Raw genomic sequence first — 122131 nt, forward strand, 5'->3', positions numbered from 1 at the left:
CTGAGTGTGTGTGTTTGTATGAGTTGTGTCCCCTATGTCACCTGCAGAGGTGAAAGTTTTGAAGAGATAAAGTGAGCCCATGAAGACTGTTTGTATATGAAAGTGGGGTGCGAGACTGTGAAAGTGTGCCTGGTGTTCACGGGCGGCGCATGAGAGTGTTAGTGCGTGAGAGTTGTGAGTGTGGAAGTATTCTTGCAGGCCAGAGCTGGCATGAGTGGGTGTGAGCGTGCTCAGGTGCAACTGTGAAAGGTGCGTGTGTGCGCGCGGGGAGTTCTTTCTGGAGGGGCCCCGAGACTTGCCCGTGTGAGGAGGCACGTAAGTGGAGTGTGAACGGGTGTGACACCGGACTCAAGGGTCTGGGAGGGGGTGGGGCGCGCGGGAGCGGCGTGCGCGCGGAGGGCGGGCGGGGTCTCGCGCGCGGGACCCGGCCCGGTCCCATCGCACGCTCCAGGCCGGGTTTGGCGGGGAGCCGGGCTAGGCTGCGGCCGCGCGGAGGGAGCTGGGGGCCCAGACAAAGGCCCAGTCGCTGCGCGGCCGGCTCGTGCGAGCCGAGCCCGGGGCCGGGGGCGGGGCCTGGCGCCAGGGGCGGGGCTGGAGGGGCGGGGCCTGGCGCCCGGGGGCGGGGCGGGCGGAGGGAGGGGTAGGGGTGGGGGTGGTGGCAGCGGGCCGCGCCGTCCCGAGGACTCGGCCGGCTAGAGCGGGCGGCGGCGGCGGGCGCCGAGGGAGCGAGTGAGCAGAGCGGGCCGGGCCATGGGGCGGCGGGCGGCGGGCGCGCTGCTGCTGGCGCTGCTGCTGCACGGGCGGCTGCTCGCGGTGAGTGTGAGGGGCAGAGGGCCGGGGGGCGCCCCGGGCCCCGCTCGCCGCGCCCGCCAACTTGGCGGGGGTGCCGAGGCTGCGCGGCTGGGACTCTGGCCCGGGACGGCGGCGCCCGCCAGGGACCCCGGGCTGCCACAGGCCGGCGCCACCCTCCGCCGTGGGGCTGTCCCAAGGGGCGCCCGGGGACCCTGCGTGTGGCCAGGGGCGGGGCTGGCCCGCGTAGGAGCCCTTGGGTCACCCAGCCACGTTGCCGAGTCTCCAAGTCGCACTAGGCATGGCCCGGCCTGCCATTCCTGGGGACCAGGCAGAGAAACTTCCAGCAGAGTGGGAACTTGGCAGGGCGAGGGCACCCCTTTCTGTGCCAACTTGGAGAAGGGGCATTCAGTGGTGATGGGGGCCCCATCAAGCCTCACTGGAACTTTACCATGCTGTCTGTCCCCTTGGGGAATTTGTAGCCAAGCAGGCACAAGCAAAGAACCGTTCTGGACACACTGAGGCTTGTGTGGAACACCCACAGGCCCTGGAGTCCTACAGCCCAGGACTTGAATCAATCCCTGCTCTTCACTGAGTAGCTGTGTGACCTCGGATAAGCTAGTTTACGGCTCTGAGGCCAGCCCACATGCCTAGAGGGAACTGGAAATGCATGGCTTCAGAGTGCATAGCTGAAAGGTGATTGGCAGGACTGGATGGAATGTGCATGCAAGTGCCTGGTGCGGGGCCTGTTATGTGGTGGACACTCAGTGGATCTGTTTCCCTAGTTTCTTCTTCCCCAGGTGTATCAAAGTGTGAGGGAGGCCTGCCCCTATGCCCTGCCCTCTGCTCTGAGCTTGGATGGGCTCAGGCAGAGGAAAAGAGAATACCTAGCCAGGAGAGCCTCTGGAGACCTGAGTGAACTGAGAAGAGAAGGGCGGGGCCGGGTCAGTAGGCAGGGAGCTGCTGGCAGATGTGGGTGCGGGCACACCTGGGGAGCTGGGCCTGCCGTGGTGAACCACAGAGCCGCCCCCACCCTCTTTGAGGTGATCCTAGGCAGTCCCTGTCTCTGTCCCCTAAGTTCTCAGAACCAAAAGAGGGACTTTTCTGAGCTGGCCAGTGTTTACCCAGTGACTGACTCCCTGTCCTCGCCTTGCCGGCTGTCTTTCACCTCTGCCCTCCTGAGTCACTCGTTAACCCCCACCCCAACCTGACCCTTCACCTCTCACCCCACCCACTCACACCTCTTCTACCCTGCTGCCTAGCCTCCTTAATCCTCTGTCTCAGCCCCTTGCCCCAGCATGTCCAGCAGGGCCAATCTGTTGCTCCCCAGTCTTGATCTGAACTTGCAGGTCCAGACACTGATCTTTACTTTTCCAGAAAGTAGGCACCAACCTAGCATGTGGCATATCTTCCTTTCCTGACCCTCCCACCGCTCCACCTCCTGATGAGGGGCTCCTGGATGCTTGGGCTCTACAGTGGCAGGAGTGGGGAGGCGGGCGGAGCTGTTTGCTGTGTGCGGTAGGAATCTCCACAGAAATTGCCGGATTGCGGCCAGTCGTCTCATTCAGTTGTTCATTCATCACACCTTCATTGAGCAGCGTTCCAGGACAGTCCCTGGGAGCTCAGGGGTTTGTGCATTGGGCAGATATTTGCCAAGCACCTACTGTGCACGGTGCACCTGACACAGTGCAAGGGGCTGGGGTTTATGGCTGAGCAAGAACAGGCCCTGTCTGCTTTCCCAGAACTCAGATGGGTAAACGGGCGTCTCCAATCCTGTGGGTTTGTAGAGCCTCCTCGGCCACCACACCGAGGTCTTCACTGTCCTACCCCAGGCAGTTGGTGGAGGGCTGGAAAGAGTTCGGCCTCTGGAGTCTCACAGACCCGGGTTTGAATCCCAGCTCTGCCCTTTTCTAGCTGTGTGATCTGGGGCAAGTTCCTCTCTCTGAGCCTCAGTTTCCGCATCTGTAAAATGGGGGTAAGAAGTTTGTTGTGAGTTTTAAATGACATCAGCTTCTTCGCCCAGTGTCCCAGCAAGCCTTGGGCCCCTCCTTGCCTGCTGCCCTTTATCTCTTCTGCCCTTCAGTTTATGTGCACAAGCCAATAATGAGTGGGTGAGGGTAGGACACAAGAGGAGGGTCAGATGGTCCTTAGGGAGCTCAAGACCTCACTGGGGGCAGGAGACAGAGGAAACGGTGGTCTGTGATTAAGTGTGGGAGTAATTTCAGCTCAGAGGAGGTGGGGAGGCTTGTGAGGGGTGGGGGCCCGGCCTGGGTGACTCAGGGTCTGCCTTGGCCTGCTGACTCCTTTTCTTCCTGCTGGGGCCTTAGCCCTTCCTTTCTTGGGGCCAGCCCTGCCAGGAGACAGGAGTCTTGAGGGGGCCTGGTAATTAGGATGTTTGCCAGGGCTGAGGAGGGAAGTCACTGAGATACCTGTTTCCTGCCTTGGCTGGGTTTCCTCGCTGGGGAGGCTGCGGGTGGGTGGGGAGATGGAGGAGCCTCCCCTTCCCTCAGGGGCAGCGTTACCTCAGCTCTCCCCTTGACATAACTGGCAGCAGTGCCCCCGCCCCCACTGCCCGCCCTGCTTCAGACCTGCTGCTGGGGGTGGGTTGTGAGCGTGCCCTGGGGATTTCCGGAGAGAGGGCTGCAGGCCCATCCACAGAGGGAGGTGGAGGCTGGAAGGGGCAGAGATGGACCCCCCCCCACCATGAGCTCCCTGTGTCTGGGGAGTTGTGGCCCCCACCTGGCTTGGCCCAGGCCTGTTCTTGGGCTGAGCACAGGCAAGTTGGGATCTGTGGGTCTGAGGCCCGGCCTGGGAGACGGGTGGAAGGAAGGTGGCAGAAGGAGCCTAGGTTCAGGGCTTGGAGTGGTGGAGAGAGAGGTCTTGGGGTGCTAGGCCGGATGATGAGAACGTAATAGGGGTAGCTCACATTTATCGAGTGCCCACTGCCTGCCAGGCACGGAGTTTCTCTGTGAATCCCCACATGCTGTCCCCCTGCTCAGAACCTCCTGCCCTCCCCATGAGCTCACAGTCAGACCCTAGCCCCTGACTTCACAGAGCCCACAAGGCCCTCCGAGACCTGGCCTCCTGCTCCCTCTCGCCTCTCTCCTCCCACCAGCCCTCCCCTCACTCACTCCCTCCAGCGACACCTGTCTGTTTCTGGAACATGCCAAACACCCTCCCACCTTAGGGCCTTTGCATCTACTGTTCCTTCTGCCTGGAACACCTGTCTCCCAAATATCCACGTGACCCTCTGCCTCACCTCCTTCAGGTCCCTGACGACTCTGCCCAACATTTGCTTTATTTTATTTTTTTCTTGTCAGTCTCTGCCATGTATTTGTTTCCTTGTTTATCTCTCCCTCCCCCCCAGTTTAAGGTCCGTGAGAGCAGGACCCTATGTGTTTTGTTCACTGCTGTTGTACCTTTGCACCCACAGGTAGTAAGTGCTCACTAAGTACATCTGTTGTGTGCATTAAGCTATAGCTGCTAGTATGGTCCCCATTCTCTAAGCAGAGGAAGTTGAGGCACAAAGAGGTTACTGACTTGCCCTGTGACTCGCACGCACACCTGCTCGGTGGTACCAGGAGCCAGGCTGTGAAGCTGGATGAAGCTCTCCTTACCGCTCTCCCTAATATGTCCCACTTGCTTTGATGTTCATGAAACTGTTGTCACTGGTGTTGATAAAAGTTAGAACTCAGGTCCTCGGCGGTGCAGGGGCCACCTCAGGCAAGAAATAGTGGGATCTGGCTCCAGGGACAGAGGCACTCAGGATGGGTGTGCCTCAGTATCCACTGGGCCTCCTGGGGACGCCTGCCCTGGCGGGAGCCTAGAAAGACTAAACTCTAGGGTGGTCGTTTGTGGGATTACCGGTGCATTTGTAGGTTTTTCAATTAATTAATTTCCTCGTTAAATATTCCCTGAGACCCTATAGACAGTTGAATTAATCCAGGTGTTTTAGGCCCTGAGTGGGCCAGGCTGGCCCTGCCCTGTGTGGGAAGCAAGGGGGAAGAACGACGGCCCAGCTGCCCTACGTGGAGCCCTTGCTTGGTTCCCCTGACTGTTCCCTGGGGGCTCAAGGTTTAGAGTGAGTCTGCAGAGGCTGCAGGGCTGCCTGGCCTTGGGACGAGAGTCTCTGGAGAGAGGGCAGGAGGGGCCGCCCAGGATGTGGAAAGATCGGGAGTGATGATTCAGAGGCCACTTGGAGGCCAGACACGTGGGTTCTGGACCCTCAGACCACTTGGGGCGTGTGGGAAGGACTCCCAGCCCTGGCCTGTTGCCCCCATCCCCAGCTCAGTCCCAGCTGTGAGGGGTCAGGCTGGAGGAGGAGCGGGTGAGCGTGACCCTGTCCCCCAGCGCTTCCTGAGGATCTGCTGAGTCCTCTGCACCCTCCTCCCAGGGTCCACCCGGGCCTTTACCCCATCTCCCTCCTACCAGGGAGGGGAGGTTGGACTGAGGGTCCTGGCCCTGTTGGAATGTTGCCCCAACCCGGCCCTTGGCCTCTTTGGCCCTTCTGCCCCCTCCTGCTCCCAGGGCCTGGCTGGGGCCTGCTGGCCGCCCCAGCGCCCAGAGCTGGCTGACTGAAACCCAGAAGAATGTGTGGAACTCGCTTCGTGGGGAGCCACCAGCCTCACTGCCCAGCCTGGTGGCGTCGGGTCCGTGTCAATAGAGGCCTTGAGAGGGGAGTGGCTCGTGGCTGCTGGGGGTGGCTGGGCCAGGGACACCGTCATGAAGGCCCTGGGAACAGGCGGCTCTTTGACGCCTGGGAATGTGGGGCCTTCAGGTCTCAGCCACCCCCAGAACCCACCCTGCCCTCCTTTCCCTGATGCCCCTCTGTGCCAGGACTTCAGGGACCTGAGAGCATCCCCGGGGCATCCCTGAGATGTCCTTGGGACAGCTCCCAGCTACCTCCCAGAGCCCTTCCCCTTAGGCGCAGGGAGGGCACCCTGTTTCTCTGTTGCTCTGGATTGTCGGGGGGCATCTGGAGCGCAAAGGCTTGCAGTGTGTGCTGAATGAATGAATGGACAAATGATATATGTGATTAAATAGCCTGTCAACTAAAGTCCCCTACAGGTGTGTGTTGGACTCAAAATTCATTTAACAAGTATTTATTGAGCATCTTGCATTATAACTAGTGCGGGAAGACAGACAATAAATATATGTCAGGTGAGAATAAGTGCTCGGAAGAAAAAATAAGGCAGGGAAGGGGGTGGTGATGAGATGGGGTGGGGTGGTCAGGAAAGGCCTCTGGTAGATAACATTTGAACAGAAGGCATGTGAAGGAAGTGAGGGTGTAAGCCCTGCAGATTTCTAGGGCCCTCCAGGCAGGCAGAACAGCTAGTGCAAAGGCCCGGAGGTGTGCTCAGCATGTTTGTGGAAAGCAAGGAGGTCTGAGTGAGGGGGAGCATGGTAGATGCGGCCAGAGGTGCCAAGGGGAGATGGGCAGAGCCTTGGCCATGGGAAGGACTTTGGATTTGCTTCTGAGTGAGATGAGAGATCACTCTGGTAGCTGTGTGCAGAAGAGGACGTGGAGGGCCAAGGACGAAAGCAAGGAGGCCATGACCTAGGCCAGAAACGATGGGAGCTTGTACCAGGCCGGTGGAGATGGGAAGACGTGGTTGAATCCTGAGTGTATTTTGAAGGTCGGGCTGACGGGATTTGCTGATGGATCTGGGGTGGGGTGGGGCAGAAAGAGAGGAGTCAGGCATGTCTCCACAGTCTTTGGCGTGAGCATCCGGAAGGACGGAGCTCCCACTAGCTGAGATGGGAAAACTCCAGGAGGGTCAGGCTTGGGAGGAAGATGGAGAATGGCAGGTGATGGACGGGACGATGGATGGAGGATGAAGAGGCCCTGGGGTTGGGGCAGTGTTGGCCTGACTCACAGCCAGGGCAGTCAGCCTCCTCTCTGCCCCCACCTTCATCGAGGGGGTCTTGCTGAGTGTACGTTTATGGAGCTGCAGATGCTGATCCCTTAGGAGCCCACAGCCTGAGCTCATGGCTTATGTGTTTCTGTGTGTACTTGGAATTTACTGTCTTCCCCTTCTAGAATGGAAGCTCCATGAGGGTGGGGACTCAGTTTTCTTCATTGTAGTTTGCCTGGTGCTCAGGCTCCTTGCTGAGGACTGAGAAGGAGCTGCTTCTGCCCCTGGACTCAGGAGAGTTGTCCTTCCCAGTCACTGTTCACTGCTGAGACTGAAGCATGTGGGACGAGCTGGGGTGCCCATGTGCCATCTTCCACTTGTCCTCATTGGACTTGGAGCCACTTTCTCTGGGAACTATGGTCAAGGCTCAGCTTGGCCCCCGTTGGCTGTGTGACCTCGGGCAAGTTCTTTCATCTCTCTGAGCCTCAGGTCAGAAATAGGAATCATGACGCCTATTTCTCAGGTGGATGTGAGACCAGGTGGATGCACCTTGCTTGGTGTCTGGACTGTGATAGGTGTTTGACAGTGGGTGGCTGCTCTGTTAGTCTTGTTCCTGCTGAGGGCAAGGCCAGTGTGGTACTTGACACGCCTTTTCCTGATCACAGCTACTGCCATCTATTGACCCAGACCCTGCTCTGGGCTTATTGAATGAATGGCCGAGTAAGGGGATCATCTCTGCTCCCTCTGCTTCTCTTTCACAGTCTGAGAGCCCCGGATGTAATGGCATCTGATCTGTCACTACCCCCCTTCCCCCACTGATGCCGCAGCTGCAGGACAGAGTCCACCCTTCCACCCTGATTGCTCCTTCCTGGAGGGGGGGAAGGAGGGGGCACACCCCAGGGTGTGGCCTGGGAAAGGCTGGAGCCTGTGGACGCACTGTCCCCTTCCCAGATGTGTGCACTTGGTGGGCTCTGAGCAACAAGAGGACTGGCCAAGTGGTTCCCATGGGTGCAGAAAGGATGTTCATGCATCTTAAGGGGAGCGGCGGAGGGGGCTTCCTGGGACCCCATCCCAGCCCCATCCTTCTTCAGGCCCACACTACAGGAGGCAGGACCTTGCCCAGGGAGCCCTGGGAAGATTTGTAGCAGGTCCTCATTTGCCACCCAGCTCTAAATCTGACCCCAGTGGGCTCTCAGAGAAACAGCCAGACTAAAGAGAAAGAGAGACGCCAGTGCATGGTAATCTCTCTCCCTACCCTGTACCTTGGGCTTGGGCTGCTGGGTGGAGACATGCCCCTTCCCCGCTAGGGTGGGTCACATCCAGGTGTTTCATTTTTAACATCCAGGTGTTTCATTTTTTAACATTTGGCGTCTTTCCCCAGCTTTTCCCCAATCCCAGTCCATGGAGAGAGGGAGGACTTCAGAGGCAGCCTCGGGTGACCCCGCAGATGCTTCTCCTGGGGTGAGGCTGGGAATTCCCAGCTGCCTCTGGCCCCTTCCCAGCCCACCTCCAGGTCCCTGCCCCCACCTCCCCGTGCTCGCCCCCCAGGAGCCAGCTCTGGCCCCCACCTCCTGGCCCTGGCCTCCCCTCTTACCCCAGCTGACTCATCCCTCTCCTTGTTTGGTGTTTCCAGTTTTCAAATAGTTGGGAACTGGGATCATGCCTCTTCTTGGATCCCTCGCTGGGCTGGATAAACTGAAATTCTGGCCTCATAAATCCTAGCGCCATGGCCTCTTTCACTTAACAATTCTACTCCCTCTCCTGCCGTTTGCCTTCTTGTCACCCTTGGGCCAGAGGAGGAGAGACCCAGGAGTTTCCTGAGGGCAGACCAGTCTCTTCTCTGCCCTGAGACCTCAAGGATCTTCTCCCCGGGACCTTGGTCACCCAGGTCATCAGCCAGTGCTCAGTGATTAAAATCGCCACCCTCTCTTGAGCCAAGCCCCACACAGAGTTCTCGCTAGGCATTATCCTATATAATCCTTGAAGCAGTCTTTTGAGATTGGCATTATTATCTCCATTTTACAAGGGAAACTGAGGCACAGAGAGGGGACATGGCTGGCCCAAGTCATCCATCTGGTACATGGCACAGCTGGGAGTAGAGCCCAGGTTGTCTGAGTCCAAAGCTGTCATCCCTTCCCCAGTAGCTCCAGTCTGTTGGGCGGAGGGAGAGCATGATCTGGGAGGACTGCATGGTCTGGGCAGGCTGCCTGGAGGAGGTGGACTGTGCTGGCTTTGGCAGAGGGTACAGCAAACTGCTGCAGATTTGCCATGTGGGCTTATCCAGTTCCTCCTTCTCAGATTTGGGTACCTTTTGCCCCTTGGCCTCCATCTCAACTTAGTGATAATATTCACTAGGGAGATGGAGTTGGCCTTCCCTGGGATTGAGACCCTTAGGAACCTGGATCCTTCTCAGTCAGGTCTCAAGCTCCCTGTGGGACCTGTACGTATTGCCCTGTTTGGAGTTAAGTGGATTTTTGCTGAGTGGGGCCTGCTCTGAGCCAGCCCTGTGCCCACCTCAATCCTGCGGGCCTGGGTGAAATACGAGGCCCAGAAGCACGTGGCCCACCTGAGAGAGGGAATCTACATGCAAGTCCCAGACTATGTCATTTGAACATCCCTGTGCAGTGGAGGAGTCAAGAATTCATCCGGGGGCTGGCTCTGTGGCATAGTGGTTAAGTGTGTGTGCTCCGCTACCAGCGGCCCGGGTTCAGATCCTGGGCACGCACTGATGCACCGCTTGTCAGGCCATGCTGTGGCGGCGTCCCATATAAAGTAGAGGAAGATGGGCACAGATGTTAGCCCAGGGCCAGTCTTCTTCAGCAAAAAGAGGAAGATTGGCATGGATGTTAGCTCAGAGCTGATCTTCCTCACACACACACACACACAAAAAGAATTCATCCGTCCATCCGTCCATTCATTGATTCACTCATTCATTGCTGAGGACCTGCTGTGTGCCAGACAGTGTGCTAAGTGTTTTATATGCGTTATCAACTCTCCTATGTGGTTGGGATTATACCTCCATTTCCCAGATGAGAAACAGCTCAGAGGAGAGCAGTGACTTGCCCAAGATCACACAGCCAGGTGCAGAGGAAGGTGGGAGCTGAGTCCAGCTCTGTCAGTCCTCCTGGGAGAGATTAGAGGCCTGGTCCCTCCTCTGCAGAAGCTCTGGGTCTTGTTGAAGACGCAGGACTCGCGAACCATAAGTGCCCAGCACAACTCAAGGTCCAGACAACAGAAGATTGTCGGGGAAGGAAAAGATGCATTTGGCATGAGTTGTCTGGAAAGACTTTCTGGAGGAAGTGGGGCTTAAAGAGCAAGGAGGATTTGGCTGGCAGAAGAGGAAGGCATCCGGGACGGGGGTCCAGAAGTCGTCGCATTGTCCCTAGATTCTCATTGTTGTCAAGCGTGTGAGCAGGAAGGCTCTGGCCTGCTGCTGGAGTCGTTAACACTGGGGAAAGAATGAGAGGAAGTCACCAAGATAGCCAAGGTGACATCCATCTCAGTCCCCTGCCCTGTACCTGGCCAGACCAGGAGGCAAGAGGTCAAGGCCTGGGCCTGCACTTGGTTGCCAGCCAACTACTGACCCTCTTCCCTGGGCCTCACTGTTCCTACCCACAGAATGGGCTCCTTTCTTGCTCTTTGGCCACCTGCCAACTCAGAGGAAAAGGATGTTGAGTTCTTGGAGACAACTGCTAGCTTCCCTTCAGGAGTTGGTGGTATTCCATTCTCTGGGGCCTGGGGTGGTAGCCACCTTTCGAAGCCCACCATCTTACCAATCCCACGTTTTCCTCTTTTTTTTTTCCCCCCAAAACCCCAGTAGATAGTTGTATGTCATAGTTGCACATGCTTCTAGTTGCTGTATGTGGGACGCGGCCTCAGCATGGCCGGACAAGCGGTGCATCAGTGCGTGCCCGGGATCCGAACCCAGGCTGCCAGCAGCGGAGCGCGTGCACTTGACCACTAAGCCACGGGGCGGCCCCCCACGTTTTCCTTCACTGACGCTACCAGCCTACAAGTGCCAGGCCTTGGGCTAGGGAAACAGATGAAGGAGATGGCTCCCTGCTGCCTTAGACATTAAAGCCCAGCCTGTCCTCCCGTGTGGACCCGGGATCACCCCTGCAGTGGTCTGCCCACGCCGGTTCACCTCTGTGCCCCTTGGGCACCTGCCACTGAACTAACATCCAGGCGCCCTGTAAATATCTGTTTAGCCAGTGAGCACTGGACTAGGAGTCACAAGATCCCTGTACTCCTCTTGGCCCTGCTGTGTGATCCAGGGCAAGTCATTTAACTTCTCTGAGCTTAGTTTTCCCCAGATGCAAAATGGGACCATTCATTCATTCATTCAGCAAACATTTATGGAGTGCCGGCTCTATGCCCAGCCCTGTGGTAGATATAAACGCCAAACATGGGTCAAAGGAGCTTCTCATCTGATAGGGGAGACAAGCTGGGTGGTGGACTAGTCAATAAATGGGGAGGGGAGAAAGCAGGCTGCATTCAAAGAAACGTCTTCTTAGAGCTTTAGAGCTAGTTTTTAGTGCCACACGACCTCTGGGAGATATCTGGGATCTTTGTGACTTTGTCTCAGCCCCTATTTGTTATTCTAGTTACTGCCACAGTCTGTTGCCCTGGCGATTAGCTTGTGGGAAGAGGGGACCTGGGGAGACAGCTCCCTCCAGGCTAGGGCAGGGGAGAAGACCCCTGGGGGTAGAGAGGAGAGCAGGCCGATTTTATCGCAAGTTTCAGATGAGCTCATGGATGTGGAAAACAGATGTGGAAAATAGCGAGGGCTATATATACTGAGTCTGGTTATTTTAACTTAGGAGATGTGGAAGCTGCCTGCAGATCTCAGGTTTGGGGTTCTCTGGCACTGAGTGAGTTAAAAGAGAGGAGTCGGCTGAAGCTCCTGCTCTCTGCTTTCCTCCCTTACCCCCACCCCACCCCGCCCTGTTCTGGGGCAGCTGGAGGGAGGCAGTGATCAGCTCAGGCTGGATCTGACCTGAGGAAATGGAAGGAAAGGGCTAAATTGGCCTGGTTTCCCCTCCCCGGTGGGAGGTGGTGGGTGGGAGGAGGTGAGGAGAGGGGACAGGGACGCTGGGGCAGGAATGTGTGATAAGATCAAAGCTTTCAGCCTCCCTGGGCCTCACCTCTGTTTCACCTGAGCAATTGAAGGGAATTCTCTAAGTGGGAGGAGGGAGAACGAGACCCCTGGGGAAGGGGGTTGCAGGTCCCCACCCTCCTCCCTCGACACTCCGAGAGGCCCCACCTCCTGCAGGCCTCAGGCACGCCCTCCCACCCACTCCCCATCTCCCAGAAGGCCCAGCTCTTGCCCTGACAGGTGCTGCAAGCCCCAGGGCCACCTTTACTTGGCACATCCAGATTGGGGGACGCCCTCCCTACCACCCGCACTCCCATCAGCTCTCTCACCTCTAGGGTTTCTGGCCAGCAGAGCCTCCTTTATGTGGCCTGTTAGCCCCCCATCAGTTAGTTCTGCAGGTTGTACTTAGGGATAGTGCATGGGCAGGAGGCACAGCCCCGAGTCTTGTCCTAGCTCCGTCACTTATTGCTGTGTAACTCGGGGCTGGTGGTTTAACATCTCTGAGCCGCATTTGTCAGCTGGGAACGGTAATAGCTCCTTTGCAGGGTTTTGGTGAAGATTAGAGTTCATGTAAATCTACAGCCAGAAGAGGCAGTTGATAAATAACAGGAACTATTATTTTGTGATTTTCTTTTTCCACTTTCAAGGCTGCCCCTGGTACTTGGTCCTAGGTAAACCAGGGGGCTTGATTTTGTTCTGCCTCCTTTCCCCGACCCAGAAGGCCCCAAGCCCCAGGGTCCCTCCTCTTGTCCAACACTCATGCGTCTTCATAATGTTGGCAGGGGAGCAGGGCAGGAAGGGTGAGTGAAGAGGGCCCAGACGCTCTGTAAGTGCCCTCAGGCACCTGCTGGGCCACCTGCCCTAGTGATACCAGGTTAGGCCTTCCCGCCAGCCTGAATCGGCCAGGTGGTCCAAGCCACCACTCTCCCGTACCAGGGGCCTCAGCAGCCCAGCTGTGTGGTTGGGAAGGTGGCCCCAGAACGCCCCAGGGGGGATGGGGCCCGGAGCTGGCCCTGGAGTGCCACAGCCTCGGCTCCTGCCTAGGCTGTCTGCCCCGGCTCTGCCCCGTTAATGATTACTCTGGGCGGCGGGAGAGCAGGGGAGGGGGAGGGCCACCTTCCCATCTCCTTAACCACTGGTTGCGCCTGAGGTATGTCAGCACCTGGGTGTTCCCTGCTTTAATGTGGCAGCCCTGCTCTGGAGCACAGCGGGTGGGGGAGCAGGGCTCGGAGTCACAGATTGACAGGCAGCCAGTGCCCCTGGGGTCCCGCGGACAGACTTAGGGCCCACAGGATCTGGTGAAATGTGAGCTGGGGTATAATAGGCCCCGGAGGTTTGGCGCCAGCCATGTGACCAGACCCTGCAATAACACACCAGGTGAGCAAGCCCCTTCTAGCACAAAAAAAACCTTCGCTCCTCCTCTCCTGCGCTCAGACCTTGCAGAGGGGTCCCAGCTAGAAGGTAGTGTGGTGGCTAGGGCTTTGGGGCAGCTGGGCTTGGATTCCAACCTTCCAACCCCAACTCTGCCATTTTTGGGCTGTGTGACCCTGGGCAAGTCACTTGACCTTTCTGAACACCCGTTTTTTGAAACAAGAGAATACTAATCCCTACTTTGCAGGTGTCAGTGAGCCAAGGTGTGGGAAGTATTTAGCTCATAATTAATGCCTGGGGAATGGTAGCAATCATTACTGTTACAGTTTTTGTTATTAGGAGAAAGTGAAAGTTGAATCCTAGTCTTGGGTAACCAGGGCAGAAGGGGCCCGTGGGATGAGCTGGAGGATTCAGGGGGAAAAGGGGGCCTGGGGAGATCCCAGGAACATGTATGAAGAGGACATATATGAGAGGGCTTGAAGGATGGAGAGAACAGGGCTTTGGCGGGCTCTCTCGGTCTACCCCAGGCCCACCTTGGTCCTCCCAGCCCTGGTTCCTCCCTGGGCTGGGTCCTGTGGTTGGTGCAGGGCCAGAGTGGGGGAGGAGGGAGAACTGTTTATTTTGATAACATTAGGGCATTTTCCCCCACTGGCAGCTGCTATTTTGGGAGCCTGGAGAGCAGGGGCTATGGTTAAATTAGGTAATGTTGCTCCAGAAGGAATGTGTGAAGCAGTGGGGCCGAGGCTGCAGGGAGAGGACGGTCGGTTCACTCCATATAAAATTAAACTGCAGCTGGAACAGAGCAGCTCAGGCCGCTTTATAAGGCGGCGGAGGGCGAGGCCGCTGGAAGCCGCTGCGGGGGGAGTGGAGGTGATGGCTCAAGGCCTCTTTTGGGGGAGCCTGGGCCCGCGCCCGGAAGCCTGGCTGGCCCAGCAGGGGCTGGCGATGGGGCTGAGGGGCAGGGCTGGTGTGTCCTCGGCTCTGTGCCTCTGGCTGCTACAGAGGCGGGTGGGGCTTGGGGTGGTGTGATGCGCAGGAAGGTTGGATCTGCGGACTCGGCCTCGAATCCTGCTTCTGCCTCTTTCTGGCCTTCTGTGCTTGGGCGAATCACTCTAGCTCGCTGCACCTCAGTATTATCAGTGGTGAAATAACGGTTTCAGCCCCCTCGGGATGTCTCTGAAGGATTGATTAAATCTCTGGAAGAAAAAGCATAGCTAACTTTTATTGAGCACTACTGTGTGCAAGGCGCTGTCCTAACTCCAAGAGTGGTCCCTGCACCCGCAGCTTGGGCCTCACCTGGGAGCTGAGAAATGCCAAGTCTCAGGCCCCACCCAGACCTACCGAATCAGAATCTGCCCGCTGACAAGATCCCCAGGAGATCCCTGTGCCTGTTAAAGCTGGAGAAGCTCTCCTTTACGTACATTGTCTCATTTTGTCTTGAAAACCACCCCGTGATAGGAATTGTCATTTGACAGTTGTGAAAACTGAGGCATGGAGAGATGGCCAACGTAGAAACTCCGTCAGTGTTCATTCTCTCCCCAAATTCGGCCCCTCCTTCCCCTCTTTTGGTCTAAATTGGGGTTGGAGAGAGGAATGGGGTGTTGAAGCCCCTGGCAGGACTGGAGAAAGTCAAGAGTGTCTCCTGCCTCTGAGACTTAATCAGACTCTCTTCTCTCCATTCCCCCACGGCGTGAGCACAGCTGGGCAGAGGTCGTCTCCCCAAAGTCATTCCACACTTCCTGTCCCTGGAGAAAGATGGGGCAGGAAAGGGATTCGCTACTGATGTGGCCTGTGGTACAGACAGGGGCCACTGCCCGGCAGGTTTGTGGGGAGGGGGAGTCAGAGCAGGGGCTGCCCTGGGCTTAGGGTCACCCCGCCCATCACTGGTACGTTTGGGACTGAGTCAATCTGGCAGCAAATATTCTAAGGAACACCTGCTACATGCCCAGCCCTGGGGAAGTATCCTAAATTTCCCCCAGTTCTGAAGACTCTTCATTAAACAGAAAAAAAAATGTTAAGTACAGTTTATCTAGCACTTACCATGTGTTATACACTGTGCTAAGCACTTGACTTGCCTTCTCTCTTTTATCTATTTAGTTTCACTGGCAGTTTCCTCCTGTATAAAATGGGGATAGTAGTAAGAATACCTATCTCATGGAGTTGTTATGAAGATATTTTCCGTGCTGGCACATAGTGTTTGTTAAATAAATACAGTGAGTACAAATAATCTCCCAGCAAGGCGGGTCCCATCATTGCCTCCATTTTACAAATGTGCAAACTGAGGTCCAGAGCAGGGAAGGCACTCACCTGTCAGGATCACAGGAGATTGAGCCAGAGCCAGAGCCGTAAGAAATCTAGTCCCCAAACTTCAAAGCCAATATTATAATTCAATTCAATTTAGTAAATATTTGTATATTATCCACTAGCTTCTGCTCGGCATTGGGAAGTATCTAAAGGTTAAAATATAAATATATGTGTATATAAAAGATGAAAAAAACCCAAGGAGTGTTGGGTTTGTTTGTCCCCAAGGAGCTTTGGTTGCAGCAGGAGAGTAGAGACATTTACTCAAGTGGCTATAATTAAGACCAAATGTCTAGTCCTCTAAGAGGTGGAAATTAAGTCCTACGGATGTGTGGGGGAGAAAGATGTCTTTGTGGGGGGTCCAGGAAGACTTCAGAGTGGAGGTGGTAATTGAGCCAGGCCTTGAAGGATGGATGAGTAGATTAAAATGGGAGGCACAGGAACAGCATTCTAGGAGGAGGGAACAGCATACATAAAGGCCTAGAGGCAAGAAAATGTGTCCTGTGTTCCTGAGAAAGTGTGATCCAGTTCTCAGGAGCCTCGGGGGGGCTTCATGGGCTCTGGGGTGATGAAGCAGCGAAGGCCAACCCCAGCTTTCTTGTCATTGAAGATTCTCAGTGTTCTCAAAGACTTGGCTCCTCAACCAGCTGGAATTATTCCATCATCATTCTGCCCTTTCTTTGTGTCAGAACACCAGAGACTTTTATAAATGGCCCGTCCGAGCTTCTGGTCAGCATGTGATAACCGGTGTAGCCGACAGAATTCGAGCCAAAAGCAAGAGACTCGATGTCTTGATTAACTGGGCAGCCTTATCGCCAATACATGTTCGATTTCCGTTTGTCCTTTCCTGCGTTGACATAACTCTGGGTGGGGAGCACAGTGGAGGGGCCAGGCCTGGGTTCTGATTTCGTCTCTGTGGCTGACCAGCTGTGTGGCCTTGGGAGAGCCTCAATTTCCTCCTCTGTAAAATGGACGTAGCTCTACTTCCAGGCTTGGTTTAAGGATTGGTGCTGTTATAATCTGCACTGTCCAGTATGGTAGCCATTGGCCATGTGGGACTATTTAAATTTGTTAAATTTAAAAATTTAAAATAAAGATTCAGTTTCTCATTTGCACTAGCCACGTTTCAAGTGCTCAGTAGCCACAGGAGTAGCTACCTTACTGGACAGCGTGGATGTAGAACATTTCCATCACTGCAGAAAGTTCTATCGCATGGCACTGGTGCATATAAAGTGCCATGCGCACTCAGTGAGGAGTGGCTTTGTTATTATTACTGGTTCCCTGTCCCAATTTGGAACCCCCAGTCTGTGGAGGCCTGAGAGACCCCTGGGCCTCAATGGAGGCAGACAGGATTGCCCCTCCCGCCGTTCTGTGCCTGCTTTCTCCCTGACGGCTGGAGAGGTCTCTCTCCCCTCGCCTGACTCCACCTGTAATGTTAAAAAGTCGCTGACTCGGCTCCATGCAGGCCACCCTTCCTCCCTTAATTTCCCCCCCACTCCCCTCAGCCTGTCTCTGCTTAGCTCACCATTCAGCTGCTGGCATCTAGGATCTGCATGTCCAGCCTCCGAGATTCCCACTGCCCATTCCCAAGGGCTGGAGTCGGGGAGGAGGCCTCCCCTGGTAGTCCCAGCTCCCTGCGGAGGTGCCGGCTGCCTGGGCCCCTCTCAGCAGGGTGGAGATGATGGTTTGTTGTGACGGGGGCAGTGGGCAGCCTGCCTGCTCGAACGTGCCCGTATCTAGGCGCCAAGCATGCTGTTTGCACTTGGCTGGGCCTCAGGGTCTGGCCCGGTGCCTGCGAGGGCTGGCCTGCGTTGGCGCCCTGGTTACAAAGGCTGATCGTGGGCCTCTGCCTGGTCAGAAACACCCGGCGCTGTTCCTGGGCTGGGGCCTGGGGCCTGGGGGTGAGGGGCATGTCTCACACCTGGAGCAGGAGTGCAGGACAGGTTCTCGGCTGTGGCTGGGCCCTGGGTGCTGAGTAGGCACTAGACGCAGGCAGGCGTAGGCAGGGTGCAAACTCCTGGGAGCCGGGCAGGAGGTCTCCTGGGGTGGTTCAGGTTGGTAGGATCTGCATGCAGCTTTCACACCTGTCCAGGGAGGAGCTTTGGGTCTGAGATGCCAGAGAAGCTCAAAGTCACCTCCCAGCATCCTACTCTCCTCTGCCCCATGTTTTGGCCTCCTTCCTCATCAACTAGGAAGTAGACGAACAGGCATCCTTGGTCCATGAGTGCTGAGGACATGGAGGCCCAGCAAGGTCATGTAACTTGTCTGAGATCACACAGCGAGTCTGGAGGAATCAGATGTCTGACTTTGAACACCTTACATGCTTTTTTCCCATTCTGTCCCTCACCGTGGGAGCTCTGAAGACAGTAGCCCCTGGACACTTTGCTGAGAAAGGAGAGTTGGAATTCTGGCCCTGCCACTTACTCCTTCCATGACCAAGCCTCTCAGCCTCATGTTTCTCATCTGAGGAATGGGCATAATTATACCTCACTTTCAGGGCAGTTAGGAGAGTTAGATAACTGGGGCCTTCTGGCTGTTTCTAGAACATTCCAAAGATACTCCTGCCTCAGGGCCTTTACGGCTGCTGTTCCATGTGCCCAGAGTCCTCCTCCTCTACACATGCACCAACTTCTGTCACACTTCTCTGTCACCTTCCCTGATGGCCTGTGTAAAATAGCCAAAGACGGACTGGAGTGCCAGGTCAAGGCTCTGCCTCATCCAGCTGTTTTTTCCCAGGCCTCATTTCTTCCTGGAAAAGCAAAACCATGGCCTCACCCCACGCCCACACTTTTTGAATCCAGCCAGGTGGAGGAAGCACCCCCACCTAGCCACTCCCTATCCCCCTCTCCCCTTTTTTTTTTTTTTTTTTTAATAGCACTCTCACCATTTAACAAATACAAGTTTATGGTCCAGCTGGCTCCATGTAGAATGTCAGCTCCGTGAGGGCAGAGAACATGCGTGGTTCATAGTACCTGCCCTCATAACAATTATTAGTTATTTTCCCTTCTCCTTCCCAATACCTCCTGATACCTGATAGCGGTTTATTGGACCCTTACTGTGTGCCAGCCCTGTGCTAAGTGACTCACAGCTCAGCTCCATGAATTTCACAGTCCCCATCACAGCCTTGTCGCTTCTATATTACAGATGAGGGGTGGGAGGTGCCACAGTGACTTGCCCAAAGCCACCCAGCTGGGAAGTGGCAGAGCCACTTCCAGCCTGGTTAGTCCTGCCCCACAGCTCACGCTGTGCCGCCTCCTACATTGGGGTCACGAGATCAAACTTGGGGCTCAGAATCCATGTTTGGCAGGATTGGATGGATCAGATTTAAGGGTGGCTCTCAATCTTTTTGGAGTCCCCCTTCCAGCCCTCTCTTCTCCTGTGATTGGTCAGTTAAGATGGCTCCCACTGCCCCACAATGACAGGGCCCTGTGGCTAGGGAGCCCCAGAGACCAACCTGAGACCCCAGGGCGGGGCAGGGAGCAGAGGGTGGGCCCCAGTGCCGGGCTGTCTCTAGGCTGTCAGAGGGCGGGTGGACAGGATGTTCCTCAGGCTGCAGACATTCCTGGTCAGGCTGCAGACGTTCCTGGTCCCAGGTGGCAGGCAGCAGGAGATTTACCGTTTCCGGTAACCCGAGGCCCTGGGAGGTGAGTTCTCCCTGCCAAGGACACGCACCCGTTGCTTGCCAGCCTTTCCTGCCGTTTCCTCTGCTGGGCCTGTCTGCCTGGGCTTAGGGCGGGTGGAGGGACCAGCTCTAAGTCCCAGAGGTTGAAACTGGGGTCTCAGACCCTGATCAGCCCCCCCACAAAGACCCAGCCTAACGTCAGCCTCCCAGAGTCCTCATCTATAGGGCCCCGGACCTCAGCCTTGGGGAAGGAAGGGAAGGAGGTGACACTGTGGAAGATGAAGGACCCAGTGTTAGGAGCCAGGAGACGTGGTCCTCGGTCCCCCCCTCAACTTGCTGGAGACTTCTTCCTTTCTTCTTCGAGCTGCCACATCCTCTCCAAGTACCTGGCACTGCTCTATGTACCCTGCATACATAATCCAACTTATCCTTCTAACAACACAGCGTGGTGGGGGTGGGGAGGGTGGGCACTGAAATGAAGCTCAAAGAGGTGAAGTCGCTCAGTGGAGTGGGCAGTCCCTGTCACAGATGGGATTTGAACTCAGGCTGTCCAACACTGGTGGGTCCTCCTTGATGTCCTTACATCCCCTCTCTGGGCCTCGGTTTCCCCCTCTGATAAGGGAGGGCATTGGGCTTGGTGATCCCCACTGGCTGGACAGCCCAGAGCCCAGGGAATCTGTAGGAGCCTTTTGCAGGTAGGTTTCTCTTGAGCCTTACCTGGCCCGTGAGGGGGCAGAGCAGGAAGTATTCTCCCCGGGGGGGTTTCTGGAGAGCTCACTCTCTTGGTGTGTGAGCTCTTAGATGGGTGGGCTGGGAAGGGAGGAAAGGGAAGAAGTGACATTCAAACCTAGTAAGTGCCAGGCATTGGGTTAGGCTCTCAGGTTGTCCTGTTGAATCTTCACAGCAGCCTTATGAGGTGGCCATTGTTATTCCCATTTTACAGATGAGGAAACAAAGACTCAGAGAGGTCAAGTGATTTCCCAGGGCTGCACAGCTAGGAAGTTGCCAGGCTAGAGTGTCCAGTCAGCTCCAAGTGGTGTGAGGTGGCATGTGGCAAACACACATTTCCTAGGATGGCTTTGATTTATTAATAAAATGAAAATAGTACTCTTCCCAGAAAGCTGTGAACCTGTCCCAGAATTTGAATACCTGTGTGTCCAAACTACATCTCCCAGACTGCCTCTGACACCCGGAAGTGGCCCGGGAATCCTTTGTTAAACTATTTCGCCATGTTTGCTTTGGAAAACATGGTCACTGGTAATTATGGGTGTGCAGGAGTTCAGAGGAGTGAGCACTGTGTGGGCTGGAGCAGACTGGAAGGATTGGCACTGAGCTGGGAGTGGAGCTGAGGGGGCTGAGAGGGCTCTGGTGTGGGGCCGGGCAAGGCTGAGTTCACAGGCTCCAGGAAGGCTCCCTGAAGGGCCTGCCACCCGGCCATTTGCCAGGAAGCCACAAGGCCTCTCCTAGGACCCCCTTCCCAGCCAGCCCTGCCCATCTCCCTCCCCGTGGGGTCTCTGGGGCCACCCAGGCTCCAGGCAAGGCCTGTTGGGCCCACAGACCTTTGCTCCAGCCCCTCCACCCTCACTCAGACGTCCCCGGGAACTGGGTAAAGGGCTGTGGGTGGGGCAGCGAGGCCTGGGTCCTGGCCAGTGGGCCCAGCGGGGCCAGGCCCCTGGGATTTGAGAGTTGACAGCATGAGGACTGAGTTGACCCCAGCCGGCCTGCTCCCACCCGCTCCTGCTGTGGGGCCCTTGGCCTTCAGGCCCCAGCAGCTGTCAGCAGGGAGGGGGAACAGAGCAGGGCCAGAGGCAGCTTCTCAGCCCACCCCTTCTCCGCCTGCTTGGGCCAGGCCCAGAACTCTTACCAGCTGTTGTCAGCAGCTGCTGAGTTTGGTTCCAGAGCCAACACTGGGCACCCCCTCCTCCCCCAGGACGTCTGCCCACCGTCCTTCACAGCCGCTGCCTCTGAGGAGGGGTTGGGGCTAATGCGGGGGACGCGGTCACATCTCTTAGTTCCTCTGATCCTGCTAACGATACGAAGAAATAGGAATTAATGCCCCTGTTTTTATGGAAGAGAAAACGGATCCAGAGAGGCCAAGTGACTTGCTTAACATCACACAGCTACTGAGTGGCTGAATTCAGGCTCCTGGCTCCCCGCTGTGTTCATTCTGCTGCCTTTCCTCGGGGTGTGTCTGTGCAGCATGATAGAGACTTCAGGGTTCCCCGGGTTTGACTCCCACCTTGGCCACTTCATAGTTTTAGGACCCCAGGCCAGCTCCTTAACCACTTAGAGTAGAATTTCCATTTTCTTGCTTGTAAAATAAGATAATAATTGTACCCACCTCTTGGGATTATTGAGCAAATTAAATGAGACAATCAATGTGAAGTCCTTAGCATAAGGCCTGGCATGTTCTAAGTGCCCGAAATGAGATCTGGCACTATTATCATCAGAGTGTTAGCCACCTGTGCGCCCAGCACTGTGTGTGGTTTTGTGGGGGTACAGACACATTCCATGAATATTTATATCAGTCAATAAATATTTATTTGGCACCTACTGTGTGCCAGGTGCTAGAAAAAGAGCAGTGACAAAATAGACAAAACTCCCGTCCCTGCTTACATTCTACCCCACACTGTGGCTGGGGAGACACAACTTGATTCTAACCACAGAAGCCTCTAAGCACTTTTACATACACTGGTATATTTTATCCACATTTTGCAGTTGAGAAAACGGGGGCTGAGAAGATTGGCGGCAGAGCAGGGACCAGGGCCCAGCTCTTCTGAGGGTCTTTGGCAGCGGCCCTGGGGCCTTCCTGGAGGAGGAGGCAGTTTTGCTGCATCATCCATCAGGGCCTCAGGGCCTAGCCGGAGAGGTGGGGATGCAGAGAGTATTGGACGAAGCCACCACAGTCTGGGCAGCAACAATTTCAGGAAGGTCTTGCCGAGGTCAAGGCCTCTTGTTCCCTGGGGTTGAGGCCCGGCCAGAGCTTTAAATACCCCATGAAGCCCAGAATAGCCCCTATTGTCTTGGCCTGCAGCTGGGGGGCCCAGGAGGATCCTGAGTGAGGCTGATCTTGGAGGTTGGGGGCAGGGGGAGGTCTTCGTGCTCTTCCCTCTGTGGCAGGGGCGGTATTTCTGCGAAGACTTTTCCATTTGGCTCCTGCAGGAAGGCCCGTCTTGTGGGAAGGGTGGAGCAGCTCCCTGGATTCTGCGTGAGCAACGTGCCGCTGAGGGGGGAGCCTGGTGGGTGGGGGACTCCCAGGGAGGGCCACGTGCCCAAGTGAAGGTGCCCCTTTGTGCGCCAGGGATGTGTGTGCATTGGCCCACTGGACCCTCCACAGTGGGCGGCCTACCCAGGTCCCCTGCCCAGGGCCTCCTGGCAGCCTCTCCTGCTCTGGCTATTTTGGGCTCTGGCTGTGTTCAGGCTTGGGGAGGGATGGGTAATCCTGTCCAGACTGAGGATGCTGGGGGCGCTCCTGGACCGCCATTCCAGCCTCCTGGGTCTTTGATCGCTGTGGCCTCTGCCCCTGGCTTCAGCCTCAGAAGGTCATGGTCAGTGGACTCTGAGGGGTTGCCAGCCCCACTGGCAAGTCAAAGAAGGGTGCCAGACAAACCTTTTCCCTCGGGATGTTCCCTGCTCTCAGTATCAGGAATAGTTGTGCTTCTTCTAAGCAACGGGTTTGTTTTTACCTCATGGGATGTGGAATCTAGGGACTGGTCAGGTTTCCTTCATCTCATTGGCCACTGGAGAGCTCAGAGCCAAATGAGTTGTCGCTTTCCCAGACCTCCAGAATTCAGCCTGTGCTTTCTGTCTGCTTGCCTCACTCCAGGCTCTGTGTGTCTACCGTCTACCGTACCCGAGTTTTTCTTATGTAGATTTAGTTCATTTTCTCTTGCTGTTATGTGTGCATCTTTGTAAGCTGCTTTGAGTCTTTCTGGAGCAGGGTGGTGAGGGGAGGTATAAATACATAAATGATGATGATGATAATGATAACCCTTTGCTGGTCAGTTCCCGGCAGTCTGATCCTTCTGGCTTGATTCCGGCTTGTAATGCCCTCTTGAGCCCCACCCTCTTCGCTGGTGGGAATCACAGCCTAGAATTTTAGAATCCGAACATTTCAGGATTTCAATGTCCTGAAATGTTAATGCCAGAAGGAACCTTTGGGATCATCTAAGTTGAGAGCTTTCAAACTTATTATTAAGGAGTGAAACCCTTATTTCAATCAAAATAATAGTATTTTGATTAAATACTATAATATTTTGAAAAATAACAGCAAACACTTATAGAACATTCACCACGTGCTAGTGCTATTTGTAGCATTTTAGATTTTTATTTAATCCTCACAACAACCCTACAGGGTAGATACTATTAATATGAATCACCATGCCCATTTCACCATGTCCATTTTACAGATGGGGAAACAGAGGCATAGAGAGGTGAAGTGACTTGCTCACAGCCTCACAGCTAACCAGGGACTGAACCACATATTATACAGAAGGTCAAAATATAAAATGGAAAAAGGTGGATTTGTTTTCTTTTTTGTTGTTTTTTTTGGTGAGGAAGATTGTCCCTGAGCTAACATCTGTGCCAATCTCCTCTATTTTATATGTGGGATGCTGCCACAGCGTGGCTTGTTGAGCAGTGTATAGGTCCACACCTAGGATTTGAACCCTGGGCCACTGTAGCGGAGCACACGAACCCAACCACTGTGCCACCTGGCTTGCCCCCTGAGGTGGATTTGTTTTTCTTGAAGCAAGTATTTGGGGGAAGGGGCCCAAACCCTACCTTCCCCCTCCCTACCCCCCTCACCCCCTCTCTAAAGTGAATCCCAAGGCTGCTGAGGACAGACTGGAAACCAGTGATCTGGGCCTGCTTCATCATTTGGCAGAGGGAGCCTGAGGCCCAGGGAGGGGAGGGGACTTGCTGATCTCAGTCCCTCAAGGCCCCTGCTGCCTGGGAGAGGACCAGCCCCTCCTCCGTCCCCTCGCCCCAGGCCCCAGCCGTCTCCAGTCCCAGTCTCTGCACCCAGCAGTGAACTCTCCCTGAGAATGCTCAGCTCCTTCCCTCTCCGGGACCAGGTACCTTTGGACCTTGTGCAGGTCCTAGGGGACCAGGAGGGACCGGGCGCTGGGCCACCCTCACTCTCTGATGGGACTCATCCCCTGAGAGGGCTGCCTGGCAGCCAAGGAGAGAAGGGGCAGCTCCTGTCCGGGTTTGCTCAGACTGACAGGGTTTCACCCTGAGGAGAGAACACACCCCTCGTGCCACCAACTAGCCTGTCACCCGGCCTGCTTTTCCTCCATCAGCACTTCATTCCATGGGGCCTTGGGGCTTTTCTGTCTTCAAGAACCCCCTTTTAAAACCCCTGTGGTGGTGGTGGGTCATATCTTAAGTGTAAAGCGTTACTGAGGGAGAGCTAGTCGGCAGCTAGCTGAGGGAACAGTGTACGTTCAGAGTGGGTGTTCCCAAACTGTGTTCTGTGGAACCCTAGCCCCATGAGCTCTGCATTGAAGAAAGGGTTCCAAGTTAAGCAAGTTTGGGAAACGCTAAATAGTTGCCCCCTTCCCTTATCTTGGTATTCAAGACATTTAGGACTGAGGAAACCAGCTCAGCTTTGTGTAACCAGCCTTTCCCAGAAGTATTTGTCTGCACTCCTGTCCAGAGTTACTGTGCCCTGAAGTGGACATTAGTCATGAGGAAAGGGGGCAGGGGGCACTTCCTCTTATTCCCAGCTCTGTTGTCCACAGGCCTATCTTCAACCACGGGCTCGGCCCTGCCTGTCCCTTCCTCCCCCTCCAGGAAGCAGATGAGGAAAGCGCTGGGACACGGGGGGAGCGGGCCTCCTTGGCTGCAGCTGTTCAGCCTGTTTTTTCCTGTTGCTGATGCCCACGGGAGCAAGCAGGAGAGGAGTGACCGAGGCCTGGCCGTCTGGCTGCCTGGCTGCCTTGCGTAAGGCCCGGGAGCTGGAGCCGTGGCCTTGCGTGCCTCCAAGACCCCCGCCCACTCCCTGGGATGCTGGTCTGGGCAGCGGGCATGTCCCTCCTCAGTGACCACAGGCAGCTTCTTATACCCCCAGAGATGGGCCTCCTGGCTGGAAAGCCCCAGGTGTCAGAGATGGCAGGGGGAGGGCTCAGGTAATCCTGGTTTGGAACCAGGGGTCTGCTTCAAGTCTTGGCTGTTCCAACTCTGTGACTATGGGCCAGTCACCTTTCTGAGCCTCAGTCTCTTCATGTGTAAACCCCATTCATTAATTAATTTAACAAACAATTGAGCATCTACTGTGTGCCAGGTAGTTTTAGGTGCTGGGGATACAGCCGTGGGCAAAATGGACAAAGTCCCTGCCTTTGTGGAGCTGATGTAGTGGAGGAGAGAGATGATAAACAGATGAACATGTAAATATAGGGTAGAGTATAGGTGGTGTGGGGCGATGAAACAGGGTAAGGGAGGTGACAGATTCTGGACCTGGGATGTGGTCAGGGTGGGTCTCTATAAAAGTGACATTTGAGCAGAAACTAGAGGAAGAGAAGGAGTGAGCATATCTGGGGGCAGTGTCCCCAGCAGGGGACACAGCAAGTACAAAGGTCCTGAGGTGGGAGGGGGTTGGTGTGTTTGAGGTCTAATGAGATGAATGTGTCAGGGAGCGGGGATAGCACAGTAGGAGCTGAGGTTGGAGAGCTGTGTGTGGGTAGGTCGCACCAGACCTGGTTGGCCGTAAGAAAGGCTTTTCTTCTAATCCTTTGATGAGTCGAGCAATGGAAAGGCCTAACCTGGTAGGTTGAGGAAGTGGTCATTGTTGTAAGTGGTGTCTCACGTCAACAAAAATGTATGGAGCACTCCCCCCGTCCTCCCACAGGCCTGGCACTGTGTGAGGGGATTCATTCGTGAAATCTGTGGTCAGTGACCTTGGAGGGCATGGGCAGACCCGACCAGGTTGGTGTGGCCTTGATGGCCCACAGACACCCCAGTGCTCCACAGCAGCAGGGCCACCTGGGAGCCAGAGAATCTGAGAACCAAGCCGGGCAGGAGGCAGGCACGTGAACACCGCAGGCACTGTTGGCACCAGCAGTGCCTGGCGGATAATATTCAGCCCCCGGGGACCTTCCTCCTGGGCGGCCCAGCCCGGAAGCTGTTCCCGCTTGGCCACCCCCACTGCCTTGGCGGCACCTGGCACATGGGTGGGGCAGGGGCATTTCCCGGTGGCTTCCTGCTTCCTCCCTGTAAGCTGGCAGGCGGTACACACAGCGCCAAAGGAGGCCCATTCTTGGGGTGTCTGGGGCAGGAGGAGAGTGCAGGGACTCTGGGGGGACTGGGAGAATTGGGCTCTGTGACCAGCACGTGACCACAGCACAGCCAAGGGGCACTGCTCTTTAAATGGAAAAGCCCATCTGGGGCTGGTCCCCTTTGGTCCTTTGCCACCTGCACACTGTGTCCCACCGCACCAAACTTCTTCTAGTCCCTCGACTGTGCCATGCACTCTCCCACCTCTGGGCCTCGGCGCATGCCCTTTCTTCGCCTGGTGCACTCTCTCTCCCTTCTCCACCCTACCTAGGGAAATCATCTTTCACACGCAGTTGAATTGTCCTTTCCCCTGGGAAACCTTCCTCCCACCCCCACGCTGCCTCGCTAGGTGAGGGGTCCCTCCTCTGGGCTCTCCCAGACCCCCATCCTTCCTCTGGAGAGCTCTCCACGCACTGTGTTGTCATCACGCGGTGTGATGGTCTGTCTCCCCCAGGAGCACAGAGCTCTGTGACTGTCTCCTGCCCAGTTTTATCCCCAGGGCCCAGCACGTGGTACGTCCTTGAGAAGTAAGGGTCAAAGTGACTTGAATTGAACCTTGTGGGGCAGGTCTGGTTGATGACCTTTTTTTTACAGATGAGGACGCTGAGGCCGCCCAGCTAGAAAGTGGCCGAGACGGCCTGGAAGCGGGGGTGTCTGAGCAGAGTCCGCCCTCTGCCCCACCGGGCGCATCTCTCTGAGACTGGGGGATACAGTGCTCTGCTTAGCCGTGGTGGTAGCAGACCCTTTCCAGTGCCCGCCCCAGCCACATCATAGGGCCTCCAAGGCAGAGAGCATGTCGGGTCCACCTGGGAAAGGCCTGGACAGATTCAGAGTTCTCCAGCCATGCTTCTCAAAGCAGGTCACCCCTCATTCCACGTGCCTCTCCAAACAGCCTCAGGAAGGGAGCAAACAGAGCAGGACTTTCTGTACCATTTTCTCACTGAGGGAACTAAGACCTGGAGAGATTGTTATCTAAAGGCGGAGTGTGCTAGGATGGATTTCAGGAACTGTGTGATTCACTCCCCTCCTTCCTTTGGAATGAGGTGTTATTGCTCGATATTATCGATGGGGAAGGTACTTTCCAGCTGTGTGATCTTGGGCAAGTCCTTACTTTCTCATTCTGAATTTCACTTTCTTCTTCTTTCAGATGGGCTAATTCCTATCTCGAGGTTGTTGGGCAAGTTCATTCATTCATTCATTCAGTCTGTCAGTGTGTCAGCAGATATTAGTTGAGCACCTAGTATGTGTTTTCTGTTCTGAAGATGCAGCAGCGATCAAAACAGATGAAATCACTGCCCTCTTGGTGCCATCCTTCGCATTGATGGTGATGGCTGGTGTGGAAGTCTAGCACAGAGAGTAGGGACTGCCTGTAGTTTGCTAAAAGGGAAGGGTGTCAAGGAGATTGTCCAAGGCCACATGGTGAGTTTGGGGCAGAGCTGGGATGAGAAACCCCAGACCCCAGCTTCCCGCTCCCTTGGTCTCTGTTGAAGGCCCTGCCTGACAGGCCCTCAGTGCTTCCGCAGGGCTCTGGCTGGAATGCAGCCTTTCCAGGTCCCAGGCCTTGGAATGCGCTTGCAGAGGGCAGGGGTCAGAAGCAGGAGCCTGCTAGCTGCTGTGCGTCCAAGCTAGCAGAGTACAGGAGAGGGGGCCCTGCTTTCAGACCGGATTCCTCTTGTCTTAGCTGTGTGACCTTGGGCAGGTGACTTCACTTCTCTGAGCCTCTTTCCTTATCTGTAAAATGGGGCAGCCACCAGTATCTGTCTCATGGGGGTGTGGGTTTGTATGAGACGAGCCTTGTAAAGACCGTATCTCTGCACCTGCAGCTTGATGAGTCTCGGCCATTCTCCTTCTTTTGAGGATCATTGTTCTTCCTGGCCGACTGGCTGGCCAAGGTCCTGCCACCTTGGGAGCCTGAGTGTGGGAAGCTGGCAGGCCTCCCGAGTGGCACGGGCAGTGCAGGCATGCCAGTTGAGGCGGCGGCCACCTCCTTTCCGGCCCGGCGCCCCTCTCGGCCTGCCAGGGGATTAAAGGCCTTTGTGTCGGGATCTCCCACCCCTGGCAGTTTGCACAGCAAAGTGCTGCCCTGACAGATTCCTTCCCCTTTGCCGTCTGCTGCCCATGGACAGGGCACCGGGCGGCCTGGGGGTGGGGCAGGGCACCTTGACCCTGCATCTGGGGCCTGGGTTGGAGCAGAGTGGGGAGAGCACTTGTGGGATTACCTGGGAGCCTTCATCATAGCAGCATGGGAAGGGGACATTATCTGGGTTTGCGTCCCTCCCTGGAGAGTAGGAGGCTATGGGTGACAGCATCTGCTGGTTCCTCTGCCGTGGACAGAGGAGGGGGCGCTGAGACAGAGTCTGTGCTGGCAGGAGGCAGGTGGGCAGCAGGAGCTCCTTTGTGCCCCGCCCCCGCACCGTCTCTGGATTTTGATGGGGTGAGCTCACTCTAGCCTAGATGCCTGGAGCCTTGCCCTGGGCAGCTGCAGCCTCCCTGGGGACTGCAGTGCTCAGACCTTCCTGCCCAGCTGTGGGGCCAGTGCGGGGCTTAGCCCCAGGCCTGGGCCATGGCGGGAGATGGATGGGGCTGCCCAAGGCATGTGAAGAATGTCTCTGGAGAAGCCTCTGAGGCCCTGGTCAGCCTCAGAGCAGAGCAACTTGAGCCTTGGAACCAAGCTTGGTTGTCACCCCCAGCCAGGACCCCACCGTCCAGCCAGCCCAGGGCCTGGGCGGCAGAGCCAGACCCCCGCCATTCATCCCAGACCAGGAGGTGACCCTAGGCCTGAGCCCACACCCCACTCCCCCGTGCATCACCTCGCCACCTCTCATCCCCTCACCTCTACCCTGTACCCCCTGGATGATACTAATTCTAACGCTTATTGAGCACTTACTGTATATGAGGCACCACGCTGAATGCCTTACCTGCTTTAATGCCATTTACACAGATGACCCTCTCTGAGCCTCAGTTTCCTCATCTGCAAAATGGAAATAACCATACAAGCTCACAGTCCCTTAATTGAAACCTTTGGAGTCAGGCATGTTTTGGACTTCACGAGTTTTCAAACTGAGAAAGGTGACTTGAGCACTTGCCAGCTGTGATGTGACATCCTCAGTACAGTCTGGGGCAACACCCCGTAATCAAACACATAATGTTGCTGCAGCAAAACGTGTGACTGTTCACCCTACGTGGAGTGAATAAGCTATTAATAGCTGCACATCGCTTCAGGTCAGGACTTGGCATCACATCAGCTTGCTGTAAACTCATTTAAAAAAACACTCTTGGGCCGGCTCCGTGGCTTAGCGGTTAAGTGCGCGCGCTCTGATGCTGGCGGCCCGGGTTCGGATCCCAGGCACGCCCCAAGCCACCACTTCTCCGTCCAACCCGAGGCCGAGTCCCACGTACAGCAACTAGAAGGATGTGAACCTATGACATACAACTATCTACTGGGGCTTCGGGGGGAAAAAAATGAATAAATAAATAAAATCTTTAAAAAAACACTCTTGGTGTTCAGAGCCCTTTGGCTTTCCCTTACTACAGATGAGGGAGAGTGGCCCTGTAGTGCCAGCCGTGGGTTGCCGTGGGGATGAATCGGGGAGGTCCACGCCGTGTAGGACAGGGCCTGGCCTGGAGAAAGCCCTCAGTGGAGTCTGACCGTTCTTGCCATCTCTTCACTGTGCCGCCATCTTCCTTTCATTTTCGCAGCACCAGAAATTCTTATCTACACACGTAACCTGTGCAAGACCCACGATGCCCACTTAACAACCCCAAACCCTGCACACCGACGCACTGCTTGGCAAGCCATGCTGTGGCGGCGTCCCGTATAAAGTGGAGGAAGATGGGCACGGATGTTAGCCTTCCTCAGCGAAAAAAGAGGAGGATTGGCAGATGTTAACACAGGGCTGATCTCCTCACACACACACAAAACAAACCCAAACCCTACATCCTATATCTGTACTGTACTTTTCCCTGCACCCCAAACCAGGGCACCCTGTACCCTTCTCTATGGTTGGCCTTTCACCTCCACACTTCTTCCCAGCCATCCTTGGCTCCCTCTGTATCTCACGCAGGCCAGGAGAGGAGGGTCCAGCTTCTGTCTGTTGTCCCCAAGGGCTTCTGTGGAACTTGGACCTGGAGCTCCATGCGTGCCCTCGTCCTCTCCAGGAGGGCCTGGAGACAGCCCAGTCTCAGAGAACGGGTGCCTCCGAGAAGTCTCTGCCCACCCCCCCACCCCCTCCACTGCCTGTGTTGAGGGAGTGGCTGCCCACTGAGGGGCCGCCCTGCCTGTACCCCCCCCAAGCAACTGTTCTCAGTCTTGGAATAGCCCTTTGTCCTTGGCTTGTATGAGTCAGTTGCCCCCTCCCCCCACCAGGAACCTGCGGGGTCTGGAAAATCCCCCTCTCTGCTTGACTCCTTCCTCTCTGTCCCAGGTCTGCCCTCTGGACCCCTCCTTTCTGGCCCTGCCATCCGGCTCCAAATGCCTGCCTGAAGTACTGGGTTCCTCTGGGAGGAAGTCGGGCTCCCTCACAGCCGGAGACGGGCTGGAGGGCAGGAAACCTGGGTTCTATTTCTACCTTTGACCTTGGAGCCGCTGATGGCCCTCCTTGGGACCTTAGGCACCCGCTGCATGGACCCAGCCCGCTGCCAGCTTGGGCATCCTGTGGGCCATCCTGGGAGCTGGTTGGGTTGGGGATGGAGACTGGCCAGCCCTGGGCTTCCCGGCTCTGCCCTCTGCTTAGGCCTCGTGGCCAGCCTGGAGGCCCAGCCCAGCCTTACCTCCTTTCCTGGTCAGCAGGGGGTGTGGGGTAGCGATCCCGGAGGTCCTGTGTCAGTCTGAGTCTGCCAGCCGCTCACCTGTGGTCTTGGGCAAGTTACTCTCTGGGGCCCTGCTCCCTCCTCTGTGAAAGGGAGCCCTTCACACCTGCTTAGCCACCTCAGGGGGTCATTGTTGGGGTCAGTTGACACTGAGGCTGAGGAAAGGCTCTGTGAACCGTGAAATGAAGTGTGGTGGAGAGACTTTGTGGGGGTGACTCTCAGTGACCTCAGTTAGTTCTGGCTCCTACCACGGCCCTGGTTACAGAGGTGGTATGGCACGGTGGTGAAAGCTTAGCCAGCGGAGCCGGACCACCAAGGACAAATCCCAGCTCTGCCATGTGCCAGATCTTCAAGCGGGTGACCTGACTCAGCTCCATTTCCCCATCTTTACAGTGGGCTGTTTAACACCCATAACTGGGTTAACACTTATAAAAGTCCTGGAAACAGTGCCTGGTGCATAGTAAATGCTCAATAAATGTTAGCTTCCTTTATTCCCCAAGTAGATCCTGGACTTTCCAGGTCGGAGTCCAAGTTCCCTTCTCTGGTCAAGTCTCAGGCTCCTTTGGGCTCTTTCTGGGAGCCGCTTTCCCGTCTGGCTCCGTCTCCCCTCCCAGATGTGAAATACAGCTGTTAGAACCTTTTGATCTTCAGCTTTTCACAAATGAAGCCTCTGCTCTTGCTGGCTCGTCCCTTGCTGCAGGCCCTGATCTGACCCCGGAGCCTGGGGTCCTGGGGAGGGGGCTGTAAGCAAGGGCAGGCTGGCACGTGGAAGGGCCCATTCCCTCGGGTCCCGGGGGTAGGGGGCTTCTGTCCAGGCCCCGACATGCTCTGGATTCTCTCTCCCCTCTCCCTGCAGATGTGTGTTCCTGGCATTTTTTCCAAGTTGAATCTCACTTTGCTATTTCCTGTCCGGTCCCAAGCCCCGCCTGGCTTCTCTCTCCCGGAGAAGCTTTGGACCTTGCTCACCACCAGGGTTTTCCTTTCCAGACAGCAGTCTGATGTCTAGGGGGTGCCAGGAATCTCTGCCCCATGCCCGCCCTCCATGGCCTTGCTCACATGGGAAGGGGGAGGGTGTGGCAATGACACAGAGAGAGAGCCTTCCCCGGGTGGGGGGGATCCAAGCCTACCTCTCTAACCTCCTCTGCCCAGTGTCAGTGCCCCTGCACCAGCCCTAGCCTCACGCTCCCCTTAGGTCAATCAGGGCCTGTTCAGAACCCACCCCCCACCGAGTAGGAACATTGCCCTCTACCCTCCCCACGGGGAGGAGGGAGAATCCCTGGTAGGGGACTGGTCTTGTGGTTTTTAACCAGCGAGTGTCAGAATCCCCTGAGCATGCACAACTCTAACCCTCCTGCCGGGGTGGGGAGAGCCTGACTCAGTGGCTCTGAGAAGGGGCCCAAGAGTCTGTATTGCTCACCAGCGGCTGGAGGTTCTAAAGCTCACTCCTGGATGCAAAGTTCATGGGCACGGCCCAGAAGTCCACTGGCCACCCAGGACAGGCCAGGGATGGCCACTTGTCCAGAGGGAGAGGGCGGGGAGAGGAGAAGGAACAGGAGGAGGGATTTGCCTGTGGATTGTGGGGGGAAGGGGTGTTAGGCCATAGCAGGGGATAAGATGTGGGCAGTGCAGACACAAAGATGATGAAATGGCAGCCAGCCCCTGCCCCCAGGGAGCTCCCAGCCTAGGAAGGGAGACCCATAGAGACTGCGTGAGGGTGGGTAGTGCCTCCAAAGCACCTTCAGGAAGCAGCTAGAATTAATAGGTGATGACATTTTTGTCCATTCATTCATTCATTCAAGTATTTATTGAACACAGGGTGCTGAGAAGGTGGAAGTGAATTAATCCCAGGCCCTGCCTTCAGGTGCTGTCATTCCAGTGGAGGTACAGGCGATGTGAGCCCGGAGGGCCCAGACCCCAGCCTGGGGGCAGAGGGGACTATAAAGGGCAAGGAGTCAGGACAGAGTCTCCCAGGGGAGATTTTCTTATTGGTCCTCTTTATTGAGGTATAAATTACAAAGAAGAGAACATACCCATTTTGAGTGTGCAGTTCAATAATGAAAATGAAATAATGAAAATGAAAATGTATGCCCAGGGAACCGTCACTCCAGAAGGTTCCCTTGTGCCCCTTCCCGGTCGGCCCCACCCCACCCCTGGTCCCAGGCCACTACTGATCTTTCTGTCACTATGGATTAGACTTTCTCTCCTAGAATTTCATTTGAATGGAGTCATATAGTACGGGATCTGGTGTCTGACTTCTTCCACTCAGCATAATGTGTGAGATTCATCCATGTTGCCGTAGTTTGTTCCTTTTTATTACTGAGTAATTAGAGGAGGTGATGTTGAGCTGAATTTTGGAGGACAAAATTGGAGTTGGCCAGATAAACAAAAGGAGGAAGGGCATTCCAGCGGAGAGGAGAGACCAGCGTGAGAAAAGGCCAGAGGCTCCAGGGACATGGACTGCGTGAAGTTGGGGGGTGGGGAGGGAGAGGGCCTGGCCGTCTCTTCGTTTTTTCCCTCCTCCTTGGCCTCTTTCCTGTTGCCACCACCTTGTCTAGCCAGTGAGGGCTGGGTTTGGTTTTCACAAGTGAGACCATTTCCTTCTGGCTGGGCTGGGCTCCCCAGATAGGGCTGAGGCCAGCGCAAGGCCTGAGATGCTCGTGCCAGGCCATCTGGACATGCGTTATGGGGTCACAGCAAATCCACGCACACTTGTGCTTGGGGCCTCTGGGGTTCCCTTGGGCTCTGCAGGGTTTGTTTTCCTCCAAGTTATCTGGTAAAACTCCTTTGGAAACATCTCAATCTTGTCTCGGGGGAAGAGGCATTATTGTCCATACTCACACCAGAGAAAGGCAGGTGTTATGGCTGCGGGGGCCCTTCTGCTCTGGCCTGCAGGGCGCAGGGTCTCAGCAGCCCCTCTGTGGAACGGAGCCCAGACGTGGAGCTTGTGCTGGGCTCAGTGTCAGCCTGAGGTCATGTGGAGTTGACACCACGCCTGTCCTGCCCCCATTCAGCCCAGCTGCTGGGCTCCACCCCTTGCCTCTGGGTGTGCAAAGGAGCCTACCAGTGTGGCCACCAGGGCCAGAACTCCTTCTCCAACTGGAATGTGTTCCCTGTGGCCTGGAGATTTGGAGGCCAGAGTGAGACAGAAAGATGTGGCCAAGATGGCCTGGGTTTGGGGGGTGCTGCTGTTGGAGACAACAGCTTCCACTGACTCACCCTCGATATCTTTCTTTTTTTTTTTGATGAGGAGGACAAGCCCTGAGCTAACATCCAATGCCAATCCTCCTCTTTTTTTGCTGAGGAAGACTGGCCCTGGGCTAGCCTCCGTGCCCATCTTCCTCTACTTTATATGGGACACCGCGACAGCATGGCTTAACAAGCGGTGCGTCGGTGTGCGCCCGGGATCCGAACTGGCGAACCCCGGGCCACCGCAGTGGAGCACGCGCACTTAACTGCTTGCGCCACCGGGCCAGCCCCTCACCCTCGATTTCTGCCTCTGTCCCCCATCCCTGCTGACCCTGGCTACCTGCCCATGGCCCCCATCTTTGCTGGCCCCAGTCCCCCATTACCTGCCTTTGTCCCCTGTCCACTACTCATGTCCTGGATATACCTCGCCTTCTCCAAAGGAAGAAGAGCCATCACTTATCAAAGTGATTTTAATTTTATCATCTGTTTATTTGAGGATTCATTCAGACTTGGTGAATTTGCAGGGCTGGGCTCTGAGGCCTCCAGGGGCTAATGGGATTTGGGGAATCTGAGTCAAAAACAGTGGTACAGCCCCAGCCTGACTCTCTTAGCCAAACCACGTCTGACTTAACCACTGGAGGGCTTTGGGGTGGGACTCTGGGTCCCCACTGAAGTGAGGAGAGGGGCCCTGGGCTTGACAGGAGCTGGAGAGTGTGACACATTTGGCTGTGTGGTCTCCCACAGGTGATCCACGGGCTGAGGGCATACGATGGCTTGTCTCTGCCCGAGGACGCAGAGATGGTTACGGCGGGCCGGGCTGGCTGGAACTATTCAGACCTTTCTGACGACGAGGACTTGCTGGCTGACGATGTCTCTGGAGGTGAGCAGAGGGTTCTGGTGGCCAGGAGTGGAGGGGGTGAGGGGTGGAGTTGGTGTTCTTCCCACTAGGACTTAAAGAGGCCCCAGGAAACTTGCCCAACGTGGCATCTCAAGAGATGGGCTAGGAGCTGTATGCGTCCTGAGCCCTGGTCCTCCACTTATAACCCGTGTGACCCTGGGCTGGTGGCTGCTCCTCTGCGGCGGCACTCTCCTCACAGTGCAAGGGGATCAGGACCAGCGAGGAAGGTGGTGGGGAGTGCACAGTAGAGGGCGATGACTGCCTCTCTCGCCTCCTCCTGTCCTCACAGAGGGGCCCATCTGCGTCGCCCCTCCCACCCCAGCTGTCCTTGGTCCACACCCTCTCTGATGGAGGCTTCCAAGGAAACTTCTACAGGCCCTCCCTCCCTCAGCATGGAGAGGAAGTAACAGTTTCATGTATTCATGACCTTCCCCACTATGTGCCAGGTGCCCAGAACAGTGCCTGACACCCAGTAGGTGCTCAACAAATATTTCTTGCTGCTGAATAAGTCTCTCTTTTGCTTGCAGACGGCCTGGGAAGTGGGGACCTGGGCAGCGGGGACTTCCAGATGGGTAAGTTGCTGCGGGCATCCTGCAGTCCCCCATCCTGTCCCCTGGGGAAGTCTCAGAACAGGTCTTCCTAGCCACAGAGGCCCCATCTCCTGGGCTGAGGGCCTTGAGGGCTCCTTGGGCCTGCCATGGGGGTGGTCTCGTACCTGCTGAGTGACGGTTGTGTGCATTGGTTGGCAGGTCCCTGCGAAGTTGGGGACGGCCAGGTTCTATGCCCCCCTGTGGCAGGAAGTGCCCGGTTCTGATGGGGACTGAAAGCCAGCGGCTCAGCATTCAGAGCCAAATTCTCACCTCCCAGGGCGGCTCAGCTGTGGAGTCCTTCCCCAGAGTCCTCCTCGGGGTGACTGCTGCAGAGCTGGGGACCCCAGCCGGGACAGGCAGACAGAGGGGCCTTGTGGCATAGGGCATTGGGGCAGGCCAACAGAGCTGATAGGGGGTGGAGTTAGCCTCACCCTGGACCTGGGAGGGAACCCTGCCTTAGGCTGTGTCACCTGCTGGGAAGCCAAGAGCTCCTGGGTTGGGGAAGGAGGGCTGGGCTTTGTGGAGAGAGAGGAATCAGGCCCCTGTCAGCTGCCCACTCTGCCAGCACTTGAAGCACACAGCCAGAGCAGGTGCTGGCCCAGTGCTGGGTCGGGGGCTCAGAGTCCCTGTTTCTTCCCACCCTGGGATTCTGGGTAGAGAAAGAACTGCCCAGTGACAAGTCCCAGCAGCTGCATAGGGTACCTGCTGCCCTCTCTGTGAGCCAACACCTGGGCCCTCTGTGATCAGGGCCAAGGATGGAGCTCGGCTCAGGGTGTCCACTGGGCGGCCCTACTGCATTCAGTGCTGCCCACCTGGCAGGCCTGGGGCCAGTCTGCCTGGGGTGGGGTCACCTCCCTTTGGCTGGCGTATCCAAGGCATCCAAATGCCAGAGGGTGGAGTCCTGCCTGGGCCAGTGCAGACGGGAGGGTTGGCCACTGGGTGGCGTGGTCCTGACTGTGACTTCCCAGCACCTGGGACTCAGACATCGCCTGAAGCTTTTCCACATGTAGTCTCTGCAGGGCTATAGGATGCCTGCACGCTGGGTGGGGCCTGGGAGTGGGTGTCAGATGGGCCTCATGCACACACCCCACACCCCAGCATGGCCTGTACTGATGGGTCCCTGGGAGCTGCCTCTTGCCAAGCCAGGCCTGCCCGCTGAGGACCTAGTCCAGTCCGCCCTGTCCATTTGGAAACATCTGTGGCCCTTCCCGCGGGGCTGCCCGCTGCGACAGCTCTGCCTGCTCTGAGCTGTCCTTGCTGGCCCACCTCCTCCCATGAGAAGCAGCTGTGAGGGCAGGAGAGGCCAGAGGTGGGGGAAGGGGAGGATGAAAAGCAGCCACTGGGAGGTCCTGAGAGCAGGGCCTTGTGAGTGGGGCTGATCTGTGGGAAGGTGCAGGGCCTTAGACACTCCAGGCCAAGCCCTGGCACTGGCCTGCTGCGCTTGGGGCAGGTCCAGGCAGCTGGACTGAATCTCAGCCCAGGAGGCAGCAGGTGGGTCTCACTGTGCCTGCTTCAGCCTTGCCCAAGGGCAGTGCCCTCCCTGCACTGGTAAGCAAGGGCCATCCTGACCATGATGGGGCCATGCCTGGCCCTGGTCCAGCCCCAGCCCCTGGAATGTAGCCCCTGAGGTGGCCCCTCCTCTCTCCTCTTCCCTCGGGCAGGGTTGTGGCTCCCCTTGGCTCTGTCCCAGCCCTGTCCCACACCCCCTCCCATGTGCCAGTACCCCTCCCTGACACCCTCTGCCTCCCCCTCCCTGGGACCACTGCCCACCTCCCCTCACCCAGTTTCTTTCCATCTTCTGACCTGTCTCTTTGTCTTTCCCACTCCTGTCTCTCCTGCTCCCTTCCTCCCCTGCCTTGGGCTGGCTCTTTCCTATTCTTTGTGACTCTGTCTCGTCTGTGCCTCCTCCCCTGTCTCATTCTGTGATTTCTCCCTCTGTCTCTTTGGCTTGCCATCTCTGCCTCTATGTCTCTCTGTCTTTCCCTCTCTCCTTTCTGCCTTTGTCACGCCTGTTCTCTCTCTCTTTCTCCTCCCAACTTCCTCTCTGTGTCTCTGTCTCCATCTCTCTCTGTGTCTCTCTGTCGTTTGCCCTCTCTGTCTGTCTGTCTCTCTCTGCATGAATCTGTCTCTCCCTTTGGTTCTGTCCAACTCCCTTGCTGTCTCTGTCTCCATCTCTCTGTGTCTCTGTCTCCCTCTCTATGTTTCTGTCTCTATCTCTCTGTATCTCTGTCTCCATCTCTGTGTCTCTGTCTCCATCCATCTCTGTGTCTCTATCTCTGTCTCTCTGTGTCTCTGTCTCCATCTCTGTATCTCTGTCTCCATCTTTGTGTCTCTGTCTCCATCTCTCTCTCTGTCTCTGTCTCCATCTCTGTGTCTCTGTCTCCATCTCTGTGTCTCTGTCTCCATCCGTCTCTGTGTCTCTATCTCTGTCTCTCTGTGTCTCTGTCTCCACCTCTGTATCTCTGTCTCCGTCTCTGTGTCTCTGTCTCCATCCATCTCTGTGTCTCTATCTCTGTCTCACTGTGTCTCTGTCTCCATCTCTGTATCTCTGTCTCCGTCTCTGTGTCTCTGTCTCCATCTCTCTCTGTGTCTCTGTCTCCGTCTCTGTGTCTCTGTCTCCATCTCTGTGTCTCTGTCTCCAACTCTCTCTGTGTCTCTCTGTCATTCCCCCCACCATCTGTCTGTCTCTCTCCATGTCTCTGTCTCTCCTTTTGGTTTTCTCCATCTCCCTTGCTGCTCTGTCCCTCCTTGCCTGCCTCTCTGCTGCTCCACTCTGCAGGCCCTAGGCTGCCCCCAGGCCACCCTCCTGTGGCTGACATGTTGGTCTCAGAGCCTGATAAGGAGTCTCCTCTCAGTAAGTGACCCGGCCAGCCCAATGGGGACTCGTCCCTCTCTCCCTCCCCACCCTGTCTCCCAGCTTTTCCTTCTCGCTCCTTTCTCCTTCCTCTTCTCTTCCTCCCCAGCCTGCACTTTGTCATACTTGTGGCTCAGAGGCACCTCTTTGCAGGGTCTGAGGTCAAGCCAGCCATTGCCCTGCCCCAGCTGGCCCCACCTTCTCCCCTGTTCCTGCCCAGGATGCAGCCAGGCCCCATCTGGGCACACAGTCTGAACCCAGTGGACCAGGCCCCTGGGGTTTGCCCCCACGGTGCTGGCTAGGCAGGGGTGGGTGCAGCACTGTCAGGGGACAAGGCCCTAGAGGCTGAAAGTGACCTGTATCCACCTAGGACTGGCTGATTCTGGGGCCACCCACGGGACCCAGAGGGACCAAGGGCTCGAGATCGGGGGTCTGTGTGTGTGTGGGAGGAGTTCTGTTGAGCAGGGAGTGGGTGTCAGGAGTAGGTGGGGTAGCCTGCTCTGAGTCTGGAGGTGGTCACGTGTGCATTCCCCTCTCCCACCCTGGGTGCAGGGCAGCTCTGGGCCTCCCATCCCTCCAGCCTCTGGATCCAAGTGAGCTCTCCAAACAGGGTCAGAATGAGGGCCAGGAGGGAGAGCACCGGCCAGGGCGGGCGCCCAGAGAGCACTCCCACCCCCAGGCAGCATCACTCCCCTCCAGCACCCTCAGCTCTGGGGGCTGGTTTCTGAAACAGCCTCACCTTCTGCCCCAACCCTCAGGCACCCCCGCAGGGAGCAGCTCAGGGTGGAAGAGGGTGGGTGCTGGCCCTGACCTGCCCCTGGTCTGGGAGCAGGCGGGGGTGGGGTCAGGGTGGAGGGTCCGTGCCCTTCCCAGGCCCTAGCAGAAAGGGGCTTTGTGGAGCCCCGGCCCCCTCCTCTGGGAGCGGGCACATTCCTGGGCAGAGGCCCGGCCTCCTCGCCTGCACTGGGCTGTGGGGTTGAGGCCTGGGGCCGGGGTGGGGGGACTCTCAATGGACCTCTGTGCCTGTTCACAAGAGGCCTCTGTGGCCCAGCTCACGGCCCCCACACTCCAGCCCACAGAGCCCCGCCCACCCAGCACCCAGGAGCCCAGCCCGGCACAGTCCCTGTGGTCAGAGCAGGCAGTGCTGCCCTCACAGGCAGCCTCTCTTGCTGTCGGAGTCCACTCCTACGTCTTGCTCAGATGCCCCATCCTGATCCCCGCCCAGGGCCTCCTCAGCCTGCGCCACAGAGGGAGAGGTCCTGGCTCGGGGGCATGTGCACCTGTGCGCCAGACAGAGTGAAGAGGAAGAAGGACAGGCCTTGCAGTCAGGCCCAGCCAGTGCCCTCCCTGCTCTGCCACCTACTTGCTGGTCATCTGTCACCTCTCTGAGCCCACTTCTTCCTCAGGGACTTTGCAGCTGCTGTTCCCTCTGCAGGAATGCTCTTCTCCTAGATGCCTCCCTGTGGCTCACTGTCTTTCTTCAGGCAGCCTCTTGGAGGAGAGGCCTTCCCTGGCCACCTGGGAAGGCAGCAGCCTACCCCCACCCCTGCGGGCCCACCCACCAGCCCTCCTTTTTTCCCTGTAGTCCATATAGTCCTTGCTCATTTATTTTATTTCCTTTCTCCTCCCGCTAGAGAGTGACCTCCGTGGGGACAGGAATTGTCATTTGTGGAGTTCCCTGCCCCTAGAACACCGCCTAGGGTTTAGTAGGCCCTCCATGTAGATTTGTTAAAGCAATGAATGCCTGTCTCAGATGGGAAGAAATAAAACTGAATCCAGGCCTTGGGTTTGTCCTAAAGACCAGAGAAAATAATCCCACCCAACCCATGCAGCCCCTAGTGTGCGCCAGACACTGCTCTAAGACTTCACATTTGTGAACTTACTGATCCTCACAACAGCCCTCCGAGGTGGGCCCTACTATGATCCCCATTTTATAGATGAGGAAACTGAGGCTCAGAGAGGTTAAGTAACTTGCTTGAGGTCACAGGGCTGGAAGTGGCAGTTTTGCTCCATAGGCTGAGCTTTTAACCGTTAGACTACACTGCCCCTCATATAGTAATAGTTCATACTATATTGCACCTACTATGTGCCAAGCTCTATTCTAAGCACTTTGTACATATTTTAAACTCATTTGTAAGTCCTATCAACTCAGTATTTATCATTTACACCTTAACTCATGAACATTATGAGAATTAATGCATAAAAAGATCTTGTACATAATAGGCACTCAAGAAGCAATTGGGGTGGGTGTGTATGTGTATGTGTGTAAACACAGGTATATGATTCATTTGCAACTCACATTAACTCATGTTTATAGCTTCTATATGAGTTCTTGAACATTGGGATTTGATGTGCATAAAATGTATATAGTAGGTGCTTAAGAAATAATATTCACACCAATCTGCTGTGAATTTGTTCAACCATCACTTACTGGGTGCCTACTATGTGCCAGGCACTAGGCGAGCACTGGGGATTCAGGGGTGAGTAAGATCCAGGGTTCCCCCCATCAAGTTTATAGTCTAGTGGTAGAGAAAGAAAGATGACAACAGCTTCCGATTCTCTAGAGCTTGCTCCATGCCAGCTGCTGCATCTAAGAGCACAGGGAGATGGTACATGTAAGCGTGGTATCATTTATTCCCCATAACAACCCAGTGTGGTAAATCTATGGCTCTATGTGATGGGGGTAGAAGATACTCTGATGGAGGAAACAGAGGGGCTGAGGGCGCCCAGAAGAGGGGTCTCTAACCCAGCTGGGGTTGGGGAAGGAGGGCAGTTCAGGCAGTCTTCTTGGAGGAGGTGATGGCTGAGCCCTGAGGATGAGTAGGAACTGGCCAAGGAAGAGTGGCAAAGCATAGCGTGGTCACTTGCGAGTAATCTCCGTGCCAGGCCAGCCCCCTCTGGAAGCCACTCCTTGTCCAGGCTTCCTCTGAGCTGCTGGGAGTCTCCTCGTCTGCACGGTCACTTGGTTTCTGGCCATTTTCCCTGTTAGTTGAAGCCGTTCACTCAAGGGCGTGGCCTCGGCTTTGACCCCTGGGCAGGCCTGTCAGGACCTCTGCGGCATGTGCTCACACGGGCAGCGCTGGGTGTAGCTCTGGGCACACAGGTGTCAGCCTCAGCAAGGCCTCCAGGGACCTTCTCCCCATTTCCACCCACTGGCTCAGCTGCCTGGGGCCACCACATGCCAGGCTGGGCCCCTGGGTGTCACAGTGACACCCCGCTTTTTTCTGCAGTTTATTTCCGAGCCCTGGTCAATTTCACTCGCTCCATCGACTACAGCCCTCAGCTGGAGGATGCAGGCTCTGAGGAGTTCCGAGAAGTATCTGAGGCCGTGGTAGACACGGTGAGGTGAAGGGGCTTTGGGGAGCTCCCCGGCTGTCGGGGGGCAGGACTGAGGATGGAGTGAAGATATCTGGAGGCTGATGGTTCTGTGTCCCTCTCCAGCTGGAGTCAGAGTACTTGAAGATTCCCGGAGACCAGGTTGTCAGCGTGGTGTTTATCAAGTGAGAAGGGTCCCCTGGGGGCTGGTGAGGGACTGGGGGTAACCTGGAGGGAGCTGACGAAGATAAGGAGAAGCCTGGGTACCAAGAGAGGAGGCAGGAGAGGCCTAAGGGGGTAAATCTCTATTGGTGGACATTCGGGAATTTGTGGGGGGACGGTTTGGACCTTAATGTGTCTGGCTTAGGCTACAGGCTATTCAGGAGCAGAGGAAGAGTCAAGAGATCAGGCCTGAGCATCAGGCAGGGGCCAGGAGAGGAGCTGAAACCACAGGCGTCTTTCTCACCCTGCTCCCCTGCCTGTTGCCCTTCCCTAGGGAGCTGGACGGCTGGGTCTTTGTGGAGCTGGATGTGGGCTCCGAAGGGAACGCGGACAGCGCTCAGATTCAGGACGTGCTGCACACGGTCGTCGCCAGGGGCTCTATTGCCTCCTATGTCACCTCTCCCCAGGGATTCCAGTTCCGGCGCCTGGGCACAGGTGAGCCCATCCCGGAGCCTGGGGTCACCTCCTCCAGTTTCTCAGACTCGTGTGGGTCCCCTTCAGCGTCTCCACCGTGGGATCTCCTAGCTTGGGCTTGCACACCACTGGGGACAAGGAGCTCACTACCTTATGAGTCCACCCCATCAATCTTTGTGCAATCTTGGCTTGGGTTGAGCATAATCTGTTTCCTCTAACATGTACCCCTCAGACCCAATTTCTGCTTTCTCTCTATCCACCTCTATACATTAACAATAGGTAATAATTCCTTTCTTCATACAATGCTTTCAGGTCCAAAACGCTTTTGTGTTTAATAATAACCAATAATTGTTCACTGAGCACTGACTCTATGCTAGGCACTCTGTAAGGCCCGTATATTCAGTCTCCACACTAATTCCTATGAAGTAGATATTATTCCTCCCATTTTAGAGGCCCAGAGAGGAAGAATGGCTTGTCCAAAGTCACATGCACAGAAAGTGGAAAAGCCAGGATTTAACCCAAACCCTGCATCTCTGCCAGCCTTATCAGAACCTGTGTCAAGATGGGATGAGAAACAGGCTCAGTGAGAGTAGGAAAGCGGCCCAAAGTCACACAGCTGTTAGATGCAAAGGCCTGTGTACTCTCAATCAGCGCAGGTTTCTTTTCGCTGCACCGTCTGTCTCTTGGTTGACTCCCTGAGTCTTTTCTTCTCACGGCCAGACAGTCCTAGGTCATTCCTCGCAGGCTGTGGTTCTCAGGGAAGGCTCCAACATGTGACCATCCCTGACTCAGTGGAACCCAGAACTGAACAAACTCCATCCCTGCCATGGTGTAGCCCGATCAGAAACGAGTAGTGAAACCATCACCTCCCTCATTCTGCACATAAAACCTCAATTAATGCACTCAAAGATCAAGTTTGCTCTTTTGGTGTCCCCAGTCCCAGTTCTAAAGATTCCTGGGGGTCCAGCCCTCTTCTCTCCACTTTTCAGCGAGTCTTCCTGGCTAGGGAGGGTGGGATGGGCCTGGCTCTGCTCTGCAGCCCATAGCTCCCAGGTCCCAGGTGGGACGGCTGCTGATCACACCTTCCTTTCCAGCACAGACACCCCCGCCCCCCCTGGCCGCCATGGCGGCTGCAGTGACGCCAGGTGAGAGTGCAGCCAGACCAGGCCCAGCCGGATAACTAGAGAAGTTACTGGATGGAGGGGAGGGAAGGACAAGGGCAAGATGGCTGGGCATAGCCCACAAGCCGCCCCTTCCTCCCTTCCTCTTCGTCCTCACTGGGCCGGGTTGTGGCCTGCACGTGTGTGATGTCGTGGTTGCATGTGTGTGGCATATAAACTGTGTGTGGGGTCTGTGTAAGGGATGGGTGAGGCCCTGCCACATATCCCACATCCCACGCGTGCTGTGGGTGTGTCCACTGTGTGCTCCTTGCCGTCGCTGAGTCTGCCAGAAGCCACGTGGCTTGACACCGGGCACCCAAGTCTGCTCGCAGCCATGCAGTGCCTGTGCGGTCCATGACCCCTTCCACCAAACTCCCATCTGCCTCTCTGACTCCCGCCAACCCCTCAGTGCCCCAGGTCGCCAGGGTCTGCACCGAGGCAGAGTTTGCCTGCCACAGCCACAATGAGTGCGTGGCCCTGGAATATCGCTGTGACCGGAGGCCTGATTGCAGGGACATGTCCGATGAGCTCAATTGCGGTAAGGGGCTGCCTGGGGGCACAGTGGCCTGCAGGTGCTGGGGAGGGCCAGGGTATGTCTCGCCTCTGAGTCGATCCAGGGTTATGAGGGTTTGGTGAAGGCAGAGGGGTCTGAGGGAGGTGGGCAGGGACACAGGAAGGGTGATAACGGGGTCAGGGCTGGGGGCACTGGGTGCGGCAGGGAGGGGCTGGGGAATGTTGGGGGGTAAGGGATGAGGGGCCACCCCTTTGTGCCAACACCAAGTGTGCTCTGTCCACAGAGGAGCCAGTCCCAGAGCTCAGCTCCCCGCCTCCCCCTGTGGCGGAGACACCACCTCCACCGCCAGAGCCCGAGGCAGCCACCACACGGCAGCTACTAGTCACCCCCGCTCCCCAGCCTCTGTTCCCCGCTCCACACAGGCCCGTGCCCTGTGGGTCCCACGAGGCCACGTGCCACAGCGGGCACTGCATCCCCAAAGACTACGTCTGTGATGGGCAGGAGGACTGCAAGGACGGCAGTGATGAGCTGGACTGCGGTGAGGACCAGGCAGGGCTGGAGGTATGGGGTGAAGGGTGGGGGAGCTGGCCAGGGGAGGGCCACCTGCTGAACCCTGCCCGGTCCACGCAGGCCCCACCCCGCCCTGTGAGCCCAACGAGTTCCCCTGTGGAAATGGGCACTGTGCCCTCAAGCTGTGGCGCTGTGATGGCGACTTTGACTGTGAGGACCGCACAGATGAGGCCAACTGCCGTGAGTGTCCCAGGGTCCGCCTGGCGCCCCGCCCTCCCTGCCCTAGTTCCCCCTACCCCGTCCCTTCTCTGGCAGGTTTGTTTGTTTCTCCCTGGCTGAGTGGTGAAGGCTCTGGGGACAAACTTGAAAGTTTATCTCTCTCTGACCCCAGCCATGAGGGCCCTTTGCTCTGAGCTGGCCTTGGTAGCAAGCAGTGTGGCTAGACTGCCCATGGTTAATGTCTATTTCTTTTCTTTATTTTGTTACCATTAATCTTCTCTTTGTTATTTATGCTTGTGTGTGGGTCAGACGAGTGGCTAAGAGGGCTTGATACACCAGATCCCTTGATGATGGGGTCCTTGATGTATCTTTGAGTCAAAGCATTCCCCCTACAGGCCTACAGGTTTTTCATCCACAGCTGATTCCGAGTTATTTGTTCTTCCATTCCCCCAGCTCTTCATCCATCTGTCCATTCAACTATTATTGTCTATCTGTCCATCCATCCATCTGTCCATCATCCTTTCTCCCTCCCATCCATCTATCCACCCACTCATTCATCCAACTATCCATCCATCCGTTGTCTATCTGCACAGCTCTTTGTCTGTCTATCCACCCATCTATCCAACATCCTTCCTTCTGTCCATTTTGGCCATCCATTCTATCATCCATCCATCCGCTTGTCCAGCATCCTTTCTGCCATCTATCCCTCCATCCATCCATCATCCATCCATCCATTGTCCATCTTTCCAGCTCTCCATCCATCCACCCATCCATCTATCCATATAGCCAACATCTTTCCTCTCTCCTCTCCATCTGTCCAACCATCCATCTATCCATTTCCCATCCATCCATCTGACATCCCATCCCTCTAGTCAATGTTATGGACATTATAACAGTTAAATGGGTGAGGTTAGAGTCAGAGACCATATAGGGTAGCATATTGTGTGTCCTGAGTGTGAGGTGAAGCCTGAGGCTCGTTAGTCCAAGATCGAGGATCATCTTCCCCTTTCCCTGTGATCATGGGTCATGTGTCTGAGTGCAGGTTGACGTTCCTGCTGTCCTCTGGTCCAGCTTCTCCTCCTTGCCTCCCCTCCCCTTCCCCACTCTGCAGCAAACACTAGAGAGATGCTGCATTGTGCCACAGACTGGCAGAGCTCTATGACGCCCTTCCGTGGCTCTATGCTTGCCTGACAACATGGCTCCTGGGGAGAGAGAAAGTAATTGAGGGCTTTAGTCAAAAAGCCCTTCTCAGAGGCCTCTGCTGGGGACACAGGAAGGCCAAGTCCTCTTTGTCAGAACACAGAACAGAGAATGTGAAAGCTGAACGGCCGTGGGGGCTCATAGGGTGTTGGGACAGAAGCCCCTGAGGTAGTGTCAGTAGATGGCTGCCTCCTGGCCTCCTCTCGGTTCCTTCTCTGTGGACATGTGGCCTCTGCTCCTGCACCACTCCGCCCTGTCTGTCCCTGTCTGTGTGTCTGTCCCAAGCTCAGTCTCCCTGAGGAAGAACACTGGTTACTGTCTACTAGAGATGCCTAGCTGGGGCCCAGCCCTGGGGGCAGGCCAACTCCAGGCCTCTGGCCAGTCCATAGGTGGCCGCCTCAGGTCAGGTACCCGCCTAGGCCAGTTAGAGGGGTACAGGGCAGCAAGGTCCGGGCTGTGGCAGGCCCTTTGCAAGACCTTTCCAGTAAAGGGAACTGCCCCGGGTGTCACCCAGTGTCCAGAGATACTGGCCACTTTGGCTGTGCCTTTGACAGGGGTCTGTGCTTCTGGGGGTGGCTGAATGTGGCAGGAACTGAGTGACTGTGAAATGCCAGGTATAACTATTTTGGAGAACACAGGTGGAGTGAGGTGGGGGCAGGATAATATGATGAGCTGTTTGGTGGACTGGTGGCCGTGACATTGTGGGCAGTGTTGTGGCAGCAGTGTCTGGGCCTGGCCAGGGCAGCTTGTGGACGAGATGAGAGAGTGACCTGGACAGTGGTGGACAGGGTGGGCTCTTGGGCACAGGTAGAGACTGCAGGTGGTCCTCCCTGAGGGCAGTGCCCACTGCCCACACCACCTGGTCTGTCCCCCAGCCGCCAAGCGCCCCGAGGATGTATGCGGCCCCACGCAGTTCCGCTGTGTCTCCACGAACACGTGCATCCCGGCCAGCTTCCACTGCGACGAGGAAAGTGACTGTCCCGACCGCAGCGATGAGTTTGGCTGCAGTGAGCAGGGCGCTGGGGGGCGAGCTGGGGGCCCTGGGCCGGGTTCCGGGTGCCCCTCTCCACGGTCTCAGCTTCTACTCTCCTGCCGCCTGGCTCCTCGGAGCCGCTCCCCCCACTCCTTCTCCCTTTGCCCCTCATACCCCTCACTCCTGCTCTCGTCTCCCAGTGCCCCCCCAGGTGGTGACCCCTCCCCAGGAGTCGATCCAGGCTTCCCGGGGCCAAACGGTGACCTTCACCTGTGTGGCCATCGGCGTCCCCACCCCCATCATCAACTGGAGGCTCAACTGGGGCCACATCCCCTCTCATCCCAGGTGCGGCTCTGGGCCGGGCAGCGGCTGGGGAGGTGGGGGAGGTTCGGCCTGTGGCCCAGGCCTGACCCCACTCTGTCTCGGGGCCGACAGGGTGACAGTGACCAGCGAAGGAGGCCGTGGCACGCTGACCATTCGCGACGTGAAGGAGGCAGACCAGGGTGCCTACACCTGTGAGGCTATGAATGCCCGGGGCATGGTGTTCGGCATTCCTGACGGGGTCCTGGAGCTCATCCCGCAGCGAGGTACAGCCGGTGGGCAGGTGGGCGCCGGGCTGGGGCGGAGCCAGGGCTGCCCGCCAGGGCCGGCTGCAGCCACTCCCGTGTGCCCAGCAGGGCCCTGCCCCGACGGGCACTTCTACCTGGAGCACAGCGCCTCCTGCCTGCCCTGCTTCTGCTTCGGCATCACCAGCGTGTGCCAGAGCAGCCACCGCTACCGAGACCAGGTCCGCCTGCGCTTCGACCGGCCCAGTGACTTCAAGGGTGCGTTGGTGGGCGGGCAGGTGGCGGGACTGTAGTGGGCAAGCAGCAGGCCCCAGGCTTCTGCGGGCTCAGAGAGAGGGCTGATGTGGGAGTGCAGCGTGCGCTAGACGGTTGGGGCCAGGCTCGGGGAGGGACTCAGGGTTGCTGATGAAATGCTGAGCCCTGTAAGAAGAGCTTGTTTTTATTTTTTATTTTTTGTTTATTTTTTTTGGTGAGGAAGATCAGCCCTGAGCTAACATCCATGCCAATCCTCCTCTTTTTTTTTTTTTTTTGCTGAGGGAGACTGGCCCTGAGCTGACATCTGTGCCCATCTTCCTCCACTTTATATGGGGCGCTGGCACAGCATGGCCGGAGAAGCGGTGCGTCGGTGCGCGCCCGGGATCCGAACCCGGGCCGCCAGCAGCAGAGCGCGCATACTTAACCGCTACGCCACGGGGCCGGCACCGGAAGAGCTTGTTTTTAGGGGAAAACAAACATTTTTAGGAAAAGCCAAATCCACACTTGATATTTGCCCGCTCCAGGTTACAAAGAGGATGGGCACTGGAGCCAGCTTCCTGGTTCAAATCCTGACCTGACGCTTACTGCCTCTGTGCCCTTGGTCAAGTTACTATCCTGTGTCTCTGTTTTCTCATCTATAAAATGGGGATAAATTAATAACTACCTCCCAGGTTGTCATAGGGACTTAATGGGTTAATAGATGTAAGCCACTCCGAATAGTGCTTGGTCCATGGTAGGGCCCAGTAAGTATTCCCTGATGTGGTCCTCATCATCCTCATCCTGAGATGAGAAGTGCCAGTGTCCCCAGAGCCTAAGAGCCCAGGCTTTGGCATCTTCTTAGCCCAGGGCTGACCTCCAGCTGCACCAGTTACTGCTGTGTGCCTTTAGGCAAGTCTCTTGGCTTCTCTGGGCCTGTTTTCCTAAACAGAAAGGCAAGCAGTTGGACTCAGTTCTCTGGTTCTGAGACGCAGAATGGCGTGGGCCCAGACATCAGACGGACCTGGGTTTAAGTCCCAGCTCTGTCATTTACCACCTGACGTCAGGCAGCCCCTCCTCTCATTTCCTTCATCACAGAGGATTAAACGCATGTAGAGGGTTAGCTCCCCACACGGCAAGCACTCAACAGACGTTGCTTATTCTATCCCTTCGTTGGTTGAGGAACCTCAAAGTGACTCTTATAAAGCTTAGTTACCTCCCAGAGTTGTCCCTCAGAAGATTTAGAATAATAATGGCCAAGGCCACCATTTGTTAAGCCCTCAGGCGGCACTGGCTTGACTCGCACAGTCATTGGATGGCCGATAGTCCTTGCGAGGCTGGGCCTGGTTTTACTGCTTTCAGATGAGGACCCAGAGGCTCTGAGAGGTTGTGAGGCCTCCCTGGGGTCACACAGCTGCTTAGAGGCAGGACTGGAACCCCGGCCTGTCTGATTGGAATCAGGATGGTCAGGGTGGACGGGGATTCCAGGACGATCAGGTGGCCTGTGCGTGGATGGTGACCAGGATAGAGGGGGCCTGAAAACATCCCTGGAAGGGAGGGATGAAGGAAGGCCTGGGGGGTGTGGCCTGGTCTTGGGGGGCTGTGCATGGTCATTCTGCAGATGAGGGGCTAGACCCTCCATGGTTGCAAGGGTTACATTTAGGATCAAGACGAAACACTATTGGCAGATGTAGACTCAGCGTAAGGAAGAACTTTCTAAGAATCAAACCTGCCCAGAGTTGGGAGAGTCTGCCTTTGGGGGTAATGAGCTCCCCCTCCCTTAGAGCTGTCCGATGGGGTAGTCACCAGCCACGTGTGGCTGTTTAAATTTAAATAAATTAATTCATTTCCTCAGCCTCTCTAGCCACATTTCAAGTGCTCAGTAGCCACATGTGGCTGATGGCACCATATTGGAGAGTAAAAATAGAACATTTCCATCATCACAGAACTTTCTCTCAGATGGTCGGTGCTGCCCTGGAGATGTGGGAGGATGCTGTAGAGAGAATTCCTGTGTGTGTGTGTGTGTGTGTGTGTGTGTGTGTGTGTGTCAGAGAGGGTTGGACTAGATGACCCATCATAGTAACAGCAACATCAGCTGACCGGTTTTTGAGCACTTCTTTTGTACCACACTCTGTTTTAACTGTTTTGTGTCAGTTCCCTCATGTTATCTTCCCAATAACCCTGTGAGGCAAGCCACTCTTACCCCCATTTTACAGATAGGGAAACTGAGGCCTTTACCCAGCCTCACACATCTGGAGGGTGGTGGAACCGGGACCCGGGCCGGTTCCTCACCGCCATATAGCTCTCTACTGCCCCCTGAGGACTGTTCCAACCCTGACAGTCCCTGCATCTGTTAGCAAGCAAAAGGCTCTAAGCAGTCCTGCTGCAAAGAATCCCCTTCACCTTTCTTTGACCCTGTGCTCCGCGAATGGTTCCCAGCCATCGTTCTACAGCATTGGCTTTCCCCACACCATGCTTTGGGAAATGCAACTCCAAGACTTCAGGAGGAAAAAACTAGCTTTGCATTTTTTTTGACTTTGAGAGCAAGACTAAAGTTGTCTGGAAATCAAATTTCTCCCAGAACTTTCCTGCTTTCTGGGTTACCGCTCCTCAAGGGGGGTGTCTTGGGCAGGCACGCGCTGCAGCCCTCACCCCTCCCTCTCACCCACCGCAGGCGTGAACGTGACGACGCCCGCGCAGCCCGGTGTGCAGCCCCTCTCCTCCACCCAGCTGCAGATCGACCCCGCTCTGCAGGAGTTCCAGCTGGTCGACCTGTCCCGACGCTTCTTGGTGCACGACTCCTTCTGGGCCCTGCCTGAGCAGTTCCTGGGCAACAAGGTGAGGGGCCCGGCCGCTGCCCTGGATGGAGAAAGGGCCCAGCTCCTCCTCACGTGCCCAGAGCCTGCCTGGGCTCCGCTCCCTCTGAAGCTGGTGGGCAGCAGGGCAGACTCAGCAGGGGGAGAGGTGTGGTCACGCCCCAGCGCAGCCTCCTGCTGGCAGCGCTGGTGCGTCCAGGGCAGCGTCTCTGCCCGCCACTCTTGGGTTGGGAGGAATGCTGACTCGACCTTTGGAAAGCACCCCCGGACCACTCCCCTGCAGCTGGGTGGGGTTCCATGCCCTCCTCTGGCCTCCCTGGGCGCCTTTTGCACAGCATTTTCATACTCTGCTCCCCCACATTAGACTGAGCACCCCAGGGCAGTGCCCAGGTCCCCCCCATCTCTGTTCCCCTGTGCCCAGCTCTGTGTTGGGCACGCAGTGAGCACTGCGTATGCAGAGTGAGGGAGGACGGGCATGACTGGACACACAGTGGACATCATGTATGCCCGTGGCCGCCCTGCCCTGATCCACCCTGTCTCGGCCAGGTGGACTCCTACGGTGGCTCCCTGCGCTACAAGGTGCGCTATGAGCTGGCACGGGGCGCGCTGGAGCCGGTGCAGCGGCCGGACGTGGTCCTCGTGGGCGCCGGGTATCGCCTGCTCTCCCGAGGCCACACGCCCACCCAGCCCGGGACTCTGAACCAGCGCCAGGTCCAGTTCTCCGAGGTAGGTGGTACCTGAGCCCTCAGGGCTGGGGGTGAAGGGGGCACAGCGCTGACATGTGACGTCCCCCACCTTTGTCCACACCTAGGAGCACTGGGTCCATGAGTCTGGCCAGCCAGTGCAGCGGGCAGAGCTGCTGCAGGTGCTGCAGAGCCTGGAGGCCGTGCTCATCCAGACAGTGTACAACACCAAGATGGCCAGCGTGGGGCTGAGCGACATTGCCATGGATACCACCGTCACCCACGCCACCAGCCACGGCCGTGCCCACAGCGTAGAGGAGTGCAGGTGCCTGATCCGGCGGAGCTGGGGACCATAGAGACCCTGGTCAGGATAGGGGAGAAACAGGAGGGCCTCACAGTTCCTGCAGCCACTGACTTGGTCCTGTCCCCACAGATGCCCCATTGGCTATTCCGGCTTGTCCTGCGAGAGCTGTGATGCCCACTTTACCCGGGTGCCAGGTGGGCCCTACCTGGGCACCTGCTCTGGCTGCAACTGCAATGGCCACGCTAGCTCTTGTGACCCTGTGTATGGCCACTGCCTGGTGAGTAATGCCAGCTGGCACTTGGACACTGGCTAGGGGCAGGGGGCAAGGGCAGGGTGGGAGGTCCAGGCTGAGGCTTCCTTGTACCCACAAGCTTAGCACAAGCCTCCAGAATGACTATCATGGCTGCCAGACAAGCTATCATCACCTGGATGCATTAACAGAGATACAATGTCCAGATAAGAGAGGTGAAGGTCCTACTCTCTTCCACCCTGGTCAGACCAATCCTGGAGAAACCATGTAAAGCATAGCCCTTAGCAGGGCGGCCCTAAGGGGAAGGAGCCTATAGATCATACATTATTTCTTAGGAGTAGTGGGGGGAGCTGGGATTGTGGAGCAGATAGAAGAGAAGAGAAGGCTCAAGCAGGGGAAACTGTTATCTCTAAATCCCTGAAGAGCTGTCAGGGGTAGAAGGAACGGACTCCAGAAGGCAGAACTGGCCAGTAGGTGCAGATTGGAAGAGGGAGGCGGGTTGAGGTCAGTATAAAGCAGGCATTTGGAACCTTCTATGGCACACACTGCCATGTGAGGTGATGAGCTCCCCACCAGGAAGCAGCTGGATGCTCCCCTGTCTGCAAAGCTGATATGATTATGATAATTCAGCATAAGGGGGAGGCTGAGCCAGACAGCCTCAAAGGCCCACCCTCCAGGAGCCCATCAGGTCCAGCGTGGCCCCACACTGGGGGCGAAGGGCTGCTCTGTGGAACCTGAGCCACTCCCTCCCCTTCCTCCCAGAACTGCCAGCACAACACGGAGGGGCCACAGTGCAACAAATGCAAGGCCGGCTTCTTTGGGGATGCCACAAAGGCCACGGCCACTGCCTGCCGGCCCTGCCCTTGCCCATACATCGACGCCTCCCGCAGGTCAGACCCGGCTCAGGATGGGGCAGATATGGCTGGGGGAGCGGGCCGTGCAGCAGGCTAGGGGCATGCTCTGGGTGGGGAGGTGGGACACCTGGGTTCACACCCTAGCCTGGTCACTAAATTGTTCTATGCCCCTTGACCTCTCCAGGCCTCAGTTTCCTTTTCATATAATGGGCTGTTTGTCTTCCTAGTGTTGCTATGAGGCTGCAGATCAAGAAAGGGTGGGCAGAGAGATGACATCATGCCTCATAGCCTCCTGTGTCCGTGTGGACAGCAGTCATTTCTCAGAGTGGGACTGTAAGACCTGGCCTGCCCATCACTGCAGCCCTGCCCTATGTCCTGTCCACTTGATACCCACAGATTCTCAGATACCTGCTTCCTGGACACGGATGGCCAAGCCACGTGTGATGCATGTGCCCCAGGCTACACAGGCCGCCGCTGTGAGAGGTGAGGGAGAGCCGGCGGGCTTGGGGGAAGCTGGCCGTGCTGGGTGGGGGCACGGAAGTGCCTCTGACAACCCTTTCTCTTCCGCAGCTGTGCCCCCGGATATGAGGGCAACCCCATCCAGCCGGGCGGGAAGTGCAGGCCCACCAGTGAGTATCACAGCCACCATCCCCCAGCACCTCCCTGGGCCGCCCACCAGGCCCAGCACAAACCCCGTGATCCTTGGGGAGCCACCCCACTCTGTCCCCCATCTGCACAGACTATGCCTAGCCCATCCCCACCTACCCTGCCAACACCCGCTTTGTGCCTGCAGACCAGGAGATTGTGCGCTGTGATGAGCGAGGCAGCCTGGGGACCTCTGGGGAGGCCTGCCGCTGTAAGGTACGAGTGCCCTCCCCTCCTCACGCTGGGGGCCCTGGGTCCCGGCACATAGCTGGCAGAGGGAGGAAGGAGACTCCATCTTCTCCATAGCTCCTTGGCCAGTGGGTAGTAGCCTGGCTGCGGGCCTGGCTGGCTAGTCTTCCCCTTGTGAGAGGTGGCCTGGCATCAGGAGGGAACAGTGGTTGGGGAGTCACGTGACCTGGGTTCACGTCCCAGATCCTCTGCTGGTCATTCTTTGTGCGACCGTTGTATCTGTAGTGGCCCTTTGCTTTGACCACACTTTAGTTCTCACATTGCCACAGTGATATAGGTATTAGCATCGCCAATTTACAGATGAGGGAACGGAGGCTCAGAGGAGGGAAATCATTGGCATGAAGAGTGGGAGAGTCAAGTGTCAGTAGAAAAAGGAACTAGACAGATTCTGAAGTCAAGCACTTCTGATCTTAAGTCCCAGGTGGATTAGCAAGCTGAGTGACCCTGTGTAAATCACTTCCCATCCCTGAGCCTCAGTTTCCTCATGTGAAGTGTGGAAATATCACATACCTCTCAAGGTCTTTAGAGGAGTTAAAGAGATGATGGTTGAACAGAAACTAGTGCAGTGCGTGAAACATTCCATAAATAGTAGCAGGAATTATTTTAACCAACTTGCCATGTTTCGAATCTAAGTGTATTTGTGAGCCTCCTAGCAACCAAAGAGAAAAGGGAAAAATGATTAGTTGCATAGGGTCCCATTAATTGGGAATTACTGTTCCCATGTGGTGACCCCCTCATACGTGTGCTCTTCCCGTGGCTCCGCCTGGCCTTGGGGCCCCATCCAGAATGTGGGTGGATTGGGCCGGAAGCTCCAGGCAGCCCCTCCCGTGGGCCATCCTGCAGCTCCCAGCTCTGTGCCTGCAGAACAACGTGGTGGGCCGCCTGTGCAATGAGTGTGTCGCTGGCTCCTTTCACCTGAGTGCCCACAACCCCGACGGCTGCCTCAAGTGCTTCTGCATGGGCGTCAGTCGCCAGTGCACCAGCTCCACCTGGAGCCGCGCCCAGGTACCTGTGGGAGGTGGGTGGGTGGGCAGACAGGCGGGCCGGGCAAGCCCAGGGCTGGGTGGACCCAGCGCCAGGCCCAGGCCACAGCCCCCATCCCGACCTCTTCTCCCTGCCAGGTGCTTGGGGCCTCTGAGGAGCCTGCTCAGTTCAGCCTGACCAACGCCGCAGGCACCCACACCACCAGCGAGGGCATCTCGTCACCCGTGCCCGGGGAACTGGTCTTCTCCTCCTTCCACAGCCTCCTCTCTGGACCCTACTTCTGGAACCTCCCTTCACGCTTCCGGGGGGACAAGGTAAGCAGGGGCTGGGAAGAGCAAGGGAATTCCAGGCAGCAGGAAGAGCGCAGGCAAAGGCTCGGAAGCGTGAGTGTCGTGTGCCTTTGGAGAGGAGGTGGAAGAGGTGGCTGGAGCAGTGGCAGCCCCGACAGTGGGGGCCCCAGCTGAGCGCCTGTCCACCCTGCGTCCCAGGTGACCTCCTATGGAGGAGAGCTGCGCTTCACAGTGACCCAGCGGCCCCAGCCTGGCTCCCCGCCCCTGCACAGGCAGCCATTGGTGGTTCTGCAGGGCAATGGCATCGTCTTGGAGCATCACACCTCCCAGGAGCCTAGCCCCGGCCAGCCCAGCACCTTCACCGTGCCCTTCCGGGAGGTGAGCAGCACTGTGCCAGGAGCATCCTGGGCTGGGGGCGTGGAGCTGGGGGGCAGGCCCCTGCGCCTCTCCTGCAGGTCAGTATCCCAGGATGTCAGGGGCTGCAGCACACGTGTCCTTTCCTCGGCAGCGAGCATGGCAGCGGCCTGACGGACAGCCGGCCACGCGCGAGCACCTGCTGATGGCGCTGGCAGGCATCGACAGCCTCCTGATCCAGGCATCCTACACCCAGCGGCCAGCCGAGAGCAGGTGTCCGGGGCCGGGCAGGAGGGCAGAGCAGGGCTTGGGTAGGCGGCTCTAGTCTGAGTGGTGTGGTACAGAGCAGCCAGACTGCCAGCCCTACTGCTTATGGGCTGTGTGGCCTCTTTGTGCCTCACTTTCTGCTTCTGTAAAGTGGAGATTGTGACAGCATCTCCCTCACAGGGCTCAGGCTGCCTGTAAGCAAACCTGAGGTGGGGATTGGGGTACACATGATTCACAAGAACCTGGGACTGATGGACGCAGCAGGGGGAAGGAGCCAGGCAAGGAAGTGGTTTCGGGTAAAGACTAGCCTGGCCTCATCCCCATGGAGCTCTGCCAAGTCATCCTGCTCTGAGGCCAAGGGACTTTTGTACCCTGGGTCAATCTGTCATTGTTCCCCCAGGGGAGCAGGGTGGTCTGACCCCTCCAGGCAAGGCAGGCTCATTCTCTGGAGAAAGTTGCAGGTCTAAGCCATTCGCCCCAGCCCTCGCAGCAGCTGGGGCCGGACTTGAGAGGGTTGACAAGATAATCACGTACAGGACTCCCAGGATGCCTGGCACAGAGCAAGTGCTCATTCACAGTGGGTCTTGTCACACCCAGGGTCTCTGGTATCAGCATGGATGTGGCTGTGCCTGAGGACACCGGCCAGGACCCTGCGCTGGAAGTAGAGCAGTGTACCTGCCCACCTGGGTACCGTGGCCCATCCTGCCAGGTGAGCCCTGGGCCTCTCCCAAGCTCCCTGGCTCCTCCTCCTTTAGCTGTCCCCACCTCCCCAGGCCCACCCCAGCCCCACCACTCAGTGATCCCTGCCCTGAATGGGCCCTGCTGAGGAAGCCCCTCCCACTGCTATCTTCCTGCCCCCAGGACTGTGACACAGGCTATACACGCATGCCCAGCGGCCTCTACCTGGGCACCTGCGAACGTTGCAGCTGCCATGGCCACACGGAGGTCTGTGAGCCTGAAACGGGTGCCTGCCAGGTAAGTCCCACCCTCCTTCCTTCCTACCCCAGGGATCTGTGGCCTCCGGGGGCCCAGCCTCAACCCACACTCTACCCTGCAGGGCTGCCAGCACCACACGGAGGGCCCTCACTGTGAGCAGTGCCAGCCGGGGTACTATGGGGACGCCCAGCAGGGGACTCCACAGGACTGCCAGCCATGCCCATGCCATGGAGCCCCCGCTGCTGGCCAGTGCGTCCAGCCCCTCCCTGTACCTCCCTTTCCTGAAACGTCCACCACCGTCTCCCAGACTCCCTTCCTCCCGGGCTGTTCTGAGAAGCAATGGTTAAGTGCTGGCCTTGCCGCTTCCTCAGTGTCTCACTTTGTATAAGATATGCTTCTCACTCTGGGCCTCAACTTCCTCATCTGTGAAATGGGGATAATGGTATACCCCACCTCGGCCCCTGGTGTGAGCATTCAATGAGAGGTACACACGGAACTCTCCACACAGTGCCTGGCATGTAGCTGGCACTCAGAACATGCAAGTTCACATGCCCACTCTTCCTCTCCCTTCTACCCTGGGCCTGAAGGAAGAGCTGCAGACCTTCTAACTGGAAATTTGCCCCCCACACTCTCAGGGCTACCCACACTTGCTTTCTGGACACAGATGGCCATGCCACTTGTGACTCGTGCTCCCCAGGCCACAGCGGGCGTCACTGTGAGAGGTGAGGCGGGTGGCGGGCAAGGTGGGGAGCGTGCAGGAGGTACCACCCCTACAGTCAGGCTGGGCCCAGCCCACCTGACCAGGAGGGACTGGAAGCCTCTCACTCTCCCCTTACACAAGCCCCCAGAAGACAATCAACTGCCCTCTCTGAGAGCCTAAATCTTTAGCTGGCATTCAAGGCCCTCAGAGATCTAGGCCTGCAGTTCGCCTCCATCCTTCAGCACCCCCTGTCCCCACCAGGCCAGAGTCTTCCCAGAAAACCCCTCCTTCTTGCTGAGGTCCTAGGTTGGAGGCCTGATCTTTCTAAAAACTCACTGGCCTAGAGCAGTCCCTGCTCTTCTCCTCCTACCTTTTCCCCATCTGTAAAATGGGTGAGTTGGGCTCTTGGGTTCCTTCCAGCACTGTGAGGTCACTGAGTCCAGTACAGGGCCCCAGCACAGCCCTGGGCTCACAGCAGGCTCTCTGGCATTCTGTGGTCTCCCCTCCATCATCCACTGCCTTCTCTCTCCCTAGGTGTGCCCCAGGTTACTATGGCAACCCCAGCCAGGGCCAGCCATGCCAACGTGAGTAGGGTTGGGGAGGCTTTTGGGGCCGGGCTACCCAGTCTCCCCCAGGGGTGGAGCTAGGACAGAGCCTTTGTTCTCTCCAACTGGAGGCAAGTGGCTTTAGCTTTCTGAGCCTCAGCTTCTTTATCTGTAAAATGGGTATAGTAAAGGCCCCCCCACCGCAGAAGGCTGCTGTGAATGGGTGTAATGCTTACTCGTGGTAGGTGTTCAGAAATAAACACTCCCTCCCTCGGTGGTGAGTTAGATGCCCAGAGGGTGGTGGAAATGGGGGTGCTTGGTGGTGGGTTTGGGGTTCCAGCTGTGGCTTCCCTCCACCTCAGGAGACGGCCAAGTGCCAGAGCCGATCGGCTGTGGCTGTGACCCCCAGGGCAGCATCAGCAGCCAGTGTGACGCTGCCGGCCAATGCCAGTGCAAGGTTAGTCCAAACCCCTGCCCTCTGCGAGGCCCTGGACCGCAGCCACAGCAGTTGCCAGGCCTTCCCTCTCACCATACCCTTGGGGCTGTCCCTGCACTCCCACCTCCTTTCCCCGGAGGGCCCATCTCTGCCCCACTGCTCGGGGCCTGGTGGGAAATCAGGCACCATGTGGCAGGAGTGGGGCCTCGGCATGAGGGCAGCAGGGGCTCCCCAGAACTGCCGGAAGGGGCTGGGAAGGCTGGCCTCAAAGCTGCTGGAAGTGCAAGAGACCCACCCGAGCTCCCTGCACCCACCTGTCCATCCATCCTCCTAGGCCCAGGTGGAAGGCCTCACCTGCAGCCACTGCCGGCCCCACCACTTCCACCTGAGCGCCAGCCACGCCGACGGCTGCCTGCCCTGCTTCTGCATGGGCGTCACCCAGCAGTGCGCCAGCTCTACCCACACCCGCCACCTGGTAAGAGCACTCACGCTGCCGCAGCCCTGGGTCATTATCGGGGAAAGTCAGAAGCCTGGCCCAGTGGCTTTCCCGTTGTCTATGAGGACACCCATCCCCATGCCCCCATTATTGCCCATGTAAGCACAGATCCCAGCAACCCTCGCCCATACCCTAATACCTTCCCCAGACCCCATTATTGCTTATGTCAGCACTGAGCCCAAGCTCCCTCCTCCCCCTAAATGTCCCCCCCATTCCCCCATTATTTCTGTCCCAGCCCTGATCTCAGCAACGCCCCAGTGCCCACCCTAATGCCCTCCCGTGCCCCTCCCCCACCAAGGCGCCTGCCCCAGTGCCCAGGCTGACACCCCGTCCTCCTTCTGCTGCCAGATCTCCACCCACTTTGCCCCTGGGGACTTCCAAGGCTTTGCCCTGGTGAACCCACAGCGGAACAGCCGCCTGACAGGAGGCTTCACCGTGGAGCCGGTGCCCGAGGGTGCCCAGCTCTCTTTTGGCAACTTCGCCCAGCTTGGCCACGAGTCTTTCTACTGGCAGCTGCCGGAGACGTACCAGGGAGACAAGGTGTGACGCGCGACGGGGGCTGGCAGGCCCTCCCCGATCACCAGGTCTGAGCCAGGCTGCTGCTGAGCCCTGGGGCCAGCGAGAACACAGACACGAGGTGACCTCAGAGCAGTCTGGGCCAGCAGGCAGGCGTCGGCCTCATTGTGGTTAAGTGTGCGGCCTTGGGGTCAGATAGGCCCCGGTCTAAACCCAGCTCTGCCACCTACCAGCTGGCTGCCTTTTGATAAACCTCAGCTCCAGGGTGGCTGGGAGGATCAGAGCTCATGCTTGGCACATAAGTGCTCACCTGTTAACGATTATGAGCTTTCATGCCGTCAGTCAAAAACAGGTCCTGAGTGAGGCCCTTGAAACACAAGGACAAATGAGAGAGTTTCAGTTTCATTCGGTTGCTCACTCAAAATTCACTTATCTGTGCTGTTGGCTCTGCACTTGGTGTTGGGCATAATCATAATTCTTTTTTGTGTGTGTGTGAGGAAGATTAGCCCTGAGCTAACATCTGTGCCAATCCTTCTCTTTTTGCTAAGGAAGATTAGCCCTGGGCTAACATCCGTGCCCATCTTCCTCTACTTTATATGGGACGCTGCCACAGCATGGCTTGACGAGTGCTGTAGGCCCGCTCCCAGGATCCAAACCCATGAACCCTGGGCCGCCAAAGTGGAGTACACAAACTTAACCGCTATGCCACTGGGCCGGCTCTAATAATTCTTACTATAGGTCATATTTATTGAGCCCTCGCTCTGTGCTAGACGCTGTTCCAAGCATGTTTACATGTCATAAATCACAACTGTAGGAGCTGAGTCCTGCTAATGCCCCATTTCCACTAAGGTGAGAGAGGTTAGGTAACCTGCCTGAGCTCCCACAGCCGGGAGGTGGCAATGCTGGGATTCAGTCCCAGGGCAGAGCCGCCCGTACATACGACACTAGTGAGAGATGAGCGTGTCCTCTTTACTCCAGGGTCATGGTCTAGTGGGGAGGTAATGGTGATGGTGGTGCTGTGGGGCACAGGGTCTTAGGGGTGGATCCAAAGCAGCCTGCCCAAATGTGTCCCTCGAGCAGTCGAGGCCACCTGGTGGCACTTTTCCCAGGGACAGTGGGTCTTGGTACAGGAGTCTTCTTCCTGCTGGCTGAGGCCGGGGCTCAAGCAGATGTGTCCCCACGCCTAGAATCCCAGGGAGCTCAGGGACACTTAGGAGGGGACGTTCCGAGGCTGCCCTGTCCCTGTTCTTGGACAGACCCAGATATCCCAGCCTCCTCCCAGAGCTGGCTGCCTTCTCATCCCTTCTCCCTTCTCGGGTTCCTCCTCTCCTGGCCTCCTTGTCTGCCTCCCTTCTGCCCTGTCCTGTGGTTCTCAGCCCTCTCTCTCTCTCTGACTCCCTCTCCTGGCGTTCCTCTGCGCCCCACAGGGGGAGGCGTATTTTGCGCGGATGCGCCGGGCTCACCAGGTAGGCCGGTAATCTGAGTGGCATGAAGTTGATGTGACGTGGGCATGGTGTGGTGTTGGATGCCCGCAGCCCCTCATAGGGCGGTGCCCAGTGCCCAAGGCAGTGTGGGTCTGCATGAACCCAGGTGTTGTTCAGTGGCCCCCGGTCAGGGCTCTGCTGTGCGCAAGCTCTGTGATGCCAGGAGTTAGAGCCAGGAGGGGTGTGTGCCTCGTCTGCTGTGTGGTCTGGTCTTGGTGCAACCGTCTGTGGCCGGAGTGGTGGCCGAGGTGGAAACTAACTCGATGCTAAACCACGCGACTACCTGGCCCCACCAGGTCGTCCTAGCCCTGCCTCCCAAGCAGCTTCCCTTAACCCTCCGTGTGCAGATGCCCCTTCAGCGGCCTGGAGTCACCCCGTGTGCCAGCCTGGAGAGGGGAGCATGCGTCTTTCTCCCCAGTCAGTGTGGGCCTTCCTGCCCATTGTATCCATGGGGAGAGGACACTCCAGCTCTGGGGCCCTGGGAGGTCTGAGCTGGCCTGTGCCCTCCACCCTTCAGAACCGCACGTCCCTCTCAGAGGAGCAGTTGCGGACAGCTATGACAGCTGGGAGGATCCCGGGGACCCCAGAGGGCAGGGGCCGGGCACAGCGGCTATCACAGGTAACTCAGGGCCTGGCCAGGACACACTATGTCTGGGGCCCCAAGGAGGAGACCAGAGAGCATAGTCCAAGCAGGAGCCTGGAGCTGAGGCCCTGGCCTTCCTGGGCCATTGTCCCTCAGGCCAGGCCCAGCCCCAGCCTGATGGCCAGTCCACTCCAGTGTTGCTCTTGGGAAACATTCCAGAGCCGTGAAGAGCACCATGGGCACCCATGGAGAGTGAAGCCCAGGGAGCAGCCTCCCCCACCACAGATGCCCCTGGGCCTGCCTCCAGACCCTCTAGCCTGAGCTGGACAGAGCTATCTGCCCATCTCTTACTGGGGGGCACCCCCTCTATGGGGCTTCTCCCCATCAGAGCCCATAGTCAGCCGGGCCCATCCCAGGATAGCCCTGCCAGGCTCGTGAGGAGCAAGAGGGCAGCGGGTACAAAGGCCAGAGCGGCAGGCATCAGCACTGTGAACAGATAGCACAGAAGCGGGCAGCTGGCTGGGCCTGATGTGGCCTGGGGGAAGGCAAAGCCTCATGGCGTCCTTTCTGTCCCCTCTGCTCGTTTCCTCCGTCCTCCCTGTCCCGGTCCCTCAGGTGGATGAGGCCCAGAGGCAGATGGATGCCGAAATCTGGCAGCTCCTTTCCAGCTTTGCTGCCCACCCCCAACCCCCTCCCCGGGGGCTCTCGCCCTATCACCAGCCTGCAGCTGCTCTGCGAGCAGCTCTGCCTTCCCCCTTCTCCTCCTCCTCCTCCTCCTCCTCAGCTTCTCTGTCTTCCTCAGCAGGCTCTCAGGTATGTGCCAAGGCACCCACCGAGGGACCCCCACCCACCGTGTTTTCTAGACTTCAGTTGTTTCTGGACCAACTTCACAAATTCTGTCATTTCTGCACACTACCTGGACTATTGTTTACTTCACATTTTCCTTTAAATCAATCCTATACCAACTCAAGTATGACAGTTATACATTTTTAAATAAACATTAAAATAGCCATTAAATTTAAAAATGTTTTCTGGCGTGCCCCCTAAATCATCTTGGCCTCCACAAGAGGCACGCACCAGGTGTGAGGAGACACCGACCCACACCACGCCCAGCAAGAGCGATGGGGATGTCCGGGTCCAGACGGGGCAGCAAGTTGTCCAAAGAGCAGGGCCAGGACCTGAGCTGTGGGGTGGGAGGTTTCCATCCCTCTGCCTTCCTGGGTCTCCCTGCAGGGCCTGTGCCCAGCCCTGTCAGGACCATCTCTGTCCTCTTGGCACCCCCTGCTCCCTCTGCTCTTACCACCTGTCCTTCTGTCCTAGTTCTGTCTCTCCTACGAAGCCTTCTCTCTGCTTCCTGAAAGCCTCTATTATTGGCAGCTGCCCCAAGCCTTCCTGGGGAACAAGGTAACAGGGAGTTGGGGGGTTAACAGGGGCGTCATTGAATCCTAAAATATCAGAGGGCCCTTTATCATACAAGTGTGTAGACCAAGGCCCAGAGAGGGGAAGGGACTTGCCTGGGGTCCCGCGTTCCAAGTCACAGTAGGGCTGAGATTGAACCTGGGTCAGCTCTTACCCTTCAGTGGGCCACAGGCCCCCGGCAGAGGGGCTGTCACCTGGGAGGCAAGACCCCCCCTTCCTTGGGCTCTCTTTACCCTGTACCCCAGATCAATGACCTGGCTCTTCCCTGCATCCGTTCACTCAAGAAGCATTGATGAAGGGCTTACTGTGTGCTGTATTGTGGATAGGCAGAAGGCGGCCCTGGCCTCCCAGAGCTCACTGTTAGTGTGATTGTCATTCCTGTCATCGTCGGCATCATCATCATCATCATTACTATTATTAGCATTGACGTTGCCTCCAGCTTGTTCCAACAACAATTTAGAGTGCCTCTTAAGAAGGCACATAATGTGCAATAAAATAACATGCAGAGAAGCAGACAAGACAGTCTGGCCCAGGGAGAGTTGAGGATAGGAAAGATCTGCTGAAGCCAAGGGAGGAGCTGGGCGTGATGAGGAGTCAGGAGGCATTGAGGCTGTGTGCTCGGCAGGCACAATATTGTACACAGCCTGTTACTGCATCTTCATGTACCCTTCAGAGTAGGTATTATTTTTACTCCCTTTCCATATGAGGAAAGTAGAGCTCAGAGACGTTAAGTGACTTGTCCGAGGCTGTCCAGCCAGTAGAGCTGCACTTGAACCCCGGCCTCAGACTGCAGAGTCTGCTCCCCTAGCCACCCTGCTGCACACACCTGCAGCTTGGTCCTGGACGTGGCAATGAACTTGCTGGCGTCTGAAGCAAACAGGAAACCAGTTGTTTCATGGTTATCTGGTTATACCCCTGAATCGTTACATCACCTGGAACTTGTGGAGAGCATCCGCAGGGCCCAGGTAGCGCAGGGCCTGGTGTGTTGTCAGTAGGTATGTAATAAATGCTCACCAACTGGATGAACACACAGATGAACAAATGGGCTAGGCCTGACACAGTGTGGTATTGATCTGACTATCTGCCCTGGTGGCAGAGGAAGGAAAGGAAAGTCCTGTGGGGCAGAGCTGGGCCCTTGGCTGCCCACGTGAACACCACCTGTGGCAAGCGTATGGACTGTTCCAGTTGTGAGCAATAGGAAACCCAGCTGGCTTGTCTGCAACAAAGAATCTGTTGGCTCATGTAACTACAAAGTCCAAGGATATCTTGTATCAGGTATGGCTGGATCCAGGGGCTCAGGTTGCATCATCCTCCAGCTTCCAATCTGCCTAGTAAAGGGAGTTTCTCTGTTCCAGTAGAAAGAGCAGACGGGCCGGGTTCCCATGTCTATCCCTGATGGAGCGGAGAGGGACAGTGGAGGAATATGCAGATTGGCCAGACCTAGCGCATGTCTCGTGTAGAGCAGACGGGGGAGGGCCCCTCAGACCATGTGGCCTGCATGTGTGACGTACTTTCCTCTAAAGGAAATCAGGGCTGCAGTTTGCAAAAAGGGGGAAATGGATTCGGAGCAAACAAAAATACTGACCCAGGAGAGGAGACCTCTGAGGGGCCACCCTCGGCCCCACCCCCAAGGCTGAGAACTTTTGAACCTACTGCAACCTCCCCATGGTGGTCACTGTCATTACCCGCCTGCTTCATGGAAAATTCCTTCAGACAGAAAGGGACTTAGAGCTTGTTTGCTGGAATTGTCAGGCAATGAGAAATGGGGAACCCCATAAAACAGAAAACAGGCTTCTTAGGGTCACTGCCACCAGGCCTGAGACCGTGAAGGAGCTGAGACATGTCCTGTCTCCTAGGCACCTGGCTGTGCACACCTGCCTCTGATGGGGATAGGGGGACACAGGTGCAGAAAGGCCTCGAGAGGCTCCACCCCCTCACCTGTGTGGTCACACCCCCCCCCAGAGGAGGGCAGAGTCAGGCTGTGACTGTAGGGCTTCCCTCTGCAGGTGGCGGCATATGGCGGGAAGCTGCGATACACCCTCTCCTACAGCGCGGGTGCACAGGGCAGCCCGCTCTCTGACCCCGACGTCCAGATCACAGTGAGCACGTAGACCCCACGCCGGGTGGGCAGAAGAGGGAGGTGGAATCCAGGGTCACCGTCAGTCTTTCTGTCCTTTCAGTCCAACACTCAGCTGGCATGGCATGGGCTGGGGGGCTTAGGGTCTGCCCCACCACCACCGTCTGGTTGGACACTACCCAGGCAGAGGCCCAGCTGGGGGAGAACGGGGCAGTGGGCATGTACCAATTCCTTTGGGCACACGAGCTTCAGAGATCAGAGAAATGGGAGACTGGTGTTACAGAGAGGCGGGGAACTGGGGAGGACCCCGCTGTCCCTGAGAGCCCCTCAGTTCCCCTCCCAGCTCCGCTGCTGTCTCCCCAGGGCAACAACATCATGCTGGTGGCCTCCCAGCCAGCACTGCAGGGCCCGGAGAGGAAGAGCTACGAGATGGTCTTCCGAGAGGTGAGGGGCGCTCAGCCACACTGTGTCTGACCCTGCACCCCGCCCTCTGCTTCGGAGCCTGGCTTTGATGCCCACCCCCCTGCCTCTCACTCCCCCGTCCTCACCTCACAGTCCTCGGCCAGTGCCTGAAGGTGGGAGCTGGGGTGCGGGGGCTGCAGGAGCAGCACAGGAAGCCCAACGCCCCTCACCCATGCTGGCTGTCGCCCCCTCACCCAGGAATTCTGGCGCCGGCCTGATGGGCAGCCGGCCACACGCGAGCACCTCCTGATGGCGCTGGCTGACCTGGATGAGCTCCTGGTCCGGGCCACATTCTCCTCGATGCCGCAGGCAGCCAGCATCAGTGCGGTCAGCCTAGAGGTCGCCCAGCCCGGGCCCTCGGAGGGACCCCGGGCCCTGGAGGTGGAGGAATGCCGCTGCCCCCCGGGCTACGTCGGCTCTTCCTGCCAGGTGAGTGTGGCCAGCCCGACGCCTCTGCTCTAGCACAGCGGGATCAGCAAGCTGCTCCACTGGCATCTCCGTGCCTGTGATTACTGTCATAGCCTCAGTGTGCTCTGCATTCTCTCGTTTATTCCTCCCAACAGCCCTGAGAGGTGTGTAATTATCCCCTTTCGACAGATTGTTTAAAAATAGAGGCGCTGAAGGGTGAGTGACTTGCCCACACAGCTACACTCTCTGGAGTTTAAGGCCCAGCTCGTGCTCTCAGAGTCAGGGAGGGGTGATACAGCGACGCAAATTACTCTGGCCCAAAGCAGAGCGTGAAAATGCCTCAGAGAGGTGAACAATGTGGAGCAGGGTAGGATTCTAGGCAGGAGGGCAGAATGAGCAGAAGCTCAGAAAGAGGAACGTGTGGGGAAATAGCCCGCTATGTAGGAAGGTCACCCCTGGAAGGCCAGGGCTGGGAGGCCCACTTCCTTAGATCTGGAACAAGGCTCCATTCAGTAGGCAGTGCCAGGCTGCTAAGGGAGAGCTGCGATCTGGGCCCCAAGAAAGTTCCTTTGCCGTGGTGAATGAGATGGATGGGGCAGGGGAAGAGACAGGGTCCTGTTTGGAAGGCAGGGCAGTGGGGGTGGAACAGAGGGCTGTCCAATGGAGAGAAGCCAAGAGCGTCTGCAGGGTTCGGCTGGAGACTGTGAACTCAGGGAGGCAGGGTCTGAGCTGACTGTTCACCACCAAATCCCCAGGCAGGTGGCAGGCGACAGGTTATCATTTGATGCGTGAATGTGGAACTGGGGAAGGGGGATTCCGGGAGGGGAGGGGACAGGTCTGCAACGCCAGGTGGGCGGCATCGAGGTCAAGTGTGGGAACAGCCTGCTCTCTGACTCGGGAAGTCCCCAGTGGGAGATCCACATCTCTGCAGTTTTGCATCTGTGCACCTTTGCTGTGGCCACAAGAACTTTCAAATCCAAATATATGAACTTCACGTCCCTTGAAGTTATAAAATTTAACACATTTTGAAAGAGAACCCCTGGGGAAAGTAGTTTTCTACGGTGAAGCAAAACAGATTTATAAACATCCCTTTGAAATGTTCGGGGAAGGAGGGCCTGGAGAGGTTTTGAAGAAGGGCTAGGGAGTAGAAATTCTTTGTTTTCAGAACCCATGATTGCTCGCTTAGAGTGTGTGAAAACATCCTTGGTTGTATGTGTGTGCCTCTTTTGCTTTATTTAGTGAATGTGAACATCGTTGTAAAGATCTTCAAGGGCTCATTCCACATCTAGGTCTCCTAACCCTCTTTTTCCATCTGGGGGTTAAGTTTTTCAATACAGACCCTGCCAGAAGAATTTTCAGGAATGAAGTCCTGGGGATGCAGGAGGGTTCTCCATTAGGATGAACTATTATTTCAGTAAATTCAAAGTGGCTGGAGATGCCAGACAGGATGGGGACGGACACTGTCCCAGCTCTGGAGTGTTGAGAAGCGAAAATGAAGACGGGGAAGACGGCTACTGAGAGGATGCTGGGTTGGAGAGCCGGGCCTGGGATTTCCTTTCTAAGAGCCACTGGGAGTCGGGATGATGGACGGGGGATGGAGGGAGTGGGGTTCTGGGTCTGTTGGCTCCAGATGGAACGCATTGGAGGTAGAGACCAACCCCTCTTCTCTCTCCCCCAGGACTGTGCCCCGGGCTACACGCGCACTGGGAGTGGGCTCTACCTCGGCCACTGTGAGTTGTGTGAATGCAATGGCCACTCGGACCTGTGCCACCCAGAGACGGGAGCCTGCTCGGTAAGGTGCAAGCAGGGCCAGGGCAGGGGTCAGCTTGGCTGGGTCTGGGTGGGGTCCAGAGCTGGCTGTGGGATAGGGAGGTGGGGGCTTGGTAAGGAGGCCTAGGTCCAGGGGCAAGGTCGTGAGGCACGGCCTGAGGGACAAAGCGCCTGGACCAGCAGGTCTGGTCACCGAGGGGCTGCAGGCCTGGTGGGGTGGCCAGAACTATGGAATAACATCCTTCTTTATGAAGAAAACTTGAGTTCCTGCTATTTCTTAACACCAAAATGACGCCTATTCTCTGTAGAAGAATCAGATTATAGAGATAACCCAAAAAGAAAATAAAAATTCCCTGCAATCCTACCACCTGCAGGTAATCACTGTCAGCATTAGAGTGTGGAGCTCTTTTGCTGTTTTTCTGGGCAAATATTTACACATATTAATGTATCTTTCATTTTACAAATAAACAGGATCGTCGTGTTTGATGGCCAACGTTTTTCACTTACAAGTTCATGAGCATCATTCTGTATCATTAGATACTTTTTTATACCTGAATTTTTCAGAGTGGAGTGTGTACAGCCCTCCAGGGTCTGTAGTCAAGGCCTGGGTGGTTGACAGCCACAAGCTAAACAGGGAGCAAAGGACATGCTGTGTTAATAGAACAAACAAGGATCTCTTTGGAGGACGATATAAAACCCACACATGTTGTTACAATGAAGCATATACTTTCAAAGCTCTGCCCCCACATACCCAAATGTATATCATTACTTTCTTCTGGTATTACAGGTGTTTAGGTAGAAAAATGTGAGAGGGCTGGCCCCGTGGCTTAGCGGCTAAGTGCGCGCGCTCCGCTGCTGGCGGCCCGGGTTCGGATCCCGGGCGCACACCGGTGCACCGCTTCTCCGGCCACGCTGAGGCCGCGTCCCACATACAGCAACAAGAAGGATGTGCGGCTATGACATACAACTATCTACTGGGGCTTTGGGGGAAAAAATAAGTAAATAAACATTTAGAAAAATGTGAGAAATGCAATCAACATCATCCTTTTTGATAGCTGTTTGGGTGAATATTCTTTTTAATTTATCCAGTTCCCTATTCATGGTTTGTTTCTGGCATTTTGCTTTTATAAGCACGACTGAGATGAACATCTTGTAGTGAAATCTTTGTGCCCTTCCATAGCTGTTTCTTTAAGATAAGCTCACAAACATGGAATTTCTAGATCAAGGGATTGCAAAATTGTACAGTTTTTGAGAAGTTTTCCAAATGGTGAGTGGCTAACATCCTTGTGCCTCACAGCAATGCCAACACAATGCCGCTGGGGAGTTCTGCGAGCTGTGTGCTCCTGGCTACTATGGAGATGCCACAGCCGGGACACCTGAGGACTGCCAGCCCTGTGCCTGCCCGCTGACCAACCCAGAGAACATGTGGGTGCCCTTGCTCAAGGCCCAAGGAAGATTTGGGGACAGAAGTGGAAGGAGCAAGGTGGGGAGTGGGCGTGCCATGGCCTGACCATTGCCTCCCCTATCCCAGGTTCTCCCGCACCTGTGAGAGCCTGGGAGCTGGTGGGTACCGCTGCACGGCCTGTGAGCCTGGCTACACTGGCCAGTACTGTGAGCAGTAAGTTTGCAAATAGGAGGGGTGAAGGGAGGGGGGTGTATGGTAGACTCCTAGGTAAGAGCCCTGGGTGGTGTTGCTCAGAAAGGTCCCTACTAGGATTATGTCCCTCCCCTACCCAAAACCCTTTCAAGTTTCCCCAGTGTCCTTGGGACAAGCCCAAGCTCTTCACCTAGCCTTCTCATTCTTCAGTCTCATCCCACTTCTGACACCCAACTTTTACTCTGGCTGAGCTTAACTTCTTGACTTCTTGATGTTAGGGTCTTTCATGTGCCATCCCCTCTACATGGAACATTCTTCACCCTCAAACCACCCCTTCCTGGCTAACTCCTGTTTAGCCTTCAAGGCTCAGCTTCATTTACTCATTCAGCACATCCTTATTGAGCATCTACTGTGTGCCAAGGTGTTGGAGATAAAGTGGTGAACAAAACAGATTCAGTCCCAGCCCTGATGGAGTCTACCACCTGTAATGGGAGACAAGACAGCAAGTAATCATACAAATATATAATTACGAACAGTGATAAGTTCTCTGAAGAGTACAGTCTGTCCAAGGAAATATAACAGCTCAGTAGTCCCATCCTCTGGGAAGTCTCCTGATTCTCAGGGCTAGATTAGTGCCACACCCCCGCCCCCAATGCCCTCACAGCACCCATACATGTTCCTCACTCTCGATTACATAGTTTCCATGTTGGTTTCTCATGTTGGTGAGTTCCTTAAGAGCAGGGACTTCATCGTGTTCACTGTTGTATTTCCATAACCTAGCATAGTAGTTGCTTAATAAACGTTTGTTGAATGAATTATTTTCTGGAGAATAAAGGCCTTGCCACCCCTGTTATCCACCCTGCTGACGTTCCCTTACACTCCCCTTTCTCAGCTCAGTGAGGCCCTGTGTTGGGGCCTCTTTGGTCTCTGAAGTCCTTCCAGAGCTCTGAGCCTCTTCACCCCACACTGGGCAGCTGGCTGGGCTTCTGGCTCCCCAAGTCCACTGTGAGGCACTGGGTCCCCTGGGGCCTGACAGAGCTGGTCCTCATTCTTCCTTACAGGTGTGCCCCAGGTTACGTGGGTAACCCCAATGTGCGTGGGGGCCGGTGCCTGCCACAGGGTAAGTAGGACTTTGGTCCCAGATTGGGGTGATGGGCAAGGCAGGGAGCCTAGGGAGTTTGAAAAATACTAGGTCTAGGGGACAGGGCCAAGGGTGGGGCATGCCAACCTTTGGGAGGGCTGAGATATCTGAGACAATGCTGCATGCTGGGGGCCTCTTGCCTGAATGGCCTCTTCTGTCCCTCCTCCAGCAGACCAAGCCCCACTGGTGGTCCAGGTGCATCCAGCTCGAAGCATAGTACCCCAAGGTGGCCCCCACTCCTTGCGGTGCCAGGTCAGTGGGAGCCCACCCCACTACTTCTACTGGTCTCGTGAGGATGGGCGGCCCGTGCCCAGCAGCACCCAGCAGCGACATCAAGGTACCCATTGCCCCAGGCCCCCTCAGCCCTGTGAGCCACCCAGTGGGAGGGGAGGCACAGGCCTGTCCCTGCCCTACTGGATCCTATCCTTACCCATAGGGTTGGGTGGGAGAAGGAGCGTATCTGCACTGACAAGCTCCCATCCACTCCCCTCCAGGCTCTGAGCTCCACTTCCCCAGCGTCCAGCCCTCGGATGCTGGAGTCTACATTTGCACCTGTCGAAATCTCCATCATGCTAATAGCAGCCGGGCAGAGCTGCTGGTCACTGGTGAGTCCCTACTTCCCCCGTCCCCAAGACTTTCTGTGCTGGGCTGGACTGCAGACACAGGCAGCTGGTGCATTCATCTACTGGAAGGGATGGTGGTTGCCTGGATGAGGGCACTGGCTATGGAGATGGAGAGAGGTAATGGAGTGAAGACTGGTTTTAGAGGCAGAATTGGCAGGTCTTAATTGTGGTCACTGAGGAAGAGGATGATGCCCAGCTGGATTCCCGTAGCTGGGCAAATGGAGTGCCATTTACTGAGATGAGAGGCGCAATAGGAGGGTGTCTTCACTTGGGCTCCCCCAAAGCAGAGTCTGAGATAAGGATTTCCATGCAACTAGTTTATTTGGGAGGTGAAGTGAGACACGGAAGAGAAGGTACCCTATTAAGGATGTGTTATGAACAAGTTACCACCATGAGCAGCTGTTGTTCAGTGCAGCCGAGGAAACTCTGGAAAACTCCAGAGTAAAACGTGCACCTTGGAGTTGCCCAGCCCGGGGTCAAGGGAGCTGAGGTGTGTGTGCACCAGCTCCTGTCAGCCATTGATTGAGGCCTCTTCCAGGAGCATCGATTCCCCTGCATTCTGCTTGGGCAGGTGCAGTGGCCTCCAGTGGCCAGAGAATGCCCTCGTGCAGTGGCTGGCAGAAGTTAGGCAGGTGCGCTCTGAAGTGACAGGGCAAGGGGACGTGGGCAGGGCACCAGCAGCACCTGCTACAAGCAGGTCAGAGGGAATCACAAGTTTCGTTTTGGACCTGTTACAGTTTGAGATGTTTGGGGAAATGTTTAAGTAGGTCCATCAGGCAAGCATTTGGATATGTGAGTCTGGAACTCAGGAAAGAGGCTCTGGCCGGAGAAATTAATTTGGGAGCTGTTGGCATAGGGAAGGTGTTTAAAGCTGTGGGGCAGGATGAAATTACCCAGGGAGAGTGTGGCTCGAGGACAGGGCCCAGGACCGAGTCCCAAGGAGCTCCAACTTGAACATGTCACGTTGAAGAGGGAGAATAGCAAAAGAGACTGAGCAGGCACAGCCAGGGAGGAGGAGACCAGGGCAGGTGGTGTGTCGGAAGTCACGAGGGGAAAGGAGACAGTGGCCGGCTCACCAGACACCCCAGGGAAGTCAGATACGGGCAAAGAAATAAGCCTTGGAGGTCAGGCTTTGACAAGAGCTGTTTTCAGTGGAGAGAAGGGGTAGAAACCAGATTGGAGTGAGGCAGAGAATGGATGGGAAGGCAGCAAGTGTAGACAACTCGTTTAAGAGTCTTGGCTCTGAAGGGAGGCCAAGAAATGGCACAGTAGCTCGGGGGGGCATGGGGTCAAGGGGGCGTTTTCAGAGATGGAAAGTTCTAGAACACATGTTCTGAGAGGCAGAATGATCCTATGGAGAGGGAGAGGAGAGACTGAGGTAGCAGGAGAGGGATGGAGTCCTTGGGAGGGGCTCCAGTGCTCAGAACGCAGGGGTAGGGCAGGGGAGGGGGAGAAGTCTCATCCTTCAGGGACCGGGAAGGAGGGAGGTTGGAAGATTTGGGAAGATAGGAAAATTCCTGACTAGTAGTTTCCATTTTCTCAACCAGTGTGAGTTGAAGCCATTAGCTATGAAAGTGGAAGGAGGGTTCGGGCGGGTGGGGAAGTTGGTAGGAGGTGTGAAATAATTGTTTGGGAGGATAGAAACTCAAACCAGACAGAGAAACCCAGTTGGAGTGAAGTGTGGAGTGTTAAGAGCTCATTTGTGGTCTGTGATTGTGAACTAGAGCCACGTGGACTCATGGTGTGATGTTCTCCAGTCACAGCCCGCTGGCTGCTCCCGGCCAGCAGTGAGAAGGTGGACGGTGGGGTTCGGCCGGGATGAGGGAGAGAGGCACCAAGGAGTGGGATGGAATCTAAACAGGACAGGGACCTGGCCAGCACCCAGCTCACTGTGGGCCTTCTGTCCCCACAGAGGCTCCAAGCAAGCCCATCACAGTGACAGTGGAGGAGCAGCGGAGCCAGAGTGTGCGCCCCGGAGCCGACGTCACCTTCATCTGCACAGCCAAGAGCAAGGTGGGCAGAGCAGGGCATGGGCATCAGGGAGGATCTGTCTTCTGGGGTCTCCGAGCCCCACCCTTGACCCCCACTCCATGCTCCTCGCCCCGCCTGCAGTCTCCAGCTTACACCCTGGTGTGGACCCGCCTGCACAATGGGAAACTGCCAGCCCGAGCCATGGATTTCAATGGCATCCTGACCATTCGCAATGTCCAGCCGAGTGACGCGGGCACCTACGTGTGCACTGGCTCCAACATGTTCGCCATGGACCAGGGCACAGCCACCCTGCATGTGCAAGGTACGCTGCTCCTTTCCATACCTGACCCGCCCACCCCACCTTCCCCCATGCCCACTGGGACCAGCGACCATTTCTTTAGAAACTGGCGGTTTCTGAGCATCTGGGGTACACCAGGTCCTGGCCTAGACTCTGAAGAAACGAGAGATAGAAGGACAGACAGGAGCTCTGCCCTCCCGCAGTACATGTTCTAGTAGGGAGACAATAAGCATGGGAACAAATGAACAAACAAGACAGTTACGCCCAGTGATGAGCGCTGGGATAGGAATAAACAGAGTGATGAGGTAGGAGAAGGGTGAGCTATTCTACGTGGGGTGGTCGAGGAGGGCCTCTCTGAGGAGGTGACATCTGAGCTGAGACCTGAAGGAAGCAAAGGTGCCACTTAAAGAGCTGGCAGAGAGTGTTCTTGGCAGAGGAAGCAGGATGTGCAAAGGCACTGAAGCAGGAGCATGTTGAGGTGTTTGAGGACGAGCACGGCCAGCGTGACTGGAGCTGTGGGAGGGAGAGTGGGTGAGGAGCTTGAAGATGTGGGCAGAGGTGAGTGCATGTGGTACATGGTGGGTCACAGCAGGGAGTCTGGATTTTATTCTAAAAGCAATAGGGAGGCATGGACAGGCCTTAAGTGGAGAACAAGATCCCGTTGACGTTGTAAAGGCTCCATCTGGCTGCTCTGTGGGCAGACGGCCATGAGAGGCTAGAATGGAAGCAAAGAGCAGCAAGGAGGCTGTTGCCGTGGCTCAGAAGACACTCCCCACCTCACCACATGTTCTTCCTCCTTTCCCATCAGCCTCGGGCACCCCGTCCGCCCCTGTGGTCTCCATCCACCCGCCGCAGCTCACAGTGCAGCCTGGGCAGCTGGCCGAGTTCCGCTGCAGCGCCACGGGGAACCCCACGCCCACCCTCGAGTGGACAGGTGAGGCTGTGACAGCAACGACATTCAGGGCGGGCTCTCCCAGATGTGGGAGGCCGGGGGCAGGACTCTAGGCTGTGGGGTCTACAACCTCTGGGGGTGCTGTGGCAACGCCAGTCCCAGTGGGTGCTGACCCCACTTCTCCACGTCAGGGGGTCCTGGTGGCCAGCTCCCTCAGAAGGCACAAATCCATGGTGGCATCCTGCGCCTGCCGGCCGTCGAGCCCTCAGACCAGGCCCAGTACCTGTGCCGTGCCTACAGCAGCGCCGGGCAGCAAGTGGCCAGGGCCGTGCTCCACGTGCACGGTGAGAGGATGGGGCTGAGGCTGGGGCTGGGAGCACGTGGGCAGCCCAGAATGCTGTTCTCACAGGGCTCTGTCTGCAGGGGGCAACAGGCCCAGGGTCCAGGTGAGCCCGGAGAGGACCCAGGTGCACGAAGGCCGCACTGTCAGGCTGTACTGCAGGGCCGCAGGGGTGCCCAGCGCCACCATCACCTGGAGGAAGGAAGGGGGCAGCCTCCCCCCGCAGGTGAGGAGATCCCTCTGGGCCAGGCCACCGGCTCAGCAGAGTCCCCGCACTCCCCACCCGCCCCTCCCACCTCCACTTCCTACCCCTTCTCCTCCGCTTCTGGTTCTCTTCACTTCCAAGATGGCAGCCTGCTCAGACATCCTGCAAGGAGCAGTGTCAGCCTTGTGCTTTGCTGCCTGGTTCCACCCTCCTTGGTGCCCAACTGGGCCCTAATATTGGCTCTGTGCTGGCCGCTGCCTTTTATACCCCCCTGCCCACCCTCGCTGGCTAGCCCTTGCCAGGCTGCCTCAGCCCTCTTGGGCAGCTGACCCTTCTCGCTGTGTGGCAGGCCCGGTCTGAGCGCACAGACATCGCCACACTGCTCATCCCAGCCATCACGACCGCCGACGCCGGCTTCTACCTCTGCGTGGCCACCAGCCCCGCGGGCACGGCGCAGGCCCGGATCCAAGTGGTTGTCCTTCCAGGTTCGGGGCCTCCGGGGGCTGCGGGAGTCGGGGGGGCAAGCCAGGGTGTCCCTGAGGCCTCCTCACTCCTCCTCTGGTCCCAGCCTCGGGTGCCGTCTCACCGCCAGTCAGGATTGAGTCCTCATCGCCTTCTGTGACTGAAGGGCAGACGCTGGACCTCAACTGTGTGGTGACAGGGCTGGCCCACAGCCAGGTCACGTGGTACAAGCGAGGGGGCAGCCTGCCTTCCCATGCCCAGGTATGAGGGTCCCTGAGCTTTACACACTCCATAAGAAGGGGGCTGGCCCTTGTTTCCCTCCCTCCTCAGCTCCAGCATGGGGCAGCTCAGCCGGAGCCAGTGGAGCCTGATGAATGACTCACTGAGGCTCAGAAGGAGTGGCGACTGTGGGTCCCCTTCCCTGCCTCACACGTCTCTGTCCCCACCTGGCCCAGGTCCACGGCTCCCGGCTGCGGCTCCCCGAGGTTTCACCAGCTGATTCTGGAGAATACGTGTGCCGAGTGGAGAGCGAGTCAGGCCCCAAGGAGGCCTCCATCGTCGTCTCTGTCCTCCACAGCACCCATTCGGGCCCCAGCTACACCCCAGGTGAGGAGCCAAGTGGGGCTGGGCAGTGGCCAAGCCCTAGGATCTCCCCACTGTTCCCAGGGAAGGTGCCTTTGGCCTCTTCAATGACATCAGGACAAGGTGGGGCACTCTGGGCAGGCTTTGACCCTCTACGCCCTGACTGGGGAGAGGAGGGACTGAGGGTGGGCAGAAGGTTGATCTGGCTTTTTTGGGGCCCCATGATGCGGGTACTGTTTTCAGAACTCATCAGGAAGCAGCAGAGTCAGTGTTAACATTGAGTTGGGAGTCAGGCTGATCTGGGTTCAAATCCTGCCTCTACCCCTTATCAGCCTTGGACTGGGTATTTTATCTTTTGGGGCCTCAATTTCTTCAACTGTGAAATGGGGACAATACCACCACCAAGTGGTGTAAGCACTTGGCAGACACTCTATAGAAGGGGAGTGTAGCATTGTCGTCTGCATCCTTAGGCCCAGCCTGGGCGATAAAGGTCTCTGGTTCTCTGCAGGCCAGAGCAGCTCATCACAGATCAAGAAGTCATGGGTGGGAAAATGGGCCCTAAGCTCCGAGTTGGAGGTTGGGCAGGGAGGCAGGGGTCCGGCTGGCCATGCTGAGGCAGAAGACGGAAGAGCGTGGTCCCAGTCCCAGGAAGGCCTCACATCTGCCCTCCCAAGCTAGGACCTGGTCACATCCCAGGGCCCTCTGCCCCAGGGCTGCAGAACTGGGGCTCAGGAGCCCAGGCCTGTGACCAGCCCCTCTGTGCCCCAGCTCCTGGCGGAGCTCCAGCTCCAGGCAGCACCCACCCCATCCGCATCGAGTCCTCCTCCTCCCAAGTGGCTGAAGGACAGACACTGGACCTGAACTGCGTGGTGCCCGGACAGGCCCATGCCCAGGTCATGTGGTACAGGCGTGGGGGCAGCCTCCCCGCCCGACACCAGGTATGGCAGCCCCCTGGGGCCAGCCTGTTGGAGGGGTTGGATAGGGCAGCTCTGGCCCCATCCCAACCCTCCCTGTTTGCACTCAGACCCACGGCTCGCTGCTGCGGCTGCACCAGGTGTCCCCAGCTGACTCAGGCGAGTACGTGTGCCGTGTGGTCCTGAGCTCTGGGCCCCTGGAGACCTCCGTCCTGGTCTCCATCAAGGCCTCTGGCTCCATCCCTGGTGAGTGACTGCCAATGACAGCAAGCGGGAGGAGGCTGAGAGCCTTCTGAGGTGCTGAGGTCCTCCTGACTTCTGTTGCTTGTCGGGGGGGTGGTGTCAGGAGGCTCACACTGGAGCTGGCCACAGGTCCCCACCCAGGCAGACTCCACTTCTCTGAGCAGTCCACCATCTTCCCCTCACTCTTCTCTCTGGCCACGTCACTCCTCATGTTTCTGCTTCTGCCCCCTCTTCTTCTCTGCCAGCCTCAACTAACCTCATCTCTCCCACTTCCCCACTTCCCTCTACAAGGCTTGGCCCCTGCCGCAGCCCTCCCCTCGGGGTTGTCAGCTGAGGACATCAAGCCCAAGCCACCACACCCCCAAACATGTGGGCCTGGCTTCGGAGACAAGGCTGAGTTGGCTCCAGGGTGGACGGCTCTTGCTCTTGCTTCTGGGGAGCATCTACTACCCTCAGCCCTGTTCCCACAGCCCCAGGACCCATCCCACCGGTCAGGATCGAGTCCTCATCCCCCACAGTGGCCGAGGGGCAGACCCTGGATCTGAGCTGTGTGGTTGCTGGGCAGGCCCACGCCCAGGTCACGTGGTACAAGCGTGGAGGCAGCCTCCCTGCCCGGCACCAGGTACAAAGTGGCAGAAAGGTGCAAGGGGACCCGTCAGGGCTGAGCTATGGACGGTGGGTTGCAGGCGTCCCCACCCGTGAGCTGAAAGGCTTGCAGTTCCCAGCTCAGGGGCAGGGGTGGGGGCATCTGCTGGGCTCTGGGAAGCCCCCCACTCACACCCTGCTCATGGCTGCCCAGGTCCGCGGCTCCCGCCTGTACATCTTCCAGGCCTCCCCAGCTGACGCAGGCGAGTACGTTTGCAGGGCCAGCAATGGTGTGGAGGCCTCCATCATAGTCACAGTCACCAGGACCCAGGGGGCCGACTTCGCCTACCGTGAGTGGGGCCACTAGGCTGGGCTGGGATGGAGAAAGGGGATAGGTGGGGGCAGCTTCAGAGACCTGGAGTGGCTGGTAACTGCCTTCTCCCCCAGCTCCTGGTGGCTCCCAGCCCATCCGCATCGAGTCCTCCTCCTCCCATGTGGCTGAAGGGCAGACCCTGGACCTGAACTGCGTGGTGCCCGGGCAGGCCCATGCCCAGGTCACGTGGCACAAGCGTGGGGGCAGCCTCCCTGCCCGGCACCAGGTACAGGACTGGGGGATGGATGGACCAAGAAGGGAATGGGGGCCCCTGGGTGGTGGAGGTCAGGGGTGGGGAGGACAGGAGGCTGCTCTGAGACAGGGGAGGCCTTGAACCCCATTGCACAGGTATGCGGTGCAGTGGTTAGAACTCAGACTCTAGGACCGGCCAGCCTAGGAATCCTGCTTCCACCACTCATTAGCTTGTGACCTTGGGCAAGTTACTTAACTCTCTGTGCCATCGTTCAGCATCTATAAAATGCTAATAATAGTACCTACCTTATAGAATTGTCTTCAGGTTGAAGTGAATTAATGTATACACAAAGTGCTCAGAGCTCTTGCTCTAGAAAGTGCTCCTAGCTGTTATTATTACCATAATACTACTGACTATTATTATTACCGTATTTTGTAGAATTTGGGGTGGCATTGATTGTAAGATGTGCCATTGTTTTATGTATCTCTAAGGAAAAAAAAGCTGCCATTTGTATTGTGAGATTCTTCACTGTAAGATGCATTTTGATTTCAGAGACACTGAAGTGTGTCTTAGAACTGATAGAATGTGGTGTCAGTGTTTGCCCAGTTCACCAGGGCTCCTCTTGCCCACCCTCACTCCTGGGATGAGATGTCCATCCCCATCCCTAAGCAGGCCAGAGCTGATGACCAGGCCTCGGGGGTCAGAGATGAGGCAGGATTGCAGGGGTCCCGCGAGGGCCCCTCTGACCTCGTCTCCATCCGGCCAGACCCACGGCTCACTGCTGAGGCTGCACCAGGTGTCCCCAGCAGACTCGGGCGAGTACGTGTGCCGCGTGGTAGGTGGCTCGGTTCCCCTGGAGGCCTCTGTCCTGGTCACCATTGAGCCTGCAAGCTCTATCCCTGGTGAGTGGTGCTGGGGGAGGGCAGGGCTGGGGACCCCCCACTCTGGCAGCGGGGTTCCCCACTCCGGCAGTGGGGCTCCCCACTTCTGCAATGGCAGGATCCCACTAGACCAATAGCCCCTAGCTCCACTCACACCCACCTCGCCTGGTCCCCTCCCAGCCGGGGATTGACCCTCTGCCCTCTGTCCCCAGCGCTGGGGGTCATCCCCCCAGTCCGGATCGAGTCCTCCTCCTCACACGTCGCTGAAGGGCAGACCCTGGATCTGAACTGCCTGGTTGCTGGGCAGGCCCACGCCCAGATCACGTGGCACAAGCGTGGAGGCAGCCTTCCCGCCCGGCACCAGGTAGGAGCTGGGGAGGTGGCGGGAGTGTAAAGGCCCCTCGTGACTGCAGAATAAGGACAGGCTTTGAATTCAGGCTCATTCAAGTTCAGATGCTGCTCTGCCACTTGCCTGTTCTGTGACTTGAGGCCAGTTGTTTGACTTCCCTGATCCTCAGCGTCCTCATCTGTCAAATGGGCTCATATTGCCTCCCTCACCTGCCCTGTAACATGTCAACAAATGCTGGTCCCCCACTTCTTCCCACCAGCCCCGGTCCCGACACTGGGGCAGGGGGTCTGAAGGGTCATGAATCGTGGTTCTCCTGGGAGAGCCCCCCTCAAGCTCCAGCTAGCGGGGCCAGGCTGGGTGGGGGCCAGGGAAGGGAGCAGCGGCCTGGCTGTGAGCCCCAGTGCCCAGCTCTGAGCCGGCTTCCCTCCTGCCCCCCACAGGTGCACGGCTCGAGGCTGCGGCTGCCCCAGGTGACTCCAGCCGACTCCGGGGAGTATGTGTGCCGCGTGGTCAGCGGCTTGGGCACCCAGGAAGCCTCAGTCCTTGTCACCATCCAGCAGCGCTTCGGCCCCTCACACAGTGAGTGTCTCAGGGGTCGTAGCAAACCATGGGGGCTGCTGGGGCCACTCCACCCGCAGCGGCTCCCACACCCTGCCTCCCGTCTCGCCCTCCCAGCCCAGGGTGTGGTGTACCCCGTCCGCATCGAGTCCTCCTCATCCTCCCTGGCAAATGGACATACCCTGGACCTCAACTGCCTGGTGACCAGCCAAGCCCCCCACACCATCACCTGGTATAAGCGTGGAGGCAGCCTACCCAGCCGGCATCAGGTATGGAGCCAGCGGGAAGGGAGGACAAAAGCTGGGCGCACTGGCCCTGATGGGAATCAGCAGGGGCTCTCGGCACTGCCTCTGTGCTCATTCAGTCATTCAGCAAACATTGAGTGTTCTTGTTAGATGGGCCTTGAACCAGTGCTGAGGATACGGAGATAGTCCCACTGACCTCAATTGGATCCTGTATTTTTAACAGAACATTCTATGATTCACTCACTAAATTTCCCTGAGAACCTGCCCCAGGCCAAGTCCTGCACCTGGCACTGAAGGATTCCAAATGGAATGAGACAGGTGCCTGCCCTCAGGGAGCTCACAGGCCAGAGGGTGAGGCAGACATGCCATGTGACAGCAGTGCAGTAGGAGCCACAGTGGGGTGCTGCGGAGTCACCGGGGATGGCCCAGCAGGCTTTCTGCAGGGCTGGCGAATGAGAACAGTACAAGGCTAGAGGCACTGTCTACCCGAGCCGGGAGCCTCAAGGAGGCCACAGAGGGAGTTCTGAAGGAGGCCGGGGTGGGGGCCTAGCCCAGGCAAGGCAGGGAGGCTCCCGGAGTCTGGGGGCAGCAGCAGCAGCGCCGCAGACGTGGAGGGGCTGCCCCCACCCACTGACACTTGCTCCCCTTCAGATCGTAGGCTCCCGGCTGCGGATCCCCCAGGTGACGCCAGCCGACTCGGGCGAGTACGTGTGTCATGTCAGCAACGGTGCCGGCTCCCAGGAGACCTCTCTCATCGTCACCATCCAGGGCAGTGGCTCCCCCCACGGTGAGAGCACGTAGGGCAGGGGGCCGGTCACGTGGGTGCAGGGGGAGGCAGAGAAGTCCCCGGCACCGTCACTGCTGTCTGACTCTGGCTGCATGGTCTGTCCCTCTCTGTCCCCAGTGCCTAGCGTCTCCCCACCAATCAGGATCGAGTCCTCATCCCCCACAGTGGTCGAAGGACAGACCTTGGATCTAAACTGCGTGGTCGCTGGGCAGCCCCAGGCCACCATCACGTGGTACAAGCGTGGGGGCAGCCTTCCCGCCCGACACCAGGTACAGAGAGGAGCCATGGCAGTGGGGCAGAACCCCTGCTTCCTGGGGTGGCAGTGCAGGGACAGCCCTGTGGGCAGAGAACCCGAAGCATTAGCTGGCAGTCCTGGGCCCATCCTCCCTCCTGCCCTGGGTGGACAGAGGTCTGACGAGGGAGGCCTGGGAGGAGGCCTGAGCCAGCCGGTGACCCCTCTGCCCTGCGACTCCCTCTCCCCCTCCTTCCCCAACCGCCCCCAGGCCCACGGGTCCCGCCTGCGGCTGCACCAGATGTCCGTGGCTGACTCGGGCGAGTATGTGTGTCGGGCCAACAACAACATCGATGCCCAGGAGGCCTCCATCATGGTCTCAGTCTCCCCCCGCCCCAGCAGCCCCTCCGGTGAGTGAGGAAGGCCGAGAAGGGCCCGGGAGATGCAGGCCACAGTGCTCCCTGCAGAGGAGGAGCTCTGCAGTCAGATCCCTCGGACAAGGGTGGTAGTCCAGGGCCAGGCTCTGCAGAAAGGTGCCTGGGTTCGAATCCTGCCCCTGCCACTACGGGGCTTGGCTGAGTTACTCTCCTCTCAGCTTCAGTTTTCTCCCAGTGAAATGGAGATATCGGTCATTCACACCTCACAGGTGTTCAATACACTGGCCACTAGCCACAAGTGGCAATTAAAATTAGTTACAATTTAAAGTTCATATCCTCAGATTTCAAATGCTCAATAGCCACATGTAGCTAGTAGCCACCGTATTGGACAGTGCAGATGAGGGGACATTTCTGTCATCACAGAAAGTTGATGAACTTTTTAAGGATTAAATGAATTAACACACATACGGTGCTTAGAACAGAGCCTGGCACACTGTAGGTCCCTATTAAGTATTAGCTATTATTATTACTTTGAGGGATGAGGGTGTCTGTGGTTGAGGCTCCCGCTGTCCCAGTTGTTCCCAAATCTGACAATGGCCAAAGCCCCTACTTGCTGTCTCTGTGCCCCCAGTCCCTAGCGGTGCTGTGCCCATCAGAATTGAGTCGTCATCTTCACACGTGGCCGAAGGGCAGACCCTGGATCTGAACTGCGTGGTCCCTGGACAGGCCCACGCCCAGGTCACGTGGCACAGACGCGGGGGCAGCCTCCCTGCTCACCACCAGGTACGGGAGTTGGGGGCAGGAAACAGTGAGAGGGCTGCTGGATGTGGGGGCCCTGGCTAGGGGTCCATCCCCCAAGCTCCTCCCAGGAAGGAAGCCTGGGAGCCCCTGTGGGGTGCAGCGCCTATCTGGATCAGGGGTTAGACCCTGGCCCCCGGCCTTCAAGGATTTTGACTGCCATCTCACTCTGCTCTCTGTCTCCCCTTCCTGTCCCCGCTCAGGCCCACGGCTCACGGCTGCGGTTGCACCACGTGTCCCCGGCTGACTCGGGCGAGTACGTGTGCCGCGTGGTGAGCAGCTCTGGCCCCCTGGAGGCCTCGGTCCTGGTCACCATCGAGGCCTCTGGCTCTGGCACTGTTCCCGTCCCTGGTGAGGGTCCCTACAGTGGGGCTGGGAGGCTGGAAGAGGGAGGTGGGGAGGGGATCAGCAGGCAGAGGGCGGGAGCCAGGTCAAGTGGGCTTCGTCGCTAGGCCCGAGAGCACGGACTTCAGAGTCTGGCATACGTGGGCTTGAGTCCCAGCTCCTCTGTCCACACCTGAGATGTCGCACAAGGGACAAGGGACTTCTCCTCTCTGCATTTCACTTTCCTCATCTGTGAAGTGGGGATAGTAGCTCTTGCACCAATTACGTGAGTTCCCAGAGGCTGTAGCTGCACCTCTGGGGGGCACAAGAGGGTGATTTTAGGTGATAAACATCTTTTATATTAATAGTGGTATATTAGGGAAAAAACAGCAACACATCAAATCTGTCAGGATTTCACGGAAATCATTGCCTACAATGGGACTAAGTATTTAAGGGTTTTTTTGAGTGAATCAGTTGAAAGGAAAATGCAAAGTAATTGCTAGCACAGGGAGCACATGGCTGTAGCAGGCGTCGTGATAGCAGCACCTAAACTGCTAAGTAATAGAGAAAATACAGCACTTAGTAGGTGCTGGGCCCCGTTATATTTACACATATACCTCATTGCATCCTCACAGTAACACTTTGAGGTAGGTATGATTGTTTTCTCCATGTTACAGATGGGGAGACTGAGACACGGAGAGGTGAAGTGGCTCTCCGAAGGGCACACAGCTAATACGTGGCAGAGCTGGGCTTGAACCCCGGCAGTCTGGCCCCAGAGTCTGGGTTCTTAGCCATGCAGTACTCAAGTTTGGGAAACATTAGTGATCTGTGTGCAGGTGCCTGGCCCTGAGCCTTGGCCGCCAGTGGTGCTGGGAGCGCAGGAGGAGATGGTGGAGCCATTGCCTGGGGTGGGGCTGGGAGAATGAGGTCCCTCTACCTGCCAGGCTGGCCCAGCCACTCCAGGCCTCAGGCAAGGAGAAGGGGGAGTCAAGGCCACCTCCCCATGGCCTCTAGTCTGAATATCTGGACACCCAGGGGCGGGGACTGAGGGCACAGGGGTGCGAGTCCCAGCTCACTGACCTCTTCCTGTGCCCACAGCCCCAGGTGGAGCCCCACCCATCCGCATCGAGACCTCCTCCTCCCACGTGGCCGAAGGGCAGACCCTGGATCTGAAGTGCGTGGTGCCCGGGCAGGCCCACGCCCAGGTCACATGGCACAGGCGTGGGGGCAGCCTCCCTGCTCGGCACCAGGTACGGGGGCTGGAGAAAGCAGGATGTGGGCACTCCCCACTCCACCCCATCCCACCTCCTGCGAGGGCAGTCCTGCCTGAACCCAGCCCCAGAGGGAAGGTGACCCCAACATCCGGGGCTTCGGGGAAATTGCAGCAGGAAATCACTGGGAGTCAGGAGGTCAAGAACAGGCTGGGCACGGCAGGGCCACCGCTGGCCCCCAGCACCTTGGTGCTAATTAGAAAAGGACACCTCTTACTCAAGACACTGGACTTCTTCCTACCAGAAAACATGTCCTAATAAATATACTCCACAGTGTCTAATGTCAAAGGAGGCCGCCTTTCACAGGATGCAGCCTACATAACTGTCTGTGACAGTCCTAGGGAAGAGGGACCAGAGGGCTTGGGCATCTGGAGGCCTTGGGCACCGGCCCCCTAGCTCACTCTCTCCACTCTTGCCCTGACCTTGGCCAGGTCCACGGCCCCCTGCTGAGGCTGAACCAGGTGTCCCCAGCTGACTCTGGCGAGTACTCATGTCAAGTGACCAGCAGCCAGGGCACCCTGGAGGCTTCTGTCCTGGTCACAATTGAGGCCTCCAGCCCACGCCCCATCCCTGGTGAGTGACAGGAGCAGTGGGCGATGCTGGGGCACAGGCTGGGGAGCCCCTTCCTGGCCTTGCTCCTCCCTGCTCTCCCTGCGGGGCTCTGGCTCTCAGCTCCATGAAGGTCCTCCAGCCCCTCCCCCGACCACTAGGGAACAGCCCTGGGTCTCAACACAGCAAGCTGGCCCCCAGGGAACAGGGACTCTTCTTAGGTCAAGGGCGCTCAGCTGTGTCAGTCACTCTCAAGCCTCTGCACCTCCAGGAGGACCTGTCAGCATTCACTGCTACCACCCTAGGTCCCTGCCTTCACCCCCAGGAGCCCCGCCTTTCTTACCCACCCGTTCTGCCCACAGCCCCAGGACTGGCCCAGCCCATCTACATCGAGGCCTCCTCCTCTCACCTGACCGAAGGGCAGACCCTGGACCTGAACTGCGTGGTGCCCGGGCAGGCCCACGCCCAGGTCACATGGCACAAGCGTGGGGGCAGCCTCCCCGCCCGGCACCAGGTATGGGGGCCAGGATGGGGAGGTTTACAGGACAGGCAAGGTTCGACCTGCAGTTGCCTTCTGCACTCCAAGCCTCATGCAAACCCCAGCCTGCTTGGGGACCCCAGGGGATAGGATACTTTTTGGAGAAGAGTTTGCCAGCCTGGGAGTTGAGACCTGGGTTTTTCTCACCGCTCTGCTGCTGAATCGTTTCCTGAGCCAGTTTGCCCCTCTATAAAGTGGGTGGGTTGGACTCGTAAGATTCTGTGAGTGAAGCTCCTTCATTCCCACCAGCTGGAGCCTGGAGCTTCTAAGACCCAAGGGGGCACAGCCGGGCTTGGGGACTTATCCTGTCCCAAGTGTTTCGGCCTGACGGCTGCCCCCTCCTCACTCTGACAGACCCACGGCTCCCGGCTGCGGCTCAACCACGTCTCTCCCGCCGACTCTGGCGAGTACGTGTGCCGCGTGGTTGGCGCCCCAGGGCCTGAGCAGGAGGCCTCCTTCACAGTCACTGTCCCCCACAGTGCAGAGTCCTCCTACCGTGAGTGTGGCAGATGCCCTGGGCAGGGGAGGAAGGGGGACCCTGGAGCTGAGGCAGGGGAGTCGAGCCAACCCAGCCGCGCTGAGCCCAGCCCTCCACCCGCCTCGTCCCCCAGGCCTTAGGAGCCCCGTCATCTCCATCGACCCGCCCAGCAGCACCGTGCAGCAGGGCCAGGACGCCAGCTTCAAGTGCCTCATCCATGACGGGGCAGCCCCCATCAGCCTGGAGTGGAAGACTCGGAACCAAGAGCTGGAGGGTGAGCCGGTGGGGGGTGGGGCGCAGGGGGGCGGGAGGGAGGCTGGAGGCAGGTGGGAATGCCTGATGATCACCACTGTGGGCGGGGCAGAGACCGAGGACGGCACCAAACTCCTGGTGTGACCCTGGGTAAGGCCCTTCCCTTCTGGTGCCTCAGTGTCCCCATATGGATGGTAAGGGGGCTGGACTCAGGCATCTCCAAGGACTCTTTCATCTACCATCTGTGACCCTGTGAGCTGGACGCACCCAAGCTGGAGAGGTCGGGGGCATGGGGCAGAGGTGTGCCTACTGGCAGTGCCAAGGCGTGAGAACACCCTCACTGACTATACCTTCCCCATGCCAACCCCACAGACAACGTCCACATCAGCCCCAACGGCTCCATCATCACCATCGTAGGCACCCGGCCCAGCAACCACGGTGCCTACCGCTGCGTGGCCTCCAACGCCTACGGCGTAGCCCAGAGTGTCGTGAACCTCAGTGTGCATGGTGAGGGGCGTCAACCCCATAGGTTCTTGCCTTCCTATCTCCAGCCCTAATTCTGAGCTCACAACCTCCAGATTTAAATCCTACTTCTGCCACTGCCTCCCTCTTGGGCGTTCTCCCTCTCTGAGCCTCGGTTTCCACATCGGTACAGTGAGGAGACTAGTGCCCACCTGGCAGTTACTGAGAAGGGGCTGTGACGGTGTGCGTGCCTAACAGAAGCCTGCATATGCATCAGTGGTGTTGTTCCTCTGGGCAGGGCCCCCTACGGTGTCTGTGCTTCCTGAGGGCCCCGTGTGGGTGAAAGTGGGAAAGTCCGTCACCCTGGAGTGTGTCAGTGCTGGGGAGCCCCGCTCTTCTGTTCGCTGGACCCGGCTCGGCACGCCTGCTAACTTGGAGAAGCAGATGTACGGGCTTGTGGACAGCCATGCGGTGCTGCAGGTGAGGCGTGGCCTCCCCCTGGACGTCTCTGGGTCTGAGGCCCAGGCAGGGCCCATCCTTGAGCAGAGGCTTGGAGGAAAGAGTGATGGGTGGGCAGATGGGTGATGAATGGATGGAGAGAGAAAGGGAAGGATGGGATAGGTGGATGATGCATAGATTGGAAGATAGGCAGGAAGATGGGAAGGAAGAAGGAATGGGTGGAAGGATGGATGGATGGGTGGAGGTGGGTGGGTAGGTGGATGAGTGAGTGGGTAGGTGGGTGGGTAGGTGGGTGGGCTGCTGGACAAGCGGATGGATGGATTAATGGGATGTCTTGAGTGTGAGCCCTCAAGCGGCCTGTCAAATAGGGGAGCTAAAAACAGGGAAGGGTAGAAGGCAGTGGTAAAACGAAGCCAGAGCTGGGGGCTGATGCAGAGGTCCCCCCTCAGTGCCCACATAACCAACCTCCTTGCTTTCTGCCAGATTTCATCAGCTAAACCATCAGATGCAGGCACCTACGTGTGCCTGGCTCAGAATGCACTGGGCACAGCACAGAAGCGGGTGGAGGTGATTGTGGACCCGGGCATCGTGACCCCAGGGGCCCCTCAGGTCCAAGTTGAAGAAGCCGAACTGACGGTGGAGGCTGGACACACAGCCACGCTGCGCTGCTCAGCCACAGGTGTGGACGGGGGCTGGCACACAGGGCAGGCGGAGCAGCGGTTTCCTGGGGCCTGAATTGTAGACACAAGAGATCTGAAGATGATGTCATGCGCGGGGAGGGGGCTTTGCTGCTGGCATCTCCCAGTGATGGCTGCGGTGCCCGCTTAGTGCCCCCCATGAAGGGGCAGGATCACCCAGGTCCCTTCCTCACCATTGCCACCCTCAGCTTGTCCTTGGGGCAGCCTAGCCATCTCTGCCACCTTCCACTTGATTCCACAGGCAGCCCCACGCCCACCATCCACTGGTCCAAGCTGCGCTCCCCGCTGCCCTGGCAGCACCGGCTGGAAGGTGACACGCTGATCATCCCCCGGGTAGCCCAGCAGGACTCGGGCCAGTACATCTGCAACGCCACCAGCCCCGCTGGGCACGCTGAGGCCACCATCGCCCTGCATGTAGAGAGTAAGGCGCTCATCCATCCTCCTCGGGCTACCCTCTCTGCACTGTGTGGAGGTCTGAGCCCCTCACCAGGCTACACCGTGGACAGAACCCCAGGAACCCCATCCAGAGCGCCTCATACACCTCAGGTCCCCAGAGCCTGCCCTAGCCTGAAACCCATATCTCTTCCCGGGACCTTTGCTTCCTGCATCCCCAGTCCTCCGGGCTTACCATCAGCTTCCCTGGTCCTTTGGCAAGTGTCCTGGACCTGACACCTGCTCCCATCCTGATCTCTGCTGCTCCCCACTCTGACCTCTATGTCCCCCCACCCCAGGCCCACCGTATGCCACCACAGTCCCGGAGCACGCTTCGGTGCAGGCAGGGGAGACGGTGCAGCTCCAGTGCCTGGCTCACGGGACACCCCCGCTCACCTTCCAGTGGAGCCGTGTGGGTGGCAGCCTCCCTGGGAAAGCAACCGCCAGGAACGAGATGCTGCGCTTTGAGCCCGCCGCCCCTGAGGACTCAGGCCGCTACCGCTGCCAGGTCACCAACAAGGTGGGCTCAGCTGAGGCCTTCGCCCACGTGGTTGTCCAAGGTGAGCAGCCCCGGCACAGGCTGGGCAGAAGAGGGTCAGCTTTCTTCCAGGCCCTTGTCTGAGCCCTTCACTTACCAGCAACTGGCACTGGGGGACCCGCCACTTGGCACACGAAGGCTTCCCTCCATTACCCCACGTGGAATCCCTGCCTTTCCCTTGTTCTCCAAGGCCCGAGGCAGGCCTGCCTCCTCCAGGAAGACCCCCATCTCTGTGTTCTCAGCAACTCTAGCTCTCATCGCTGCATCCCTCCCTTGGCATTGACCTTGCACTGCCAGAGGCTGTTTGCATAAGTACCCAGCCTGCCTTGCCTGCCAGACTGAAGACACTCAGGGCAGGGCCTGGACCTAGGCATCTTAGCAGCCCAGGCTTGTCCACCTCAGGACCAGAATGGGCTGGGTAAAGGCTGCACAGTGACGACAGTGACCGTGTGACAGGGCGGCACCACCCCTGGCATGCCCAGGGTTTCAGTGGCTCTCCATGGTCTCCTCCATCAGTGACACAAAGCCAGCAAGTGCTGTTGGGCCCCAAATTCTAGAAGCAGAAAAGCCTGTAGCCCAGTGGTCAAGAGCCTGGGCTACACTGAGAGTGGGTTCAGTGCTCAGTTGCTTGCTGGTTGTGTGACCTTGGCCAAGTCAGTTAAGCTCAAGCCTCAATTTCTTCATCTGTAAAGCAGAGAGACAATGCCAGCACACAGGCTGACTCAGAAAGACACCCATATGTAAAGCCCGTGGCACACAGTAGGCACTTCATAAATGGTGATGATATGCATCTGTACCCACCCTCCTGTCCATCTCCACATGAGGACATGTGGGTGCCTCCCCCATGACCATGGTTCCTCTTAGGTTAGACTGAGCTAAAAGAGTCTTTGCTGTCCTTCCTGAAAATGTCTAAATCTTTCCAAGAATGACCCCTCTCACTCTTGCCTGGGGATGCCCTCCCCTCCGAAGGCCAGAGCTTGTAGGAGTACAGAGCCCGGGGCTCCACAGGCTCTTAAATGTGGTGATTGAATGACTGCATGAGCAAGCGAATGAATCAGTCCGCCAATGAAAGGTCTTTTCTCCCTGGTCGGAGAGGCTGCCCGGAGAAGAACAGCCCTTGAATGTTAGGGTTTCCTGGGTCCTGGGGGAATGTGTCAGGGATATGACACACACACACATAGACACGGAACCTCGCACGTGTCCCCACAGGCCACTCCGGCTCTCTCCCGGCCACCACAGTCCCAGCAGGATATACACCCACTGTTCAGGTCACACCTCAGCTGGAGACCAAGAGCATAGGGGCCAGCGTCGAGTTCCACTGTGCCGTGCCCAGCGACCGGGGCACTCAGCTCCGTTGGATCAAGGAAGGGGGTCAGCTGCCTCCTGGCCACAGCGTGCAGGATGGGGTGCTTCGGTGAGTGGGGCTGGGGGCAGGGCTGACCTTGGGTGTCCCAGCCCAAGGCACACAGTGGGGCTGTTAGAACACCTGCCCTGTGGGGCTCAGCAAGAAACAATGTCCTTGGGCAAGTCACCTCACCTCTCTGAGCCTCAGTGTTCTCAGCTGTGCAGTGGGTTATGTGAGATTGTCTAAAGCATTTAAAACAGTGCTTAGCACGTGGAAGGGTTCCAGTAAACAGTGGCCCATATTTGTGTTGTTATTGCCAGAGGAAAGAGAACAGGCCCTGGGGCCAGGTGTATACCCGTGACGCAGATCTTGGCTCTGCTGCTTGATAACTGTGTGATCTTGAGCTATAGACCGTACGATCTTGGTCTCAAATGGGTCTAGTGACACCCATCCTGCCTGCCCACCTACCTTGCAGGGTTATTAGGAGACTAGAAGTTTCCACCGTGTGCTAACCTCTGACAGCTTTTGACTCCCACGCCAGTGCAAAGCATTCTCGTAATTGTTTTTATTCACTGATATCTTATTATTTTTGCTTTACAGAATCCAGAACCTGGACCAGAACTGCCAAGGGACGTATATTTGCCAGGCCTATGGACCATGGGGACAGGCCCAGGCCAGTGCCCAGCTGGTTGTCCAAGGTAAGAGGGTGGCTTCAGGCCTCTGCTGCGAGCAGGGGACAGAGATAGGAGCACAGGGACCATGTTCCCCAGGGAGCCCCTTGAATGTGTACGAATGAAGGGGATTACTCGATTGTATTGTTACTTGTGTCTAGCATAGAGTAAGGGGGCTTGGCGAATATTGCAAGGGAGGGAGGGAGGAGGGAGACAGGGCGAGTGAGTGAGCGCTCGGACCAACCAATGAAGAATGACAGTGGGTACACAAGTGAGTAAACAAATAAACAAAAGAGCACTGAGCCGGCCCAGTGGCATAGCGGTTAAGTTCCCGCGCTCCGCTTTGGCAGCCCAGGGTTCCCTGGTTCGGATCCCCGGCGCGGACCTTTGCACCACTCATCAAGCCATGCTGTGGTGGCATCCCATATACAGGGCACAGATGTTAGCTCAGGGCCAATCTTCCTCAGCAGAAAAAAAAGAGCAAAGGAGTGAGTGTGCCGATGAGTGAGTGCACGGAAGAGCAAATGGAGAAATGAACAAATGCCTAGGGCTCAGTGCCCGCCTTTTCCGGGGTGGTCTGCAGCTCCCTCAGGCCAGGCCTGCAGGCTGGCCTCACTCTGCCTCTGCCTCCCGCGCCCCAGCCCTGCCCTCAGTGCTCATCAACATCCGGACCTCCGTGCAGACCGTGGTGGTCGGCCATGCCGTGGAGTTTGAGTGCCTGGCCCTGGGTGACCCCAAGCCTCAGGTGACATGGAGCAAAGTCGGAGGGCGCCTGCGGCCTGGCATCGTGCAGAGCGGGGGCATCGTCAGGATCGCCCACGTGGAGCTGGCCGACGCGGGACAGTACCGCTGCACAGCCACCAACGCTGCCGGCACCACCCAGTCCCATGTGCTGCTGCTCGTGCAAGGTGAAGGCCAGCAGGGGCTTCTGCGGGGACAGGGGCTTCTCTAGCTGCCATCTCTGGCCTCACCTGCTTTGTGCTTCCTTTCCACTCTCTTGGGAATTTTCAGTTTTGTGTATCTAAGGGGCAGGTTTCATAACAAGTGGTGGCAGCAGGGGGTCAAGGTGAGTGTTCTGGGGCAGGCTGGAACTTGCAGGGCCGAGCTACGCCATGGGGCATCATCAGGAAAACGGATCTGTAGTCCTGCTCTGATGAGGGAGACCTACAGCCCAGTCTGACAGCAGAGACAACGTAACACAAAACACACAAAAGAGAGCAAAACAAGAGCAGTGGGTGCAGGGCAGACATGAATCTGTGTTCCCTTCAAAGGCAATTCCTTTTCACCCCAAGCCCTATGACTTGCCCCTAAACTTCCTGTACCCCCTTCTCAGGTCCCCAAAGGGCCGGACAATTTTCCACCCTGGTGTGTTGCAGTGTTAGGCTCTCGGGTCAAATGGACCTGTTCCTGAGCCTTGACTCTGCCCGGTTCTGTGCAGCCAGGAGTGAGCAGCCACTTTTCCCTCTGAACCACAGTTTCCTCACCTGTGAAATGGAGGCATAGTGCCTCCCTTCAAGGGATAGTGTGAGGATTAAGTGAGTCTGGGCACAGGCTGAGCTCACAAATGGTGGCTGTCATCAGGTTGATGGCCTGTGTCTCCTCCCCCTCTTAGCCTTGCCTCAGATCTCAACACCCCCAGAGGTCCATGTGCCTGCTGGTTCTACAGCCGTCTTCCCCTGCATGGCCTCTGGCTACCCCACTCCTGATATCACCTGGAGCAAGGTAAATGCTGGGCAGGGGACCAGCGGGCGTGCCTGAGGGGCAGGGACCGGGTCGTCACCAGCTCAGTGCCCCCAGGACCTGGCCCAGGCTGGGCACAGAGTATGTGCTCAGTGCCTGAGGGTGGGCCTGAGGCAGAGATGGGAGACAGGCCCCATGGAGGTATGGGCCAAGGTCACGGTCCAAAGCACGGCTGTGTTTGCAGCTGGATGGTAACCTGCCCCCCGACAGCCGCCTGGAGAACAACATGCTCGTGCTGCCCTTGGTCCGACCCCAGGACGCAGGCACCTATGTCTGCACTGCCACTAACCGCCAGGGCAAGGTCAAAGCCTTTGCCCACCTGCGGGTGCCAGGTAAGACAACACCCCCAGAGTTGACGGTGCCCGCCCACTGCCTGGTGGGCATCGTCTCTAACTGCTCTCTGCCCGCAGAGCGGGTGGTGCCCTACTTCACCCAGACCCCCCACTCCTTCCTGCCGCTGCCCACCATCAAGGATGCCTACAGGAAGTTTGAGATCAAGATCACCTTCCGGCCCGACTCAGCTGATGGTGAGCAGGAGAGGAGCTGATTTGGGGGGCCTGGGGTGGGGGGTCTCCTGGAGTAACTGCCAACACATTATGAGCCTTGGCAGCCCCCGTCCCACCCTCCCTTGGCGTTCCCTGTCCCGGAGCCCCCAGGCCTGCCGGGCCTCCCTGCTGGGCTCTCTCTCATGCCTCCTCCCTTCTCCATCTCCGCCTCTGTGATACCTCCCATCTGACGCCTCCCGGTGGTCCCTCTGCCATTGGTGCATCAACACCCAGTGCTCCTATCCCATCTTCCTATCTCTGTCTCTGCTCCTTCCTCCCTCCTTTGTCTCCAGCTCTCACCCTCTCCTCCTCTCTCTCTCTCATCCGTCTCCTCATCTCTCCCCGTCTCTGACTTGCACTGTCCAGGCCTCCTTCTCTACTCGGGTGAGTCTCTGCCTCCCTCTCCTCCTTCAGGTAGACCTAACAGTGTGGCTGAAGCAGATTCAGTTTCCTTCCAGGGGCTCTCAGCAAGGCCCGTCCATTCAGGGCACCATCTGAGAGGGTGGGAAGGCCCTGGCTGTGGGGGGTGTGCCGAGGGAGGGACAGGAGTCAGAGTGGAAAGGCTCACAGGCTGGGGTCATTCATCCCCGGGGCTGGGGCAGGCAGGGAGCCCATAGCTGGATGGGAGGCCCTGACACCACTGTGCCTGCCCAGGGATGCTGCTGTACAACGGGCAGAAGCAGATCCCAGGGAGCCCTGCCAACCTGGCCAACAGGCAGCCCGACTTCATCTCCTTTGGCCTCGTGGGCGGAAGGCCTGAGTTCCGGTGAGAGCCTCGCGCTCCCTGTTTCCAGGGGAGAGGGGCCCGGGAGACTGGACTGCAGGGCCTCAGTCAGGCACACAACTGGGCTGAGTTGTGCAAAGGAGGTGCTGGAGGAAGGAGGAGACGTGGCTGGTACCCTTGGCGACCACCCAATCCGCTGGAGTCGGCACAGTGTGCCAGCCCAGTGGAGGAGGAAGCAGCCTCAGACTCGCACAAAACTGCGGCAGAAACACTCGGTGACGCTGAGTGCGCGCTTACGGGGTGGGACTGCTGCAGGCCAGGATTCATTCGTTCGTTCATTCATTCATTTAACGGTTATTTGCTAAACGCCTCCTTTGTGCCAGGCACTGACGCAGGGCAATACAAAGTGTGGGAATGTATATTCTAGTCGGGGAAGACCAGCCATAAACCAAGAAGGAAAGAGACAGGTGCTCTCAGAGGGAGGAGAGCTCAGAATAAGAGTGAGGCCAGGTGCTAGGCTGTGGGGCCCTGGTGCCGGGGCAGGTGGATCCCTGGGGGCTGCTCTGGACAAGCTCCAGGGAAAGGGTGTGGGGAGAGGAGACCTGGGCAGGGAGGGCGGGGCTGGGGTGGGTGATGGGGTGGGAGGACAAGGCAGGGACGGGAACTGGAACGGGACCTCAGGGTCTGGTGACGTGCCTTTTGCCCATGCTGGGCCCCTGCCCAGCCCTTCTTACAAACCCCGTACCCACTCTCCTGCCCTGGCCCTGTCCCATGGAGCAGGTTTGACGCAGGCTCAGGCATGGCCACCATCCGCCACCCCACACCACTGGCACTGGGCCAGTTCCACACAGTGACCCTGCTGCGCAGCCTTACCCAGGGCTCCCTGATTGTGGGCAGCCTGGCCCCGGTCAACGGGACCTCCCAGGTGAGGCCCACCCCCGTCCTCCTGTTCCCAGCCCCTCCCCACCTCCGCCTGGCCTCTCTGCCATTCCTGACTTCCCCACCCCCCAGGGCAAGTTCCAGGGCCTGGACCTGAATGAGGCGCTCTACCTGGGTGGCTACCCGGACTACAGTGCCATCCCCAAGGCAGGACTGAGCAGTGGCTTCATAGGTGAGCCCCCTCCCCACCTCCAGCCCTGGCCAAACCTCACCTGGCTGGCTGGCAGAGCCCATGGGAGCCTGGGAGAGCACTGCAGGGCGTGGGCGGGGGCTGGGCAGACCTCCCAGCACCCCCTCTTTGCTCATCTTGCCTGCCCACCCCACAGGCTGTGTCCGGGAGCTGCGCATCCAGGGCGAGGAGATCATCTTCCATGACCTCAACCTTACAGCGCACGGCATCTCCCACTGCCCCACCTGTCGGGACCGGCCCTGCCAGGTAACCCCACACTGCACAGGCCACCTGGCTGCCCCTGGCCATTGCCCTCAGCCGTGGCAGGCCCCTGGGGGGCGTGGAGCAGGGCCAGAGTGTTTGTGGCCAACTTCTTGGGGCTGCTTTGCAGAACGGGGGCCAGTGCCAGGACTCGGAGAGTAGCAGCTACGTGTGCATCTGCCTGCCTGGCTTCACTGGGAGCCGCTGTGAACACTCGCAGGCCCTGCACTGCCACCCAGGTGTGTACGACCCATTCCCGATCACGGCCACCCCTGGGTGCTTGCCTCTGCCCACTGCTGCCCCTTCATATCCACCCCACGCCCACTGCTAACTGTACTTACCATGCTTGATCACACTTAACCAAGTACTTACCACCCCTCCTAGATCCTGGCTTCCATCCCCGCCACCCTAATACTCATGCTGCCTCCCATCTCTGCTGCCCAGGTACTTGCCCCCCATCACAGCCACCCAGCTACTCATCCTACCCCCATCACTGCTCCCCAGGAACTCCCCCAGGCCCCTCACTGCTCCCCAGGGACCTACCACCTTCCCATCTGTTACCAAGGTGCTCACCCCGTTACCTGCCACCCAGGTCCTCATCACCCCCACTGTTATCCAGCTACAGTCTGTCAAGAACACCACAGACTGGGGCGAGCCCAGTGGCGTAGCGGTTAAGTTTACACACTCCGCTTCAGCGGCCCGGGGTTCGCAGGTTCTGATCCTGGGCGCAGACCGATGCACCGCTTATCAAGCCATGCTGTGGCGGCGTCCCACATATAAAGTAGAGGAAGATGGGCACAGATGTTAGCCCAGGGCCAATCTTCCTCAGCAAAAACAGGAGGATTGACAACAGATGTTAGCTCAGGGCTGATCTTCCTAAAAAAACACAGACTAACAGAGTCGCTTATCAATTTCCCCCGATGCTGCCCCCTGCCCGCCCTCCCCACCCTTGCTCTAATGCATTCCTGCTCCCTGGTCTCCTGGGCAGCCCTCCTGGCCCTAGCTAGCCGAGGCCCCTGGGGTGCAATAGGTGGGGCTTTGGCATCAGGACCCCACCCTCTCCAGGGCCACCTCAGTGTCCTCCTTGCTGACTCATGTCTCCCAGAGGCCTGTGGGCCCGACGCCACCTGTGTGAACCGGCCCGATGGCCGAGGCTACACCTGCCGCTGCCACCTGGGCCGCTCGGGGATAAGATGTGAGGAAGGTGAGTGGAGCTGGGCCTGGGGCCCCCAGGGATCCCAGGAAGGACAGAGGAAGCTGGGCAGAGGCATCTGAGGCCATGATGGGCCCTATGGGTGATAAAATTATTCCAGAGCCAGAGGGCCTCAAAGTCACCTGGTCAAGCTTCTGCCCAGTCTGAATCCCTTATATGAGGGCCCCCAACGGGGACCCCCACCTTACAAGAGATCCTTCTAGCCCGCTCTGCAGTGCCAGGGGCTCTTGTGCTGCTGCAGCTGTTGCCCAGCTGATCCTGACCCTCTGGGACTGGGGAGTGGGGTGGGCAGGGGTCCTGGAGGAGGGCTGAGTGGTTGGACCCCTCCTGGGACTCCGGTGTCCCCCCTGCCCCTGGCTGAGCCATGGCTGCTGCAGGTGTGACAGTGACCACCCCCTCCATGTCGGGCACTGGCTCCTACCTGGCGCTGCCCGCCCTCACCAACACACACCACGAGCTACGCCTGGATGTCGAGTTCAAGCCACTGGCGCCCGACGGAGTCCTGGTGTTCAGTGGGGGGAAGAGCGGGCCTGTGGAGGACTTTGTGTCCCTGGCGATGGTTGGCGGCCACCTGGAGTTCCGCTACGAGTTGGGGTCAGGTGAGCGCCAGACACCAAATGGAGATGGGCTCTCAGTGCCAAGCTCTGTGCCCCCCTTGGCTCTCCATGCCCTGAGGAGGCTCGGAGGAATAAATTCAGAAGTCAGACCAGCTGAAGTCCCCTGTTCCTTCCTGTTCCTTCTCTCTGTGTGTGACTTCAGGCAAGTCCCAAGACCTCCTCGGGTTCCTCCGGGAACACCAGGAGGCTGGAGGAAGTTCCCTATCTGCTCAAGACTCTGAATGGGGTGGGTCAGGGCAGGGGCCCGTCCTCGTGTCAACCCTGCCTGGCGTCCTCCCCAGGGCTGGCCATTCTGCGGAGCACCGAGCCGCTGGCCCTGGGCCGCTGGCACCGCGTGTCTGCGGAGCGCCTCAACAAGGACGGCAGCCTGCGGGTGAACGGCGGCCGCCCTGTGCTGCGCTCCTCGCCGGGCAAGAGCCAAGGCCTCAACCTCAACACCCTCCTCTACCTCGGGGGCGTGGAGCCGGTCGTGCAGCTGCCCCCGGCTACCAACATCAGCGCTCACTTCCGCGGCTGCGTGGGTGAGGTGAGCGGCAGTTTCCAGGGGACAAGGGCGGAGGGGAGCAGTGCAAACGGGGCCCTCCGCCTGCAGCTTGCCCAAGGCCCTTGGCACTAGACACTTCACCTCTGAGCCTCAGTTTCCTCCTCTGTGAAATGGAGACAGTTCCACCTACTTTGAAGGGTCGTACTGGGAATGACTGTGCTGTGGATGTTCCTGGTACGCAGTGGCACTCAGCTTATGTTCCTCCCTCCCCTCCCCTAGAATCCCATGTCACTGCTCAAGTTCCAGCTTGGGTTCCCAGCTACCCTCTACTGCATTCTCTCTGCTGGTACAGCTATGCCCTTGTCCCCTGCGTCCCTTGAGTCCCTCGGTGTCCCTGTGCCCACAGGTGTCAGTGAATGGAAAGCGGCTGGACCTCACCTACAGCTTCCTGGGCAGCCGGGGCATCGGGCAGTGCTATGACAGCTCCCCATGCGAGCGCCAGCCTTGCCAGCACGGCGCCACTTGCCTGCCTGCCGGAGAGTACGAGTTCCAGTGCCTGTGTCCAGATGGCTTCAAGGGTGCGTGAGCCCCCCCAGGCCCTGGGAGGGGGCGCAGGGTGGTCAGCGGCCACTCCAGCCCATGCCCACTCGCTCTGCCCTGGCCCACAGGAGACCTCTGTGAGCACGAGGAGAACCCCTGCCAGCTCCAGGAGCCCTGTCTGCACGGGGGCACCTGCCAGGGCACCCGCTGCCTCTGTCCCCCTGGCTTCTCTGGCCCACGCTGCCAACAAGGTAACTGCCGTGGCTTCTCTCCACCTCCCTCTTGGAGCCCTGGACACAGTCCCCACGGGTGTCTGTGCCCGCTGACTGGACGCTGCCTTTCCCCATAGGCTCTGGACATGGCACAGCGGAGTCTGATTGGCATCTTGAAGGCAGCGGGGGCAGCGGTACGTACTTGCTGGGGCCAGCCAGGGAAGCCCAGTGGGCTTGTCTGCTCCCTGGCTTCAGGTCTCCCAACCCCCTCTTCCAAACCCCACACCGTCAATTCTGGCCTCTTAGCAAAACAGGCCCAGTGAGAGGCTCACTGGGCACAGATAGACAGAGCAAAGATCACAGCCACACAGAGGTGGGTCCTGCTCTGTACTTAACGGGCTGGGTGACCTTGGGCAGGCCCTCGAACCACTCTGATCTCAGTTTCCTCCTCTATATTCATACGTTCCGTCAACAAACATCTATTGTGTGCCCATCCTTGCCCTAGGAGCAGTAGATATAAGATGAATAAGGCAGGACCCTCATTCTCAAGGATTGCACAATCTGTTTACAAGCAATGATAATTTATAAAAAATTGTTTACTGAACAATTACAGGTGCTGTGCTAACTGCTTTATAGATACATATCTTCTTCTTTATCACTAATATAATAGGATAAGTAGTGGGATAGATAGTAGGTAAGAGCAGGGACTCTGGCACCAGCCTCCCTGGGTTCAAATGCTAGCCCTGCCACTTAATAGCTGTGTGACTTTGGATGAGTCGCTTAACCTCTCTGTGCCTGTTTCCTCCTGTATAAAATGGAGAGAAGTAACATCCTTCCACAAGGCTTTGGATAGAATTTTGTGTGAGAGTAAAATTATTTAATGTATTTAAAATGCTTAGAACTATGTCTGGTCCAGAGTGGGTACAGAATGTTAGCTTTTGTTAATGTTATATCTAAGGCATAGGATTGTTATAAGGATCAAGTTAAATGAAGTGATGTTTGTAGCTGAACATGAAGCTCCCTACACAGTGACTGGCACATAGCAAGTACTTGGTAAACGTTAGCCGTTATCCTCATCATTTGGTGGCAGGTGGCAAAGTGTCCCCTTCCCTTGTAGCTGTCAGGCCCACAGGGGCCAGTGCTGGCCTGGGGGATGGGTCTGAGCAGGGCTGGGGATGTTGGAGCCACACACAGTATGGACATTGGAGCTGAAAGGTCCAGGTTGCCGTCCAGGCTTCCCCCTTCCTGGGCAAGTCACTCAGCCCCTGAGCCTGTCTTCCCACCTGTAAGATGGAGGAGACACGAAGGTTCTGACCCTTTCACGTGCCAGGGACCTAGTGACCAACTGTCCTGGTTTGCTCAGGACGGAGGGGCTTCTTGGACTATGGGACTTTCAGAGCTAAAACCAGGACAGGACTCGGCAAATGGAGATGGCCAGTCACCCTACCTGGACCCTAGTGACTGCATAAAATAAAACACGTAGGATTTCAAAGGAAACCAATTATAGTGAAATGACGTTACGAAAATATTGAAAATTTTCTGATTTGCAACATATGTGCTTCTTTATTAACATACAAAATAACGAGATCTAGTGATGGGCCTAATAGCTACCACGATCTCAATACGCTTAGACGACGTTTTGAAATATTTGCCACCACTGTCACGCTATAAGGACATCTTCTGTGAGTGACAAAGTCACGGGTCCTGCTACTCCGCCTTTGGTTGGTTGTCTACATGCATAATTGAAGGAACTGCTCAATTGCAGTGAGAAGTGAGCAAAAATAGGGCTGTAGTATTTTCCCCTCCAGGTTCACAGGCCCCTGAATTCTGTCCACAGTGCCTGGGGTCCCCAGGGACTGCGGGCTCTGAGTCCCCGTTGTGGTACGTGTTGGGCGGGGGGGGTCAGGGAGCCGATTCGGGATGGACGCTTCTCGCAGGTGAGCAGGTGTCTCACCATCGCCCCATCCTCCCGCAGATGCCCCTGGGCAGTACGGAGCCTATTTCCACGATGATGGCTTCCTAGCTCTCCCCGGCCGCGTCTTCTCCAGGAGGTGAGACGGGTGTTGGGAGAGCCCGTGGGCCCAGGGAGGGGAATAGGCATCTGGGACTTCTGCCCCCTCACTCTCTCCCCCACCACAGCCTTCCCGAAGTGCCCGAGACCATCGAGCTAGAGGTTCGGACCAGCACAGCCAGTGGCCTCCTGCTCTGGCAGGGTGTGGTGAGTATGGGCGTCGGGCCCGGGGTCTCAGGGTTCCCAGCCTCCTGGTGGCCAGGGCAGTGGGAGAGAGGAAAGTGGAGACCACAGCCATTGGAGACCTCGGCTCTCCAGGCTGGGGACCCCAGAGACCCTGTGCTTCCCTGGCAGGAGGTGGGAGAGGCCGGCCGAGGCAAGGACTTCCTCAGTCTCGGGCTTCAGGACGGGCACCTTGTCTTCAGGTGGGTCCTGGCACCTGACCCTTCCCTGGCCCCCCTCACGCCCTTAGTGGCTTCCCCTCTGGTCAGCCCCATGGCTCCTCCCACAAGAAGCTGCAGCTTCCAGTGCCCCAGCCACACACCCCCACCACCAACATCCCACACCCTCCAGTCCTGCCCCACTCACTCCTTCTCGGGCCTGTGTGACTGCAGCTACCAGCTAGGCAGCGGGGAGGCCCGCCTTGTCTCCGAGGACCCCATCAATGACGGCGAGTGGCATCGAGTGATGGCGCTGCGGTAAGAGAGCCGGGCCCTAGGGCGAGGGGCCCAGAGTTCCGGAGTGGGACAGGATGCTCCCCACCAGAACTTGAAGCCAAGGTCGAGGGGGAGCCCATCAGCCAGAGCACAGACTGCCAGGGCAGGACGAACTCCATGGGGGGTGGGTGGCCAAGTACCCTAGGGGAGGGGTGAAACCTGGGTGGGGAGCTAGGAAGCTGGGTTTGTGGGGCCAGATCTCATCCAGCGGGGGAAGGAAAGAACTCAGGGAGCGGTGGGCAGACGTCTCTGTCTGGAGTCTGGGGCAAAGGGAGGGGACTGTTACTGGGTTGGGGAGGGTGGGGCATTGGTGGTGAGGGGCCTGACCCAGTTTCCCCGCAGGGAGGGCCGGAGAGGTTCCCTCCAGGTGGACGGAGAGGAGCTGGTCAGTGGCCAGTCCCCAGGCCCTAACGTGGCGGTCAACACCAAGGGCAGCATCTACATCGGTAAGTCCTGGGCTCAGGCCTCCCTGCAGGCCAGGGGCCCCCTCCTCCGGGCCAGGGAGGGAATGGGGCTCCTGCAGAGCGGGAGCACACAGCCTGCCTCACCTCCTGGGTCCCGGAGCTGACAGGCCTGTCCTCTCCCCTCCCCACAGGCGGAGCCCCCAACGTGGCCGCGCTGACCGGGGGCAGGTTCTCCTCAGGCATCACGGGCTGTATCAAGAATCTGGTGCTGCACTCGGCCCGGCCTGGCGCCCCGCCCCCACAGCCCCTGGACCTGCAGCACCGTGCCCAGGCGGGGGCCAACACGCGGCCCTGCCCCTCGTAGGCAACCGCCTGCCCCACACGGACTCCCGGGCAGCGCCCCAGCCCCACAACGTCGAGTATATTATTATTAATATTATTATTATGAATATTTTGTAAGAAACTGAGGCGATGCCACGCTTTGCTGCTACTGCCCTGGGCTGGACTGGAGGGTGGGCACGCCACCCCCCACACACACACACACCTGGGCAAAGCCACAGGCTGGCGGGCAGGGCAGGTTGGATGGGAGCAGGTGCCTCACAGAGCCACCAGGACCCACCAGAGGGTCAGGCACGGTGGCCGAGTGGGCTCAGAACTGCCTGCATCAGTCGAGCCCCCCGAGGTGGAGCTGAGTTGCCCACTTCTGCAGCCGTGGGCAGCCCTCCTTCCTGGGCTTATAGCCTGGTGCCTCACCAGCTCCCTGGAGCAGGGGCCATGGCAGTGGCCTTCGCCACCCCGCTCTGGGTTGGGAAAGCTCTTTAGTGCCAACTGTGGAGTAAAAGGCAGCTCACCCCTGGGCAGGCAGCCCCCACCCTGTCCCAGCCCCCTCCACCTCCGCCTAGCCGGCCAGGCCACCTGCCCCTGGCAGCCGCCCCCTCCCACCAAGCCCTCCTGGCCTGCATTGCCCCCCCCCAACACCTAGCCCAGGGCCCCTGCCCTCAGGGGCTGCAAGGGAAACCACCCCAACTCTGACCAGGAGCTGCCACAGGCAGAGCCCAGCACTGAGAGGGTCTCCCCGCCCGCACCAGGCCACATCCCCCCACTGATCTGGAAGTGAAGGCCCAGGGGACATGGGGGGAGGAGGGCATTGGTGGTCGGAAAGAGTTAGTGCCTTGGGTGGGGGAAGCCAGACTCACGACTGGGAGGGACAGGAAGGGGACACGACAGCCCTGCCCTGCCTGTGGGAGCCTGAGGGCCCACCTGGGGGCAAGCACCCTCCCCACCAGCAGCCCCCAGGTGTGGGGTCAGGACGCCTGGCCTCTGTGTCCTAGAAGGGACCCTCCTGTGGTCTTTGTCTTGATCTTTCTTAATAAACGGTGCTATCCCCGCCAGGGCTGTCTCCCGTGTCCTTGAGGAGGGCTTGACTGGTGGAACCTGAGGGGGTGGGCTGGGGTGGGCAGAGCAGGGCAGGCGAAGTCTGGGAGTGCAGCAGGGCAGCTTCAGGTGAGCGAGGCCCCTGCTCCCTGCCCTGGGCACGGAGGCCCTGCCCTTCATTGACCCAGCAGAGCACCAGCCACCACGAGCTGCAGGGCTGGTTACCCCCCGTGGCCTTCCCCACAACCATGTGAGGCCGGAATCATCCCATTTTCCAGAAGAAAAGACTGAGTCTCGGGGGGCTAAGTGACCTGCCTAAGGTCAAGCAGCCCTCCAGGGGGTCAGGGCAGAACCCAGGGTCCATCTGACCCCAGAGCCCACTCGCCTTCCTCCGACGCCCGCAGCCTCTCTAGGGGTGGCCTGCCTGGCCCTGGAAGGCTGGCCCGCTCGGCCGCAGCCCCCCCAGGGCCCACCTGGCCAGGACACGTGTAACAGATGGTGCAACTGGGACAGGGGCCGTGGGCACTAGCCCGCCAGCCTGGTCGGCTCGGAGAGCAACAGCACCAGGCGAGGCCCATGAAGAGGCCGGCGGAGGCCAGGAGCAGCGAGGAGGCCAGTGCCACGCCCCGCAACCGGGGACCTGTGGAGGGAGAGAGGGAGTCCGCTCAGGCCTCAGCCTGGCCCGCTGCCCCGTCCCCATCACCTGCACGGGGGCAAGTGTGATCTCGGTGGGAGGAGTGGAAGCAGGTGGTAACCAAGAGCCGTCTACCTCCCGGAGCTGCATCCTGTTGTGCGGGGTCCCGGCCCGCCGGGGGGCTCCTCTCAGCTGCGGTCCAGAGGGGGCCTGCAGACCCAAGAGCTGCGGAGAGCGTCGGGGGCTCGGAGGCTTCTGTACGCACGGCCTGGCTGGGCACCAGAGAGGGGCCTGCAGTGGGAAATAACAGAGCTGACACACTGAGAACTGCCCCCGGTGGCCGTGATTACGTCTCATTTCCTCCTCCCAGAACCTCTCTGAGTTTGTTACTGTTGGTGTTTCCATCTGAGCAATATGGGAAGTGAGGCACAGAGGTGAAGTCACCTACCCTCGGGCCTGGGGTTTGGGCCTGGAGCGACTTCTCAAGAAGGCGGGTGTGCAGGTATCCAGCATTTTCTGTGCACACCGTGCCCACTGCTGAGCCCTTTACCTAGAGTATTTCACTTAAAGTTTACAACAACTCTAAAAGGTTAGGTTTATCACCCCCATTTTACAGATAAACTGAGGCCTAGAGAGGGTCATTCCTCCACTCATTCGACTAGTATTTCTCGAGCGTCTGCTATACTCCAGGCATATGCCCTGGGGACTGGGGGACACAACAGTGAACAACACAGACAAAAATGTCTTCCTGGAACTGGCACGTTAGTGTGAAGAGACAAAGCACAAATTACATCGTGTGTCAAATGGAGACAGGTGCTATGGAGAAAAATTAAGGGAAAAGGGACAGGGCATGTTGGCTAGGGGCAATGTTGCTATTTTTTTTAATTGTGGTAAACTATACAAAACAAAATTTACCATTTTAACCATTCTTAAGTATACAGTTCAGTGCTTGAGTACATTCATATTGTTGCTCAACCATCACCCACCGTCCATTTGCAGAACTGTTTTCATTTTGCAAAACAAACTCCACATCCATGAAACATTGACTCCCTGTTCTCCCTCCCCCAGGCCCCTGGCAACCACCATCCTACTTTCTGCCTCTATGAATCCGAGTACGTGCCTCATACAGGTGGAAGCATACAGTATTTATCCTTTCGTGTCCAGCTTATTTTTATTTATTTATTTATATTGAGGTCACATTGGTTTATAACATTATATAAATTTCAGTGTACATCATTATATTTTGATTTCTGTGTAGATTACATCATGTTCACCACCCAAAGACTAATTACCATCCATCGCCACACACATGTGCCCAGTCATCCCTTTCACCCTCCTCCCTCCCCCCGCCCCTCAGGTAAGAACGAATCTAATCTCAGTATCTATGTGTGTGTTTGTTGTTGTTGTTTTCATCTTCTATTTATAAGTGAGATCACACAGTATTTGAATTTTTCAACCTCTGACTTATTTCGCTTAGCCTAAGGTCCATCCATGTTGTTGCAAATGGCAAGATTTCATCTTTTTATTTTTTATTTTTCCTGAGGAAGATTCACCCTGAGCTAACATCCATGCCAGTCTTCCTCTATTTTGTACGTGGGTCACCGCCACGGCATGGCCGCCAATGAGTGGTGTAGGTCCACACCCAGGAACCGAACCTGGGCTGCTCAAGCAGAGCGCGCTGAACTTAACCACTATGCCACTGGGCCGGCCCCCAAGATTTCATCTTTTTTTATGGCTGAGTAGTATTCCATTGTGTATATATACCACATCTTTACCCACTTGTCCATTGATGGGCACTTAGGTTGTTTCCAAGTCCTGGCTATTGTGAATAATGCTGCAATGACCATAGGGGTGCACATATCTTTACTCATTCATGTTTTCATGTTCTTTGGATAAATACCCAGCAGTGGAATAGCTGGATCGTATTGTAGTTGTATTCTTAATTTTTTGAGGAATCTCCATACTGTTTTCCATAGTGGCTGCACCAGTTTGCACTCCCACCAGCAGTGTATGAGAGTTCCCTTCTCTCCACATCCCCTTCAACACTTATTTCTTGTTTTGTTAATTATTGCCATTCTGACGGGCGTGAGGTGGTATCTCATTGTGGTTTTGATTTGCATTTCCCTGATGATTAGTGATGTTGAGCATCATTTCATGCGCCTGTTGGCCATCTGTATGTCTTCTTTGGAAAAGTGTTCAGATCTTTTACCCATTTTTAACTGGGTTGTTTGTTTTTTTGTTGTTGAGATGTATGAGTTTTTTATATATTTTGTATATTAACCCCTTATCAGACATACAGTTTGCAAATATCTTCTCCCAATTATTAAGTTGTCTTTTCGTTTTGTGTCCAGTTTATTTCAGTTAGCATGATCTCAAGGTTCATCCATGCCTGTTGTAGCAAGTGTCAGAGTTTCCTTCCTTTTTAGGGCTGAATAATATTCCATTGTGTGGCCACATCACATTTTGTTTATCTGTCCATCTGTCAGTGGACACAGGATTGCTCTTTTTAATAAAGGGGCAGGAAGGAGCTCACTGAGAGAGTGACAGTTAAGCAGAGACCTGTAGGAATGAGCATGTAAATCTCTGGGGAAAAGCCTTCCAGGCAGAGGAAAGAGGCAGTGAAGAGACCAGAGGCAGGACAAGATGGGAGCGTGGGAGGAGCTGCTGGGGGCCAGTGTGGAGGAACGGAGGGAGCAAGCAGGCACGTGGGAGGGGCAGGGCCAGAGAAGGGACGGGGCCAGGGAGGGGCGGGCCAGGGCCCATGGGCCTGGGAGGCTTTGCTCTTGCTGAGTGAGATGAGGAAGGTGGAGGGTTCTGAGCACAAGAGTGACATGATCTAGCTTGTTGTTTTAAAAGGCTGCTCTGATAGAACCACCATATGAGCCAGCAGTTCCACTGCTGGTTATTTATCCGAAGGAAATGAAAACACTAACTTGAAAAGATATCTGCACCCCCACGCATGTTCATCGCAGCATTATTTACAAGACCCAAGACGTGGAAACAACCTAAGTGTCCATCGATGGATGAATGAATAAAGAAAATGTGGTATACATACACAATGGAATATTATTCAACCATAAAAAAGAAAGAAGTCCTGCCATTTGCAACAACATAGATGGACCATCTTGAGGGCATTACACTAAGTGAAATAAGTCAAACAGAGAAAGACAAATACTGTATGATCTCACTTATATGTGGAATCTAAAAAAAAAAAAAAAAAAACTCATAGATACAAGAACAAACTGGTGGTTGCCAGAGGCTGGGGATTGGGGGTGGGCGAAATGGGTGAAGGGGGCCACAAGGTACAAACTTCCAGTTATAAAATAAATAAGTCCTGGGGATGTCAGGTACAGCATGGTGAATAGTACTGTATCGTATGTTTGAAAGTTGCTAAGAGAGTAGATCTTAAGAGTTCTTATCATAAGAAAAAAAAATTGTAACTATGTGTGGTGATGGATGTTAACTAGACTTATTGTGGTGATCATTTGGCAATATATACAAACACCAAATCATGTTGTACACCTGAAACTAATGTAATGTTATATATCAATTACATCTCAATAAAAAAAATTTTTTTAAGGCTCCTCTGACAGGGGAACTTATCCCCCCTCCTTAAGTGCAGGCTCCACACAGGAGCCTCCTTCCAGAGAGGACGGCAGGGAAAGAGGAGGCAGAAACAGTAACCATCAACTATGTAGGTAGCATGCACCTTTGATATGTGATGAGCAGGACACTTTACCTCTGTGTCTTCCTCCTAATAACCCATCACTCCAGTCTTCTCATGAGAAAAACATCAGACAAATTCTGATGATGTTAATGGCTTGGTTACGGGCTGAGAGGGAAAAAGGAGTGAAGGGTGAGTTTGGGTGAGAAGGGGAAACCGGTGAGGAGCAGGATCGGGTGGTTGTGGATCAGGAGTTCAGTTCGGGGCAAGTTAAGTCTGAGATGCCGCCTTCACATCCACGTGGAGATGGCGAGTAGGGAGGTGGTTATGTAACCGGAGTTCCAAGACGAGTCCAGCTGGCAACACGATATAAAGGAGACCACCGAGGGAATGCACGTGGGTGGAGGAGGAGAGGCTATAGGACCTGGGCCTCATGGCACAAACACAGAGTGTCAGGGAGATGACGAGGAACCTGCAAATGAGACTGAGGAGTGGCTCAGGAAGTAAGTGTCGGATTTCACCCCTCACCCAGCTGCTTTTTTGCAGTAAACAACCTGTTCAACAGTACATGGTAGCCCTGCCACTATCCCACTCCTGTTTGGGGGATGGGGCATCTCCAGATTCCCAGGAAGGATATTCCCGGGTGACCTATTCTGGTCCCCCCTATCCACAGAGGCCATTCCTGGTTATGTCACTCGATGACTCCATGACCTTGGGCAAGTCGTTTCTCCTCCCTAAGCCTCCATTTCCTCATCTGTAAAATGTGAGTCAGACTAGATCAATGGTTTTCAAAGTAAGTCTTGTGGGTCAAACACAGGTCCCTCAGTGGGACATCAGTTGGCCAAAGCCCGGGACCCCCCACGTCCAGTAAACAGAGCATCTTTCCTTCTGATGTCTCAGGCCTCTGTGCAAGTTTCGGCTTAGGAAAAGCTTCCACCACTAAAATGTCATTGGGAAGCAGCTGGACTAGATCATCTCTAGCATCGTTCCAGCTCCGACTTGCTCTGAGCCTCAGGTCGTCTGGTCCAAACGGATTCCCCCCCATCAGTGCTTCCCCTTGTTCTCTCCAGCCGCACCCCTGCCTCCGGCCCCCACTGAGGCCTGGCCCCAGGAGAGGGGAGTCAGTCCCCATTTCCCTCCCAGCTGCTCTGCAGGGCCCAGGCCGCGCCCGTCACTGACCTCTGCACTCGGCTGGTGGCCAGGAAGCCTGATCACTTCCGTCGCCACAGTTGTCCATGCCCCAGGGATCGCACACCAGGCTCTGGGGGATGCACCTCCTGTTCCCACAGCGGAAGTAGGCACCGCAGGATCCTGGGGCCAAGAGGGAAGGCATGTGATGAGGACCTGGGCCAACCCATGACGCAGCAGGGTGTGGGGCCCTATAGCCAGGGAATGCGGGATGTGTGGGCAGGAGAGGGCTGTTGCCCCGTACATCCAGATGGGAGTGTGGATGAACGTGTCATGGGAGACAGGTGTGTGATCATGAGGATGATGATGATGATGATGATGAAGATGATGATGGCTAACATTTATTGAGTCCTATGCCATGCCAAGCGTAGCCCTAAACACCTCATTCACATCCCAGCTCATTAAGTTCTCACAATAACCCCGTGGGTAAATACTGTAATTAACCCCATTTTAGAGAGAAGACTAGGCATAGGCAGGTTAGGTCACCTGACCAAGGCCACCCAGCTTGTATCTCAGTAGCAGAGTAGGAATTCAGTCCCACGCTCATAAACACTGTAGCACACAGTGGGTGTGAGTGTGTGTCTGCACGTGTGAGTGCACACAGCCTACGGTATCCCAGTGAGCCTGAACACTCCAAGCAAATCTCGCTCGTGGCTCTGCACTCGCCATCAGCTCCGCTGGGCATTCTCTTCCCCAAGTGACTGCATGGCTCACCTCTCTGGAAGGAGGCTCCTGTGTGGAGCCTGCACTTAAGGAGGGGGGTAAGTTCCCCTGTCTCCGCTCAAATGTTACCTTATCCGCAGGCCTTTCCTAATCTCCACATGAGAACGCCACCCCGCCCCCAGTACCCCACCCTGCTCACCCTGATTTGGGATCCTCTGCAGCATGTGGATCTACTTGATCACTTGTTTCTCGTCTGTCTGCCCCAGAATGTCAGCTTTAGCAGGGCAGGGACTTCTCTTTTGTTCATTGCTCTATCCCTAGAGCCTAGAACAGCACCTGGCACATTAATATTTGCTAAATGAATGAATAAGCACCCAGGCGAAAGAATCATGTGACTCGGTGCACGGAGTGTGGCAGATGGGTTGGCTTACCCAGCATTCCATTCTGTGCAGAAAACCTGGTTCAGGTGGGACTGATCAACCTCCCCCAGAGGGGGTCTTGGGAATCAGAGCATTCCATTTCCTGGCCAGGACTAATCAGATCTGGCCCCGGGGCTTTTGCTAGAACCATAAGAAAAGATGCTTGCTCTCTATCTCATTGAGGTTAGATAGAGCTGTAGGGGTGATTGTGGACTTGGAGCTGCAGGGTCGCTTTGCTGCCACGTAGAAAGAGGAGCTGCCTGAGATGGAAGCCAAACAGACCCACACGATGCAAAGATAGAAGAAAACAAAGAGACAGAGCCCAGGTGAAATTACTTGAACTCCTGGATCTGGCTATACCTGAACCAACACCTTAATATCCCAGTTATAGGAGCCTCCTGAAATTCTTCTTGGCTTAAACCAACTTGAGTTGGGTTTCTCTTGTTTGCAAATGAAAGTGAACACTCTAATATCTAGAAGATGTGTGGGTGTAAGAGTGAACGTCTGTGAGAGAGAAAACAGTAGCGTGGTAATGTATGGGGAGCCACATGTGAGTGGAAATGTGTGGCATGGGCCAGGCAGGGTGTGCTTGCAGGTGTCAGCGATTGAGACTGTGCGTGCGGCCTGAGGAGGTGAAATGAACTTTTCCTCGTTCTGATGAAAAGCTGATCCAAGGAAGCCAGAGTTGTGTTAGGGCTTCACCACTGCCACCTTCTTTTCGGAGCCCAGTCCTGCTAACCATGGAGCAGCTGCAACATTCCTGGCCTCCCTGGCTGACAGCTGCACCTCGCGAGAGGACAAGGCCACCGGGAGGGAGAGAGGCACGAGGGAGGCAGGGGTTGATTTGCAATCAGCCTGTGAGAGCTGTTTGCAAAACAACATACGTAATAGGAACCTTGGCATGCTACGGCCTACAGGATCCAGGAACGGGGACCCAGACACCAGCGGTCACGGCCCCAAGGATTTAGAGCGCAAATTTCATATGGTTCATCACAGAGCCAGAGGCTCTGATGGGGAAGATAGAGTCTAAAATCCAAAATTCAGACCATGCACAATTCCAGGGAGGAAAAGCGATGGGACAGGACTAAAGAGACACACGAGACGGCATGGGGGCACTCTGACCACCTCGGTGTTGAAGGGCTGTCCGGGGCCTGGCGTGTCAAGGTCTAGTTCTTGGTGAACCTGTGTTGGCTCTCAGAGACCCCCACGTTCTTGTCTCAAAGTGCTCACAACCCCATGTTTAATTCTCCAGACTGGATATTTTGCCAGAGATGGTGATAAAGCTTCTCTGTGGCTTTGGAATCTTCTGAACTTGAGCAGCTCATCTGCTCGCCATCACTGGACACAGCCTCTGCTGTGACATGGGTGAGTTGTGCCTCGAGTCCTGGGGGACCCTGCTGGGGCTAAAGCCTTGAACTCAATGTGAGCATGAGGACATGCTCCAACAGTCAGGCCCAGCCCCTCTGCTTGCGTGCAGGGGGCCTGGGGCCCTTCACTTAACCCCCCGAGCCTGCATCCCATCTATCAGTCTGATGACAAGGACACAGGCACAGCAGAGCCGCTGTGAGGAACAGATGAGGTGTGGCCCGCAGAGGGCAGAAGGCAATGCTGAACGAGTGATTATTATCAGTATCAGCTCCCCTTCACCGCTGCAGTGGATTTCTGTCACCATCACAGAGTCCTAACGCCGGCCGCCTGCAAACATCTGAAGGGCTAACCGGGACAGAGGAGCTAGTGTGTGAATGTGAGTGTGAAGAGTTGTGTCTAAGTGTGCAAAGTGGTCCTGTGTGTGGATGAGGTATGTGTTAGGTGAACTGTGTCTGTGCAGTGTGTGCAGTGTGTGTGTGCAAGGTGTGGAGTTGGGTGTATGTGTGTACGAGGTGTGAGTTGTGTACATGCACAGTGCGTGTGAGTGGGCGGGAGTTGTGTGGGGATGTGAGTTGTGTGTGAATGTGTGAGTGTATGTGCGTCAGGGACTGGTAGGGCGTCTGGTATACGCATCCAGGGAAGCCCTTGGGGTCTGGAACGTCCCTTACTGCCACCCCCTAACCCTGCCACCAGTCCCCACCTCCTCGCCTCCCTTAGGGCCCAGCCCCTCCATCTTTTAGGGCTCCCACCGCGCCCTTGGTGGCCCCAGGCCCGCAGCTGCCCCCAGCCCGGAGGCCCGAGTCCCGGCCAACAGCCCCGACTCACCCAGCCGGAAAGAGGTGACTTCGCCCACGAAGTCCACGCGGGGCTGGCGGCCTCTGGTGACCAGGCGCAGGCCCAGGGAGTCCCCCGAGGACGCCACCGGGGCGGGGATGGTCAGGCCGCAGAGCGGGGCCCCCAGGGGCCGGGGCGCCCCCGGCGGGCCCTCGTAGAACTGCAGGTAGGAGCCGGGGGCGCAGCGGTCGGCGGGCGCCGGGGAGGAGGCGTTGGGCACGGGGGGCGCCGGGGGCGCCGGGGACGCCGGGGTCAGGCTGTAGACCAGGAAGAAGCGGAACTGGAAGCGGATCCTGTCGCCGGGGGCCGCCGCCCGCACCCAGAGCCCGCAGTCGGTGTCCGGGGCCACGAAGTAGAACCTGCGCGACGCGGGGTGCGAGCGCAGCAGCAGCCCGGGCCCCTGCCACGTCTGGCCGCAGAGCTCCACCAGGTCGGCTGCAGCGAGAAGCAGGAGCCTGAAGCACGCACGCGGCCTGGGTCCACGCCTGGCTCTGCCCCGCGCCCCGCTCGCTGTGTGACCCCAAGTCAGTCACTCACCCTCTCTGAGCCTCAGTTTCCTCATCGGTAAAATGGGATTGATTAAGCAATCAGAATTTTTGTGAGGATTAAATAATTTAATTCAAGTCCTCCATCTCTTATTCAAAAACTCTAGGATTGGGGCCGGCCTGGTGGCGCAAGCGGTTAAGTGCGCGCGCTCCGCTGCGGCGGCCCGGGGTTCGCTGGTTCGGATCCCGGGCGCGCACCGACGCACTGCTTGGCAGGCCATGCTGTGGCGGCGTCCCATATAAAGTGGAGGAAGATGGGCACAGATGTTAGCCCAGGGCCGTCTTCCTCAGCAAAAAAAGAGGAGGATTGGCGGATGTTAGCACAGGGCTGATCTCCTCACAAAAAAAAAAAAAAAAAACTCTAGGGTATGTTTCAGAATTCCCCAGATTTTAGAAAGATAATATGATCGATGTAATCCATGATCACGTTTTCTAGAGCCATTGTACCAACAGTTGCCCTAAGCAGGAGAATTAAAGACAATAAGCGGCCTCTTGTCAGTTCAGGCCAGGTGTTTCCAGTAAATAAAGCACAAGTTTTGGTTTTCAGAGCTTTTTGCATTTGGGAGTGGAAACTAAAGGACTGTGGACGTGTCCCGGGTCAGCGCTTAGGAGGGTGCCTGACATTTGGTGAGGGCTACAGAAGTGTTAGCCGTTATTATCACCTTATTCAAGGCTGGGGAGACACAGTGGGCGCCTGCCCACCCAACAGCCATTCCCTGCTTCTCCTCGCTAAAAGAACCCGATTTTCCTCTGCTCCGGGGAGCTACATGCCGCTGGAGGGGGCCAGGTTTAGAGAGCGAGTGACTGAGCTCCTTCTAGTGCCAGGCACTTTCTCAGTGTCTTGCGTGGTTTATCTCATCTTATACGCACAATAACAAAGTCTCTTAAGGGACAAGAGCCTGTTATTACTCCCATTTTACTGCTGAAGAAACTGAGACTGAGACAGCTGGAACAATGGCCTCAAGGGAGAAATGTAGGAGGACGCAGAGTGAGTGTCTGACCCCAAAGCCCACAGTGTTTTCCGTGGCCAGACCTGAGGGCTGTCCCCCGCACCCCCAACCCGCTGCTCCTGGGTGACTTGGAGCTCCAGCCTTCCAGAGGGGGTGGGGATGGACTTAGGGGTGCCAGGGAAGAGCAGGCCCAGGGTTTCCCAGCCTCCCCTAACTCAAGGGGTCCCCACCCATCAGGGTGAGTGCTGATTGGGGAAACAGTCTCTAAGGGTGATGGGGCCCCAGCCAAGGCCCCTCATGCTCACCTGTCTCCACAGCAGACACGGTCAGGGCGGCCGCCCCCAGCAGGAGCAATCTCTGAGGCAGCTGCGGGAGACAGGCCTCCATCCAGGCCCCGCTGTGCCCCACAAGGGGGCAGACCCGCAGAAGCCTCAGTGTAGGGTCCTTGGGGAGACCGGGCTGTGGGGGCCTGGCCAGGCGGCCGGACACAAGGAGCCAGGGGAGGCAAGTCCGCCAGCTCCTCTGATCTCTTCACGGTGATCTCTGTGCTGCCCTCCCAGATCCTCTTCAGACCAGGACTGTGTCTAGGGTTGTCATGGAGATTTGGGGCCAGGGCTGGAGCCTGGGGAGAGAAGGCGGGGAGGATGTCTGCTCACCCCCTGCCAGACAGGAACCAGGAAACTCAGATCCGGTTCAGCCACAGGGCCTCTGGGAAGGGGACCCACAGCCCTAGAGAGCTGCTGCCTTCCCGGGTAAGTCGGCACCTTAGGGACTGAGCTTAGGGGAGGCCCAGGACACCAAAGGGATCTCTTTGAGGGCCTAGAGAGGCAGCAAGTGGTGAAGGAGCACTGGACCAGGAGTCTGCCCTATTACAAAGTATTCCTGCCTCAGGGCCTTTGCACTCTCAGTTCCTCCCACCTGGAATGCTCTTTTCCCATAGCCTTCCATGGCTGGCCTCTTCAGGTCCTTCAGGTCTCAGCTCACATGTCACCTCCTCAGACCACACTTCCCTGACCACCTCTAATCTGAATTAGCGCCCTCCCTCCTTATCACCCAGAAATGTCTCCCCAAATTTATTATATCAGCACTCGCTGGAATTATTTTTCTCATTTATATCTTATTGTCCATTGGCCCCCACTAAAATTGTGTTCCAGGAGTGTCTTGTTGATCTCTGAACCCCTAGGTCATAGCACAGTGCCTGACACAGAACAGGCATCCAAGAAATAAGAAAAAATGTGTGGCGTTGAGCAAATGACCTCTCTTTTTCTGATTTTTACTTGCCCACATGTAAAAGAAAGGCCTTGGACCATTCCAGGAGTTTTCTTTTTTCTTTTTTTTCTTTTTTTGTGAGGAAGATCAGCCCTGAGCTAACATCTGATGCCGATCCTCCTCTTTTTTGTTGAGGAAGATTGGCCCTGGGCTAACATCCGTGCCCATCTTCCTCTACTTTATATGGGACGCTACTACAGCGTGGCGTGACAAGCGGTTCATCCGTGCGCACCCAGGATCCGAACCTACGAACCCCGGGCCACTGAAGCGGAGCACGCGCACTTAACCGCTTGCACCACTGGGCCGGCCCCCTCCAGGCTTTTTCAAAACTTGTTGTTAGTACAACAATTTTTTTTCAAAAAGTGTCCTATGTGGAACCTTAATATGTGAAACTGAAACTTTTCAAGTCTCCGTTTCCTCATCTGTAAAGTGGGATAATGGTAGTTATCTTCACAGGTCTGTTGTACGGGTTAGGTAACTTGATACAAGTGGGGCCCTTAGAATAGTGTCTGTCACATGGTCAAGTACTCAAAGCATGTTACGCTGGATGATGACTCTTTTTTTGTGTGTGTGTGAGGAAGATCAACCCTGAGCTAACATCCACACTAATCCTCCTCTTTTTTTGCTGAGGAAGATCGGCTCTGAGCTAACATCTATTGCCAATCCTCCTCCTTTTTTTTTTTCCCCCAAAGCCCCAGTGGATAGGTATGTCATAGTTGCACATCCTTCTAGTTGCTGTATGTGGGACGCGGCCTCAGCATGGCCGGAGAAGCGGTGCGTCGGTGCATGCCCGGGATCCGAACCCGGGCCGCCAGTAGCGGAGCGCACGCACTTAACTGCTAAGCCACGGGGCCGGCCCGATAGGAGACTATTTTAATAATAAGTCTAGAAACGATGGTGGCCTGGACCAGGATAGTGAGAAGTGGTCAAATTCTGGACGTATTTTGAAGGTACAGCCAATAGGATTTGCTGATATATGGGACTTGGGTGTGAAGGAAAGAGACGAATCAAGGATGGCACCCCAGGTTCAACCTGAGCCTCTGGAAGGGTGGAGCTGCCCTAACTGGACTGGGGAGAACTGTGGGAGGAGCAGGGTTGGGGGAGGACGAGGAGCTCGGTTTTGGACACATTCGGATTGAGATGGCTGTTAGACTTTCCAGTGGAGATGACAAGTGACAGTTGGATCCCCAAGTCTGGAGTTCAGGGGGGAGTGTGGACTGGGAGTAGTCAGCGCATGGATGGTATGCCAAGCCACAAGTCGGGGTAGATGGCCACAGGAGCAAGCACTGAGAAGGGGAGAGGACCAAGAGGCGTGGAGAGCGCCCTAACCCTCTCTGCAGAAAAAATGTCCCCTAGGGGGCAGTCAAAGGCAACGCAAGGATGCAGAATCTTGCTGTGCAGCCTCGAAACGGCCGCTGGGAGGCTGCAGGACGCCCCTCGGTTTAGAGGCCCGAGATGGTGGCAGCTCCATCAAGAAGCCCGGTGCTCAGCATCTTGGGACTGAGTCCTTGGCTCCTTCACTGCCTGTTCCGGTAGCCGTAGAGAAGGACAGTTGTCCCACCCAGTCGACGTCCCTTGTTATTCTGTACAGTGGTCAGCAAGACGGGATCGTCTCCAGGGCTCTTCCCCCTCAGACCCTCTTTGAGTCTTGGATATGGGCTGATGCTTCTGCATCGAGGACGGCACATCTTATCTGTCACATTCTTTCACGCAATTTCCAGTTTGATAAGCTACTAGTAAATAACTATTCACTGACACCAATTCCAAGCCTGCTACCTTGAACACCTTGCTCCAGACAAGCCCTAAGGCCAGTGTCATCATCTCCCTTTATAGATGTTGATGCAAAATGACCAATAACCATTCCATAGATAGGAGAGAGAGGTGGATTTTACTTGAGCCAGAGTGAGGATTAGAATCCGGGAAGGGCTTTTTCAGAAAGGAGGAAAGCATTCCGGAGAAGCATGGTTTTCAGTACAGTCTTATACCTTTTTAGAATAAAGAACATACATTAAACACACCCAGGATACATATTCAAAGTTTCAAAGAGGTATTCAGTTGCAAATTAGCAGGTCAACCAGACCCTGATGTTGAGAAAGGGACTAATCTGGGCGTTACCAATAGGGTGTTACCAATAAGGCCTAGGAGGGAAAGTATGCATTCTTCTCTTAAGAGAGTGCATTCTTTACTTTAATGGTTAAAGCAGATGTACAATGTATGTTTGATAGGCCATAAGTCAGGCTTCTTTAGTTCAAGTCAAATCAGTTTTGAACTCGAATAGTTACCCCATATACCTCAATATGTGAAAATCTCTTGTCATGAATGAGGAAGCCCAAGTTAGAGAGATTAAAGGAACTTGTTGAAAGTAGCCCAGGAAATGAGAGGCAGAGCTAGGACTGTCCATTCCATAGGGCTCTGGACCCCATTCTCTTCCTATTATGTCACCCCACTTTGACCTTGAGTCCTAAAGTGACTGGCCCTGCACTAGGAGACGGGATATAGCAGTAGAGGACACACCTCTGCCCTTCAGCAGCTCAGAGCTTGGCAGACATGCAAACACATCCCAGAAAAGATCTCTATGTATCCAAGAAAACACGTCTACCATAGATCCTAGTAATAGTTTTTTTGTAATACCAGTATCTCCAGATCACCAGATTCCTGAGCCCAATTTGCATTTACTTGGCAAAGAAAACAACAGACATTTCAGAAACTATTCCAGGGATGTATAAATAGCGTAGTATGCAGGGATTTGAGAATGTTAATTATTACATACATGATATTATATTTAGAGGAACAGATAGAAAACATATAATAACTTGAACAGATAAAATCATGGCCCGGTGTGTAGCAGTTAAGTTTGCGCGCTCTGCTTCGGTGGCCCGGGGTTCGCAGGTTCGGATCCCAGGTGCGCACCAATGCACCGCTTGTCACGCCATGCTGTGGCGGCGTCCCATATAAAGTAGAGGAAGATGTGCACAGATGTTAGCCCAGGGCCAGTCTTCCTCAGCAAAAAGAGGAGGATTGGCATGGATGTTAGCTCAGGGCTAAGCTTCCTCACAAAAAAATAAATAAAAAAAATCATACAATGTTTAGAATTAAAAGGATGGACAGTTGTCCACCATAAAATTATAAAAGGAAGTATCTTAGTTAAAATTTTAGGTAAAATCCGGTCATTAGAGAGAGCACAATACCAGAGTCAATTAATGAACAGATAAAGGACATAGCCTAGGATTAAAAAAAAAAAAAGCCCCTAAAATTGATGGAATTATTTGATTATTGGAGAAAACAGATTCCATGGTAAATATTCTTTTACACTATATCAAATCACTAGGTGAAAGAGCCCCAGACTTTCCTTTCCACAAGATTGGACAACAGACATCCTTAGATGAAGCAGACAGGGCAGCATGACATCATCACCCTGAGCACCTATAGGACTAAAGAAAACAGATTTCAAGGACTCACGGACGTGCCGATTGGTCACTCCGAGTTAGGCTTTGCGAATCAGGCATGGTACTATGCCAACCTACTGGACAAAGAAATTTTCTGATACAGAAAATTAGCCCAATAGAAAAAAAAAAGGCACTGGTTACATTGCTTACATTACAGGATGTGGAGGGACTGTTGGTAGCCCCCAAATAAGAACCAAGTTACTCATCTCAGCACGAGCTAGACTCGGTCCTGACCAAACAAAGGGGGTGGCACACAGACCTGCTCACCTAAAGTGAAGTGGTATGTAAGGGAAAGAACAAAGCAGGCTCCTCCATCGAGGAGGCAGTGTCTCAGCCTTTGCCAGGCTTGCCTGGTGAGTAGAGAGGGCAGAGGACACCTCAACCACCACCCTGGAGACAGCAGCTTCCTCCTGGTCTGAGCTGGCATTGGGGCACAGCTGATGGGATGGCTCAAGGATGGGAGTGCCTCACGCACACCAGAAGGGATCAAGGGGAAAGCAGAGGGTGATCCTAAATCCACCCCCAGGAGAAACTTGGGCAGGTGGAGGGACAGACAAGTCAGCCCAACATGATGAATTAAAATCAGTACAATTGCCAATAAGTCATAAATTACAGAAAGGACATCCTGAAGGTATCTTGAATTCTGATCCATGGGCAGTTGCCAATGGTCTGATAATTTGGAGCCCAATTTAGAGCCCAAAGTGGAAAACAAATAATTGTCGAATAAACAGACAACCAGTGTGGAGAAAACCAGTACAGAGAATATACATCAGGTTTGACAATCTTACATATCCGGAGACCATGTCTCAGCACCCAGAAAGGTAAAACTCAAGATGCAGCCAAAGCGATCCTGAGAAAAGAGAACAAAGCTGGAGGTATCACCATCCCTGACTTCAAAATATACTACAGGGCTGGCGCAGTGGCGCAAGTGGTTAAGTGCGCACACTCTGCTTTGGGGGCCCAGGGTTGGCAGGTTCAGATCCCAGGCACGCACCGACGCACCGCTTGTCAAGCCATGCAGTGGCAGCGTCCCATATAAAGTGGAGGAAGATGGGCACGGATGTTAGCTCAGGGCCAATCTTCCTCAGCAAAAAAGAGGGGGATTGGCATCGGATGTTAGCTCAGGGCCAATCTTCCTCAAAAAAAATATATATATATATGTATATACTACAAAGCTATAGTAATCAAAACAGCATGGTACTGGCAGAAAAACAGACACACAGATCAATAGAACAGAATTGAAAGCCCAGAAATAAACCCACACATCTATGGACAGCTAATTTTCGACAAAGGAGCCAAGAACATACAATGGAGAAACGAAAGTCTCTTCAATAAGTGGTATTGGCTGGCCAACCCCGTGGCTTAGCGGTTAGGTGCGTGCGCTCCACTGTTGGCGGCCCGGGTTTGGATCCCAGGCGCACACCGATGCACCGCTTCTCCAGCCATGCTGAGGCCATGTCCCACATACAGCAACTAGAAGGATGTGCAGCTTTTAACTTATTATTAAAAATAAATAAAATTAAAAAAAAAAGTGGTATTGGGAAAACTGGACAGCTGAGTGCAAAAGAAAGAAAGTGGACCATTATCTTATACCACACACAAAAATTAACTCAAAACGGATTAAAGACTTGAATGTAAGACCTGAAACCATAAAACTCCTAGAGGAAAATATAGGCGGTATACTCTTTGACATCAGTCTTAGCAGTTATCTTTTCAAATACCATGTCTACTCAGGCAAGGGAAACAAAAGGAAAAATAAACAAATGGGACTACATCAGACTAAAAGGTTTCTGCAAGGCAAAGGAAATCATGAGCAAAACAAAAAGATAACCCACAACTGGGAGAAAATATTTGCAAATCACATATCCTACAAGGGGTTAATTTCCAAAATATATAAAAAACTCATACAACTCAAAAACAAAAAAATGAACAACCTGATCAAAAGATGGGCAGAGGATATGAACAGACATTTTTCTAAAGAAGATATACAGATGGCCAACAGGCACATGAAAAGATATTCAACATCACTAATTATTAGGGAAATGCAAATCAAAACTATAATGAGATATCACCTCACACCTGTCAGAATGGCTAAAATTAACAAGACAAGAGGGACCTGCCCGGCATAGCAGTTATGTTCCTGTGCTCCACTTCAGCAGCCCGGGGTTCGCAGGTTCAGATCCCAGGTGCAGACCAATGCACCACTTGTCAGGCCATGCTGTGGTGGCGTCCCATATAAAGTAGAGGAAGATGGGCACGGATGTTAGCCCAGGGCCAATCTTCCTCAGCAAAAAGAGGAGGATTGGCAACTGATGTTAGCTCAGGGCTAATCCTCCTCACACATACACACACAAAAACAAGACAAGAAATATCAAATGTTGGAGAGGATGTGGAAAAAAGGTAACTCTCGTACACTGCTGGTGGGAATGCAAAGTGGTATAGCCACTATGGAAAACAATATGGAGAGTCCTCAAGAAATTAAAAATAGAAATACCATATGATCCAGCTATCCCACTACTAGGTATTTATCCAAAGAATATGAAATCAACAATTTAAAGAGATTTATGCACCCCCTATGTTCATCACAGTATTATTCATACCAGCCAAGATATGGAAGCAACCCAAGTGCCCATCAGCAGATAAACAGATAAAGATGTGGTTTATATATACAATGGAATACTACTCAGCCATAAAAAAGACAAAATCGTGCCATTTGTGACAACATAGATGGACCTCGAGGGTATCACGCTAAGTGAAATAAGCCAAACAGAGACACACAAACACCATATGATTTCACTCACATGTAGAAGATAAACAGGGCCGGCCCTGTGGCGTACCGATTAAGTGTGCCTGCTCCGCTGCTGGTGGCCTGAGTTCGGATCCTGGGAGCACACCGACGCACCGCTTGTCAGGCCATGCTGTGGCAGCATCCCATATCAAGTGGAGGAAGATGGGCATGGATGTTAGCCCAGGGCCAGTCTTCCTCAGCCAAAAAGAGGAGGATTGGCGTCGGATGTTAGCTCAGGGCTGGTCTTCCTCAGAAAAAAAAAAAAGAAGAAGATAAACAAACACATGGATAAGGAGAACAGATTAGTGGTACCAGAGGGGAAGGGGGTGGAGGAGGGCATAAGGGGTAAAGGGGCGCATGTGTGTGGTGAGGGATAAAAACTAGACTATTGGTGGTGAACATGATGCAGTCTATACAGAAACTGATATATAACAACGTATACCTGAAACTACACAATGTTATAAGCCAACATGACCTCAATAAAATAATGGAAAAAAAAAAAAGACACCTCAGGAAGCAAAATACAATTAGGAAGCAGAAAAATTAACTGGAAGTATAACATCAAAATTGGTTGGGGCTGGCCTGGTGGCATAGCGGTTAAATTTGCACACTCTGCTTCAGCAGCCCAGGGTTCACCGGTTCTGATCCTGGGCACAGACCTGTGCACCACTTATCAAGCCATGCTGTGGCAGGCGTCCCACATATAAAGTAGAGGAAGATGGGCACAGATGTTAGCCCAGGGCCAATCATCCTCAGCAAAAAGAGGAGGATTGGCAACAGATGTTATGTAATGCTCAAAGCTAATCTTCCTCACCAAAAAACAAAACCAAAAAAAGAGGTTAATTGACAAAACTAGCTAGATGGGTTCCCCAAACAAATGTACATTTGGGCACAAACTCATCAACTAAATGATCATGGGAGACAGATAGTCTTAAAACAGCACATACTAAAACATTGCCAAATCTGCCAATCTTTTCTGTCATTTGACAATAGAAAAAGGGGAAAACAAGCCAAGAGCTGGCCAAAGATAAATCTGGTAGACAGACTATGGTTTGGTTTTGTTTTTTTCCATTCAAATTCTTTTTTTTTAATGTACTGATAAAGTATTCTGTATAGACTGCATCTGCTCACCACCAATAGTCTAATTTTTACCCGTCACCACACATATGTGCCCCTTTACCCCTTTTGCCCACGCCCCCCACCCCCTTCCCCTCTGGTAACCACCAATCTGTTCTCTCTGTCCGTGTGTTTATCTTCCACATATGAGTGAAATCATACCACGTTTGTCTTTCTCTTAGACAGACTATGTTGAAGCCGTGATTGAGTCACGAGGAAAATGGGAATGCCTGTGGTGGATACTTCTTCAGGACTGGGACTTGCATAGATGCTAAATCCACAATACCAGACACACAGACACTTGTTAGTGCCCACGGAACCCCCCACATCACAGAACCAAACCAGGGAACAAACTTTACAGTGAGAAAATGGGTCTAGGCCAACAAGAGGGAAATCTTATATCTCCTAATCCTACAACAGCAGGAATGTAAAAAGTTTAATGGGCTACTAAGGGGGCCGGCCCCGTGGCTTAGCAGTTAAGTGTGCGCGCTCCACTGCCGGGGTTCAGATCCCGGGCACGCACTGAGGCACCGCTTGTCGGGCCATGCTGAGGCCGCGTCCCACGTACAGCAACTAGAAGGCTGTGCAACTATGACATACAACTATCTACTGGGGCCTTGGGGAGAAAAAGGGAAAAAAAGGAGGAGGATTGGCAGTAGATGTCAGCTCAGGGCCGGTCTTCCTTGTCAAAAAAAAAAAAAGAGGAGGATTGGCATGGATGTTAGCTCAGGGCTGATCTTCCTCAAAAATAATAATAATAATAATGGGCTACTAAGGAAACACCCAAATCCAGACTAGGGGTGAAATAAATGAAAATGGAGGGGCTGACCTGGTGATGTAGTGGTTAGGTTCGCATGCTCCGCTTCGGCAGGCTGGGGTTCAGGGGTTCAGATCCTGGGTGCGGACCTACACACCACTCATCAAGCCATGCTGTGGTGGCATCCCATATAAAGTAGAGGAAGATGGGCACAGATGTTAGCCCAGGGTTAATCTTCCTCAGCAAAAAACAAAGAAAGAAAGAAGGGAGGGAGGGAAGGAAGGAAGGAAGGAAGGAAGGAAGGAAGGAAGGAAGGAAGGAAGGAAGGAAGGAAGGAAGGAAGGAAGGAAATGGAACAGTGTTCTGACAGAATAAGTTGTC

At 56.3% G+C, this 122131-nt stretch overlaps 2 protein-coding genes across 8 annotated transcripts; one reads left to right on the top strand and one right to left on the bottom strand.

Annotated features, from left to right (window-relative positions):
• The first annotated feature begins 672 nt into the window (after positions 1-672).
• HSPG2 (heparan sulfate proteoglycan 2) lies at positions 673-102126 on the top strand. 7 transcript variants are annotated; one of them, XM_087446610.1, is made up of 98 exons: positions 673-813; positions 35048-35183; positions 35729-35773; positions 41876-41985; positions 42087-42145; positions 42457-42617; positions 44166-44294; positions 44554-44808; positions 44901-45020; positions 47075-47206; positions 47373-47517; positions 47608-47759; positions 47850-47996; positions 50644-50807; positions 51332-51511; positions 51597-51793; positions 51902-52049; positions 52785-52912; positions 53273-53359; positions 53447-53505; positions 53670-53737; positions 54614-54775; positions 54892-55068; positions 55243-55422; positions 55553-55671; positions 56263-56374; positions 56527-56640; positions 56723-56850; positions 57237-57323; positions 57836-57885; positions 58209-58303; positions 58617-58757; positions 59127-59318; positions 64787-64879; positions 65221-65301; positions 65518-65748; positions 67406-67519; positions 68795-68922; positions 69029-69115; positions 70156-70214; positions 70405-70572; positions 70730-70840; positions 72771-72871; positions 72971-73151; positions 73936-74061; positions 74211-74363; positions 74443-74585; positions 74914-75049; positions 75133-75287; positions 75482-75632; positions 76377-76546; positions 76633-76768; positions 77236-77387; positions 77565-77700; positions 77798-77949; positions 78683-78818; positions 79010-79161; positions 79587-79725; positions 79822-79973; positions 80601-80736; positions 80854-81005; positions 81240-81378; positions 81977-82128; positions 82347-82494; positions 83566-83717; positions 84170-84311; positions 84650-84801; positions 85180-85321; positions 85437-85577; positions 85928-86062; positions 86316-86497; positions 86960-87155; positions 87416-87595; positions 87906-88166; positions 89354-89558; positions 90090-90187; positions 90802-91068; positions 91773-91882; positions 92085-92232; positions 92311-92427; positions 93100-93211; positions 93950-94094; positions 94181-94280; positions 94435-94544; positions 94669-94777; positions 94923-94982; positions 95644-95742; positions 96129-96350; positions 96650-96894; positions 97259-97430; positions 97521-97643; positions 97742-97798; positions 99580-99655; positions 99744-99822; positions 99970-100040; positions 100230-100313; positions 100674-100777; positions 100927-102126. In XM_087446610.1, the coding sequence occupies exons 1-98, from the start codon at positions 751-753 to the stop codon at positions 101097-101099; spliced, it is 13281 nt and encodes a 4426-aa protein (XP_087302736.1). In that variant the 5' UTR covers positions 673-750; the 3' UTR covers positions 101100-102126. The 7 variants fall into 7 exon arrangements, with proteins under 7 accessions (XP_087302736.1, XP_087302737.1, XP_087302738.1 ...); XM_087446611.1 differs by having other exon boundaries at positions 70408-70572; XM_087446612.1 differs by having other exon boundaries at positions 54635-54775.
• LDLRAD2 (low density lipoprotein receptor class A domain containing 2) lies at positions 102120-112901 on the bottom strand. Its single transcript, XM_087446617.1, is given in 6 exon segments — positions 102120-102765; positions 102768-102812; positions 102814-103034; positions 107587-107718; positions 110871-111314; positions 112680-112901. Coding segments are annotated over 6 exon segments (1239 nt in total). The 5' UTR covers positions 112762-112901; the 3' UTR covers positions 102120-102450.
• Positions 112902-122131: the final 9230 nt, after the last annotated feature.

This window comes from Ceratotherium simum, chromosome 22, assembly GCF_057802395.1.
Source record: "Ceratotherium simum simum isolate JZ-2026a chromosome 22, ASM5780239v1, whole genome shotgun sequence".
Taxonomy (NCBI): Eukaryota; Metazoa; Chordata; class Mammalia; order Perissodactyla; family Rhinocerotidae; genus Ceratotherium; species Ceratotherium simum.

Excerpts from the sequence above, each read along its gene's own strand:
- HSPG2 (XM_087446610.1), top strand. The coding sequence starts at position 751 with ATGGGGCGGCGGGCGGCGGGCGCGCTGCTGCTGGCGCTGCTGCTGCAC. Across the intron at positions 84,312-84,649 it reads CAGCCCACGCCCCATCCCTG|CCCCAGGACTGGCCCAGCCC; the intron begins GTGAGTGACAGG and ends TTCTGCCCACAG. Across the intron at positions 94,778-94,922 it reads GGCCCTGCACTGCCACCCAG|ATCCTGGCTTCCATCCCCGC; the intron begins GTGTGTACGACC and ends CACCCCTCCTAG.